The sequence below is a fragment of the Panthera onca genome, assembly GCF_046562875.1.
Source record: "Panthera onca isolate mPanOnc1 chromosome E1 unlocalized genomic scaffold, mPanOnc1 haplotype 2 h2.Chr16_ul_2, whole genome shotgun sequence".
Classification (NCBI taxonomy): Eukaryota; Metazoa; Chordata; class Mammalia; order Carnivora; family Felidae; genus Panthera; species Panthera onca.
Window position 1 is genome coordinate 1 of NW_027675816.1, and position 142,974 is coordinate 142,974.

General features: G+C 43.6%; 5 protein-coding genes and 1 long non-coding RNA gene across 18 annotated transcripts in view; 2 read left to right on the plus strand and 4 right to left on the minus strand.

Moving 5' to 3' along the window:
- Nucleotides 1-715: 715 nt before the first annotated feature.
- On the minus strand, nt 716-65,725 carry LOC144614269 (EF-hand calcium-binding domain-containing protein 13-like). 3 transcript variants are annotated; one of them, XM_078437011.2, is made up of 11 exons: nt 65,528-65,725; nt 56,821-56,930; nt 52,295-52,455; nt 43,117-43,231; nt 40,468-40,598; nt 39,589-39,671; nt 37,363-37,506; nt 28,553-28,627; nt 23,367-23,511; nt 16,634-16,705; nt 10,387-10,478 (listed from the first exon to the last, which is right to left on the minus strand). In XM_078437011.2, exons 2-9 carry the CDS (start codon nt 56,848-56,850, stop codon nt 23,375-23,377), a joined length of 876 nt encoding a protein of 291 aa, XP_078293137.1. In that variant the 5' UTR covers nt 56,851-56,930; nt 65,528-65,725; the 3' UTR covers nt 10,387-10,478; nt 16,634-16,705; nt 23,367-23,374. The 3 variants fall into 3 exon arrangements, with proteins under 3 accessions (XP_081650882.1, XP_078293137.1, XP_078293138.1); XM_081794756.1 differs by lacking the exons at nt 28,553-28,627; nt 37,363-37,506; nt 39,589-39,671; ... (3 more) ...; nt 56,821-56,930; nt 65,528-65,725 and adding exons at nt 716-867; nt 6,497-6,568; nt 7,814-7,936 and having other exon boundaries at nt 9,987-10,481; nt 23,367-23,479; XM_078437012.2 differs by lacking the exons at nt 10,387-10,478; nt 16,634-16,705; nt 23,367-23,511; nt 28,553-28,627; nt 37,363-37,506 and having other exon boundaries at nt 39,572-39,671.
- Nucleotides 65,726-65,739: 14 nt separating this feature from the next.
- Nucleotides 65,740-80,040, minus strand: LOC144614268 (RAD52 motif-containing protein 1-like). 5 transcript variants are annotated; one of them, XM_078437006.2, is made up of 7 exons: nt 79,592-80,040; nt 77,534-77,713; nt 74,317-74,439; nt 73,328-73,496; nt 72,281-72,379; nt 68,694-68,779; nt 65,740-66,024 (listed from the first exon to the last, which is right to left on the minus strand). In XM_078437006.2, the coding sequence occupies exons 1-7, from the start codon at nt 79,595-79,597 to the stop codon at nt 65,830-65,832; spliced, it is 858 nt and encodes a 285-aa protein (XP_078293132.1). In that variant the 5' UTR covers nt 79,598-80,040; the 3' UTR covers nt 65,740-65,829. The 5 variants fall into 5 exon arrangements, with proteins under 5 accessions (XP_078293132.1, XP_078293126.1, XP_078293127.1 ...); XM_078437001.2 differs by having other exon boundaries at nt 65,742-66,024; nt 78,070-80,040; XM_078437007.1 differs by lacking the exon at nt 65,740-66,024 and adding an exon at nt 66,279-66,535 and having other exon boundaries at nt 78,070-80,040.
- Nucleotides 80,041-80,133: 93 nt separating this feature from the next.
- Nucleotides 80,134-88,714, minus strand: LOC144614270 (lysozyme-like protein 6). The gene is made up of 5 exons (XM_078437019.2): nt 88,480-88,714; nt 83,781-84,007; nt 82,693-82,851; nt 81,747-81,825; nt 80,134-80,477 (listed from the first exon to the last, which is right to left on the minus strand). Exons 2-5 carry the CDS (start codon nt 83,917-83,919, stop codon nt 80,408-80,410), a joined length of 447 nt encoding a protein of 148 aa, XP_078293145.1. The 5' UTR covers nt 83,920-84,007; nt 88,480-88,714; the 3' UTR covers nt 80,134-80,407.
- A 19,358-nt stretch (nt 88,715-108,072) lies between these two features.
- Nucleotides 108,073-108,737, plus strand: RPRML (reprimo like). Its single transcript, XM_060627859.3, has one exon. The coding sequence runs from the start codon at nt 108,359-108,361 to the stop codon at nt 108,719-108,721; it is 363 nt and encodes a 120-aa protein (XP_060483842.2). The 5' UTR covers nt 108,073-108,358; the 3' UTR covers nt 108,722-108,737.
- Nucleotides 108,738-108,777: 40 nt separating this feature from the next.
- On the plus strand, nt 108,778-117,186 carry LOC144614267 (uncharacterized). 2 transcript variants are annotated; one of them, XR_013551898.1, is made up of 3 exons: nt 108,778-109,187; nt 110,842-111,308; nt 116,506-117,186. It is a non-coding gene; the product is annotated as an uncharacterized LOC144614267 (long non-coding RNA). The 2 variants fall into 2 exon arrangements; XR_013551899.1 differs by having other exon boundaries at nt 108,778-109,176.
- Nucleotides 117,187-134,487: 17,301 nt separating this feature from the next.
- GOSR2 (golgi SNAP receptor complex member 2) overlaps nt 134,488-142,974 on the minus strand; it is a 15,555-nt gene continuing 7,068 nt past the window's right edge. For 2 of the 6 annotated variants that reach the window (XM_078437014.1, XM_078437016.1), the window contains exons 3-6: nt 141,657-141,762; nt 140,704-140,836; nt 138,153-138,293; nt 134,488-134,944 (exon numbers count right to left, since the gene is read on the minus strand). In XM_078437014.1, coding sequence (XP_078293140.1) covers nt 134,783-134,944; nt 138,153-138,293; nt 140,704-140,836; nt 141,657-141,762 — 542 coding nt within the window. In that variant the 3' untranslated portion in view covers nt 134,488-134,782. Of the gene's footprint in view, nt 134,945-138,152; nt 138,294-140,703; nt 140,837-141,656; nt 141,766-142,974 lie in introns of all 6 variants that reach the window. The other 4 variants (XM_078437013.1, XM_078437015.1, XM_078437018.1 and 1 more) reach the window with 3 other exon arrangements.

The following is a 142,974-nucleotide window of genomic DNA, read 5'->3' on the forward strand; positions in this document are numbered from 1 at the left end:
ATTAGAATTGCTTTAGATAAGTAAATAAATTATGAGAATTGGCAGACTTGGGGGTCTCTGAGTCCATTAATATGGGATATATTCCAATTTATTTAGGTATTCTATAATGTCTTTTAACAAAGTCTTATTTTCTCACGTAAGGCACATAACTTCTATTTGTTCTATTCTTTTTTTGCTTTTCATTATGGAAAAATTTTAATACACACAAAATAAGAAATATATTGTAATAAAAGTTCACATACTCTTCCTGTACTCTTCACATACTCTTCATGGCCATTCTTATTTCATCGATAGCCCCACACACTTGTCTATCTCACAACCACCCTTTCTCTTTAGAAAAGATGCTGCTAAGTTATAAGGGTATAGATACTCAAAACTAGTACCTTCCTTATGAATTATAGGCTTTGGCATAATAAAGAGTCATTTGTCCCATTTAATGACTTCTGTCCTGACCTCTTCCTTGTCAGAAAGCAAAACCACAAACTCTACTTTCTTTTTGTTTGTACTTTTGCCTATAGGAAAAAAATGTCTGGAAAGACTGTTAATACTGGATATTTCTGGATCATGGGATTTTGTGTGTTTTGTTGTGCTTTTGAGTATTTTTCTGTATTGACTTCATTTTAATGGACTTTTTTCTAATCAAAAAAATAAAGTCATTATTCTGAGGGAAAAAAATAGCAAAGTGACCATCTTTTCACATGTGTCAACCCAGTTTTCACTTACTGTCAGCTTCAGTCAACTCTGTGATCTTCTCAAATTCTGGCTTAGAAAGGTAAACTCCAAAATGCTGAAGACAAGTATTCATATCCTCATAATCAATATTTTCATCTTTAATTTTATCAATGGCTTTAATGACATCAGTCAACACTGAAAATAAAGCAGTATGCTAATGAGTATTAAATATAAGTCAAAAAGAAAACACCAATAGTAAGATGAATTTTAGTTCTAACACTAAATAAACAAGCATAGAAAATAACTTCAGAAATGTTATATATGAAAAGAATTACCAGAATCTTTAATACTGAAAACCAACAAAGTACAAAATGAGAGCCAAAAATATATTCTACTTTGCTATAATCTCTGTATCGAAGGAAGTGCCAATTTAATTGCAATTTAAGTGCACAGGAACAAAAATATTATACAATTTCCCCATTTAATTTTCTAACAATTTAAAATTTCTTAGTAGTCTGTTTCTCGGTAGCAGATACAGAAATAAGTAGAAAACTTTCAATCCTGAATAATGAATTGGGGTAAGATTTTGTAGCAATACATGGCTCAGTCCCTGGTTAATCTTAGTTTATCTTCTGTGTACATAAATATTATCACTTGGAAATAACTATCCCACATGTCTTTTTATGATACTTTGGAATATATGCTTCACAAATTTGGGCAGTATTCCCTCCATTAAATTTAAACAAATTTTTACTGCAATGAAAGCTTTAATGTTTATTTTTGAGAGAGAGAGAAAGGCACAGCATGAGTCAGGGAGGGGCAGAGAGAGAGGGAGACACAGAATCTGAAGCAGGCTCCAGGCTGTCAACACAGAGCCAGACATGGGGCTCAAACTCAGGAACGGCGAGATCATGACCTGAGCCAAAGTGGACCCTCGATCAACTGAGCCACCCAGGTGCCCATGCAATAAAATTTTCTTAAAATAACTTAGAAACACATAGAATTATTAAGGGGGTCGACAGGTATGCATGCGGGTGTGTTTTTGTGTAAATTTTGGAACAAACTAAACTCAAATAGATTTTCTCTAATAGAAGATTAGGATAGGGAAAGTGAGGAAGCTGGGCAGTGGAGGGCATTAAAGCCATTATCAGGAGTTAATCGACTTTAGGCAGTCACTGGATGTCATTATGGATTACTAAACAAAGAAATGGTCAAAATGATGTCTGAATTAGATGATTCTTAAAATGATTCTTAAAAAGGTAATTTTTATGTATAAATATGTAGAACAAGATATATGATACTATCTTGTGAAAGGAATTTTTAGATGAAAAAAATTCTCACTTAAAAGTAAATAGCTTTACTGGGCACCTGGGTGGCTCAGTTGGTTGGGCACCTGACGTCAGCTCACGTCATGATCTCATGACTCATGGGTTTAAGCTCTGTGTTGAGCACTGTGCTGACAGCTCAGAGCCTGAAACCTTCGGATTCTGTCTCCATCTCTCTCTGCCCCCTCCCACTCTCGTTCTCTCTCTCTCTCAAATATAAATAAACATTAAAAAATTTTTTTTAAAAAAGTAAACAGCTTGTGAGTGATGTCAGTAAGATGGTTGAGTAGGACGCCCTGGACCCTTCTTCTCCCCACAAACACACTGATTCAGCAGAAATTAAAAAATAAATTCCTTTTGTGAGAAATTAGAAACTAACGGACAGGCTCTTGTATCCCAGGAGAATGCAAAACCAGACGTACTGAAGCTGGTACAGAGATTTGGGACACCCTCCCACAAGTGCTGCCTCCAATGCAGCACCATATGATCCAAAAAAGACTCTAGCTCCCAGCTTCAACCAAGGGGAAGAAGAGTTTGGTCCACATATCCAGAAATTCAGCTTTTCCAAAATGCCTCCCCAGAAGATTGGCGTCTGTTTTGCCAGCCTTGGAGCTCTGATGGGTCTAGCACAGTCCAGTATTTGGGGTAGAATAAAGCGATGGCTTGGGCTGGTAGAAAGCAGTGATCTTCCCCTCTGTTCAGCACAGGATTAGATTAAAATTCCGAGCTCTTAGTTTCCTCCTGGAGAGGTAAAGAGTTTATCCAGCACATCAACTTTTTCAGGGCGTCCCAAAGAACCATCAGCTATCTTGTCAGTCCTAGAGCCTGGGGAAGGAAAAAGGTGGTAGAGGCCTAGGGCCTATCAGGCTGGGCCGATGGGTGGGGGTCTTCTCCTGTATAGGGACAGTATGTGAGGACTGGGAGAGCTGCCTGCTTTTTCTCTTGCACAAACACCAACACAGAAAGTCCAAATGGAGATTTAATGACTAAAAAATATGATGACTGAAATTAAAAGTTCAGTGGATGGACTCAACAGCTAAAAGGAGGAGAGAAAGGTAAGAATCAATGAATTGAAAGCAACTGAAATCATCCAATGAACAACACTGAGAAAATAAACTGAAGAAAAAAATGAACAGTTCCAGAGACCTGTAGGAATATAAAAATGATCTAACATTTGTGTCCATCAGAGTCCCAGAAGAAAAGAGACTTAAAAAGGCACTCAAAGAAATAATGCCTGCACACTTCCCAAATTTTTATCAAGAGACATTAACCTACAGATCCAAGACGAAAGTGGACCTCAAACAGGATAAATCCAAAGAAATCCATGTCAAGATCCATCATAATTAAACTTCTGAAAACTAAAGACAAGGGAACATTTTGAAAGCAGCCTAAGAAAAACACTATAGGGAAAGAAAACCAATTTGAATGACAGAATTTCCAGCAGAAACCATGGAAGCCAGAAATAAGTGACACAATATTTTTCAAGTGCTGAAAGTAAAGAACTATCAACGTAAAATCCCATATTCAGAAAAACTATTTTTCAGGAATGAAGAGGAAATCAAGATGTTCTCAGATGAGAGGAAACTAAAAGAATTTGTTGTCAATAGACCTAAGAATGGATAAAGGAAGTTCTTAAACAGAAAATAAAGGATAAAACAAAAAAACTCTGGAATATCAAGAAGGAAAAAAGAAAATGGTAAGTCAAAATATGGGTAAATATAGTAGGCTTTCCTTCTCTTGAATTTTTTAATCAAGTCTGATGGTTGAAGTAAAAATAATACCACCTGATGTGGTTTTAAATATATATAAGGAAATATTTAAGGTAATTATATCATAAAGGAGGGAGGGATGTATATGGAGATAAGGCTTCTGTATTTCACTTGAACTGGAAAAATGATGACACCAATAGTGTGATAAGTTATGTATATATACCTGAAGCAACAACTTTAAAAGAGATATACTCTGAAACACTATAGATAAATCAAAATGGAATTCTAAATATGGGCAAAAGATTTGAATATATATTTCACCAAAGATATATGAACAGCTAGTAAGCATGTGCAAATAAACTTGACATTATCAGTCATTAGGGAAATGCAAAATTAAAACCATAATGAAATTCCACTACACAATTATTAATTATAATGATTATAAACAAAAAGATAATACCTAAATGTGGAGGATAGGAAGAAACCAGAATCCTTACACATTGCTGGTGAGAATGAAAATGGTATAGCCACTTTGGAAAACAGTTTGGTAATTTCTTTAAAAGTAAAACATAAATTTACCATATACACTAGCAATTATTCTCCTAGGAATCTACCCAAAAGAAATGGAAACATGTCCACAGAAAGACTGCAATGCAAATATTAATTTCAACATTATGCATACCAGTCCCAAACTGCAAATAAGCAAAGGTCATACATTGGTGAATCATCAACAAAATGGAATATACCTATAAAATGTAATATGGACTTATTTAACCATACAAAGGAACAAACTACTGATACATACAACAACATGAATTAGCCTCAAAAAAAGTGAAGTCAGGCACAAAAGACCACATGTTTTATGATTTCATTTATATTAAATGTTTTTTAAAAAAAGGCAACTTTATGGAAACAGAAAGCAGATCAGTGGTTGCCTGGGAATGGAGGTAGAGATTAATGATAAATGGGCACAAGAGAATTTTAGGAGTGAAGGAAACGTTACAAACCTGGATTGTGTCCACTTCTGATTATATATCCCAAAGAATTGAAAGCAGGGGCTCAAAGAGGTATTTGCATACCCACATTCACAGCAGCACTAGTCACAATTGCCAAGAGGTAGAAGCAACACAGGTGTCTATTAATGGATGAATGGACAAACAGAATGTGGCATATACATGCAATGTGATATTAGCACGAAAAGGAAAGAAAAATCTGGCACGTGCTACGACATGGATGAATCCTGAGGGCATTATGATAAGTGAAATAAGCCATTCATTCACAAAGACAAATACTATATGATTCCACTCAAGTATCTGGAGTAGGCAAATTCACAGAAACAGAAAGTAGAATGACGGTTGTCAGAAGCTGGAGAGGCACAGATGGGTAGTTGTTGTTCACTGGGTATAGAGTTTCAGTTTTGCAAGATGAAAAAGTTCTAGAGATTCGTTGTACAACCGTGTGAATATACGTAACCCTAATGTTATTGAACTGTACAGTTACAAATGGTTAAGATGACAAATTTTATGTTACGTGTTAGATACCACCATTAAAAATAAATTTTAGGGGCACCTGGCTGGCTCAGTCCAAAGAGCATGAGACAATTGATCTTGGGGTTGTCAGTCTGAGCCCCATGTGGAGTGTAGAGATTATTTAAATAAATAAAACGTTAAAATAAGATAAATTTTAAAAACAGTATAATGGGGGAAATGGGAGGGAGAAGTCGGCTACAACCACGACACTACTTCACAAAACAGCAATGAAACGGTGACTAAGTTCGTGAATGAATGATTACAAGGTAAAGCACTCAAGAAATTTGCTAATATTGTCTTTAAGAACACCACTTAAGCAATTCATCATAACTGACAAATTATAATGTAGCTTTTTTTTTAAGTTTATTTATTTTGAGAGAGAGAGAGCACACAGGGTAGGGGCGGAGAGAGAAAGAGAGAATCCCAAGCAGGCCCTGTGTTGTCCACAAGAAGTCCAACACAGGGCTTGAACTCACAAACTGTGAGATCATGACCGGAGCCGAAACCAAGAGTCGGACGCTTAATGGACTGAGCCACCTAGGCGCCACAATAATGTAGTTTTTAACATGAGACTTCATGTAAGTATAAGAGAAAAATCTCTTCCTTTGGATTAATTTTTCTCTATCTGAGAAATCCTTTGGGAAGACACAAAAAGCTTATCTTTCATTTTTAGCATATGAATAAACAAAAGGAAATAAAAACAGCAAGGCTTAGTATCTTTCATTTCTCATTTTAATCTTGCTGAAAAATATTTAATTATTTGCATAAAAACCCAAATCATTGCAAGCAAAATTTTTAACAAACTGATTGTGGTGTTGATTGTATGACTCTATACATTTCATGAAAATTAGTGCATGAGTGAGTTTTATGTATGTAAATTATAGCTTAATACAGTTTTTTTAGAAATGTTCTAAAACAAGGGAAACAAAACCAGTATTTCATTCAAACAAGTTCCTTATAAAAAAATTAAAAATCAAATCACCCATCAGTTGCTAAAAATGGGGCTAATCACCTGTTGGAATCCCTCATTACCTTACTATACATTTATGTAGTACTTTACAGTTTTTAAAATCCATCTAACAATTCTGTGAGGGAAGCAAGTTAGCTATCACTACCCTAATACATCAAGTTTTCATGGCTTGCCTGAGAATTTCAGAACTATTAAGTATCTACCCAAAAAGCAAACTCAGTTCAGTTGAACCTCTTTTCAACCTAACCACTTCTTTCCTCCAAATCATTTTAAAATAAATTTCCTACCTACCATCACATTCAGGAAGACTTTGCTCCTTGGAGAGAGCGCTCATAAAGTCATCTAACTTCACCATTCCATTTCCTGTAAAATAAAGACTTTAGATCATGCATTCTTTATATTTTTGCATAAAAGGTAAATTCATAGTTTCATACAACTATGAAAAAAATTACTTCTTCACTTCATCATAATTCTATTTCTCCTTTCATATCCTGTCTCCCTAGATGAGTCTCTGAATTAGGTCAGTTCGTTTCATTTTGATAATTACTCAATAATTTTTAAATACCTATTATAAAGTGCAATGGACTGAGCTAGGTCCTCAATTTTTGATAGATATAGGAAAAAGGAAAGGTGACCATATAGATGGACCATGAGAAACTTAAGGAGTCTATTTCATACCATCATGAAAACCCAGTCAAAATGCTATCCATTAAGACACCTTGACAATACTGACCAATCCTGACAGACCCAAGTGTCCCCATTACTATCAGCTGATCCAATTAACTACCTATTTTTAGATATACACCCTCCACAGTGATCCTACCAATCCTGATAAGCAACATGAAAGGGCTCAATAATTTTAGTAGCACCTACACCTTAGGTTTTTTTTTTTTTTAATCTTCTTTCCCATTTGCCTTAGCTAAGAAATTTTGCTCAGGTTCTAAGAATTCATTTCTAACATATTCCCAAGTCAGTCTTTCCCCAAAATGTTGCCTCTGCCCTCTCCTCAGCTGAACTTCTGTTGTGGATGGGTCTTACTTAATGATAAAACAACTTCTCCAATACAAAAGCTCTTCCTGGAAACTTAAAATCTGCCTTGAACTTAGGCTGGTGACTGGGATATGCTATTTAACATCTAGATGCTAATCATCTGCCTTGATTGGTTAAGTACCATTAGCCCTAAATTCCTAGTTGTAGCACTTCCTTACCATTTTGGAATCTCCGGTTATTTCTTCTTGGATGCTTTAGGCTATTTGCTCAGAGATTTTTGTACCCCTTGGATTTTGTGCTCTTATTGCCTGAACCTCCCTACAACTGGGCCAGCCTTTCCAGTACCTGTCCCATACGGGAAGGCATAGCTAGGGATAGTGATAGAGTGTTACATAACAATTCTGAGATATAAAAGGCCTAGTCCCTCCAAACCAATGCATTAGGGCAGATTTTCCAGGAATTTTTTTTTCCACTTTCCATTTTTATATCTGTTCTTTTAGAATCTTCTTTAGCATGGCCCATTCTGTTCCATTCCTAGTTGAGAACTTACTCCATCATTTAATACTATCCCATAAAAGTATCTAATTTTTTCAAAAAGTTTGGTATTATCAGTCTCACCATTTTGAGTAGTCTTTGCCACAATCTCCTTGAACTCTTTGTCTGATAAAGTAACTCCTATTGAAGGCAAAATGGATTGAAGTTCTTCTGCAGCAATGTAATTTTCTTGGAGTTTATTGATAGCTTCACAGATGTTTTGTAAATATACAAAATGTAGAAGACTATTCAGCCACAGAATTTATGTGTCTTAAGCAATAATTAGCCCCCAAAGTCTTTAGCAATTAGAAAACAAGTTTTATCTAATTATTATTACCTCATATGACTGCTTTTTTCTTCATATTTCTGTTGTAGCTTACATTATACCTAAATATTTCCCATATAGCTCAAACAGAAAACAATCTTGAAGTTCTATAAATGTTTATAAACTACTTGTTTGGAGGAACAGCCTGTTCCAGTGACCCAGCCAATGCTGCTTGGTTCTGATTAAAATATAATGAACGAGTTCAAGAGATCACAACAACAAAGTGTTTTGTCTAAATTCCAGGATTCCAAGCAAACAATGAGAGTTCTTCCCCTTCCCATCATTTTAGGCTACATGTTTTCAGTTCACAATCTTCAAAATCATAAAATCTTAGCAGTAGATACGCATGGCCGTCATGAGTCCCCTAATATCATGCACTGAGATAGGCATAGTATCACTTCTCTGTAATTCCCACCAAAAATGCATAACCTGAACTTACGAAGAAATATAAGGAAAACCCAAAACGAGGGACATTTTACAAATTAACTAGTCAATACTCTTCGAAAGTGTCATGGTCATGAAACTATCCTAGATCAGAGGAGACTAAGGGACACATGACAACTGAATGTAACGTGTGATCCTAGATGAGACCTTGAACCAGGAAAAATACATTTATGGACCAATTGAAAAAAATTGAATAAGGTCTTCAGATGAAATAGTAAATAATATTGTATCAGTGTCAATTTCCTGATTTAGTTCACTGTACTGTGATTATACAAGATCTTAATACCTGGGAAAACGAGATGAAGAGTATATAGAAATGTCTTTCCCTTTGTGTAATTCTTATGATTTAAAAATTATCATAACATGAAAAGTTAAAAATGTTTTTAAAATGTATATCAAATGACAGTCACATTTCAGAAATGCTCAATTACCATCAATTTATCTTGAGAAGTTATACCAGATAAACTATTTCACACTTCTCTTTACAAAGAATATTAAGTATGGCAAAGGTTGGCGACACCAGCAAGATAGATAAGCACTTTCTTCCACAGGCTGCTTCTACCCATGGGCTAAATGCCTACTATTCCACTGTTCCTTTAACAAGTGTTTTAATCTTACTGGAATATAAAGAACTCAGAATTAGGAATGAGGCACAGAGTAATAGTAGTGTATCAGTAAAGGAATCAGAAAGAACATTGTTGTGCCTCCTTAAAAGAGCACATTTTCTGTTCAACTGAGTTGTTTAAAATTTGTATTACTGTGTAAGAACCACTAGTATTTCACTAAGCACTCATTTTAACAATTACCTTCAATATTAAATGCAATAAAAAGATAAGTTTCTTTCAAGAAAATAAACAACTTGAGTAACTTCAGCCAAGGACTATAGGAAGGAGTATTTAATTAAGTTCCAAACACAGGACTTCTGTGATAGAGGTACCACGGAAGGAGGAAACTATATATTGGTTGGAAAACCTTGCTCATCTTTGAGAAAGACCATAAAGCCCTGGGGACCCAAACTGTAAAATAGTAGTTATTTTATCTTTCTTCATATTCCCATGTCCAAAAGAGATGATATCTGAAGCATTATCATATCATGTTGGATATGGATATCATATATTTAAATTACGGAACCTGAACAAAAATTTCACATAGACTCCTTACATATTTAGTTTAAAAATTATAAAATAAGCATTTCCAAAAGAAAACAGGCCCTCTATTTCTAGGGAACTTGAGTGAGTTGAATTAATCTCTGAATAAACTTCTTGGTCAAAGTTAGGCATCTGAAAAAGGGAACACAACCATCTAAAAAGGCACAACTTAAAACCACTGTGTTGTATACACTGATCTATATACCAGAAGTGGTGATTACTCAATAGCACTGACAAATGAAATGCAAACAACTGTCTAATCAATGGTTAATTCAGCTTGTTTCTGTGATGACTCAAGAACTCAAGGACCTATATTTTGACTTACATATATGATACTGACCCAGAGCATTCACTGCAATCTTTTCTTTCGACGAAACCCGTTTTAGGAGGCTGGAATGCCTTCTCACAGCTGGCTTCTGAAGTTTCGGGATACTAAAATTATCACTTTTATCCAGAGACTTTTTGAGGCTTGTAATGCTCTTCAAGCTATGTGACGTAGACTTTGAGTCATGAATTTCAATCTTCTCTGAACTTTTCTTAAAGTTTATGCCATCCTTTGAATATGGTTCCCAGAATCCTGTATCACTGCTATCAACCCCATTTAGGAATTTTTTTATTTGCAAAGGATTTTTTGATCTTTTAAGTTCAAGGTAATCATTATCCTCCATAATTTTATGATATTGGAGGTGTTTTCCATTTAACTTTGGGAATAATGATGGTTCACGTAGTCTGGAAGAGAAACTGCTTTTCATCCTATACTGTGGATAACATTCTGATATATTTGATAACTTTCTGTTTGAAGTAGATTCATCCAAGGCAGATGATTCCATACCTGCTAAGCAAGAGAAACATATTTAATTATTCTATTTACCTGTACCATTTGTAATAGTTTTTAAAAAGTTAACAACTAAGTCCTCATGAAAACTATTCAAGAAATTATCAATTGCTTAAATAAACAAAGTTTAAAAAGTTAAATAAGGTTAATATGTTGAAAAACTAACAGAGCTGATAACTAAGACTGAAATATTAACTAGGTTAAATATAATCTTCTGGTTTAATATATTTAAATTCTTTTATCCAAAGCTATTTGAAGTTGCACCAAATCAAAAGTGATAGCCTACTGAAGGTTGTAGTTCTCATTCCCCACTCTGCCAATTTTGAAAGATTATAGGCTAAATATGCCAATACAGCTACAAATCCCTTAGTTATGAGCATACTGAAGTATAAGGAAGTTGGAGTGGGGAAATTTTTATTTATAAAATCAGAATACAGGGGCACCTGGGTGGCTCAGTTCGTTGGGCATCCCAGTTCGGCTCGGGTCATGATCTCACTGCTCATGGGTTTGAGCCCCAGATTGGGCTCTGTGCTGACATCTCAGAGCCTGGAGCCTGCTTCAGATTCTGTCTCCCTCACTCTCTGCCCCTCCCCCACTCACGTTCTGTCTCCCTCTCTCTCAAAAATAAACATTAAAAAAATTGTTTTTCATTTAACATCAGAATACAAATATTTACCCTCCTAAAGATTCTCAGTACTTGTGGGAAAAAATAGTTTGTATATAAAATAACCTCTTCAGAAAAATATTAATACAATGTCCCACTGGGGCTTCCTTTATAAAATTCATCTGATGGCTCAGAATAGTACCTTACATTTGAATAACACATTTTAAAGTATTTCAAATGTTATAATACTTGATTTTATGATAGACTATTATTCTCCTCTTAGAAGTTTAAAATATGTTTGATCATTGAAGGCAAAACTTATAAAACATTGTCTGAAGTTTTCAGTGTGTATAGTGGTAATACATAATAAAATTACAGCTTAACAGAGGGAGGGTAAAAAGATCTATATAAGGGTAAAACTTCTATATTCCACTTGAAGTGGTAAAATATTTATTTTAGCATACTAGAAAAGGTTAAGTATGTATACTATAATCCTTAAAACAACCACTGGAAAAATACAGAGATATAGTGAAAATACATATAGAATAAATTCACATACTAAAAAAATGCTCCCAAAAAAAGAAGGGAGAAAATGGTTGAAAAACAGAGGAAAAAATAGAAAACAAATAATAATATGGTACACCTGGTCTGAATGTATAAGTAATTACATTACATATGATCTAAACACTCCAATTAAAATACAGGAATTATACAAATAAATACAAAAAACATCACCCAACTCTGTGTGGTTTACAAAATACTTCAAAACTGGTGATATAAGAAGGTTAAAAGTAAAAGGATGGAAAATACTTACCATCTAAGCACTAATCAAAAGAAAACTGGAGTTATATTAGAATCAGAAAAAGTAAACTTGAGAGAAAAGAAAATTACCAGTGATCACATACATATTGCATAATGATAAAAGAATCAGCTCACCAAGAAGATAGAACTATTCTAAATGTGAATTCACCTAGCAACAGAGATTCAAAATGCATGAACCAAAACCTGACAAAACTGAAAGGAGAAATAGACAAATCTACAATTATATTTGGAGACAATATTCCTTTCTCTATAACAGAACTAGTAAAAAAAAATCAGCAAGGATTCAGAAGAATGAATAACATGAATTATTATGCATGGGAGTGGGTATGTGATTATTAGTAATATCTATGTCAGAAAAGAAAAATTAATGAAAAAACTTCCACATCAAAGACAAAATTAGAATTCAAAATAAACTTTGAAACGTTCAGGTAATAATAGCAAATTGAACAGCCTTCAAACACTCCATTTAAACTAAGGAATTTTGGGGATGCCTGGCTGGCCCAGTCAGTTAGGTGTCCAACTTCAGCTCAGGCCATGATCTCGCGGTTTGTGAGTTGGAGCCCCACATCAGGCTCTGTACTAACAGCTTGAAGCCTGGAGCCTGCTTTGGATTCTGTGTCTTCCCCTCTCTCTGCCCTCCCCGGCTCGCTCTCTCTCTCTCTCTCTCAAAAATAAACTAAAGGAATTTTTAAAACATCACAAATCCATAATAACAAAAAAGAAGAGGAAAAGAAACTACTACAATTAAATTTTGGAATCTGGAAAGCTGATGAACTTAGTAGACCTGAAAAGGCTGAACCATAAGGCAGAATGGGGAAAGCCAAGAAGCAACCCAGTTCATAACACAAAAACTCCAAAAGCTCATAAATTAGTAGCATTTAGGTATCTCTAAAAGTGAGGGTAAGAGTGAAGCTAAAAAGAAAGAACTGGTTAAAATCCCTTTAAGTAGTAATTTGATACCTAGGGTCTCTTCACACGGCCAGATATTCACTTTTATCCACTGGGCACAGCCAGTTATTGATCTTCTCCTACTCCAGCAGGAAAGTGACAATTCATCAGAAAGGGTTAAACACAAGGGCTCTGGATTATGGAATACTAAACACAATAGAGGGTAGGAGTATTACCTGCAAAACTCGGAGGGAGGCTTACACTGAATAATGGGAACTTCAGTCTTTTGTCTTATTTAACACCTGGAATTCTATGAAGCAAGGCTATACCTGCGGGAAGGATATTCAAAGTTTCTTTGAACACTCTGACCATCTCAAAAGGAAATATACCCTAAAGACAGTCATATTAAGGGTTTTCCAGGCAAATAGCCCAGCCAGACCACCCGATAGCAGGGTTTCTCAGTCTCAGCAGTACAGGCATTTTGAGACAGATACTTCTTTATTGAGAGAGCTGTCCTGTGTATTGTAGGATACTCAGAAGCATCCCTGGCCTCTCACCACTTGATGCCAGTAATACAGATTGTGATGACCAAAAATGTCTCCAAATGTTTCCAAATGTTCCTGGGGGAAGGGGAAGTTCGGGGCGGGGGGCGGGGGAAATCTCCGAATCATCTCTGGTTAAGAATCATTATCCTACAATGGAACTGGAGAGTGTGATGCTAAGTGAAATAAGCCATACAGAGAAAGACAGATACCATATGGTTTCACTCTTATGTAGATCCTGAGAAACATAACAGAAACCCATGGGGGAGGGGGAGGAAAAAAAAAAAAAAAAGAGGCCAGAGTGGGAGAGAGCCAAAGCATAAGAGACTGTTAAAAACTGAGAACAAACTGAGGGTTGATGGGGGGTGGGAGGGAGGGCAGGGTGGGTGATGGGTATTGAGGAGGGCACCTTTTGGGATGAGCACTGGGTGTTGTATGGAAACCAATTTGACAGTAAATTTCATATATTAAAAAATAAAAAAAAAAAAAAAAAAAAAATCATTATCCTACAGCTCATAATCAGCTAGTTTTGCCCTCAGTCTCAGAGCTTCCAAATAGCTTTTGAGTTCACCATTCTCAAATATGAGTAGACAACCAAAGATCACCAGACATTTGAGGAACACTCCTAAAATGAAAAACAAACAGAAAAAAATACCTTGGAGGAGACAGAATATGAATGAAAAAGGAAATCTCAAAAGCATTGCAACAGAAGTTCTTAGTTGCAACAGAAGATATTGTTTGTGGAACAATAGAAATGCTCATGAAATAAGAGGAGGATATTATAATAAAATAACAGAGGGGAAAGAAATTATTGGAAATTTAAAAGTACAAATGAAAAACTAAATAGAAGCATTGGAAGATAAATTTAAGGAACTCTCTCAGAAAACATAACAAAGAGTGGCACCTGGGTGGCTCAGTCAGTTAAGCATCCGACTCTTGATTTCGGCCCAGGTCATGATCTCACAGTCGTGAGATTGAGCCCTATGTTGGGTTCTGCGCTGGGTGTGGAACCTGCTTAAGATTCCCTCTCCCTCTCCCTTTGCCCCTCTTCCACTCTCACTCATGAAATAAATAATAAATAAATAAAGCATAACAAAGAGATAAGAGAAAAAGGTTAAAAAAAAAAGGAATCATCCCATTATGTCACATATCCAAATATCAAGAGTTCCACAGAGACAGAAAAAATAGAGGAAAGGAAATCATCAACAAATTATTTTAATTTTCCAGAATCAAAGGACGCTGTATTCAGCACAATCGTTACAAAGAAACTTCTTTCAAGGAGACTTTCAGAAGACTAGAAAATATCCTATATGCTTGAAAAAAAAAAAATCAGTGTCAAAGTCAAGAGTCAGAAAATTTTGCACTTCAATGGCAATACTGAAAAGTAGAAAACATAGAAAATTATTTACAATCTAGAATTCTGTACCCAAACTATCAATAAAATATGAAGACAGAATCTGTCATAGGAGGAGAGAAGTGAAAAGTCTCCAGCATGTTAATGAAGAAACATCTCAAGATGACAGTTGCACACAAAATGTAGAGGGCAACAAATTCATACTGAAGAACATCAAAATACTCTAAAGAAGATTTCTTCAAGAAGACAAAACTACTAGAATACCTTGTGCAGACAAACTTACGAAGAGGATATTTAGACAGTTGGCAGAGTCTAAGCTTCAATCAGTAATATATATACTTTTTTTTTAAACCAAGCAAATAAGTAAATAAGACAACTCAAAGAGGAAAAATTGTACAGAAAGAGAAAGCAGCCACAAGATACTTACATGTGGCTCAGCAGTGAATAGTGTGTACATAAATATATTAACATAAATACAGAATTAAAACTTACTCAATTACCCTATGACTATATTAGGAGGATGGATAGGTATGGGAAGTGGATGTGGTGGGGACAGGGAAAATGAAACAGAGCTAAATCCTTATTTTTCATATTAAGGAGTTTACTAGGTCTACCCAAAATTTTAAAAAATCAACAAGAAGCAATACAAACATGTTATTTACACTCATGAAAACAAATATCAGGTAATCAGCTAAAATGTTTGCCTCTGGAGAAACTGAGGAAAGGATCAGGCAAGAGGCTGCTCTATTTGTAGCAAGTTTATTAGAACTATATAATTCTTTTTTCTAATCTTTTTAAATCTGTATTTATTTTTGAGGGAGGCAGAGACAGACTGTGAGCAGGGGAGGAAGAGAGAGAGAGGGAGACACAGAATCCGAAGCAGGTTCCAGGCTCTGAGCTGTCAGCACAGAGCCCAATGCGGGGCTCGAACTCACGAACCGTGAGATCACGACCTGAGCTGAAGTCAGACACTCAACCAACTGAGCCAAATTGAGCTTAAAATTATACACATAGATAATCTTGACCAAAGGATGTCCGGACAGAGAAAGAAAAGGGAGTGACACCATGTGTAATAGGAAGAGATTTTTAAAAACATACTTAATGGAGAAAAACAAAACTAATCATGAATGATACTGAATAATATACTAAAAACAATTTTTAAAAAATGTTTTAATGTTTATTTATTTTTGAGACAGACAAAGCACAAGCAGGGGAGGGTCAGAGAGAGAGAGGGAGACACAGAATCTGCAGCAGCCTCCAGGCTCTGAGCAGTCAGCACAGAGCCTGATGAGGGGCTCGAGCTCACGGACCATGAGATCATGACCTGAGCCGAATTTGGACATTTAACTGACTGAGCCACTCAGGCACCCCTATATTAAAAATTTTTAACTGTCAATGTCAGGATGTCAGAATGACCCACAAATTGCAAATTACATTTTTTTTCTTAGTGTTATTATTTTGTTTTAAAGTTGACTTCATGTTGCAAAATATTAAGGGAAAGATAAAAGAAAATTATGGTAGTTACATAATCAATACTGATTAGGTATATTTAGGATTTAAACTTTTATCTAAAGAGTTAGAGTAATGGGGGGGGGGTGCACACGGGTGGCTCAGTCGGTTAAGCGTCTGACTTCAGCTCAGGTCGTGATCTCGCAGTCTGTGAGTTCGAGCCCCGTGTTGGGCTCTGTGCTGACAGCTCAGAGTCTGGAGCCTGTTTTGGATTCTGTGTCTCCCCCTCTCTTTCTGCCCCTCCCCCGCTCACGCTCTGTCTCTGTTGCTCTCAAAAAATAAGTAAAACATAAAAAAAAATTTAAAAGAGTTAGAGTTAATGGGGTCAGAGAAGGCTTTCAGATTCCATATGATAAAACCTACAAATTAGGATTTAATTTAAAGGCAATTTATTTATAAATAATACTTGCTGTAGCAACAAGAGCTCACTTACAAAAATCTTCATACTGGTGCTGTAGTTCATCCAAAATAAATAGAATATCTCTAATATCCACCATGTGGTTACCTGTAATAGAAAGAGTAAGTTCAAGTGCTGTTATTTCTTTTTTGAACACAAATCTAGTTTCCATCCCATTCTAATACAAAAACAACACAGAGATGTGTGAAAGTAGGAACAGAGGTTGTGAATAATATCTAGAATTGTTAATAGCTCAGTATACACTGAAACATAAAAGACCATTATTTTCTTTTTCCCTTAATAAAAGAGTTTCCCATCAAAAGAAATTAGTCACATTTTAAGCTCCACAGCTAGGTAATCAGGTTAATATTTCATTCATTTAACAAATAGTGTTTTGAGAATTTACTATAGGTAGAATTTCAAGTTTTAGCTCTTTTGTCTTTCTCACTGGATTGTGAGCTCTTCAAGAGTACAGGATGTCATTTGTTTCCCCAATGCCTAGCAAATTATATACTTCCTAGCACTTAAAAACTAATTTTTTTGAGGGGCACCTGAGTGGCTCAGTCAGTTGAGTGTTTGACTCTTGATTTGGGCTCAGGTCATGATCTCAGAGTTCATGGGTTCGAGCCCCACGCTGGGCTCTGCGCTGACAGTGCAGAGCCTGCTTGGGATTCTCTCTTTCCCTCTCTCTCTGCCTCTCTCCCACTTGCACTGTCTCTCTCTCAAAATAAATAAATAAACTTTAAAAAAATTATTTTTTAAAAATTATTTTTGATAAAACAGGGAGGGGGACAAAACATAAGAGACTTGTAAATATGGAGAACAAATTGAGGGTTACTGGAGGGGTTGTGGGAGAGAGGGTGGGCTAAACGGGTAAGGGGCACTAAGGAATCTACTCCAGAAGTCCTTGTTGCACTATATACTAATTTGGACGTAAATTTAAAAAAATAAAAAATTAAATAAAAAAAATATTTTTGAATGAATAAATATACTAAAGGCTGTAAAGAATCATGCAATGTCTACATTGTGGATAGCAGTAAACCATTTACTTAGCATCTTACACATGTACAGCACTCCCATAATTATAACTTCTACCATTCCTTCCCTTGCCTCTGTCTAAAACCATTTTCCTTCTTGGACAGTGTATGACAGAGAATGGGGTCAGAGACAGTGACCTCAAATAATGTTGTTCCAATTGGACACCCAATAGTTCTTGCCTCCAAATGTCTAACTTCGCTTGACATTCAAGGTGAGAAAGACCAGGTGTTGACTTACCTACTTATAAAAATACTAGGTTTGTTCTTCAGCCTATGCCTAAAAAATCAACTATTCAGTTATAAGCATAAGCAAAGACCCTGAAAAGAAGATGCCAGTTTTTAATGTGCCTTTTGAGTCCAAGAATTATTATATACACTATGGTTTTGGTGTTGGGTAAGATTGATTCATTCTGCTTCTTTGAAAATTGGTAAGCTATGTCAGGTCCAGGACTTTAAATCACTGCAAAGCAAGTAAGTATTTGACCCAACCAAAGAAGTGCTACACCAATTGATGTTAAGTTGCCTTCTGATTAGAACTGCTTCTCACATTCTGGGGGTTTTTTTAATTATTTTTAATGTTTATTTATTTTTGAGAGAGACAGAGACAGAATGCAAGTGGGTTGGGGCAGAGAGAGGGGGAGACACAGAATCTGAAGCAGGTTCCAGGCTCTGAGCTGTCAGCACAGAGCCTGACGTGGGGCTCGAACTCACGAGCCACGAGACCATGACCTGAGCCGAAGTTGGACGCTTAACCGACTGAGCCACCCAGGCGCCACTCTTACATTCTGTTTTTTTATTTTCTTGGTATTTATTCTCATTCTGTTCTTGATTGTGGTTCTAACACCCCAGTGAACTTCTGGAACTTCTGTAGAGTCCATATCCCAAGTTCTTAGATCAAAGCATAAGTCCTAAAATAATTCAAGGCTTCAACCCTCAAACTCGTGAATTTGATCAGTGTAAAGTTTCTGTTGGATCATCCAAAAATTAATCCAATGGAGAAGGCTGTATTGTTTATATCTGGTCTCTACTTAAAGAACTCCCCTTTCTGGAAAGAGGTCCAACATTGACCAGTGAGCATGCAGTAGCCAACCATGTATAGATTTACTAGCTCTCGCTCAAATTTATTCCTTCTTCTATGCAATGACAAATACTTCTCACACACATCTAAGACAAATACTACCCATTTATATAGTCTCTGGTGGCCAAATAAGCATTACAGAATCTGAAATTACTATTTTGACCCCTATCTAGCTTATCAAAACCTCAATGAATAATTCCTGGTTGAGACTGAGACAATCAGTACAGTTACAGGTAGCATTTACTTCATAAGAGAAGTTCAAAACAGCTTCCCACTCTTACATTTGTCCTTCTGGAGGAAGCTCATATTGGAACTTTCCTTTCCATTCAACCTGGAAAATGTAACTATCTAATGTGAAAAAAAAGTATCCTAATCATCAAAGTCATATTCAAGGCAACATTACTTTGAAGGTGTTAAATGACTATTAACACATTTCCATAATCTCCACAATAGCTCCACAATATCAGAGACCTTCTCATCAAAAATCGTACTAGTTACTACTTTTCACCCAATTCAATTACTAGATCGGTAAATACCACGAGAGAAAAAACTACTGCACCAATATCCTATCTCAGAAACCAAACTACCAGAACTGTCATCAAGTGATTTTCCATATTCCTCTTGCCAGATCTTAATGAAGCAAATGCTTATTGGACTTCCTTGCAAATTCCAGCAGCATTCCTCTTCATCATGCATACTCATGAAGATATTCTCCATGTTATCAGTACTGCTCCAAAAAACCAAACCAAATACAAAAACAAGATGTTAAAACAGTACCTATATTGGGGCGCCTGGGTGGCGCAGTCGGTTAAGCGTCCGACTTCAGCCAGGTCACGATCTCGCGGTCCGTGAGTTCGAGCCCCGCGTCAGGCTCTGGGCTGATGGCTTGGAGCCTGGAGCCTGTTTCCGATTCTGTGTCTCCCTCTCTCTCTGCCCCTCCCCCGTTCATGCTCTGTCTCTCTCTGTCCCAAAAAAAAATAAATAAAAAACGTTGAGAAAAAAAAAAAAAAAAAACAAAAAAAAAAACAAAAAAAAACAGTACCTATACCAGGGTGCTACGACTTCTACTAGCAGGATAACCGACTTATATCACTCCTTACTTCAAAATTCTGTTACAGAAGAATCCATATCTCTTACCGGGGTAACCCAAAACTTTTGGCATTCTGAGGGTGTCCTTTCCTTTAATGTTTAAGTAAAATAGCCCCGACCCCACACCATACATTATATGAACAGCAATCAATACTCCCTCCAAAATTTGAAGATTCCTGAGTGTTTTATACTCTGGCAGTTGATTTTCGTTTTTTCTATTCCCGTGGACTCCTGATCTCTCTCACATTATCACATCCTATAGGTGCTATCTTCTCTCCACCCCAAGCCTACCTAACACAGAACCTACAGACCCTTTTCCTTTAAATCCACCCACCACATGACTAACACAAGGCTATTGTATATAACCAACTCTTACTAGATAACTTGAAATTAATGAGAGTAAGGGATTTCTTTATAGCACAGCAAGCACTACATAGTATTGTCCTAAAGTTCTACAGCCACTCTCTATTGATTGCTAGACCCCCATCCAATCTTAGGTTCCCTCAGTGTTCCTCTTCCAGCTGCCGATTAGCCACTGTTGTATTCTAAGTTCCTGTTGTTGTCTTATATAGAGTACTTTACCTTACCTTTTTGCTCAAACTAGGTATCTCCCAATAGGCTTTAGCTCTCATAATCAAACATACCTGTTAAAATGATTTTCCTAGTCAAAAGACAAGGACCTCCCCTATGAGGAATTTTACCTTAAGTCACAACCAGGTTATTAAAAATGACAAAATGAAAAAATCTTATTCTCTCTGGTTGGAGGAGATGGAGTGAAGGGTGAGACTTATTAATTCATTCAACATATATTTGTTGAGCAGTTAATATGTGCCACAAGCACTGTATGGAGTACTGAGGATACAATATTGAGCAAAAGTACACATGATATCTGCTTTCTTGGTATTTAGTCTTATTTGAGATACAGATCTTCACAAAACCATAAGAAATAGGGGTACCTGGGTGGCTCAGTCGGTTGGGCGTCTCATTTTGGCTCAGGTCGTGATCTCGTGGTTTGTGAGTTCGAGCCCCGCATCGGGCTCTGTGCTGACAGCTCAGAGCCTGGACCTTGCTTCAGATTCTGTGTCTTCCTCTCTCTCCCTGCCTCTCCCTCACTCACACTCTGTTTCTCTATCTCTCTCAAAAATAAACAATGAAAAAAATTTTTAAAAATATAAGAAATAAAAATTGCAACTGTGATTAGTGCTGTGAGAGTGTATGAGAACTTGACCTAGTCAGAAAAGTCATGGAAGCATCCTTAAAGAATAGAGTGGAGTTTAGATCCAAAGTATGAGTCGTAATTCACTAGGAGGGAAAGAATGCTCCAGGAAAAGAAAAGAATATATGTAAAGGCTATGGCAGGAGGAAGCCTGGTATATAACTGAAACTCTAAGAGGGCACAGTAAGCAAAGCAGAATGTGGTCTGAGATGACGCTGGAGATCTAAGGTAAAGGCCAGACATTGCAAGTCCTTGTACGTGACCTTAAAGGGCTCTTCATCCCAAGAAGTATTATTAGAGTTTATGCAAGGAGGTAACATGATCAGATGTGTGGGGTTTTTTTATTTTTTTATTATGTTTATTTATTTTTGAGAGGGGAGGTGGGGCAGAGAGAGAGAGGGAGACAGAATCTGAAGCAGGCTCCAGGCTCCGAACTGTCAACACAGAGCCCAACATGGGGCTTGAAACCACAAGCCTGAGATCATAACTTGAGCCAAAGTCGGACACTTAACTGACTGAGCCACCCAGGCGCCCCACAGATGTGTGTTTTGAAAAGATCATTCTGGCCATAGTGTTAAGGGGGATAAGACTGGGTGTGGGTGGGGGCACCTGGGTGGCTCAGTCGGTTGAGCGTCCGACTTCGGCTCAGGTCATGATCTCACAGCTCGTGAGTTCGAGCCCCCCGTTGGGCTCTGTGCTGGCAGCTCAGAGCCTGGAGCCTGCTTCGGATTCTCCCTCTCTCTCTGCCCCTAACCCACTCGCATTCTGTCTCTGTCTCTCTCAAAAATAAATAAACATTAAAAAAAAAAAAAAAAAAAAAAAAAAAGACTGGATGTGGGTGGACTTGTTAGGATGAACAGTGATGGTCCTAAGGAAAAATTATGGTAACTTGGACTAAGGAAATGGTGGAAAATAGAGAGATTTAAGAGATATCTAGAAGTTTAAAATAATAGTAATTCACAACGGTTGCATGAGGAGAACAGAGAAAACAAGAGTTGTCAAGGATAATTCCCAGGTTTCTGCTTCCTATTTCTTGAGACTATTCTAGTGCCAATGGGTTCTATTTAATTCCTACAACAATCTATGAAATCAGCATAATTTTTCAGTTTAGCTCCCCAAGTACAAAGCCTAGAAATCCAGACCAGAATTCCATAAGCCAAAAAAAGAAAAAAAAAAAAAAAAAAAAAAAAAGCCACAGTGGTTTCATATGTAATTTCTGTTGCTTCTGGTAGAGCATGCCCTAAAGGCTATTTAATAATATGACTTGAGATTAAGCTTTAAAATCCCTATTTTATGGGCATCTTTATGCTCCAGAACATCCCTCCACTTATGTCTATCAACCCAGAACTCACCATAAATGACTACCTACTAAAATCCATGCAGCCTGGTTCTATCTTCACACTACATCCCAGCCACCAAAGACCCCCTAAAAGCCACCACTGACAAATGACAAAAACCTGTGGAAGCCCATGGAAAAGGATGCCATGTCTGATAATGTTCCTGCCATATTTACACAAACTGTTCCCTCAGTCTAAAATGTCTTTCTCATTCTTCATTACCACCTTCAACCAACTAACCCCTATTGATCCTTCAAGATTTAGCTCAGACATCACATTCTCTGATTATCTTTCCCTGGTGTTTCCAGTATACATTTGCAGCCTAACTACATTCTGTAACAGTATTTGCTATATACGACATTAAATTTTCATTTTATTTGACTCTTTCCACGCTAGAATGTGAACTCCTTTGGAAAAAGAAATGTGTTCTATTCATCTCTGTATCACCTTGCATAGTTCCAAGCACAGTAGATATTAAATGACTGACTCATTAAATACATGGATAATCAATGAATCAATCATTTATCAATCCATTATTATCAGACACCCCTGGTGACATATAAACATGTAATACAAAACATCTGCTAAATATATTCATAATGTTTTTTTAAAAATCTACATTTTGCAAAGAGTAACTGAATAGCATGAGAAGATTGTGTAATCAAAGCTATCTAATAAAGTTAAAAATTCAAGAAATTTAGGTCTCCTAATTTGTGAAGCCAATGCCCTTGACATTAAAGAAACCATCTCTCCACAAACAAGAAATGGAAAAGAGAGGAAAGTTTGAAAAGAAAATAAATACATTTTTCTCTTAGATTTTTATCAAACATACCAAAATCTAATAATTTTAGAAATTTCTCATTTAATTTTTCTAGACTATCTCTTACCACAGACACCAGTAAGCAACATTGATAGGTGGCAAGAGGTAAGAATCAAGAAGGAGAGATAAAGGATGAATCAGAGCACTGATATCCAAGAAAGGTATATTTACATAGTAATTCAAATAACTCACTGTCTATACTAGCATGTTTTATCACTTCCTGGAAAAGTTTCAGGAATTACAGGAATATCCATGCTATCCAAAACAGCAGCCAGTTCATCAGTCGCAACTCGACCACTTTTTATCCTACAGAAAATCTTCAAGGCATTCTGGAATGCTGCAAAAATATAATAAACAAAGAAGTTATTTTATCATGAGAATCAACAGCTTTTCTTGGAGGGGCTGATTTTGTGTCAACAGCCTACCAGGGTACAATACCTTTACATAGGCATAGGGTTTTCTAAAAATTTACCTGCAAGTAGGCATTTGCCCAATTCCATTTGCCCAATTTATATTAGGACCACATTCCTAATATAAAATGTAATTTTTGCTATTATCACTATTGATATAATATTAGCAAAGATAGGTGGTATTTATTGAATGCTATCTATATGCCAAACATTGTGCTAAAAGCTATAGGCATTGTGCTAAAAAGCTCTGGATTATCTGATTATTCTGTATTCACCGCTTAGTTAAGCCTTGTAACTAAAATAATTTCATATCTATCAGTGGTATAATCTATAATAGCAAGGCAGCTTAATCTAAAATTTGAGGGCATCATTGTTTTAAAATGTAATTTAGAAAAAATAGTGTAAAAGAAAGAACAGAATAGATGCAAAATTTCTCTTCAGATTTTTTATATTACAAAGAGTTTAGCAATGGTTTAACCACTATTTAAAGGTCTTCTATTTCTCCACAGAAACTTCATTTTCTTATGCTAACAGTCCTTAACATCAAAAATGAATTGGAAAGATTTGCAACAATATGGATAGAACTAGAGTGTATTGTGTAAGTGAAATAAGTCAGTTAGAAGAAGACAAATATGTTTTCACTCATATATGGAATTTAAAAAACACAACAGATGAACATAGGGGAAGGAAAGGAAAAATAAGATAAAAACAATGAGACTCTTAAATACAGAGAACAAACTGAGGGTTGCTGGAGCGGAGGTGGATGGGGGATGGGCTAAATGGGTGAGGGGTATTAAGGAGGGCACCTGTTGGGATGAGCACTGGGTATTATATGTAAGTGATGAATCAGTGGATTCTACTCCTGAAACCAATACAACACTGTATGTTAACTAATTTGACTTTAAATAAATAATTTTTTAAAAATGAATTGGACAGAACACAGTTAAATGAAAATATTCATATTAATGAGAGAATTTTCCCTAAACAGATGTCCTCCTTAAAATCTAAACAGATTGATACCTGTGTCCTAATGCTAAATTTAAGTGATCCTCCGACTACCGCACCCCTTAATTTGATAAGGAAACACAATTCCCATAATCAACTTCAGAGAGCGAATCACTTTTTGTCAGACTACATTTTCTCAGAATTCAGGATATAACAAGCCTAGTGATCCACAAGTTCTTAGATTTGCACAATCATGGCGGAAGAACTGGGCATTATTCACTCATCCAACCAACCAGTTGTTATTGACCAGGCGAGCAAAAGTAGCAGAGGAAGGACCTCTGGGAATCCTCTCCTCCATAAAAGCTGTGAGAACACGGACGCAAACTGTCAGAATCAACTTTTTTCAAAACTCTGGCTATAAATCAAAGGCTTAGAGTAATCCAAAGAGTGTTTTCTTTCAGAAAAACGGCTGAACTTCAGTAATAGTGAGCTTTGTGGCATTTTAGCTTGCCATTATTCCCATCTTACCATCCCAGCTTCCCAGGAGCCTTGAAAACTAAGAGCCTACCCTCATGATGAAAAACAGCCGCCTGACAGCCAATGGAGAAGAATGAGTTTGGAACTTCTTCAAAGCCCCATTCTCTAAGAACTGTCATTATTAGACCTGTCTTGTGGCTCCCTGGAAGACCCTACTTGCCAAGCTGCCTTATTTGACCGGACTCAAAGCTTGCCCAAGGCAAAGAGCCTTTTCCCTGGAAGTACTCCTCAAACACAATCAGAGGCAATTAGTTAACATTATAACGGTCTGAAGTGGTGGGTAATAGTTGGAGCAAGCACTGGATGTTACATGTGAATGATGAAGCACTAAATTCCACTCCCGAAACCAGTATTATACTATATACTAACTAATTAGTTTAAGTAAAAACTTGAGACAAATGAACAAAAACCAGTCAGATTCAGGAGCCCTGCTCTTAAATGCTATTGCTGCTCTTCCAATGACATACTAATATTTTTTAGGATTAAAAAAATTTTTTTTTTTTTGGAGAGAGAGAGAGAACAGGGGAGAGGGGCAGAGGGAGGGAGGGAGGGAGGGAGGGAGAGAGGGAGAGAGAGAGAGACAGAGAGAGAGAGAGAGAGAGAGACAGAGAGAGAATCCCAAGCAGGCTCCATGCTTAATGTGGAGCTTGACTTGGGGCTTGATCCCACAACCCTGGGATTGTGACCTGAGCCAAAATCAAGAGTTAGATACTCCACTGACTAAGCCACCCAGGGGCCCCGACCCACTGATTTTTAAAAATCAAATAAACCCACAACTGTACAAAGAAGAAAGATAAAAGCAACACAAATTTCCCAACCAGGGCATGCAAAAAATGATGCATTTTGATTAATATCCTACTTGGATACCTTTCTATGTCTCTTTACGTTCATCAACGATTGTGAACATTTCACTCAATTAAAACAGTACATATAGTATACTGCCTTTTCACTAAAAATATGCCATGGACCTATTTACAAGTCAATAAATGTAGATTCATGCCATTAAAAAAAAAACAATTGGGGCAAATAATAGGCTAACAAACAAGCTTAAAAGGAAAATCTGGGAAATGAGACGTCTGTAGAGGCCTTTGAAAAGTTCCAACATATTCCTGAGCATCTAGATGGCCACACACATAAACAGGTCTGTACCCAGGAATACCAGAGTAGGTTCTGAACTCTCAGGTCTGGCTTACGTTGAGGATATACACACGCAGGAAGTGAAGGCTAAGGAAGAGTTGAAAACTATCTGTCTGAGTGTTGAAGGCATGCCCCAATGCACACATAGGGGTCCCTCTGGTTCTCCTCTACCTAATAACTGGCAACTAATTTTGCCTTGAAAGGAACTTAAGGACACAAGCACACATATATAAACTATAATGTGAAAATAAATATGTATAAAATATAAAATATAAGAAAAGATATTCATTGTGAAAGTGTCTATAATAGGAAGATAATTAGAATCAATAAAGGATTAGTTAAATAAATTATAGTACATCTACATTTTTCAGACACCATGCAGCTATTAAAAAATAAAAGGATCGAGCACCTCGGTGGCTCAGTTGGTTAAGCATCCGACTATTCTGGCTCAGGTCATGACCTCATGGATTGTAAGATCAAGCCCCACATCAGGCTCTACACTGACAGCATGGAGCCTGCTTGGGATTCTATCTCCCTTACTTTCTGCCCTTCCCTCACTTGCTCTGTATCTCTCTCAAAATAAATAAAAATAAACTTAAAAACAATTTTTTTTAAGTAAAAGGCTGACCTACACTTACTGGCATGGGGAAAACTTTCCAAGACATATTACTCAGTTAAAAAAAAAAAAATCATGCTAGACAACAAAGTACATAGCATGATCCCTTTCTCTTAAAGTATAAGATGATCATATTTTTCCCTTTTATTTTCTTAGGGTCTCTTGATTTCTAACTGTATGCTTGATCTTTTCACTTGCCTCTATAAGACCCAGGTACTCTAGTTCTCTTCTGCCTAGTAACTGATAACTCATTTTCTCTTACAAAATATGTAAATATATACATTCATAAATGCATATAATAAAAGATGCTAAAGTCAACATTAACTTTAATATAGGAAGGATTAAAGAGGGTATTTTACATTTATATACTATTATATTGCTTGGATATTTTACTAAAAATAGTGTATTTGAGAATTAGGCATACTGTTTTAAGAGGAAGAAAAGAAATTTGGCACTTCTTGGTTGGTCTCAGAACATTTGACCATAAATAATAAATAAGGTCAAAATAGAAAACCAGAACTTGAAAAACAAAGGAATACATGATAGCTCAACTGTGGCTCGACAAGCAGGCAGTACTTAGGTACCCAAACACACTTACAAATCTAGTCAAGAAAAAGCTATAACCTGAAAACCAAGTAGACAAAGAGGAAACCCAGTGCTATAGGAGTTAATCAAAATGCCAAGTAGGAAGAAATTCAAAGAGGGAAAGCAAGCCAAGCATCACATCTATATTGCTAACTGATGCATACGGTAATGTATTAAATAACATTCACTACATTAATGAATAAACATTAAAGAGTTTTTCTTGCCTCTTGCTTCTTATCCAGGTATATAAAGATTATCACATTCATATATCCTTGATTCCAAGAAAATACAGGCTGGTTGACAGAAATATATAATCCCAAGGACAGATCATAGGAATTTGATCTTGCCTAATGGCAAAACCAAGGAACTGGTTTTTGTTTTGATTTGTTTTAACCCAAAGAACTGTTAAAATTAGGTCACAAACCCTAGAGATCTCAGAATATTGGAAGCACTGTTTCTATCAGTAACATGAATATTTCTTCCAATCACTTTCTTTGCTATTTATAGGAGTGTAAACTAAAAGTTGTTAGGAGATCCATCAGTGTCGGAAATTTTTAGGGAGAAATACAAGCAGATTCCAAAGAGAGCAAAGAAAGTACTATTCACAATGGAGAAGAAAACAGATATGAGATTTCAAAGGGAAAAAAAGAAAAAAACACATGAACAAAGAAAGGCCTGGAAACAAGAATGAAATTGGCACGTATAGACATTTGTGTCTATAACTGGAGCATGGGGTTCTTGCCTGGAAAAGATTCTACCAAGAGGAAAGTGGCAAGAAAAATTATAAGGGGGTGAGGATGTCAAGCATAAGGGTTTGGACCACATTCATTTCATCACAGGAAAAGCATCTAAATTTTTGAGCAGGAGAATGATATGACAAAAATCGTGTGTTAAGAAAATCTAGCAGTTGCATGCAGGAATAAGTGGAGATTATGGATAGAAAATTAGGATACTCATTGGGGTGGACAGGTTTTTAGTGCCTTTTATGAAATAACTCGTGTCTAATTTTTCTCAACCTAGGCTACAGGGGAAAAAACTATGTAAGAGATCTGAAAAAAACATAAATTCATATAACCATCCCACCCTAAAATCAGTGACAATCAAAATCATTCTTTTCTGCAATTTTGAAGAATCGTTTTTTTTTTTACCTGGATCCTGGGAGACCAAATAACAAACATCATTCACAGTCTTAAGGAAATCTGAAAAATCCAGCATTCCATTAACTATAATAATGGTTCAGAAACAGAAGGAAAAAAACTGCATTAGCAAACTCATTAAGAACATAAGATAAAAATGCAAACTAAAAATGTGAATAGAATTAACTGATAGTCTAGAGGAGCATTAACATTAAATATAGAATGTAAAAAGAAAACCTATCATAAAAACATAATTACACATTTTAATTATATAGTAAATAGTGCCCAGCAATAATCAAAATGATATAGATTAGAATTTAAGATACTGCAATATTCTTTACTCAAAGCTCTAATTTTTATACTTGTCATTAGGTGCAAAAAAATCATGCAATTTGTCAATTTTACATATATAATGGTTTTACCTGAAAAGAATAGGACTGATTTCATCGTGTTCTAGCTAAGACCCTCTATACCAGTGGTTTTAGGGGAGATTACAGATCCAGATGAGACTCTAATGAAAGCTTTGCCTCAAATCATTCCATCTCCTTCTCTCCTCTCCTCCTTTCCTCTCTCTCTCTCTCTCTCTCTCTCTCTCTCTCTCATTACACACACACACACACAAAATGCATTAAACAAATGCACAAAATATTGCACAATATTAAAATCTTCATCCAAAAAATCATCTCATTTATCACGCAAAAAGTAATGCCTATTTATTAAAAGAAAGAAAGAAATCTAAATTGTACAAATGAAAATTTCAGTAAGAAATTATTGCTTGGTTTGAGTGAGAAGTTGAAATTATGGAGCTTTTTTTTCTGCATGTTAATGCACAGGTCATCTCTGATGAGCAGCTAGAGCTGAAAATCCAGATTTACAAAGTGTGACAAAACACAGAATCAGGATTCTTCTGCCTCATTTTCTAGACAAGCATAGATCTGTGTCAAGCAACATCTTAATTTTTCAAGACTCTTCAAGTTAAATAACTCTAATGTCATTTTCCTCTTCATATAGTAAATGAGGCCAATTTTGAAAGGGTTTATCTGTGTTTGGAAGAAACTTATTATAAATTTACATTTTAAATTAATGTAATCTGAACAAAGTAACTTATAAAAGAACATTTCAGTGCTTCTGGTGGTCTGCAGGCTTCTACGTTCAGAGAAATTGACAAGGCTTAGTTGTTCTCATTTCTAAACCACAGAAACACTTTCTGGATTGGAAAATTTGTCAAGTTGTCTACCTCAAAAATTTTTTTTCAGTGTAATAACTTGAGAGTGGTTTCTCCTTTCCTTCAAAGAAACAATGAAACATTTGTGCAAATTTCAATCAATTATTTTGATTTGTTTTCTGACTTCTATGTGATTTAGGTTTAAACAAAAACCTTATAGATAAAACATCAAGAGCACAATCCATACAAGAAATAGTTGTAGACTAGACTTCTTCAGAAGTATGAACTTAAGTTGAAAGATATTCTTCAAAAATTGGGGTGGCTGGGTGGCTCAGCTGGTTAAATTCCGACTCTTGATTTTGGCTCAGGTCATGATCTCACAGTTGGTGAGTTCAAGCCCCGCATAGGGCTCTGTGCTGACAGGGCAGAGCCTGCTTGGGATTCTCTTTCCTCTCTATTCCTCCCTTGCCTGTGCTCTCTCTCACATATCCAGTAAAGGACTCGTATTCAGAATATATACATTCAAAATGCAATAGTAGGAACACAAACACATTTTCAATGGGCATAAGATATACAGGTAGCAAAAAAAGCACATGAAGATATATTCAAAATCATTTGATCATTCAGGAAATGTAAATTAAAACCACAACGAGAAAACACCATACATCTATTAGAATGACAATTTTTAAAGGCTCACCAATTCCAGGATTGACAAGGATGAGAAGCATCTGAAACTGTCATAAATTGTTCATAACAATGTAAAATAATTCAGCTGCTTTGCAAGCACAGTTTAGCAGTTTCTAAAAAATTCAAATATACCTACCATATGACCCAGTCATCCTACCATCAGGTATTTACCCAAGATAAGTGAAAGTATATGACTACACAAAGACACATAAATGAATGTTTACACCAGCTTTATTTGTAATAGCCAAAAACTAGAAGCAATCCAAACATCATCAATTAATGAATGGATGAACAAATCATGGTACATCCATAAGAGAGAACGCTGCTTAGCAATAAAAAGAAATAAACCTGATATGTACCAAAGCATAGATGAATCTCAGTATAATTAAGCTGAGTGAAAGAAATCAAACTAAAAAAATGAGTACTTACTGCATGATATCATTTATATAAAGTTCTAGAAAATACAAACAATCTGTAGTGACAGAAGCAGGTTAGTGTTTGCTTGGGAAGTAGTGAGGGGGGGTTGTGGAAAGAGAATGGGGGCTTACAAAGGGGTATAATGGGATTGAGTTTTCACAAGTATATACATATGTAGAAATTTTCAAATTGTATACTTTAAATATGTCAAGTATATACCTCAATAAAACTATAAAATATGCAGATAATTTAAAATCCATTGGAATAGCCAATTCCAAAAACAGTACAGAGGTTTTGTCTAAAAATTAAAAACAGAACTATCATATCATCCAGCAAGCTCACTTTTGGATATATACCCAAAGGAAATAAAAGCACTGTCTCAAAGAGCTATGTGCACTTCAAACATTGCAGCATTATGCACAATAGCCAAGAAATGGAAACAGCCTAAATGCTCACCAACAGATGAATAAAGAAAATGTAACCTCTATGTATATGACATATTCTGGAGGGTGGAGGGAATGGGCAGATGTTTGTCAAAGGATACAAACTTTAGGTATAAGATGAACAAGTTCTGGGAATCTGATGTACAGCATGGTGACTATAGTTAATAATACTATATTGTATCTTTGAAATTTGCTGAGAGACTATATCCTAAGAGAGTAGTGTTCTCATCACACACAAAAAAGGTAACTATGTGAGGTGATGGAGATGTTCTTTACTTGATAGCTGGTAATCATTTCACAATGTATATGTATATCAAATCATTATGTTGTACACTTTAAATATATGCAATTTATATTTGTCAATTATATCTCAATAAAGCTGGACAAGATAACATGACTTGACATAAACCATGTTCCTATAGGTATATGCATATCCTATGACCCAGCTTCTTCATTTCTAGAAATCTATCCTATAAAAATATTTACACAAATGTGCAAGAATTGATGAACAAGGATGCTCTTTATAGCATTATTTGTAATAGCAAAAATTTTAGAGGTAACTTCACCATTAATCAATATGAGACCAATTAAAATGTATATAACAAATATCCAGGAAAAATACCTACCAAATTATTAAGTGTGTACTATGAAGAATTGTAGGGAAAGATTGAGGTGAAGAGATAATTTTCGTTTTGTAATTTGTAAACTTCTTTAAGCTAAAAATACTAACTTAAAACAAAAAAACCTTTATATTCAGTTATTAAACTTTTTCTTGTATTTGCAATTTTTACCAAGATATTCAATATAGGTCTACATTTTTTCAATGTAAAAATTAAGGAATAAAAATTTAAACTAACATATGTTATCTAAAATTGTTTGTATGGACACTAATAATGAAGCAGCAGAAAGCGAAATTAAGAAAACAATCCCATGTACAATGGCACCAAAAATAATAAAATACCAAGAATAAACTTAAGCAAGGAGGTGAAAGATCTGTACTCAGAAAACTATAAAACATTGATGAAAGAATGTGAAGATAACACAAACAAATGGAAAGACATTCCGGGCTCACGAATTAGAAGAATATTGTTAAAATATCCATACTACCCAAAGCAATCTACAAATGTAATGCAATCCCTATCAAAATACCAACAGCATTTCACAGAACTAGAACTAACAATCCTAAAATTTGTATGGAAACAGAAATGACTCCAAATAGCCAAAACAACCTTCAAAAATAAAAAGAAAGCTGGAGGTATCATAATTCCAGATTTCAAGTTATATTACAAAGCAGTAGTAATCAAACCAGTGTGGTACTGGCACAAAAATAGACACATAGATCAATGGAACAGAATAGAAAACACAGAAGGAAACATACAGTTAAATGGCCAATTAATCTTCAACAAAGGAGACAAGAATATGCATTTGGAAAAGAGAGTCCCTTCAACAAACGGTGTTGGGAAAACTGGACAGCAACATGCAACAGAATGAAACTGGACCACTTTCTTACACTATACACAAAAGTTCAAAATGGACTAAGAACTTAAATGTTAGACCTAAAACCATAAAAATCCTAATAGAGAGCAGAGGCAGTAATTTCTCTGACATCAGCCATAGCAACATCTTTTTAGATACATCTCCTGAGGCAAGGGAAACAAAAGTAAAAATAAACTACTGGGATTACCACAGAATAAAAAGCTTTGGTACAGCAAAGGAAACAACCAATAAAACTAAACAATAACCTACTGAATGGGATAAGATGTTTGCAAATGACATACCCAATAAAGGGTTAGTATCCAAAATATATAAAGAACCTATATAATTCAACACCAGAAAAACAAATAATCCATTTTAAATGGGCAGAAGACAGGAACAGACATTTCTTCAAAGAAGACCTACATATGGCCAACAGACACATGAAAAGGTGTTCAACATCACTCATCATCAGGGAAATGCAAATCAAAACCACAATGAGATATCACCTCACACCTATCAAAGTGGCTAAATTTAAAAACACAAGAAAAAACAAGTGTTAGCAATGATGTAGAAAAAAAAAAGGAACCCTTGTGCATTGTTGGTGGGAATGCAAACTGGTGTAGCCACTGTGGAATACAGTATGGAGATTCCTCAAAAAATGAAAACTACCATATGATCCAGTAATCGCACCTCTGGGAATTTACCCAAAGAATACATAAACATTAATTCATAGGTATATAGGCATCCCTATGTTTATTGCAGCATTACTTAAAATAGCCAAATTATGGGAGCAGTCCAAATGTCCATCGATAGATGAATGAAGATGTGGTGTGTGTGTGTGTGTGTGTGTATATATATATATACACACACACACACACACACACACATACAATGGAATATTATTCAGCCATAAAAGGAATTAAATCTTGCCATTTGCAAAAACATGGATGGAGCTAGGGAGTATAATGCTGAGTGAAATAAGCCAGTCAGAGAAACACAAATACCATATGATTTTACTCACATGTAGAATTTATGAAACAAAACAAATGAACAAAGTGGTGGGGGGCGGGGGTGGGGAACAGGACAAACCAACAAACATACTCTTAACTATAGAGAACAAACTGGGGGTTACCAGAGGGAAAGTGGATGAGGGGATGGATGAAATAGGTGAAGGGGATGAAAAGTATACTTATCTTGATGAGCACTGTGTAATATAGGGAATTGCTGAATCACTATATTGTACACCTGAAACTAATACAACACTGTATGCTAACTAACTGGAATTAAAATAAAATAAAAACAAATAAAGTAAAATAGGTTGTATGGCTTTGGAGTAGACTTTTATCTTTCTGTCCCTCAGTTTCCCCAACGGTAAATCCAGGTAATTGGAAGAAACTCCATCTGAAGTCTTGAAATCTAAAGTTCTAAAGATTTATTGCTTTGAATTTCTTTTTTTTTTTTTTTAATTTTTTTTTTCAACGTTTTTTATTTATTTTGGGGACAGAGAGAGACAGAGCATGAACGGGGGAGGGGCAGAGAGAGAGGGAGACACAGAATCGGAAACAGGCTCCAGGCTCCGAGCCATCAGTCCAGAGCCTGACGCAGGGCTCGAACTCACAGACCGCGAGATCGTGACCTGGCTGAAGTCGGACGCTCAACCGACTGCGCCACCCAGGTGCCCCTGAATTTCTAATAACAGTATTACTTAAAAGCCTTAAAATGTTCACATCCTTTGACCTAGCAATTTCAATTTTAGTAACCTATCTTTTGCCTGATGAGATAAAGAGAAAAAACCCAGCTTATAACAGCAAAAATATTAGAAATAACATATTTATTTAGATTATTTGTTATATAGCTTATTTTTCAAAACAATTTGTTTTTGTGCTTTGATCTGTTCCACAGAATAATTCACAGCTGCCAAAAGCCAAGCTCTCCAACCAGCCTGATGGCAGGGCCCGGGCGGTGGACGGATCGGGACTGCATGGCGGCGCACCGACAGCGAAGCTTCTCGTACTCCTGCTTTTATGTAATTTGGCCTTAGCATTGGTCAGGGAAGCCCCCCTACCAATGAAAGTACCTGGGGATTTGTCGGTTGGGGAATTGCCCATGACAGGCCCCCTGGGAAAAGGACCACGGGGGAAAGAAATAAGATTCCGCAGGGAAATTATGCGGGCCTATATCCAGCCCTTGCCACCCCCTGTAAAGACTCCCCTACCTAAAGGAAGGATAGCCCCATATATTTCCCAGCCAGGGAGGGGGACAAATGGATTTGAAATCCCCACCCTGGCAACAAAGGAATGTATCTATGGATACAAATTACTCCAACCCTAGGCCCACTTGGCCCCCAGGAGGCATTCCAGATGATAACTGGACCTGGTGGGTTAAGGTACAGAATGGTTCATTAGTTCCTAGGTATACACTGTCTCCCTGGGAGCGCATAAGGCGTGGGTTCCCAGGGCCGTCTTGGCTCCCTCCTGGCACCCCGGACCAAAGCGAATAACTTTTGTTCCTTATACGCAAATGGTTCAAAGAAACAATTAAGAAGTCATGTCCCTGTAAATGTTCCACTTGAGGTGTTGAGAGATAGATGACCTTTCATGAAAATAGCAAAGCAAATGCTTTATAGACTATAAATAAACATAGATACATAATGAAAATAATATGAAGAAATTAATCAATTTCTTGTAACGTTACAAGAAAATAACCATGTTGTCCCTTAATGGGTGATTACACAAAGGAACATTTTTAGAATTAGGTAAAGCCAAGAAACATAGATGACGCACGCTACAAGGAAATTGCTAACAAACATAATGCCACGGTTGCCGCAATAAAGCGGCCAGTCTAACACACTGTTGTTGTCCGTGTCCATTTGTTATTTTCGCCGACACCGTGAATCCTTCAGGAACCCCAGGACCTGCTGGGGCTGGACCCTGGCACACAGCCATTTAAAAAGGCAGTGTTGGGGTGCCTGGGTGGCTCAGTCGGTTAAGCGTCCAACCTCGGCTCAGGTCATGATCTTGCGGTTTGTGAGTTCGAGCCCCACGCCGGGCTCTGTGCTGACAGCTCAGAGCCTGGAGCCTGCTTCTGCTTCTGTGTCTCCCACTCTCTCTGCCCCTCCCCCACTCATGCTCTGTCTCTCTCTCAAAAATGAATAAATGTTATTAAACATTTAAAAAGGCAGTGTGGATCTGTATTTATTTACATGGAAAGTTGCCTAACATATAAAGTTAATAGAAAAAGGTAACAAAATTGTATGCATGTGAGTCAACATATATTTTTTCTAATTATGTGTTTATGCATATGTATATACCACAGTTACACACATACACGCACACACATGCTTAGAAAAATCCTAGAAAAATATATGTAAAAATACCAAAGTTCAGCTCTGGGTAGTGGGATTACACATAAGTTTTATTTTCTCCTTTCTATTCTCCTATGCTTTCAGAGAATAAAGTTATTTCCACTTTGAATAATTATTTTAATAATAAATCTCCAAAAAATTATATGTCAAGAGAATTAACATATGGATAAATAAACATGTCAGAAAAAATAGAGTTGCTTTTTAGTCTTTCTAAAAGTTAGATTTATATTTATTATTTTATTTTTATACCCTCTGAAAGTTGTGCACAGTAGACACTCAAAAAATGTTGGGGTGACTCGGATAGATAGACGAATGCACGCTATTGTAACTTGTCAATTCCTGTTAGGTTGCTAAGTAACGTTCTATTGGTGGTCCATTTGACTCCTAGTATTCTCCATCTACAAATTTTTTATAATAACCAATCCACATCTTTTATTTGAGTAGCTTGATGCTTTTAACCTCAGAGTATTACTGTGTCATTGTGGGTATTAAGTTTATTTTATTTCTGACCAATCCTTCAACTTATCTATACCATTTTTATTCTAAACTTATCTCTCCTCCTTAATAAGCTTGGAATGATCTGTAAATGTAATCAGTTCTCTATTTATTATTTACTTCTTTAAGTATTGGACACTGACAACAAAAGAACAATTACTTTTCCAGAGGTTTTAAAATAAAATTATTAGGATTTTGATTTGCATTTTTTTGACTACTGAGGATGGAAAATATTTTTATATGATTATTGGCTACATATATTTTCTTTTATGTGATATTCTTATCCATGTGTCTTACTCACTTTTCTATTCCATTGTTTGTTACTAATTTGTATGAGTTCTTTACACATTCTGAAAACTAACCACTAGTCACTTCTGTGAATTGCAAATATTTCCAAGTTCATAACTTGTCTTTTTACTTTAAAGTGTCTTTTGATAAATAAAAGTTCTTAATTTTAACATAAATATATTAATCTGGTCTTTTATACTCAAACACTTTTGCCTTAAGAAATCTTCCCTATCGTATGCAAGTAGCAAAAATTAAAAGTCTAAAAATATCAGATGTTGATGAAAGTATGTCATAATCCAATCTAGTAATCAACCAATCCAATTGTACCGGAGGCCCAATTTTTTAATATTATCGTAAATGTGCAAAAAAAGTTTTTAGAACATATTATAAAGCTTAGCTTTCCTATGATGTGTAATTAATCTGACCAACATAGAACTTACATCCATGTTTGCAAACCTTAAACTAATAATGAAAACACAAAACTTACCATCAATATCAACAGTCTTTAGTGCCTTTTGCATTTCCGAATCACTTATAAAAATCTTCAAGGTGTGATGGATCATTGGCAGATCATTCACATAAATTTTACCACTTTGAATTTTGCTAAAAATTTTACAGGCCTTCTGAAGTGCTAAATACACACGACAAAACGGTTAATTAATTCAAACGAATAATTATCGTCAACCCCGCTACACTCTCTCCCAATGAAAAAAACAACAATGATCAGTAAAGGAAGAAAGAGGAGCAAGTCTTTGTGTTCTAATTCTTTGCTTTAAAATCAATCTCATGATTTCTTTAGGTATGTCTAGAGTTAATGACCTCCAAGTCTACAAGTTTCCTAAACAACTCTCAGAAACTGAGAAAAGTCATGCAAAGCTCACATAGCAAAGGCAGTCACCATTTTCCCTGGGAATGTTTAAATCCTTCTTCCATGCTCCCATATCACTTGGTACATATCTCAGACAAAGCTATTGGTATTGTGATTGCTTGCATGTCAATATCCCTCACTCAACTATCAGGCTCTAGGGGGCAAGATTTTTCATTCTTCAAGTGCCAGTGTCTACTTCAGAACAGATCCTCAAAAAATGTCTGTTGAATTAAACTGAATTTAGTTCAGTGGGTACTACCCTTAGTTTTCAGAAAAAGAGGTGCTAGATGACAGTGCTAAATACCAGAGAAAGACTAACATATTGATAACAATGTGTTTTTTTTAATGTTTACTTATTCTTGAGAGAGAGAGAGAAACAGAGTGCAAGCTGGGGAGGGGCAGAGAGAGAGCGGGAGACACAGAGTCTGAAGCAGGCTCCAGGCTCTGAGCTGTCAGAACAACCTATGTGAGGCTCGAACCCATGAACTGCAAAATCATGACCAGGGCCGAAGTTGGACGCTTAACCGACTGAGCCACCCAGGCGCCCCACGATGGCTTTAATAACAGGAGTTTTAGTAGAGTATTAGGGGTGGAAACCAGGTTTCAGTGAAATAGGAAGTAAATAAATAATTAAGGAAACCAACTCTTTCAAGAAGCTTCTTTGAAAAACATAGAGTATAATATTGACACAGTCCCTGAGGAAGCATAAGAAAATTCAATGAAAGAAAATTAAGAGTGAAGGGATTAGTGACATGAAAGGGACTCTTCTCCAATGAGAAAATAGGGAAGGCTATGGATGTTGTTTACAATCCTAACAGTTCTCCTCATGAGGAAAACTTTTTTTCCTTTTTTTCTGTATCTATATGAGATGATGGATATTAATTAAACTTACTGTGGTAATCATCTCACAACATATGTAAGTCAAGTCATTATGCTATACACCTTAAACTTACACAGTGCTACATCTTAATTATATCCCAATAAAACTGGAGGATAAAAGATGTCTGGGGCACATGGGTGAGTCAGTTGATTAAGCATCCAACTGCAGCTCAGGTCATAATCTCGTGGTTCGTGAGTTCAAGCCCCACATTGGGCTGTGTGCTGACAGCTCAGAGCCTGGAGCCTGCTTACGATTCTGTGTCTCCCTCTCTCTCTGCCCCTCCCCTGCTCACGTTCTGTCTGTCTGTCTCTCTCTCTCAAACATAAATAAACATTAAAAATTAAAAAAAAAAAGGAAAAGATGCCTAACATAGGGGCACCTGGCTGGCTCAGTTAGTAGAACACGCAACTTCTGATCTCAGGGTTGTGAGTTTAAGGCCCACGTTGAGCACAGAGATTACTTATGAAAAAAAAAAATAAAAAGATGCCTAATATGATGATCAGAAAGGAAAAATATGCTAAATGACTCCATAAATATAAAGGAGAGGCCCAAGATACGGGAGAGTTCAGTGTCAAGAAGTGAAGGGGGAAAAAAAAAGAAGTGAAGGGTACTATGTACCAAGAACTAAGTCCTAGTAAAATCAGTGACTCTAGTGCTTACTAATATATTCATTGGATGTAATATTCACACTTTTTTCCCAAAATATTTTAACTAAAATAAGCACATATGTTACATTTTGCCTATCAATATAACAGAAGATATTTCTAAAAAAAGACATTTATGAATCCTTATTTTACCTAGTTTGCTTATGCTTACTCACAGACTACAGCATTTGTCACATCATGTAATATTAGTTGATATCATATGCCATTAGGAGTAAAGAAAGCGACACTAATCACTGAAACAATTTCTAAAATGTACACAATCAGGTAATTTATTCAAGAAGTTCTAGAATCTATTATTACCGCTTAATTCTTGTGAGTGTAAGTGTCCTTGAGGTACTTCATTATATGATGTCTTGCAGAGGCTAGAAACCATTTCCCTTTTCCTGTCAAAGAAACAGCCACATTAGAAAGCAGCACAAAAACGAAACAAAACACCACACACACAAAATATTTATGCCATTTTTCCATTAAAATATTAGCAAGCCTATCAACAGTTTGAGATTCTCCAGTCTCTTACTCCATAAAAACCTTTGTTAAAAGACCATCCAAGTGATAGTGAATTATATACTCTTCATCCCAGAATTCCCACCTTGCTTCTTTTAGACATCTCTCTATGGAGCAGAATTTACCCTGGTCAGTAAGCAGTGCCCATGATTCACTATCCTTTGGCTGTCGTCCAATTTTTGCTACTCTTAATTCAAGTCACAGCAAATTTTATAGAAAGTTATTATAGAAAGGAAAAACAAGAGTATCTTTAAATAGCAAAGAATCCCAGATTCCACAACCTGTCAGTAAAAATTTTTTGAAAAGATGATTTATCTAATCACCTAACATGTAAATAACTCAAATCATAGAATGTTAGTGTTAGAAGAAATCTCAAGGGTCCGTCTAGTACAAGATTCTTGTACAGATGTGGAGACTGAGGCCCAGAGATATAAAGTGAATTGTACAAGAGCCTAAGCTAGCAAGTGAGGTCAATAAGGACCCAACGTTAAGTTTTTGAATTCCACATACAGTGATCTTAGCTCTACGCCACCCTCCCTAGAGCATAGTCTTAGTTTGCACAAACTATTTTGCATACTTTATGTGGAAATGATAGATGATTCTGAAAAGAAAAACCCAAATCTTAATGCAACATTTAAGGGAAAAAAAAAAAAACAACAACAATGATTTAAATACCGAATAATTGAGGAAGATGTACAAAGGGGTGATAAAGTCTTGTGAACACTGTACTGATTCGGAAACTTGAGTGAAGACCTTTCTTTCTTAGTCATCTTCTCCTTCAACAGCTTCACTGAGGAAGAGGCAATCTAGAGCCAAATGCAGGAATGTTGGTGCCTGAGATCACACTGGTAAACCAGCATTACTGGAAAATAAACCTCTTAAAAAGATAGCTAATCATATCTGGGTTCCTCACTGATGTAAAATTGCTTTTTGTAATGGAATTAGAGTTTACATACACTAAAATTTTAAATAAACTATAGAATTTTTTTTGCAGAGTCATGTTTTTCTAAGTATGCAACTAAACCACCTTATTAATGTCGTGTCAATTTACAATAGTGGATTTCACAAAGCAGGGCAAATCTATGGTATAGTGAAGAGAAGACCACCAGATTCTAGGCTACATATATGGGCTTTGACTAGATGAGCAAAATAATGTGGAGAATCAACACAGTTATTCAAATAACACAGGTACTTATGCTTTAAATCATCCTCATGACTGAGAAAATTATCCACTTAACATGTATATGCATAAGCATGATTCAAAAGTGGCAAGTAGCTGGGTAGACAGAAAAGCATCACTTTAGAAAATGAGGACTGTAATAATAGGTGTCTTCAATTTTACGTGGAGCCTAGAACCTTGTTTACATGGAGTCTAGGCCCCTTTTGAAGCACAGAAGTATGCAGAGTAAAATCTGTCTTTGTCTCAGCTCCAGGCTGGAAAAAAAAGAGAGAGAGAGAGAAGAAAGAGTACTCCTCTGGATTAGTTATAGTGATAGATCTACCCACACAAGTACAGAACTCAAATCTACACTAAATATGTGGGGTAGGAGAATAGAAACCAAAAAAGTCATTTAAAGTTGTCCCATGTTCATCACATCTCTGAAGTGCAGTGCAGAAGAGAATTCAAATTCTCTTGGAGGAGAATACTCTAGATCCAGACTCACGTGAGATTCCCACAGATTTAGATCAACAATATATGAGAAAATAAACAAAAAGTACAAAGCACCCAAGGACATAAGTTAATGAGTAAGAAGCAGACAAAGCAATAAACAGAAGATTTAGATCCACCAGGGACTTTATATTATATTTATCAGGTATCAGTCTTGAAACAACTAAAGAACATGACCAAAAAACACGACATAAGGCAGATTATAAGAAGAACCAAATGGGGGTTCCAGGGTGGCTCAGTCGGTTGAGCGTCTGACTTCGGCTCGGGTCATGATCTGGCGGTTTGTGAGTTCAAGCCCCGCGTCAGGCTCTGTGCGCAAAGCTCAAAGCCTGGAGCCTGCTTCAGATTCTGTGTCTCCCTCTCTCTCTGCCTCTCCCCTGCTCATGCTCTGTCTCTCTCTGTCTCTCAAAAATAAATAAATGTTAAAAAAAAAATTCTTTTTAAAAAGAAGAACCAGGGGCGCCTGGGTGGCTCAGTTGGTTGAACGTCCGACTTCGGCTCAGGTCATGATCTCGCGGTCCATGAGTTCCAGCCCCGCATCGGGCCCTGTGCTGACTGACAGCTCAGAGCCTGGAGCCTGTTTCAGATTCTGTGTCTCCCTCTCTCTCTGACCCTCCCCCGTTCATGCTCTGTCTCGCTCTGTCTCAAAAATAAATAAACGTTAAAAAAAATTTTTTTTTAATTAAAAAAAAAGAAGAACCAAATAAAGTTTCTAGAGGTAAAAAATATAAGCACTGAAATTAAATTCTCAATAGACAATTTAAACTAGAGATTATATTCAGCTGGAGAAAGATAAACGAGAAAGCAGATGGGAGAAATTACCCAGATGAGATAGACAGTATATCTAAGTACATCATATAGTGAATGAAGCAGGCTGAATGGTGGCCCCAAAAAGATAGGTCCATGTCCTAATCCTTGGAACCTGTATATGTGACTTTATTTGGATAAAAGGTCTGTGGAGAGGGAACAAAGTTAAGGATCTCAAGATGAGATATACAATGAAGTGTTTATAAAAATGGAAGGAGACTTGAGATATAAACACAGGGGAGAAGACCATATATAGAGCAAGATGGGGGCCAAGATTAAAGTTATGCTGCCACAGCCAAGGAATGCTCAGGGTCACTGTTACAACAGCAGAAGTGTTAACAGAGAGTATAGTAATAAAAATAAAGATCTAATGGAGAAGGAAGGGGAAAATGTCATATTCTTCTGAATGGGTTCCTTGTTACATTTTTTGTAAAAAAAAAAAAAAAAAAAAAAAAGAAGAAGGAGGAGGAGGAGGAGGAAGAAAAAGAGGAGGAACAGGGGAAGGAAGAGAAAGAAGAAGAAATATTTAAGATTGTGACATTTCAGGGGTACCTAGGTGGCTCAGTAGGTTAAGTGTCTGCACAAATTTCAGTTAAGGTCATGATCTCATGGTCATGAGATCAAGTCCACGTCAGGCTCCAGGCTGGGTGTGGAGCCTGCTTAGGATTCTCTCTCTCCCTTTTCCTCTGCCCCTCTGCCCCTTTCCCCTGCTCACACTCTCTCTCTCTTCTCAAAAAAAAAAATGATTTTGATTGATGTGACATTTCAATACTTGGACTAAAATGTGATGGAATGTTTGAAAGCTAAAAACAATGCTCAAAAGTAAAACATTTTCAGATCATATGTACCTCAGTTCTTTCAGTATGCAACTGTACTTGTAAACTTTTCTTTCTTCTGAACTTTTTCTCTCCTGAAAAATCAGAGGATTTCTCTTCTCCACAGAGGAATATTGATGTTTCATACCTAAATTGCACAGAAAATTGGAATAATTCCTGAGTTGCTTTTTTTCTTACTTTTTCTTTTTTTCATCTTTTACCTATAGAAAATTTCAAGCATATACAAAAGTAGACAGACTAATGTGATGATTGGGGCGACTGGGTGGGTCAGTCGGTTAAGTGACTTTGGTTCAGATCATGATCTCATGGTTCATGGGTTGGAGCCCCGCATTGGGCTCTGTGCTGACAGTTCAGGGTCTGGAGCCTGCTTCAGATTCTGTGTCTCCCTCTCTCTCTGTCCCTCCCCCACTCATGCTCTGTCTCTGTCTCTCAAAAATAAATAGACGTGAAAAAGAATAATGTGACAATCTTCCCATGTACCCATCACCCAGCTTCAATAATAGGCAATCCTATTTCAGCTATATCCCTACTCCAGTTTCTTATTATTTTGAAGCAAATTCCAACATCATATTATTTCATGAGTGAAAATTTTAATATTAATTTCTACAAGGTGCTTTTTCTTTTATTTTTGAAAAAAAAAATTTAATGTTTATTTGTGAGAGAGGCAGCGCACAAGCAGAGGAAGGGCAGAGAGAGAGAGAGAGAGAGAGAGAGAGGAACAGAATCCGAAGCAGGCCCCAGGCTCCCAACGCAGGGCTCGAACTCACAAACTGCGAGATCATGACCTGAGCAGAAGTCAGACGCTTAATAAGCCACCCAGGTGCCCCAAGGTGTTTTTTCTTTTAAAAAACCACATTTAAAACACAATTATGACACCCTAAAAGTTAACAATAATTTCTTAGTATCATCAAACATGGTCAGTGTTCAAATTTCCAATTGTTTCATAAATGTCAAAATTTATTAACACTCTGCATAAGGATTCAGTAAGGTCACCATTACAGTTTGTTGATTGATGTGTCTTTTAGATCTCTTTTTTTATCTATAGGCTCTTTTTCCAAGTCTTTTATCATCCTCATTATCACTATTGCCAGGCAATTTGTACTATAGATTTTCCAGTCTGGATTTTGCTAATTATATCACCATGGTTGTAGAATTTTAAAGACTTGATCAGATTAACTTCAACAGATTAAGTGTTGAACCACTAAACTGTACACCTAAAACTAGTACTATACTATATGTTAACTGGAATTCAAATTAAAACTTAAAAAAGATAGCCAGGTGATTTTAACGTGTAGATAAATTTGATAGTCACTATGCAAACCACAGGCTTGTTCCTATTCAGAACTCCCATCAATTGGTCTATAACTCAGTATTTTATAAGAAATACCTTATTCTTCCTTATAAAGGAACTAAAAGCAAAACTAAAAGCTCTTTAGCAGAAGTGGCTCCTTTTTAGAGTAACCTGCTATACAAGGGCTACTTAAGTAATACAAAGGACAATGATAGGATTGAATCTATAACATCTTCAGATGAATTTGGCCCCAAGCAAAATTGTGATGTAGAGGTAATTTTTATCATGCACCTACCTCACTGCCCTTCCTTAGCAGGTACCTTGCCCTTTTGACTCTCTATCCCTTTAAATCTAATCCCATGAATTCCTGCCCTGAGAGTGCCATTACCTTGCTCTTAGCCCCCCTGAATCTGCCCTATTATTAGTCTCCTCTGCAGTCCTCCACTCACAAAGGGAATGACTTTAACTCTTTTGATTACGACCCAGAGTATAAAATACATTTCTATTGAGATGTAGTACACATATACAAAGAGAGAGAACTGAAGTAATTTCACAAAATAATACTTATTATGTGAAAAACACTCTAGTGTCTTCAATATTATTCAAATTTCTTTTTAAACAAAATACCAGTTAGTGACCTCCTAAGTTGATTTTATAACACACAAGTGAGTCATAATCTAGAATCTACTGCTACTTTATATCACCCATCCTCTCCCCATATATCTCCATTGAGATCTTCATATTTCTGGAATAATTATGATTTCCACATTACTACATGATTTTTCAAATCCTTTATTATTTTTCTAAAGTATAAGTGTGTTTATGTTATGAGCTGCCTCAAACATTTTACAGAATTGGGATGACTTACTATAAATAATGAATAAGTGAAAACATTTGTTCTGTATCCTATTCTTCTAGGGCATTGTGTCTCCCAGGTAACCTAGTTTATACAGTGCTAATGAAAGAACGTAAAGGAACACTTCCACCATCTCCCATTCCTTCCTAGGTGACAAGTTTTATTGCGATGTTCTAGAAATAATTATTTTGCCTTTTGTCACTGAACATAAAGGAATAGTGGGATTCTCCATGAGATTATCACCAGATTTGTCAGCAGGAACCTTGCAGGCCAGAAGGCAGTGGTATGGTATATTTAAAATCCTGGGGGCAAAAAAAACCAAAAACAAAAACTTGCCAACCAAGAGTACTCTACCCCCCAAAGCTGTCCTACAGAACCGAAAGACAGATAGTTTCCCAGATGACAAAAAAAAAAAAAAAGGCTAAAGGAGTTCATCACACTAGATAGACTGACCTTATAAGAAATGTTAAAGTGGGGGTGCCGAGGTGGCTCAGTCGGTTGAACGTCCACCTTCAGCTCAGGTCACGATCGCATAGCTCGTGAGTTCGAGCCCCATGTCAGGTTCTGTGCTCAAAGCTCAGAGCCTGGAGCCTGCTTCAGATTCTGTGTCTCCCTCTCTCTCTGCCCTTCCCTTGCTCACACTGTCTCTCTCTCTCTCTCAAAAATAATAAATAAACATTAAAAAAGAAAAAAGAAATGTTAAAGGGAGTTCTTCAAGCTAAAATGAAAGGATGCTAATTAGTAACATGAAAACAAATGAAAGTGTAAATCTCACTGGTAGAGGTAAACATATAGTTAAATTCAGAATACTGAAATCTTGTAATGGTGGAAGGTAAATCACATATAACTCTCACATAAAGGTTAAAAGATAAATGTATTAAAAACAACAATAATCTGTTAATGGATACACAAATATAAAAAGATGTAAGTGGTGACATCAAAAACAAAATGAGAGTGAGGTGTTAAAATGCTGAACTTTTGTATACATTTGAAGTTAAGTTGTTACCAGTTTAAAATAGGCTTATAAGATGTTTTAAATTTTTTTTTTTTAACGTTTATTTATTTTTGAGACAGAGAGAGACAGAGCATGAATGTGAGTGTCAGAGAGAGGGAGACACAGAATCTGAAACAGGCTCCAGGCTCTGAGCTGTCAGCACAGAGCCCGACGCGGGGCTCAAACTCACGGACCGCGAGATCATGACCTGAGCCGAAGTCGGACGCTTAACCGACTGAGCCACCCAGGCGCCCCAATGTTTTATATAAGCCTTATGGTAACCACAAAGCAGAAACCTACAGTAAATATACAAAAGATAAAAAGAAAGGAATCAAAGTATATCACTAGAAGGGCACCTGGCTGGCTCAGTCAGTGGAACATGTGATTCTTGATCTCGAGGTTGTAAGTTTGAGCCCCACATTGGTTGTAAAGATTACTTAAAAGTTAAAAAATATAATTTTAAGTATATCACTAGAGAAAATCATCAAATCACAAAGGGAGAGAGTAAGAGGAAGAAAGGAACAAAGAAAACAAGCAACCAAGCCAGAAAACAAGCAACAAAATGGCAACAGTAAGTCCATACCTATCAATAATCACCTTCAATGTAAATGGACTAAATTCTCCAATCAAAAGACAGAGTGGCTGAATAGATTAAAAGAAAAAAAAAAAAAAGACCCAAATATCTGCTGCCTCCTAGAGACTCCCTGTAGCTTTAAGGACACTTATAGACTGAAAGTGAAGGGATGGAAAAAGATATTCCATGAAAATGGAAACCAAAAGAGGGCAAATCTAGCTATAGTCATATTAGACAAAATAAATTTCAATAAATATTTTTTGTTTTTTGCTTTTTTAATTTTTTTAATGTTTGTTTATTTTTGAGAGAAAGAGACACACAGAGAGTGAGCGGGGGAGGGGCAGAGACAGAGGGAGACACTGAATCCAAAGCAGGCTCCAGGCTCTGAGCTGTCAGCACAGAGAACAACACGGGGCTCAAACCCATGAACCATGGGATCATGGCCTGAGCGAACGTCAGTCACTTAACCAACTGAGCCACCCAGGCACCCCTCAATACGTGTTTTTTTTTTAATGTTTATTTTTGAGAGAGAGAGACAGAGCATGATTGAGGGAGGGGCAGAGAGAGAGAGGGAGACACAGAATCTGAATCTGAGCTGTCAGCACAGAACCCCATGTGGAGCTCCAATTCACGAACCGTGAGAGCATGAACTGAGCTGAAGTTGGACGCTTAACTGACTGAGCCACCCAGGTGCTCCCATCAATGGATGTTGTTTTTTTTTTAATGTTTATTTATTTTTGAGAGAGACAGAGACAGAATGCAAGTGGGTTAGGGGCAGAAAGACAGGGAGACACAGAACCCGAAGCAGACTCCAGGCTCTGAGCTGTCAGTACAGAGCCTGATGTGGGGCTCAAACCCACGAGCTGTGAGATCATGACCTGAGCCAAAGTCGGACGCTCAACCGACTGAGCCACTCATGTGTCCCTCAATGTATGTTTTTAAGCCAAAAATTACAACAAGAGACAAACAAGAATCATTACATAATGATAAAGGGGTGAATTAATCAAGAGGATATAGCAATTGCAGTGTTTATGTATCCAATATTAGAGCATCTAAACATACAAAACAAATACTAACAGATCTGAAGGGAGAAATAGACAGCAATGCAGCAATAGTAAGGGACACTTAAATACCCCCACTTTCAACAGTAGATAGACTAACTAGAGAAAAATGAAGGAGAACATTGAACTTCAACTATACTGGAAACCAAATGGACCTAACAGACATATAGAGAGCATTCTATCCAACAGCAGCAGCATATACATTCTCCTCAAGCACACATGCAACATTCTCCAGGATAGATAATTTGTTAGGCCACCAAACAAGTCTTTAAAATCTTAAGAAGACTGAAATCATATCAAACATCTTCTGTGACCACAAAGGTATAAAACAAGAAATCAATTACAAGAAAAAAAATGAAAAAAATGACATATGTAGCGATTAAACAATATGTTCCTGAACAACCAATTGGTCAAAGAGAAAATCAAAAGGGAAATAAAAAATACCTGGAGACAAAGTAAATGAAAACACAGTATACCAAAACTTATTGGATGCAGCAAAAGCTGTTCTAAGAAAAATGTTTATAGAGATAAACACCTACATAAAGAAAAAAGAGGGGCACCTGGGTGGCTCAGTTGGTTGAGAGTCCGATCGGCTCAGGTCATGATCTCACATGACAGCTGATAGCACAGAGCCTGGAGCCTGCTTTGGATTCTGTGTCTCCCTCTCTCTCTGCCCCTCCCCCACTCACACTCTGTCTCTGTGTCTCAAAAATGGATAAACGTTAAAAAATAAAACTTAAAAAAAAGAAAAAAGAAAGATCTCGAATAAACAACTTAATTTTATACCTCAAGGAACTGGAAGGGAAAAAGGAACTAAGCCCAAAGTTAATAGAAGGAAGGAAATAACAAAGCTCAGAAATATAGACTAAAAAGACAATAGAAAAGATAAAAGAAGCTAAGAGTTTGTCTTTTGAAAAAATAATCAAAATTGACAAATCTTACTAGACTAAGAAAAAAAGAAAAGTCTCAAATAAAATCAGAAATAAAGAGGAGACATTCAACTGATAACAGAAATACTAAAGCTCATAAGAAATTACTATGAACAATTATATGCCAACAAATTAGATAACCTAAAAGAAATTTATAAATTTCTAGAAACATACAAGACTGAATCATGAAGACATAGAAAATGTGAACAGACCAATTATTAGTAAGGAGATTGAATCAGTAATCAAAGACCTCCCAACAAAGTCCAAGATGGCTTCACTGGTGATTTCTACTAAACATTTAAGAATTAACACCAATCCTTCTCAAACTCTTCCCAAAAACTGAAGAGGAGGGAACACTTCCAAACTTGTTTTATGAGGCCAACACTACGGGTAACAAAACCAGACAAGGACACTACAAGAAAAGAAATCTGCCGTCCAATATCCCTGATAAACATAGATGCAAAAATTCTCAACGCAATATTTCAATAGTACATTATATTAGTACAATATTATTACAATACAATATTAATACTAATTAGTACAATACAATACTAATATTGTACAGTATTAGTACAATATGCTAATATTTCAATTGTACATTAAGAGGATCATAGACCATGATCTAGTGGGATTTACTTCTGGAATTCAAGGATGGTTCAACATAGGCAAAAAGGTAAATGTGATACCCCACAATATAGGGAAAAACCCATTCTTCTTCTGTGTTTCTCCTTTACTCCTCCATGACTACCACACTCACAACACTTCTGACACCAGATGTGTGAGGTATTCTTCCCCACCACCAAGCAATTCTCTGCCACACCAACTGGGTGTGGCACCAACTGGGTCCTACAATTTACCTCAATTCTAACACTATCTACCTGGATATACTGTCAGATTCCACAGGTTAAGGGATCAGTCCCACAAGACTGCTCCCACCCCACTTGTGCCAATCACAACTCCAGATTGTGACCTGTGCTTCGGACTCATCACCTATAAATGAGAGGCTCCCAAAAGACCCTCCTTGGATTTGATTAATTTGCTAGAAGAGCTCACAGAACTTAGAAAAATAGTTACATATGTTTACCAGTTTATTTTTTAAAATATGATAAAAGATACAGGTGAATAGCCAGATGAAGGGACACATAGGGCAATGTCTGGCAGGATCTTAGCACAGGAGCTTCTGTCCCCAAGGATTTGGGAGGACATCAGCCTCCTGGTATGTGGATGTGTTTACCAACCTGGAAGATCTCTGAATAGGCCTATACTATTGAGATTTTTATGGAGGCTTATTCATGTAGGTAGGATCAATTATTAATTCCATTTCCAGTCCCCTTCCCCTCTCTGGAGAACTTCTAGGTTGGTGAACACATCCACAGACTAGGAGGGTGACACATCCCAACCCCATGGGGACAGAAGCTCCTGTGCTTGGGACCCTCCCAAACCTCACCCAATGAATATCTTCATGTGACTATTCTTCTGTATACTCAGTCATGTCCTTTAATAAACTGCTGAACATAAATGTTTCCCTGAGTTCTGTGAGATGCTCTAGCAATTAATTAAACCTGAGTAGGGGTCATGGGAACCTCTGATTTGTACCCAAGTCAAACAGATTACAAAATCAATAGACAAAAATCAGTTGTATTTCTATACACTAACAAGAAACTATCAGAAAGATAAATTAAGAAAACAATCCCATTTACAATAGCATCAAAAAACAAAATACTTAGAAACAGATTTAACCAAGGAGGTGAAAGATGAGTACACTGAAAACCATAAAACATTAATGAAAAACACTGAAGAAGACACAAATAAATGGCAGGATGTTTTGTGTTTGTGGACTGGAAGAATCAATATTTTTAAAATGTCTTATACTACCCAAAGTGATTTATATATTAAATGCAATTCCTGTCCAAATTCCACTGGCATTTTTTGCACAGAAGTAGAATAAATAATCCTAAAATTTGTATAGAATCACAAGAGACCTCAAAGAGCTAAAGCAATTTTGAAAAGGAAATAGTAACACTTGTAGAACATAGTAAGCTCTTCGACATTGGACAATAATGTTTTGGATTTGACACAAAAAGCAAAGGCAACAAAAGCAAAATTAACAAGCGGGACTACATCAAACTAAAAAGTTTCTGGACAGCAAAGGAAACCATCAGCAAAATGAAAAGGGAATCTATAGAATGGGAGAAAATATTTGCAAACCATATATCTGATGAGTCAATATTCAAATATACAAGGAATTCATACAACTCAATAACATAAATAATCCAATTTTAAAAGGACTTGAATAGACATTTTTCCAAAAAAAGACATACAAATGGCCGACAGGTATATGAAATGGCTCACAATCGCTCATCATCAGGGAAATGCAAATCAAAACCATAATGACGTATCATCTCATACCTGCTAGAATAGCTGTTTTCAAGGAGGCAAGAAACGAGTATTGGCAAGAATGTGGAGGAAAGGAAACACTTGTGCACTGCTGGTGGGAATGTAAATTGGTGCAGCCACTATGGAAAACAATGTGGAGTTTCCTCAAAAAATTAAAAATATAACTACAATATGATCCTGCAATTCCATTTCTGGCTATATATCTGAAGGCAATGAAAACACTCTCAAAGAGATATCTGCACTCCTATATTCATCACAGCATTATTCACAACAGCCAAGGTATGGAAACAATATAAATGTCAATCAACAGATAAATGGCTAAAGATGTGTCATCACACACACACACACACACACACACACACACACACACACACACAGGAATACTACCCAGCCATGCAACATGGATGGACCTTGAGGGCATCATGTGAAGTAAAACAGGTCAGACATAGAAAGGCAAATACTGGACGATCTTATATATATGTGGACTCTAAAAAAGCCAAATTCATAGAAACAGAGAGTAGAAGGGTGGTTTCCAGGGATGGAGGTGGGGGAAATAAGAAAAGGGAGAGGCTGGTAAAAGGGTAGAAACTTTCAGTTAAAAGATAAATAAGGTCTGTGGGCCTAATGTATAACATGGCTATAGTTGATAACACTATATTGCACAATGGAAATTTGCTAAGAGAGTAGAACCTAAGTGTTCTCACCAACATAGTAAGTAAATAAGGTAAACATGTGAAATGAGTAAAAGGTGGTAATCATTTCACAATGTAAACATATATTAAATCTTCACATTGTAGACTTAAATACATTATTTTGTCAAAAAAGACAAACTTGCAGGCATATGGATAATTGCTCTGCTGTAACTAGAAGCCCATGGTGGCTTATAGGCTTCCACATAGCTGTGAGAGAAATGAGAAAAAAAATGAAAAGAATGGCTACCTAGGAGTTAAAACTATACCAAAAGAAAGGCCACAAATATGCATGATCCTCCACACTTAGTACCTTATGAGAACACAGGAGCTACATTTTTGGTTCTCTCAAGCTTGCAGCAGTATAATTCCATTAAGTGAGTTCAGAGTTTAACTTACCTTTTTTTGTGCTCTAGCCTCAAACCCCTAATTTCATGTGAAATTGTCTTCTGTGTCATTTGAGAAAACTTGATGTCTTTCTTGTTGTCAATATGTCTCGATGGCAAGTTGGTTGCAAGAGAATTACAGCCTTCATCTGATAAATCGCTATTTTCTTCTGCCTGGGGAGTAACCAAGAGCCACAGTCAACCATGTTCTCTTTGCACAGGTAAGTTCAGTATGACCTTCTGGGTCAAATAATTCATTGTAGATAAATATTTTCTCTAAAGTGATGCTACCAGACAGAATTTTGTTGAAAAGGATTTAATTATCAGTGCATTAGTTCACATTAGGTACATGTTCTAAATGTCACCAACTATCCTTAGTGCATTATGTAGCTATAAAATGCCCAGCATTCGTGAACATAGCTAACGGTTGTGGAATCTAGTTCTTAAGGCATCTTTAAACTTACTTCATTAAATTAAAAACTCTTCTCCATGAACATAAGGGAAGGGAAGTGAAAATAATATAAAAACAGGGAGGGGGACGAAACATAAGAGACTCTTAAATATGGAGAACAAACAGAGGGTTACTGGAGGGGTTGTGGGAGGGGAGATGGGTTAAATGGGTAAGGGGCATTAAGGAGTCTCCTCCTGAAATCACTATTGCACTATATGCTAACTAACTTGGATGCAAATTAAAAATATATAAAGTAAAATTTAAAAAAATAATTAAAAAGAAATAAAAACTCTTCTCTACATCCACTATCAAGAGGATGAGAAGACAAGCCACAGACTGAGAGTAAATACTTAGAAAAGACATATCTGATAATGGGCTTTACTCAAAGTACTGTTATTCTGTATATTCAAAAATATATACAAAGAACTCTTAACAATAAGAAAAAGCACAACCCAACTTAAAAATGGGCAAAAGATCTTAACAAAGAAGACGTGCAGATGGCAAACAAGCAAATGAAAAGATCATTTGCTCAACATCATGTCAATAGGAAAGTGCAAATTAAAACATCAAGATACCACTACACATCTGTTAAAATGGCCAAATCCAAAATACTGACAAAACCAAATGCTGGCAAGGATGTGGAGCAAGAGGAACTCTTATTCATTGCTGGTGGGAATGCAAAATGGTACAACCACTTTGAAAGACAGTACTAAACATACTTATACCATATTTTGCAGCAATTACACCTTACTGGTATTTACCAAAGGAGTAGAAAACATATACCCACACAAAAACCTGCACACAGACGTTTAAAACAGCTTTATTCAGAATTGCCAGAACTTGGGGAAAAAAACAGTGCCCTTCAGCAGATGAATGGCAGTAGACTCAGTACATGAACTGTGGTACATCTAGAAAATGGAATACTATCTGGCACTAAAAAGAAAGGAACTATCAAGCCATGAAAAGACATGGAGGAAACTTAAATACATATTGCTAAGTAAAATAAGCCCATCTGCAAAGGCTACATACTATATGATTCCAACTATATGACATTCTGAATAGGTTAAACTATGAAGACTACAGAGACCAGCGGTAGTCAGTGGAGGAGGGAGAAAATGAATAAGCAGAGCACAGAAGATACGTAGGGCAGTGAAACTATTCTATATACTATAATAATGGCTACATGTCACTATACATTTGTCCAAACTCACAGAGTGCACAATACTGAATCAACCCCAATGTAAAGTATGGACTTTGGGTGATAAAGATATGTCCGTGTAGGTTTATTGATTGTAACAAATGTACCACGGTGGTGTACGATGTTGATAGCGGAGGAGGCTGCACATGTATAGAGGCAGGGAGTATATGGGAACTCCCCACTCAACTTTGCTGTGAATCTAAAACTGCTCTAAAAAATAAAAGTCTATCGAGAAAAAAAATAAAGCAGCTATATTTCTTCTAAACAGACACCTCCCCCTCCAAAAAAGAACTAGGGCCTACGAGCAATGAACATGTTTAGAAAAAGAGGAATGAAGTGAGAAATATACTCTTTTGAAATGCGGCTGTTTGCAGGTCATCTGGGTAGCTCAGTGGGTTAAGCATCCAGCTCTTGGTTTCAGCTTAGGACATGATCTCACAGTTCATGAGTTCGAGCCCTGCATCGGGCTCTTTGCTGACAGTGCAGAGCCTGCTTGGGATTCTCTCTCTCCTTCTCTCTCTCTGCCCCTCCACTGTTCATCCTCACTTTCTCTCTCTCTCTCTCTCAAAAATAAAGAAACTTAAAAAAAAAAAAAAAAAACATGGCTGCTTGCTTAAAACAACTGGACTGCATCTAGCTGATCAAAGGTATATTAGTTTTTAACCCCTGAACAAATTACAAAGGCCATGTATAAAGCAGATCACTAAGGGAGTTTAGAGAATCTCTATTTCTACACAAAATGTAAATTAAGGGAACTATTTCAGTGACTTTTAAGGTCTGCATACATTCATCTTACAACAGAGGCACACCTTTAACAACCTGCTTCAAAAAGGCAATCTGATTTGCTGCCCTAATATTTATTAGGAATGATGAAAAGTTTCCTAGAGATGTTGAGAAAAATGACTCAAAACAGAAACCAGGAAAATAAAAGGAGGAAGATCTAAAAAGACAGAGAGGCACAAAAACCTGTTATCAAAGACCAGATGAACAGAAGCAGTCAAATAGTGAACAGAAACTTTGATGATACAGAAAAGGAAGAAAATAATCTCTGAAATTCTGTGGTTAAAGGTGAACTGTCTGTGAAGTATAAACTACACAGTCTAAGGAAGACAAACTGGTATGATATATTAATGCTGTTAATTATTTTAACTTTTAAGAATCAGCTCTTCCAAATCAGCTCATGAGGATACAATCAACTAAGTATTAGGTATAAAAAAGTGGAACAGGTTAATAGACATATCACACTTCTTGGTACTTAGCAAGAAGCCTTGAAATTTTTTTTTTTTTTTTTTTTTTGCAGGGGTGGGGGGGCGCCTGAGTGGCTCGGTTGGTTAAACATCTGACTTTTGTTTTTAATTTTTTTAATGTTTATTTATTTTTGAGAGAAAAAGAGACACAGATGAGTGGGAGAGAGGCAGAGAGAGAGGAAGACACAGAATCCAAAGCAGGCTCCAGGCTCTGAGCTGTCAGCACATAGCCCGTCGTGGGGCTTGAACCCAAGAACCATGAGATCATGATCTGAACCAAAGATGGATGCTTAACCGACTGAGCTGCCCAGGTGCCCCTAACTTTTGATTTCAGCTCAGGTCATGATCTCACAGTTTGTGAGATCCAGCCTCACACCACGCTGTCTGCTGACAGCACAGAGCCTGCTTGGGATCCTCTCTCTACTTCTCTCTGCCCCTCTCCCACTCATGTTCTCTCTAGTGCACATGTGCTCTCTCTCAAAATAAATCAATAAACGTTAAAAAAAATTTTTTTTAATTTCTTTCGGATTACAGTATAGGTACATGTCATATGGTAGCACCAGATCCATTGAAAGCGTATATTTAAAAGGTTAAGACTCTCAGTTGACAATGTTGAATTTTTCCTGAGCCTTGTGCTCCTGGAAAACAGTGAAGATTAAAGGAATCCCTTCACCCTTTTGTGTTCTGAAAAATGGCTTGCTGCAAGGAATCACCCTTTTCCCCCATAAGCTTTAGATAAAACTCACAGATGCCACCCTTGTTTACCTATGACAAGGCCAAATATCTTCAAAATTCCTTTTCTTTGCTCTACGAAATGATTTGCTAAACTGTTTTAACCCCACTGATTAATTAGAACAAAAGGATTATTAGCCAAAATGTGGTTAAGCTTTCCTCGTTCCTCCAGGCCCCTAAAATATTCTCTGATCTGTTTATCTCATCATGCCACTCTTTCATCCCACTTCCCCCAATCCAGTTCCTAGCCTTGTTGACTCCTCTCCATGAAAGAAAAGCCATTTTTGCCTAGCCCTTGAGCTCCTTGAAGATCTTATGGTCACAGCCTTCCCTCTCCTATTTCAATAAATAGTCCCTTAAAAATAAATAAATAAATAAATAAATAAATAAATAAATAGTCCCTTTCCTCCCTTGGAATAATCCTTTTGAATAAAGTCTCTCCTTACTAAGTCCGGGTTTGTTTTTTGTTTGACACAATACTGGCCAATGGATAAGAACATCTCCTGAATCACAGGGGAGAAGGCTAGAGACACTTGGTATCTTTTAGATTACCTTCTGGTTAGACTCCCACATCATTAATTATGTTACCTACAACCATTTATGTAGGTTTAAATCCTTTATTCTCCTAAAAAATTATCCCAGTCCCCTACCCCGCAAAATACTCTCAACATACACCACAGACCTCTTGATATTGCTGGGATGAAAGTTCATTATATGCCCACTAAAAGAACTCAAAACTCACCTTAGTTATTAAAAGATCCTATAATTATATTGCTCTATGAATCTGCTTACTGATTATGGGTGTGAGATAAATATAAACTAATTTTTTAATGTAAACTATTTTTAAAGAAGAAGAAGAAGAAGCAGCAGCAGCAGCAGCAGCCTTTAGAAACTATTTTTGAAAAAAATACCTGGCAGAATAAAGGTACTTTACTTTCCATTTTTCAGTTTAGAGATAAATTCGGCCCTTGAGGACTCAAAGGTCTTGATGAACAAGTATGAATGAGCACAAAAGGATTTCCTGCCAAAAAAAAAAAAAGATAAGAAAAAAATCATATGCCTGCTTAAGAGACTTAATTACATTTACCTACCTGGTTATCCCTGTAATGTAACACAGTATAATACCAAATAGATATTCCCCAAGCCATATATGTGTACAAAAACTAGAAAAAGCAGTTAGTAGATTGTAATTCGCAGGAGATCACACTGTACCTTAATTTTACCTTTTGTGGTATAAGAAGTAGAGAAATCCAAAACAAATGACATAAAAGGCAGAGAAATCCAGTTATATTTATTTATTCAAATAAACCCAGAGAAACAGAACTACTAACATAGCAGCAATTCCCAATGTTATTTAATGCTTACTATATACTAGACATTATGATGAACACTTTAACATAAATTATTTCATTTATTCCTTACAGATATTTTTTTAAGGAATTATCATTATCTTTATTTTACAGATGAGGAAAATAAAGACTCAGATCAAGTTGTCCAAGATTATACCGCCAACAAATAGCGGAGTCAGAATTTAAAGTCAGACAGCCTAACTCAAGAGCCATGGTCTTCAGCACCCTATAACATCGCCTCTCAAAAAAATACTATTGTAAACAAAAGATGCCTTAGCCTGTTTTAAATCAAAGATTTCCACATCACATACCAACCAATTTTCAAAATTCCTTGCATTTTCACAGGTTTTTTTTACTTATATCTGAGTTACAGTGGATGTGCTATTTATTACATTGCTAGTTATATTACATTGTTACAATTTTCAGGGTCATTTGCATACCATGAAGTTTTACTGCAAGTATTAATATTCTTAACAGAGATAGTACTTTAAAATCACTTACTTCTGAAATGTTATACTAATTACTGCTGAATGTGGTATGTCCAACATTCCTGGAATTCAAACCATGTTAAAAATCAAATGAGGGGCGCCTGGGTGGCGCAGTCGGTTAAGCGTCCGACTTCAGCCAGGTCACGATCTCGCGGTCCGTGAGTTCGAGCCCCGCGTCAGGCTCTGGCCTGATGGCTCGGAGCCTGGAGCCTGTTTCCGATTCTGTGTCTCCCTCTCTCTCTGCCCCTCCCCCGTTCATGCTCTGTCTCTCTCTGTCCCAAAAATAAATAAAAAACATTGAAAAAAAAAAAAAAAATTAAAAAAAAAAAAAAAAAAAAAAAAATCAAATGAAACCTTGTGACAAATAGCCATCTCAGAAGACATTAGGTGGCTATGCAGATTTCCCCAGCAACCCACTCGATGTAATCTCTTCGAGGTCTTCTCTCATGAGCTCAATCTTTACTTAGCAACTATTTGGTATAGTATGGTCTCCACCATTGTTACTGTCTTCACTATTCAACTGGCATTAATCATTTGCCTTGTATTTTTATTTGCCACATATACATCTCCTATATCAACTATAACTTATAATTCATGGATGGACTGAAAGAATGGATTGGTATCTTATCATTCTTTGAATTATTTCTCACAATAACAAGCACAATGCTATATGTATAAAACAAAGGAAGGAGAGAGGTTCCAGAAGATGGCGGCGTAGGAGGACGCGGGGCTCACAGCGCGTCCTGCCGATCACTTAGATTCCACCTACACCTGCCTAAAGAACCCAGAAAACCGCCAGAGGATTAGCAGAAGGGAGTCTCCGGAGTCAAGCGCAGACGAGAGGCCCACGGAAGAGGGTAGGAAGGGCGGCGAGGCGGTGCGCGCTCCACGGACTGGCGGGAGGGAGCCGGGGCGGAGGGGCGGCTCGCCGGCCAAGCAGAGCCCCCGAGTCTGGCTGGCAAAAGCGGAGGGGCCGGACAGACTGTGTTCCGACAGCAAGCGCGACTTAGCGTCTGGGAGGTCATAAGTTAACAGCTCTGCTCGGAAAGCGGGAAGGCTGGAGGACAAAGGGAGGGAGAGCTGCTGAGCCCCCGGACGGCAGAGCTCAGCTTGGCGGGGAACAAAGGCGCCAGCGCCATCTCCCCCGCCCATCCCCCGCCAAAATCCCAAAGGGAACCAGTTCCTGCCAGGGAACTTGCTCGCTCCGCGCAAACACCCAACTCTGTGCTTCTGCGGAGCCAAACCTCCGGCAGCGGATCTGACTCCCTCCCGCTGCCACAGGGCTCCTCCTGAAGTGGATCACCTAAGGAGAAGCGAGCTAAGCCTGCCCCTCCACCCCCCGTGCACCTTGCCTACCCACCCCAGCTAATACGCCAGATCCCCAGCAACACAAGCCTGGCAGTGTGCAAGTAGCCCAGACGGGACACGCCACCCCACAGTGAATCCCGCCCCTAGGAGAGAGGAAGAGAAGGCACACACCAGTCTGACTGTGGCCCCAGCAGTGGGCTGGGGGCAGACATCGGGTCGGACTGCGGCCCCGCCCACTAACTCCAGTTATACACCACAGCACAGGGGAAGTGCACTGCAGGTCCTCACCACGCAAGGGACTCTCCAAAATGACCAAACGGAAGGATTCCCCTCAGAAGAATCTCCAAGAAATAACAACAGCTAATGAACTGATCAAAAAGGATTTAAATAATATAACAGAAAGTGAATTTAGAATAATAGTCATAAAATTAATCGCTGGGCTTGAAAACAGTATACAGGACAGCAGAGAATCTCTTGCCACAAAGATCGAGGGACTAAGGAACAGTCACGAGGAGTTGAAAAACGCTTTAAACGAAATGCAAAACAAAATGGAAACCACGATGGCTCAGCTTGAAGAGGCAGAGGAGAGAATAGGTGAACTAGAAGATAAAGTTATGGAGAAAGAGGAAGCTGAAAGAAAGAGAGATTAAAAAATCCAGGAGTATGAGGGGAAAATTAGAGAACTAAGTGATACACTAAAAAAAAATAATATACGCATAATTGGTATCCCAGAGGAGGAAGAGAGAGGGAAAGGTGCTGAAGGGGTACTTGAACAAATTATAGCTGAGAACTTCCCTGAACTGGGGAAGGAAAAAGGCATTGAAGTCCAAGAGGCACAGAGAACTCCCTTCAGACGTAACTTGAATCGATCTTCTGCACGACATATCATAGTGAAACTGGCAAAATACAAGGATAAAGAGAAAATTCTGAAAGCAGCAAGGGATAAACGTGCCCTCACATATAAAGGGAGACCTATAAGACTCGTGACTGATCTCTCCTTTGAAACTTGGCAGGCCAGAAAGGCTTGGCACGATATCTACAGTGTGCTAAACAGAAAAAATATGCAGCCGAGAATCCTTTATCCAGCAAGTCTGTCATTTAGAATAGAAGGAGAGATAAAGGTCTTCCCAAACAAACAAAAACTGAAGGAATTTGTCACCACGAAACCAGCCCTACAAGAGATCCTAAGGGGGATCCTGTGAGACAAAGTACCAGAGACATCACTACAAGCATAAAACATACAGACATCACAATGACTCTAAACCCGTATCTTTCTATAATAACACTGAATGTAAATGGATTAAATGCGCCAACTAAAAGACATAGGGTATCAGAATGGATAAAAAAGCAAGACCCATCTATTTGCTGTCTACAAGAGACTCATTTTAGATCTGAGGACACCTTTAGATTGAGAGTGAGGGGATGGAGAACTATTTATCATGCTCCTGGAAGCCAAAAGAAAGCTGGAGTAGCCATACTTATATCAGACAAACTAGACTTTAAATTAAAGGCTGTAACAAGAGATGAAGAAGGGCATTATATAATAATCACAGGGTCTATCCACCAGGAAGAGCTAACTATTATAAATGTCTATGCGCCAAATACCCGAGCCCCCAGATATATAAAACAATTACTCATAAACATAAGCAACCTTATTGATAAGAATGTGGTCATTGCAGGGGACTTTAACACCCCACTTACAGAAATGGATAGATCATCTAGACACACAGTCAATAAAGAAACAAGGGCCCTGAATGATACATTGGATCAGATGGACTTGACAGATCTATTTAGAACTCTGCATCCCAAAGCAACAGAATATACTTTCTTCTCGAGTGCACATGGAACATTCTCCAAGATAGATCATATACTGGGTCACAAAACAGCCCTTCATAAGTTTACAAGAATTGAAATTATACCATGCATACTTTCAGACCACAATGCTATGAAGCTTGAAATCAACCACAGGAAAAAGTCTGGAAAACCTCCAAAAGCATGGAGGTTAAAGAACACCCTACTAACGAATGAGTGGGTCAACCAGGCAATTAGAGAAGAAATTAAAATATATATGGAAACAAACGAAAATGAAAATACAACAATCCAAACGCTTTGGGATGCAGCGAAGGCAGTCCTGAGAGGAAAATACATTGCAATCCAGGCCTATCTCAAGAAACAAGAAAAATCCCAAATACAAAATCTAACAGCACACCTAAAGGAAATAGAAGCAGAACAGCAAAGGCAGCCTAAACCCAGCAGAAGAAGAGAAATCATAAAGATCAGAGCAGAAATAAACAATATGGAATCTAAAAAAACTGTAGAGCAGATCAACGAAACCAAGAGTTGGTTTTTTGAAAAAATAAACAAAATTGACAAACCTCTAGCCAGGCTTCTCAAAAAGAAAAGGGAGATGACCCAAATAGATAAAATCATGAATGAAAATGGAATGATTACAACCAATCCCTCAGAGATACAAACAATTATCAGGGAATACTATGAAAAATTATATGCCAGCAAATTGGACAACCTGGAAGAAATGGACAAATTCCTAAACACCCACACTCTTCCAAAACTCAATCAGGAGGAAATAGAAAGCTTGAACAGACCCATAACCAGCGAAGAAATTGAATCGGTTATCAAAAATCTCCCAACAAATAAGAGTCCAGGACCAGATGGCTTCCCAGGGGAGTTCTACCAGACATTTAAAGCAGAGATAATACCTATCCTTCTCAAGCTATTCCAAGAAATAGAAAGGGAAGGAAAACTTCCAGACTCATTCTATGAAGCCAGTATTACTTTGATTCCTAAACCAGACAGAGACCCAGTAAAAAAAGAGAACTACAGGCCAATATCCCTGATGAATATGGATGCAAAAATTCTTAATAAGATACTAGCAAATCGAATTCAACAGCATATAAAAAGAATTATTCACCATGATCAAGTGGGATTCATTCCTGGGATGCAGGGCTGGTTCAACATTCGCAAATCGATCAACGTGATACATCACATTAACAAAAAAAAAAGAGAAGAACCATATGATCCTGTCAATCGATGCAGAAAAGGCCTTTGACAAAATCCAGCACCCTTTCTTAATAAAAACCCTTGAGAAAATCGGGATAGAAGGAACATACTTAAAGATCATAAAGGCCATTTATGAAAAGCCCACAGCTAACATCATCCTCAACGGGGAAAAACTGAGAGCTTTTTCCCTGAGATCAGGAACACGACAGGGATGCCCACTGTCACCGCTGTTGTTTAACATAGTGCTGGAAGTTCTAGCATCAGCAATCAGACAACAAAAGGAAATCAAAGGCATCAAAATTGGCAAAGATGAAGTCAAGCTTTCGCTTTTTGCAAATGACATGATATTATACATGGAAAATCCGACAGACTCCACCAAAAGTCTGCTAGAACTGATACATGAATTCAGCAAAGTTGCAGGATACAAAATCAATGTGCAGAAATCAGTTGCATTCTTATACACTAACAATGAAGCAACAGAAAGACAAATGAAGAAACTGATCCCATTCACAATTGCACCAAGAAGCATAAAATACCTAGGAATAAATCTAACCAAAGATGTAAAAGATCTGTATGCTGAAAACTATAGAAAGCTTATGCAGGTAATTGAAGAAGATATAAAGAAATGGAAAGACATTCCGTGCTCATGGATTGGAAGAATAAATATTGTCAAAATGTCAATACTACCCAAAGCTATCTACACATTCAATGCAATCCCAATCAAAATTGCACCAGCATTCTTCTCGAAACTAGAACAAGCAATCCTAAAATTCATATGGAACCACAAAAGGCCCCGAATAGCCAAAGTAATTTTGAAGAGGAAGACCAAAGCAGGAGGCATCACAATCCCAGACTTTAGCCTCTACTACAAAGCTGTCATCATCAAGACAGCATGGTATTGGCATAAAAACAGACACATAGACCAATGGAATAGAATAGAAACCCCAGAACTAGACCCACAAACGTATGGCCAACTCATCTTTGACAAAGCAGGAAAGAACATCCAATGGAAAAAAGACAGTCTCTTTAACAAATGGTGCTGGGAGAACTGGACAGCAACATGCAGAAGGTTGAAACTAGACCACTTTCTCACACCATTCACAAAAATAAACTCAAAATGGATAAAGGACCTGAATGTGAGACAGGAAACCACCAAAACCCTAGAGGAGAAAGCAGGAAAAGACCTCTCTGACCTCAGCCGTAGCAATCTCTTACTCGGCACATCCCCAAAGGCAAGGGAATTAAAAGCAAAAGTGAATTACTGGGACCTTATGAAGATAAAAAGCTTCTGCACAGCAAAGGAAACAACCAACAAAACTAAAAGGCAACCAACGGAATGGAAAAAGATATTTGCAAATGACACATCGGATAAAGGGCTAGTATCCAAAATCTATAAAGAGCTCACCAAACTCCACACCCGAAAAACAAATAACCCAGTGAAGAAATGGGCAGAAAACATGAATAGACACTTCTCTAAAGAAGACATCCGGATGGCCAACAGGCACATGAAAAGATGTTCAACGTCGCTCCTTATCAGGGAAATACAAATCAAAACCACACTGAGATACCACCTCACGCCAGTCAGACTGGCCAAAATGAAGAAATCAGGAGACTATAGATGCTGGAGAGGATGTGGAGAAACAGGAACCCTCTTGCACTGTTGGTGGGAATGCAAATTGGTGCAGCCGCTCTGGAAAGCAGTGTGGAGGTTCCTCAGAAAATTAAAAATAGACCTACCCTATGACCCAGCAATAGCACTGCTAGGCATTTATCCAAGGGATACAGGAGTACTGATGCATAGGGGCACCTGTACCCCAATGTTTATAGCGGCACTCTCAACAATAGCCAAATTATGGAAAGAGCCTAAATGTCCATCAACTGATGAATGGAGAAAGAAATTGTGGTTTATATACACAATGGAATACTACGTGGCAATGAGAAAAAATGAAATATGGCCTTTTGTAGCAACATGGATGGAACTGGAGAGTGTGATGCTAAGTGAAATAAGCCATACAGAGAAAGACAGATACCATATGGTTTCACTCTTATGTGGATCCTGAGAAACGTAACAGAAACCCATGGGGGAGGGGAAGGAAAAAAAAAAAAAAAAGAGGTTAGAGTGGGAGAGAGCCAAAGCATAAGAGACTGTTAAAAACTGAGAACAAACTGAGGGTTGATGGGGGGTGGGAGGGAGGGCAGGGTGGGTGATGGGTATTGAGGAGGGCACCTTTTGGGATGAGCACTGGGTGTTGTATGGAAACCAATTTGACAGTAAATTTCATATATTAAAAAATAAAAAAAAAATAAATAAAATAAAATAAAAAAAATAAAAAAAGACTCAATGACAAAAAACATAAATTTGGTACGTGAGAATAATCTGTAACCTTCTACTTTTTATATGTCCTACACCATCTGCAGTCAATTAAGTGATTCCCAGGTGTTCACAGTAATTGCTTTAACGCAAAGTATGTCACTTTAGGGGTCATTAAATATTTATTATAAAAACCTCATCTACATTTTTCTCTATTCATTTAGGGACAAAACATGCTGATGTTTAGTATTGGCAAAAATGAACTGATTGGACTTATTGGATTATTTTATGGGTTTAAAATAATTTTTAAATAACATCATTAAAAATATTTTTATAGGCCAAAATTTGGTGACAAAGTAAGAAGAGCAATGATGCTGATTTAGTTTTGCTTACCTATATTCTTTATTTTAAATGAAAAATAAGTACTTATGATTTGTGGCTAAGATGTCAAAAACTCAAACCAGATTGTCCTTTTCTTGCCAGGACTGATGAATAGTGGGGAATTTAAGGGACCAGAGGATTCATTAACTAATTTCCTCTCTAAAGGTAAAAGAGTTTAGCTTTCAGAAAAGATTCACGGAGACAATCTAGCATAATACTCATTTTATAGATAAGAAAAGTAAAACTATGAAGCTTGGTCAATTGTACAGAATTATTTACATACGAATCTAATAAAAATTATAATTACTAACATATACATACTGCATTCTATGCTCCAGGAAGTATTCCAAATACTTCACATATATTCATTTATTTAATGCCCACATTTACTGTATGATATGGATACTCATCAATTTTCCCCACAGAAACCCGGAGTATGGAAGATGCCCAGAGTAACCTGCATTAGGTCACAGTGCTGGGAAGTGACAGATGTGGGACTTAGTTGGCTCCAGAATCCAGGCTTTTACCTATTAAAATACAACTCCTTTCTAAAACTAGTTTCTGAGTAAATTATGATTTCTAGGTGAATATACTTTTCTAGAGCATTTTGGCATATAAATCACATGATTATCCTCATAATACTGTTAATTACCGAAAAGCCATAAAATTGTTTTAAAAATAATTTTCATTGGAAAAAAAAAAATAAAAAAATAAAAAAAAATAAAAAAATAAAAAATAAATAAACCTACAGTTTTAGTCTTACTTTTGAGTTGAGGAGGCGGAGCTATGGTCTGATTCTGATCCCAACCTGGCACTGGAACCACCTCTGGGAGCCTTTGATGCTGGGTTAGCTGGTCATTCAGATCCTCATCTGGCCCTGGGGGTAGTTCTCCAAACGAAACCGTGTCCAGGAATGGAACCAAAGTCTCGGTCAACTCCTTAGGCGGGGCCAACATCTGGGCTGGAGCAGAGGACCCCGGGTAATTAAAGCCCCCCGGCTCAGCTGGGCGTGTAAGTGCCTGGGGCGATTCGGGCGGGGGATCAGAGGAGCGAGAAGACCAGGGCTCAGCCGCCTCCAGGGGGTCGGAAGTCAGCTGGGCAGGGTCCAGGGCCCACTCCGGAGGCTGAGCTGCCTGGACCAGCAGCCACAACGGTTGCCACATAAAGAGAAGCAGTGGGGCCAACAGGCGCAGCCGGGACATGACACGCGGAGGCTCCGGGGTGCAGCGACCCAGGCGAGTGGGGTACTGGCGCTGGGCCCTGAGCGGGAGCCAAACCATTATGGCAGCCCCGTGATGCGCACGCGCAGTTAGCAACTGTGCGCCCTCCCCGCCCACGTCCCACCCTTAATGACGTCTTTAATTACGCCACCTTTATTAGCTCCCTGGAGATGGGCTCCGCACCAGCAGAGCGGGCCCTTTTCCCAGAATCACTTGGGGCCCAGGCCTCCCTCCACCCTGCAAAGGCCACCACTCCCCCCCACTCCCCCCCTCCCCCCTCCCCCCTCCCCCCCCCTCCCCGGCCCGGGGCTGCTCACAGCAAGGTAGTACTTGGACTCAGATCTGGGTGGCCCCGCACTCCCGCAGCTCTGAGGGGTGGAAGGGTGGGGGAGTGGAGCAGAGCTTCCAAGGAAGCCACAGGACCTGGCATCCTGGGAAATTAAAAAATGCTAGTCCAGCTCTAGCAATTTGAACTCTTGCTCTTCAAAGCTTAAATCCGAGAGACGTTCTTCCTCCCCCTGGCCATACTGCTTCCAAGAAAAGTAGCTGACCTGCAAAATAAGCACCAGTTAGGGCGATGGGGAGGAGAACACACTTCACAGTCAGATATTCTAAAATGTTGCCATTTCCTCTAAATTCTCAGTACCCATGGCTGATTATTAATTCACCACTCTGTTAGATGGGGGCCTACCACTGAATCTGCGATGGCCCCTAAATGTCTGTAGGAGGAGTTTGGGGGGAGTGCTAAGCAATTCATTCTGGGAAAGAGGGCCGGAAACCAATTCTAGCCCTTTATTTACACTGGGTGGGAAAACTTCCCCCATCTCATCTTGACTGGACATAGCCATTGATCTAGAAAAAGTAACAACGCCACTTTTCAGAGGTCCACTCTGTGCGCCCACATGGAGAAGGCACTTAGGATGTTATAGTCAGCGTGTTAAACAATTTTCTTGAAATACTGCAACTAGCACTCAGTTTACTTCCTTCACAGCCCCTTTTCTAATGTATTTTTAGTCCTTGCTTATAGTCTGGCACAACCTCTAGCATGTAAAATGCAAGAGAGAGGGGGTTTTTATCTTAATCCCAATGTCTAGCACACAGGAATAGTTTTTATATGGAACTGATTCCAAGACTGGCCTCATGCAGGAATGGATCTGTTGCTATAATCAGGTTTCTGAAATCTTTAGCATCAATGCTGAATCTTTTTCTCATCTTTTCACCTTTTTCAGGAAGCTAGACTTTTTTTTTTTAATTTTTTTTTTCCTGAGAGAGAGAAAGCGTGAGCGGAGGAGAGGGACAGAGGGAGAGACAGAGAGAATCCCAAGTAGGCTCCACGCTCAGCACAGAGCCCGACGTGGGGCTGACCCCACAAACTCTGGGATCGTGACCTGAGCCAAAATCAAGAGTCGGATGCTCAACCTATGGAGCCACCCAGGCACCCCAGGAAGCGAGACTTCTCAAAGCCTAAACTTGGAAACGTCTGAAGTTTCCTCGACTGGTTTGATTTAGATTCAATTAACATTATTATTTTGCATGAAAAATCTTCCAGTGCTTTTTCAGAAAGTAACCATCTTCTCTTTCTCCACTCTCTTCCCTTCAAAACAAACTTTGCAACTGTGGGGTGAGTTAAATATTCAGAAATCGAGGGGCGGCTGGGTGGCTCAGCTGGCTGAGTGCCTGATTTCGGCTCAGGTCATGATCTCGCAGTCTGTGAGTTCGAGCCCCGCGCCGGGCTCTGTGCTGACAGCTCCGAGCCTGGAGCCTGCTTCAGATTCTGCGTCTCCCTCTCTCTCTGCCCCTCCCCAGCTCACGCTCTTTCTCACTCTCAAAAATAAATAAACATTAAAAAAAAAATCGAAAAAAAAAGTTCACAAATCTAGCCCCAAATTAAGCTCTCAATGACCTGAAACACATTTTTGCTTTTTTTTTTTTTTTTTTTTTTTTTTTTTTAACATTCTGTATGTGGCACATTACTATTCTCTTTTAGAAATTATTTTGGCGGGGCGCCTGGGTGGCTCAGTCGGTTGGGCGGCTGACTCCGGCTCAGGTCATGATCTCGTGGTCCGTGAGTTCGAGCCCCGCGTCGGGCTCTGTGCTGACAGCTCAGAGCCTGGAGCCTGTTTCAGATTCTGTGTCTCCCTCTCTCTCTGACCCTCCCCCGTTCATGCTCTGTCTCTCTCTGTCTCAAAAATAAATAAATGTAAAAAAAAAATTTTTTTTAGAAATTATTTTGGCAACTTAATCCCTAATTCAGGACATCCATGTGAGTGATTTACAGAAAAGTTCTTCAGCAAGATATTCACGCAAGATATATATGAGATGCCGACATCTGGGTGATACATCCTATTTGAATGGCATAATGGTTTCAAACGCTGTAGTATAATCACATTTAAGGCCATAGTTACTCTGTTCCCAAATCCTTGAGATTCTGTTTGAGGGGAGCTCTAAAAGGCTTGTGTCCTCTCCTATGTCCACAACTGTGGGAGTGCTCTGATGAAATTTGCTCTCCATATTTCAAATAAGGGGTCAGAGCCAAGGGTCAGGACTTCAGGAAAAGCCCCAGAAATCCCCTGCAGTCAAAAGCAGTTTTTGAGTTTCACATTTCCCAAAGGATGATAGAGCTAATGCCAAAGTCTTCCAAATTCTGCTGGTTGCTTTACATTATGGCTACAGTGGCTATGTCACCCTTGAACTTTAATCTCCACATACTTGAATTAAATCCTGCAGCTCGTCTTCAGTACTGGCATCTGTGATCTCTTCACAGGGTCTGTATTCCACAGCTATTTTACCACTTTCTGAAATAAAGTGAATAAGGATTGGAAAAAAAAAAAAAAAAAAAGAGGGCGCCTGGATGGCTCAGTCAGTTAAGCGTCTGACTTCAGCTTAGGTCATGATCTCATGGTTCATGAGTTCAAGCCCCATACTGGGGTCTCTGCTGTAAGCACTAGAGCCCACTTCAGATCCTCTGTCCCCCTCTCTCCGCCTCTCCCCTGCTTACTCTCTCAAAAATAAACATTTAAAAAATAAAGTTAACAAGATCAATTCAGAATTTTCCTTGTTCTAAAACTAGCTGTATACAATGATAGCACCCAATAACTACACATTCTTTTTATTTATAAAAGCAGAAAATAAAAGCATTTCCCTAGAAGTTTTCTCATCTCACACTTCAGTTTTTAATCATAACTATGTGTGAAAAAATACACATGAAGTTAACAACTGTGTGGTTCAAAAACGCTATCATCTTAAGAGATAGGAACTAAGGAATAATGACACAGGAAGTTAAAACTATGGAAACAACAATGTTCAAAATCAGATGACTAGACAGTAAGGCATTAGGTAGAGGTCAGTGTGAGTTCTGGAATACAGACCATGGACTATAGCTGATACTTCATGTTAGAAACAAGGCAAGTGTCTACTCCCCGGAAACAAAATCCCACCAGATACGATGAACAATGCTTTGGAGGGAGGGGGAGGGGGAGGGGGAGGGGGAGGGAGAGAATGCGCTTGGACAGTTTATTGGCAGAAATGGCCCATGTCCCTTATAGACAATACAATTCCCCTTAAGGCAAAGTACAGCTACAACATTTTGATCGTGTACAAGGGATACCATAGCATGTTAGGGAGAGGTCAGCAACCCAAAGGTTTAGTTTGGTTCTTAAAGGTTGTTACTCAGAATTGACAGCTAATGGAGATTCTACCTGATGACCAGGGAAGTCAACTTTCACTGCAAGAGCTGTCCAGGCTGGAAGCCTGAGACCAATCCAGGGTCAACTCTTATGGGCAAATAAGGCCTCTGAAACTTAGCTAGGATTTCTCAGTCTCTAAGCCTGCAAGACTGTGAAGCGGCGAGGGCGGGGTGGGGGGGGCAATTGTTTGGGGACTCGTTACTAATTATGAAATTCCCTTGGAGCACAGCCTGTAACATTCACACCATTGTAGAACTCAATAGAGAACACAATCGATGCTATTCAATAGCCTGACCACTTTCAAGGTTCACAAAAATATAGCTGACCCTAATATAAGAATCATATTCATGGCACAAAAACAGACACATAGACCAATGGAATAGAATAGAAACCCCAGAACTAGACCCACAAACGTATGGCCAACTCATCTTTGACAAAGCAGGAAAGAACATCCAATGGAAAAAAGACAGTCTCTTTAACAAATGGTGCTGGGAGAACTGGACAGCAACATGCAGAAGGTTGAAACTAGACCACTTTCTCACACCATTCACAAAAATAAACTCAAAATGGATAAAGGACCTGAATGTGAGACAGGAAACCACCAAAACCCTAGAGGAGAAAGCAGGAAAAGACCTCTCTGACCTCAGCCGTAGCAATCTCTTACTCGACACATCCCCAAAGGCAAGGGAATTAAAAGCAAAAGTGAACTACTGGGGCCTTATGAAGATAAAAAGCTTCTGCACAGCAAAGGAAACAACCAACAAAACTAAAAGGCAACCAACGGAATGGGAAAAGATATGTGCAAATGACATATCGGACAAAGGGCTAGTATCCAAAATCTATAAAGAGCTCACCAAACTCCACACCCGAAAAACAAATAACCCAGTGAAGAAATGGGCAGAAAACATGAATAGACACTTCTCTAAAGAAGACATCCGGATGGCCAACAGGCACATGAAAAGATGTTCAACGTCGCTCCTTATCAGGGAAATACAAATCAAAACCACACTCGGATATCACCTCACGCCAGTCAGAGTGGCCAAAATGAACAAATCAGGAGACTATAGATGCTGGAGAGGATGTGGAGAAACGGGAACCCTCTTGCACTGTTGGTGGGAATGCAAATTGGTGCAGCCGCTCTGGAAAGCAGTGTGGAGGTTCCTCAGAAAATTAAAAATAGACCTACCCTATGACCCAGCACTAGCACTGCTAGGAATTTACCCAAGGGATACAGGAGTACTGATGCATAGGGGCACTTGTACCCCAATGTTGACAGCAGCACTCTCAACAATAGCCAAATTATGGAAAGAGCCTAAATGTCCATCAACTGATGAATGGAGAAAGAAATTGTGGTTTATATACACAATGGAATACTACGTGGCAATGAGAAAGAATGAAATATGGCCCTTTGTAGCAACGTGGATGGAACTGGAGAGTGTGATGCTAAGTGAAATAAGCCATACAGAGAAAGACAGATACCATATGGTTTCACTCTTATGTGGATCCTGAGAGACTTAACAGAAACCCATCGGGGAGGGGAAGGAAAAAAAAAAAAAAAGAGGTTAGAGTGGGAGAGAGCCAAAGCATAAGAGACTGTTAAAAACTGAGAACAAACTGAGGGTTGATGGGGGGTGGGAGGGAGGGTAGGGTGGGTGATGGGTATTGAGGAGGGCACCTTTTGGGATGAGCACTGGGTGTTGTATGGAAACCAATTTGACAATAAATTTCATATATTAAAAAAAAAAAAAAAAAAAAGAATCATATTCACCCAATAGGTCAGTGCCAAAAACAAAAACTGAAGCTGAATTGATTCCAAAAACATAATCTTATAAATTCTCCAACAGGAAAACGATGATAACAAGTGAACATATTTTCTCTGCTTACCATGTTTCAGGGATAGTTTTAAACTTTTCCATCATCTCATTTGCTCTTACAATTCATCCCCCATGAGGTGAGTTGAATTATTACCTTTACTTGGCAGATAGAGAAATTGCAGCTTAGAGAGATTACATACTTCAAATCTGACTATAAAACCTAAAACTGCATAAGAAATCTAGGAGACAGAGCTAAGATTCAACACCAGATGTCTAAATCTTCAAAGTTTATTTTTTTTATTATTTATTTTGAGAGAGAGAGCACATGGCATGTGAGAGTCAGGGAGAGGCAGAGAGAGAGGTAGGGAAAGAATCCCAAGCGAGCTCCACGCTGTCAGCACAGAGCCCGACACGGGGCTCAATCTCACACATCGTGAGATCATGACCTGAGCTGAAATCAACAGTTGGACGCTTAACTGACTGAGCCACACAGGTGCCCCCAAAGCTTATACTCACAATAGTATTCTGTGTTATGAGCAAACAATCAAGAAAGAAGACTGGGTCAAACACTTTCTGTGTGGACAGAGGTAAGTCACTGTATATCTATATACTGGGGACAAAAATATTTGTGGTCATTTTTCTCACAGATGCCACAAAGAACAAATTTGACACTACCGCTTTGAAAGCATTTGGTGAATAAAAGAATATGAAGTGTTTTCATCCAATTAACTTTTCAAAATGAGTTTATTTGCTCGTTGAAACTGATGTACTGTAAGGACAATCAAATAAGTCTTACCTAAAATCACAATCAACAGCTTCTGGAATGCATCTGACACAGCCTTCTGAATAGCAAGCTTCTGGGTTGTCCTCCTTTTCATAAGAAATGATAATGGCCCTGCATCCAACCAAAACAAATGGATTTAACATGCCTATCTGAATGATAACTGATTTGGGGGTTATATGTGTAAAAGTGAAAATACATCCATGATTCGTAGTTCATTATCTTAGCAAGTAAGGGCAGGCACAACACAAGGTTGAATGACTCTGCTGTAGGTATATCCTGGCAGGGCACATTTTTACTGCCCTGATCTACTCCAGAAGTTTCGGAAGTACCAAAAGGGAGACACAAGCCAAGAAAGTGGCACAGATCTCACATCGCTCGTAGATTTCAAATGGACAAGCTGAAACTATAGTTTCAGACTCTACTGCAGACCCTACTCTCCTGTGCATCAAGGGCTGGAGTCACATGGGGAGAAGGGTTCGGTGGTAGTGCACGTGACCGCCTGGTCTCTTCCCGGGCATCACCCAAGGGAGCCTTACTCCCTTAGCCTTGCTAACAGCCCTGCCCCTCCCTGAAAACCCTAAGCCTAAGTGCTGTAGACACTGGGAAAAAACACAGTACCAATGGGAATACCTTTTCTAGGCATCTGTATTTGACTCTTTACACTCCAGCCCTTTTATAGGAGGCAAAGGACTCAACATCTACACAAGAGTTTGTTTAAATCTTTAGATGATTACTTTGCTGGGATAACTGCAGGCTGCAAGAGATATGTATTTGAAGGACTATTTTAGCACAAGGCGAATTCTTAACCAAAAATGGGAAAAACATTACTTCCCTCCTCCTAAACTTCTTGGCAGAAAGTCAGCTTTAGAATTTTAAAGTTAAAGGTTCTTTCAGGTATTGCCTGAGATAAAAGCCTGTACTGTAGGCCAGAAAAACTCTGCCTAGGGCTTTAGGAGCTTAGCAAAGGGGAGGGCTGGATGATGTATCTGAAAAGATGAGTTTTTAGAAAGAAAGAGGGATTCTGCCTCCCCTCCACCCCCACCCCCACTGTAAACAGACCTTCCTCCAGGTCATCCAAAGTCTCCTCGGCCATGCCAGCTCCGGGACTCCGGCACTCATAGGATGGCAACACCACCTCTAAAGCACAGAAGAATTTCAGGCTCTGCTTCTGAAGTGGTGGCACAGTATCTTCATTTGCCCTTTCTTCAAGGTCAGAAAGATCCTGAAGCTGTTAGGATTTTATTATTATTATTTTTTTATGTTTATTTTTGACAGAGAGAGAGAGAGAGAGAGAGTGTATGAGCAGGGGAGGGGCAGAGAGAGAGAGGGAGACACAGAATCCGAAACAGGCTCCAGGCTCTGAGCTGCCAGCACAGAGCCCCACGTCGGGCTCGAACTCACAGACCGTGAGATCATGACCTGAGCCGAAGTCGGACGCTCAACTGACTGAGCCACCCAGGCACCCCGAGCTGTTAGGATTTTAAATGGAAGGTCCTTCCTTGGATCTGAATGTAAGCTTCAAGATGTTTTGTTATTAAAAACAAAACCGGCGGCGCCTGGGTGGCTCAGTTGGTTAAACTTCCGACTTCGGCTCATGTCGTGATCTCACTGTTCATGGGTTCGGGACCCGCGTCGAGCTCTGTGCTGACAGCTCAGAGCTTGGAGCCTGCTTCCGATTCTGTCTCTCCCTCTCTTTCTGCCCCTCCCCCGCTTGCAATCTGCCTCTCTCTAAAAAAAAAAAAAAAAATGCAACTAAACTCCAGCAATCCCAGCCCACAATGGAGATATCCTATAGCTTCAAAATCAAGTAAGACTTACAAATGGATGAAGACAATTGGTTTTTATTATACACCATACAAATACTGGAGAAGATTATGGACACCACCACCCAAGTTACTGAGATTATTATGAATTCTTGGTGGCAGGCTCAGGTACTTCCAGTTAGAGCCCTCTCACATCTCCCCACAACCCAGTTTTCTCCTTTCTGAAGTCCAGAATTTCAGTGTTGAAATGATTCTAATTAGTCAGAGAAAATCTATAAAGTTTACCTTGGTGATCCTTTTTGACCATCCATTGAAACCAAAGTAATAATTTGCCAGTTCTTGGCACTGGGAGCTGTTTAGGGCAAGGGCCTGATGTTGAACCGCCTTATGTTTGGTGCCAAGACGAACCTAAAGACATAAGAAATAGACCTGAAAATATCATAACCTGACACAGAGGCTTCCTTTAGATACACCTGAGATTTATCAATACCTATTTCATAGAGAGGTTGTGAAGCTCAAACTAGAAACATTTTAAGAAATCAGCTCCTAATAAACCCTAAATAAATGCTATGTACTATTTTTACGCTATAGACTTTGATGCATCATTTCCAGGGCCCTTGATTAATCGGCTTTCCGTGATCTCTGATATTGAAAGTGATGACGAAAGCAACTAAGGAAGCCCTCTGGAAGCAAATTATAGGGCTGTAGGTAAGCAAGGGAAGAAAACTTTTTGCTGTCTCATCCCGTAGCTCCTGTTTGAGAATATGACCTCAAGAGCAGATAACATGGACCTGAGTAGGACCTGAATCAGCAGCACCCACCCCCCGCAAGTTACTAACCCCCGTTAGAAGAAGGAATATACATACTTCTGTAAATTTTATAAGCAAATAAAACAATAAGAGGTTCATTTGCCTTAATAAGCTTCTTTGAGAATGCAAATACCTCCAGTGTTAACTCTCTAAATAACTTACACGCTACAGTGTATTTCTTACATCCTCTAGTTCTTTTTTAAATGTCTATTTCAAGTGGGGTGTAGTATATTCGCATATTCATAAAAATTCAAATAATTCAAATAAAGTCAAAGTATTATTAACTCTTTATTGATTTGTTTGTGCAACGTCCTCTATCACTAGTTTATCAGTTCCTTAAGTGCTTGAAGGAACCATATTTTATTCTTTTCTCATTCCTAGAATCAAGCACAGGTCTATGGATTAAGTGAATGAATGAGTAGATGAAAAAGTGAAATTACTTTCTCCAACTGAAGCTGCCTGCTAGGAAGGAGAAATGAAGATGAACTTTTAAATGTTGAGTGCTACAGCACAGGCTAATGGTGAGGCAGAGTGGAGCTGTTCTGGACAACCAGGAAGCTTCAGAAGGGCCTTGAGCCCCTGAGTGGTAGAGACAGTTGTCACCTTAGATAACCTTGCCACAGTTCTTGCTGGCGACCGTTTTCCTTCATGCTACTGAAAAAAAGCTCTCAGATTCCTTAGGCCTTTCCTTGATTTTACTGTAAGATGTTATTCTTGGGGCGTCTGGGTGGCTCAGTCTGTTGGGCATCCGACTGCAGCTCAGGTCATGATTCTCACAGTTTGTGAGTTCGAGCCCCGTGTCAGGCTCTGTGCTGACAACTCACAGCCTGGAGTCTGCTTCCGATTAGGTGTCTCCCTCTCTCTCTGCCCCTCACCCGCTCATGCTTTGACTCTGTCTCTCAAAAATAAACATTAGGGGCGCCTGGGTGGCTTGGTCGGTTAAGCGTCCGACTTCGGCTCAGATCATGATCTCACGGCCTGTGAGTTCGAGCCCCGCGTCGGGCTCTGTGCTGACAGCTCAGGGCCTGGAGCCCGTTTCAGATTCTGTGTCTCCCTCTCTCTCTCTGCCCCTCCCCTGTTCATGCTCTGTCTCTCTCTGTCTCAAAAATAAATAAATGTTAAAAAAAATTTTTTTTAAATAAACATTAAAAAAAATTTTTTTTAAATAAACATTAAAAAAAAAATTTTAATATGTTCTTTTTAAATATGTATTTATAAAAGGTAAACAAACAAACAAAAACAACCAGAAACTATGTGTACTTGCCAAAGTATAAAGGAACACATAAGTAAATTGGGCAACAATTTCAGTAGGCGGCGGGGTGGGGGTGGTGGTGGTGGTGGTGGTAACCCAAGGCTCTGTGTTAAATAAATAAAGAAATTTAATATGAATGCTCTCTCCTGTCAGCTATATATTGACTTTGGGCTTTATGCTGTGAAATCTCAAAATCCATTTGTGAAATGGTCTTAATGTCCAATGAGAGAAAAACACCTCATTACTCACAACTGATACAAAGTAATTATTTCATAATCTGTGATAGCTGAGTGGCTGGGTGACATCTTCACAGGCTAGAAGCTTGCAAACTCAGGAATGCCTGACAGGTGATCATTTCAATCATAGGGAGTGGAGCCAGGATTGAAGACAGTGTTGAACAAGTGGAGACAGTATACTCAGACATTTGAGAAGGATTCTTAGATTCGATCCAGATTAAATCAGTAAGGAAAGGCATATGGGTAAGAATAGGCAGTCGAGTCCGTAGGAAGTAGCTAGATTAAGAAGCCAGTTAGACAAAGCTGATGAAAACATACAATTATAAAGTGAAAGGTTTGGCAATCTAAGCCTCACTCAACTTATTCAAAGGAATTGACATGGCCCTTGATAAGGACATGGTGATTGAATTGAGGCACATAATGAAATATAATTCTGGGGCTCTGGGAAAGCAAAATGGACAGCATGTTGGTATGGAATAAAGTTTCTGTGGTGTATTAAAGAATGTTTTAACCATTTTCCCGGGAGTTGAAGGGAGTTCTGAATAGGCAGCTTGAGAGTGATGACGACGATAATGACGATGAAGCATCCTTTATAATACAACTGATGAAAGAGTTTGTCATTTTATATCCACATAATAGAGGGGGGCCTGGGTGGCTCAGTCGGTTAAGCGTCCAACTTCAGCTCAGGTCATGATCTCAGGATTCATGAGTTCGAGCCCTACATCGGGTTCTGAGCTGACAGCTCAAAGCCTAGAAGTCTGCTTCTGATTCTGTGTCTCCCTCTTTCTCTTCCCCTTCCCTGCTCATGCCCTGTTTCTCAAAACTGAATAAAAACGTTATTAAAATTTTTTTTAATCCCCATAATAGTAAACAGAAACAAGACTTCTTGTGAAGCTTTGTTAAATTAAGGGGCACCAAAAAATGACACAGGGTTGAACATCAGTAAGTTTGGGCTTGACCTCTCCCTTCCAGTTACTGTCATGAACCTTAAGTAAGTCACTTAACTATCCTGAGTTCGAGTTTCTTCATCTGAAAACAAAACAAACATAACAAAACAACCAAAAAACCCAGGGAAACCGGAGGATCAGTGTAGCAATGCATCTAAAAGCATTCTGTAAACCACAGTGGTATACCAACGCTGGTCTATTATTGCTGAATTCAACACTTCGTCCCAGTGGTGTTAGGAATTTCCTACTTGGACCCACCTTCACTGGAGAATTCTGAAAAAGCTGCTTCTGGTCGCATGCCTTTTGGGCTCTGTGAGCATCCCTTGCTGAGTAAAACTTGATGATGGCGTAGAAACCAGGACGGGCCACTGCAGCGTTCGGGAAGACTCGGACCGAATACAGAAGGCCAAACTGGGAGAATACTGCGAACAGAGAATGCTGTGGGGTGGTCCCACGCCAAGTAAGTGCATGAAATTTCACGCCCAGGAAACAAAACTGCCTTCTATTCCCTAAGCCCTCCTGCACACGCAACCCAAAGCACTTCTCGTTTCGTTGAAAAGATTTCCCTTTGAAATCCCGGGATTCGAGAAGCATTAGAAGGCAACATGTGCCGGCTGTTGAGAGTTACCTCTCAAAAATCTGTCGGGGCTGAGACTGCAAAGCTCCCCTCTAGAACTAAGATTCCTCTCGGCGGAGACTACAAGGCGCGCGAGGTGCTCAAGGCCAGACTCAGACTCCCAGTCACGGGGAGGTGGGGGTGTCTCCCTCCCTCCCTCCCTCCTGGCCCGGCTCACATGCAAGGCCTCGGCCGTGGGTCCAGAACTCAGCTCCCACACCAGCAAGGTTTTGTCACTCTCGGTGGGAACCGTAAAAGAGACCAATTCCGCCATCCTACCACCAAGGAGCAGGCGCGACTAAGGTTTGAGTGGCACGACGCCTGCGCAAGGCGCGCCCGCGCGTTTTAAAAAGGGGCTGGTACGAGGGGCGGGGCCAGCTCGCCGCGGGGTGGGGCGGGGGCTGTCCCCCGGACCTCTCCTTCGCCCCTCCCGCTCTGGGGCGGGTCTCTGCCTCTACTTCCCCTCCCGCAGCTCCATTGTCTCAATGTCGTAGAATTTAGTGCTTCTAGTCAAGTGTATTTAAAAAAAAATTTTTTTTTTAATATTTATTTATTTTTGAGAGACAGAGTGCAAGCAGCGGAGAATCAGACACACACACACACACACACACACACACACACACACAGAATCCGAAGCAGGCTCCAGACTGTCAGCACAGAGCCCCAAGCAGGGCTCAAACTCACAAACTGTGAGATCACGACCTGGGCTGAAGTCGGACGCTTAACCGACTGAGCCACCCAGGCACCGTTAGTCAAGTGTATTTTTACAGTAGGGTCTAAAGGGTGAGCTTACAGGATCCCTGGGTGTGGACAATTTTATGGCAGCCTTCTTCCTCTTCACCCCGGGAGAAGATTTAGACTACTAGCAGTTAGTAAGTTACCTACTGAACTTAAAAATTTGGATTTCTCTACGTTGTGTGGGCAATGACCACTAAAGATGCAATCCTTTGGCTTAAGAATGTTTTCATGAATGTTAAATATACAAATCAAACTATAACTCATTAAGCCATTAATGAAATCCTTAAAAAGCATTCCCTGATTTCCCTACGTGATTTTGATGAATTGGTGTACGTGTGTGCTTGTTGGGGTGAGATGATGTGGGAGTTTGGCAAGCAGGGTAAGAAGGAGAGATAAATTTGAAAAAACCAGAGTGAGGCCAGGTAGGGCACCAATATTGGAGCTCATGGTGCTTGTGCAGAAGGGCCGCTCTCGGCATCCAAATAGCTATTTTGAGGACTAACACACTGAGAGGGAAAGTAGGTCCTAATGATCCTTATTTTAATCCTAGAATGTCTGAGCCAGAAGGGGCCTTACAAAACAAGTCTCCTGAGGTTTCTAAGCAGTGGCCTTCAGACTGCTGCTGGTCTGTGGTGAAGGTTTCACCAGTCCTTGCCAAAGCAAGAAAAGGTAATATAAGCAGGGTTAAAAAAAATATTTTCATAAAACGAAATCCATTCCATTATCCTATAAATCTGACCCTCATTTAAAAAATTATTTTAATATTATTTTTGAGAGAGAGCATGCATGTGCGAATGGGGGAGGGGCAGAGAGAGAGCGGGAGACACGGACTCCGAAGCGGCCTCCAGGCTCTGAGCTGTCGGCACAGAGCCCCTCGCCGGCGCTCAGACCCACAAACTGCAAGATCATGACCTGAGCCGAAGACCGACGGTCAACCAACCGAGCCACCCGGGCACACTGACCTTCATTTTTCATGCTGAAAACTGTTTTATGAGGAGATGCTGATAGAGGATAGTTGTTGTGATTCATACTCTTTCTAGGGCATTAAAATAAAAAGTTGGACATGTTAACATGGCCTTAACTTTTTTCGTGCTTTACTGGTCTGTGAAATCCAAAACTCTGGGAACCACTCAAATGTCAAACCTCTCACTTCAGAGCTGAAGCAGTTAAGGCTCAGAAGTAGGGACAGCAGTGGCCCAGGTGGGACAGTTTATTCAGGCAGTTCCGATTGTAGCCACAGGTAGAACATTCCTCCAACTGCCCCTTTTCTGTCTTTGCGTTGTCATTTTGCGGGTTCAACTCCACGTCAGCACCGTGTATTCGTTGTATGTATCCACTCATTCGCTGTAGCCAGTGTTCGTGTATGTCGCTGCTTCTCCAGGCAGATGGTGAACACCTCAAGAACAATAGTTATGATTTACCTTCCTTCTTCTAGTGCCCACCACCCTCCTGCCATACTAGGTACTCGAAGATATCTGGAATGAAAAATGAAGAAACCAACACATTCTTTGCACAAGGAATGCTTTAATAATTCCCCAAATATAACAACTTCTTCACTGTGGTCCTCTCTTGGTTCGCGAATGACAGTCAGGAACCAGGGGCCTGGGCCTGGATGGGTGCAAGGAGAAAGCCCTAGAAAACCATTTATTCCTGGGGCTCCGGTCAGTCCTTTTTGAACATGGGAAGGAAAGCAAATAACGTGAAGTGGAGGCAAGAGGAAGAAGACATGAAGAATCCCCAGGCGAGAAGAGGAACGCTGGAATGACTCCACGCCTGTCTCATTCCTTGTGACACCCCGTCATCCAGTAGGAGAGTGGCCGGCCCGCACAGTGCAACCTCCATGCCACCCTGTGGAGAGAAGAAGGCTGGGTTCTTGCTTCCTACTTAGTAGCTCCTTCTCCACATCCATGACCCAGCACTTAGTGAACGCACGGCACAGCACGGCAATGCACAGAACCCCCTTCACTGCTCGCTCTCTGGTCTGTCCCCCCGTGGCCCCTCTGAGCCTTCCTTTAAATTTCTCTTATCTGTGGTGTTTGGCTCCTCCCCCCGTCCAGCATGCCCCCACGTTTTCAAATCCTCCTCTGGCCCCGAAGGGGGAGTGCACCATTTTACAAGGCTGAGAGGCACTAAACAAACAGAAAGATAAATACATACATAAATAAATAAATAACCAATCCGTCAATCTCAGGGGCAACTATCGACTCTCCCTCCAGAGAGGGTCATCCCTAGTAGCCGTCAGCGTCTCTCCCGCATGGTGTTCTTAGAGTAGACAAGGCACTTAACCCCCTCCTTCCTCACAGACACCTGTAGAGGCAACTTATCTGTCTATCTATCTATGTATCTATCTATCTATCTATCTCCAATTTGAAGCTCAGAAAAGTGAAGCAACCATTGCACTGTCTACCACTGGGAAGCTGACAGCTTTGGGGGTATTTGCTCAGCTGAGGAGCTACGCACCTTTTATAGAAAATGTTGCTGCGAATTATGGAGAGGGCCAGCCCCACCCCCCACCCGTGGCCAGCATGATGGTGCTGCTTAACTGGTCCCACACCTACAGCTCATTGAACCGCTCGGGGATGATGGGTCCAAGCTGAGCCAATCAGATTCTCTATCCCAGCCCCTTGGACTCTGGGGCTGAGACTAGCCAGTCTCCGTGACTGCTCAGAACATTAGCCCGTTAACTTGGGGGCAGCCACAGTCTGTCCTCTGGAATGGGGAGCAGAATATACTGCTCTACAAAGAAAGTAGTGAAGGAAATGCACGAGGAGGCAGAAACTTGTCAGGAAAGCCACACTGATAGTTCCCAGCTCCGCCTCCGTTCTCTTCCAGAGAAGAGACCCCTTGGGTAAGCTCGGTGAGACACCTTGTCCCCTCCGAAGCCATCTCCCTCAGCTAACTCAAGTTCCTTTGCTACTGTGCCCAAAACAGTTTTAATACAACATCAGACAAAGACCCAGATCCCAAGTCTTGTAAGTCCCAGTTCCAAGCCGCGCCGCTCTCCCCCATTTTTCTAGATGGTTAGAAGGGGTGGAGTCCTTGCCTCCTGTCCCCTCCTGTCACTACATCCTTCTTGGGGCTCTGCCTGCTGACTTAGTCCCACAGTGACCTCCTCACCAGTTCTTCATTCCCCCTGCTCCAGACACAATCTTTTTCACACAGTTGATGGTTGAGAGAAGATCGGGGCTCAGCAGTTCTGAAGGGGAGACAGAGAATACCTGTGAGAACACAGAGGACAGTCCCAGAGACTGAGGCAGACACCGGCTCTCCCCGCCCCCCAGGGGCTGAGTCCTTCCAGATTAGGCAAGGGCTCCCTCCCAGAGGCCCATGGAGATATCCCTACGATGGCTGCTAGAGGTCAAGGGTGGCTAGGGGTGGGGGCAGGAGGGGCAGGAGTAAATGTATGTTTACTACCACACATCCTAGCTAGGGTACATGCTGGTTCGCGCCACGTTTGAGGGTTTCTAGGGAAAGGAAATGTCAAAACAGGCAGCACAGAGGCCGAGGTAAACCTTGCCTAATGAGAGAGGCTCTTCAGGTGAAGAGTGCAGGGATGTTGATCAGAGTACGAAAGAGGGAGTAAGGGGCAAAGTCATGGACCTGTGGAGCCTCCACGAGTGGCTCTGAGGTGGGGAGTTTGCCCTTGGCCTCGAATCAATCAGGCCATTGACCAAAGTCAGGACTTGATGGTTAGAGCTGAGCCTTCAGGGCCACCAGTCTGGCATTCAGCACTGGTTCTATGAGCCTCAGTTTGCTCGTCTGTAAAGCGGGGATCATAATAGTTTCCACCGCATGAGAAGCTGGCATGTGAAGTGCTCAGCATACAACACACTCTCGCTAAATGTTGGCCGCTGCTGTCCTCTGTTACTGGGTGTGCAGAGCCTTTCTGGAGCCTGCACCCCGGAGAATCTCCTAACCGGAGGGGCATCGTAGCCACTAGTGAAATCCTCTGCTCAGCAAAGGCACTCCTGGGTGCATTCCCAGGCTTGGAGTGGGACGAGAAGTCCTGTGAGTAGACCCCACTCATCCTCTCCCCTCTCCCACCCTGAGACCCCGGCCAGACCTTTGCAGTCCTCGTGGCAAATGTTTTCCGAGTGACTCTTGTGATCATTGCACCAATAGTGGCTGTTGATCTGGAAGACGCCATAGTCGAAGCTGCCGTCTGCATTTTCATTTACCTTTGATAGGTTGAAGTTGCTCTCCACAAAAGCCAGGCACAGCCCTTAGAACAGGGAGAAGAAGGTTTTTAGAGGGCTCTGAACTGAGGGACAAAGGACACGGAGGAGAAAGGGAGACGGGGAAGCAGAAGAAAGGAACAAGGCCTAAGAGGCTAGACGGGGCGAGCTGGCCGGAAACACCCATTAGCTTCTCTCCTCGCCCTTCGGTCCATCCACCTGCCCCTCAGTACAACCGCTCATCATCCCGCTGTCCATCCGCATCTCCTGCACTTGATGATCGCCTACTGTGTGCCATGACCCGTGCAAAGCCCAGTGAGGGACATTCAGCTGGGGCAAAGGCAGCTGGTGCCTTCAGCAAGAACGAAGACGCACCCCTTAAAGGACCACAAGACAAGATAAAACAAGAAGGACGGCACAAGACAGGTGTGTGCAAAATCTGGGCAAAAGGAAGCTAGCCCCACCAGGGAGGAGGACGAAGCCTTTGCACTGCCTGCTCCCTCTGCCTGGAATGCTCTTCCCCAGACATTTGGGTGACCCGGTCCTTTGCCTCATTCGGTGCTGCTCAATGTCACCTCCTCAGAGAGGTATTCCTTGACTTCCCCTTCAAGTACAAGGTTACCTCTCACTCCCCTGGCTTTATTCTGCTGCATAACATTTATCACCACCAGGAAGTGCTTCATATGTTTGTGTGTTTGTTTGGGACTCGCCTCTCCCCCTAGAATGCGAACACTGTGAAGGAAGGGGCTTTGTTGATGTCTCTGTCCCCAGCCCCTAAAATAGTTCCCGGTACATAGTAAGTGCTCAGTTAATAATATTCAGTGGAAGGAATATAGAATGTTGGGAGGGGCTTCTCGGGGAGGGCTGCTTTTTGAACTTGGCTTCGAAAGATGAATGATGGAAAGATGGCCACATAGGAGGTGACCAGGAGCAGAAGAGGAATGGGGGGGCGGGAGTGTGAGAAAGCGGCACTCACAGTCACTCAGGGAGTAGCCCTCAAACCCATCCAGATCCTCCTTGTGCAGCACTCTGGCCAAGTCACAGCGACTGATGAGCTTGGCCTCATTTATGGCAACGAGGCAGCTGACCAAGGACATGAGTAGCATCCTCATCATCTTCGGAGGGGAGAAGGTGCAGCTGAGGGCCTGTGGTCCCGAGGATCTCCCAGACGTGCTGCTGGTCTCCTCTGAGCACCTGAGGAATCTGGAGAGAGCAGCCAAATGTCCCGGCTCACTCACGGCTCCCCGCCTGGCTATTTCTCTTTCCTCTCACCATTTTATACTTTCTTTTACTACAGAAACTTTCAAACATTTACAAAATAAGAGAGAATAATATCATGAATCTCCATGTAGCCATTGCCCAGCGTCAACAGTGAAAAACCGAGGCTGATCTCCTTTCATCTATAGGTTTTCTCCTCTTTTAGCCATTCTCACTCTTGTAAAGGACACCTGGCTATGGGCAGCATTTGGGTACAGGGGTGGGGAGTGAGGCTGGCAAAGGAGATTGATGAGCACTGGACTTTATTGGTACTTGCGTGTGTGGGTTTGAACATGTGCTCTCGTAGGAAGGGCCAGGCCACTGGGTGTTGATCTGCCCTCAACCCCACGCTCCCAGACGCATGATATGTGACTTTTCCCAAGGGTATACCCTGCCTTGTGCAATTCCTGAGAGGCTGTCTTATAAGCTCTACACCTTTGTTTCCACTCAGAACTGGTGTCACTCGGGGCGCCTGGGTGGCTCAGTCCGTTAAGCGTCCGACTTCGGCTCAGGTCACGATCTCTCGGTATGTGAGTTCGAGCCCCGCGTCGGGCTCTGTGCTGACTGCTCAGAGCCTGGAGCCTGTTTCAGATTCTGTGTCTCCCTCTCTCTCTGACCCTCCCCCATTCGTGATCTGTCTCTCTCTGTCTCAAAAATAAATAAACGTTAAAAAAAAAAATTAAAAAAAAAAACTGGTGTCACTCAAGTAAAAGTGACCTTGTTGAAGAAATAAACTTCACTTTCACACTCTGTGTGTGTGTGTGTGTGTGTGTGTGTGTGTGTGTGTGTTTGTGTGTGTGTAGGGGGAGGTGCAAGGGGCGGGGACCCTGGATTCACGTCGCCTGCTTTCAAAGGTTGGGCTGCAGTGTGACCTTGGGCAATATACTTTACCTCTCCGGGCCTCATTTGTAAAAGGAAGACATGCCAGTACCCACTTACTAGGGTTGTCATGATGATTAAACGAAATGATAAATGCCTAAATCTTGGTTTTGCATTCCCCCCCAAATAGGAAGCAAGACTTCTGGGACAAAGGTTGATTCCTAGGCTGGAGTTAGGAAAGGGTATAAAATAAGTCTGAATTATCTTGTGCTAGAAAGTAAGAAAGTGCTCAAAATATGGATTGGAGCACGTCAAATGGACATGAGAGCCAGCTCAGAGGGGCACCCGCTGGCCAAATCTGGAACACTTTCTTGGTAACAGCTTTATTGAGATAAAATTCACAGTACATAATTCACATACCGCACAATCACTTAATTTAAAGCGTGCAGCTCAATAGTGTGTTTGCAGAGCCGTGCGACTATGATCGCGGTCAATTTTAAAACATTTTCATCAACCCAACAGGAAACCCCATACCCATTAGCTGTCACTAATCCACCCCTCCTCCAACCCCTGCCCACCACAAGCCTACTTTCCATTTCTCTAGATTTACCTAACCTGGACACTGCACACAAATAGTCACACCATAGGTGGCCTTTGAGCCCGGCTTCTTTCGCTTAACAATGTTTTCAAGATTTATTCATGTTGTGGCAGCCACTGGGATCTCATTCCTTGTGATGAATCCTTCTTTTGTCTCTCTATTGATCGTTTTATAGACTTTTGGGCTACTTTGGGGCTATTATGAATGACGGTGCTGTGAACATTCACGCACAAGTGTTTGTGTGGACAAATGTTTTCATTCCTTCGGGCATATACGCCAAGGAATGGAACTGCTGAGCCATAGAGTAACTTCAAGTTTCAACTTTGGAGCAACTGCCTGACTTCAAAGTGGCTGTACCATTTTACATTGCCATCGGCTTTTCCACATCCTTACCAACACTGGTTACTTTTAAAAAAAAAAAAATTATAAAGTTTATTTAGTTATTTTGAGAGAGAGAGAGAGAGAGAGAGAGAGAGGGTGCACAAAAGCTAGGGAGGGGCAGAGAGAGAGGGAGAGAGGGAGAATCCCAAGCAGGCTCCTCACTGTCAACGCAGAGCCCAATGCGGGGCTTGAGCCCACAGACTGTGAGATCATGACCTGAGCTGATATCAAGAGGCTCAACTGACTGAGTCACCCAGGTGCCCCAACGCTTGTTTGTTTTTTTAATTCAATTTACTCTTTTTTTTTAAAGTAGGTTCTGCCCATGACCCTGATGTTGAGAGTCACCATGCTCTATACCAATGGAGCCCACCGGGCCCCCCCCCTCCCGCTAACACTTGTTATTAACTGTCTTTCTGATCAAAGCTCTCCTAATGGGTGCCAAGTCGTACACATGATGGTTTGGATCTGCATTTTCCTGGTGGCTAATGACGCTGAGCATCTTTCCATGTGCTCTTTGGCCATTTGCATATCTTTGGGGAAATTCAGTATTTAGATCTTTTGCCTATTTTCTAGTTGGGTTATTTGTCCTTCTTTATTGAGTTGTAAAAATTCTTTATCAGATGGGAATGCAAGCTGGTGCAGCCACTCTGGAAAACAGGATGGAGGTTCCTCAAAAAACTAAAAACAGAACTACCCTACGACCCAGCAATTGCACTACTAGGCATTTATCCACGGGATACAGGTGTGCTGTTTTGAAGGCACACATGCAGCCCCATGTTTATAGCAGCACTATCAACAATAGCTGAAGTATGAAAAGAGCCCAAATGCCCATCGATGGATGATGGATGACTGTATATATATATACAATGAAGTATTACTCGGCAAGCAAAAAGAATGAAATCTTGCCATTTGCAACTATGTGGATGGAACTGGAGGGTATTAAGCTAAGTGAAATTAGTCAGAGAAAGACAAACATCATATGACTTCACTCATATGAGGACTTTAAGAGACAAAACAGATGAACATAAGGGAAGGGAAACAAAAATAATATAAAAACAGGGAGGGGGACAAAACAGAAGAGACTCATAAATATAGAGAGCAAACAGAGGGTTACTGGAGGGGGTGTGGGAGGGGGGATGGGCTAAATGGGTAAGGGGCACTAAGGAATCTACTCCTGAAATCATTGTTGCACTAGATGCTAACTAATTTGGATGTAACTCTTAACAAATAAAAAATAAAATTAAAAACAATAAATTAAAAAAAATAAAAAATAAAAAATTCTTTATGAGATGCATGGCTTGCAAATATTTTCTCGCATTCTGTGGGTTGCCTTTCACTTTCTTGATGGTATTCTTAGAAACAAAAGAATTCAATGATGACGAAGACTGTTTTCTCTATCTTTTCTTTTGTTGCTTACGCTTTTGGTATCGTAGCTACAGAATTAATACAGAATGGTTTCTAAGGTAGTCTGGGACAGTTTGGCCATCAACACAAATAAAGATAGTGACAGGGGAGCTTGGCCGGCTCAGTTGGTGGAGCGAGCGACTCTTGGTTTCAGGGTCATGAGTTAGCACCCCACCTTGGGCCTAGAGCGTCTTTGAAAAAAATAAGGATAGGGACAGATTATAATCTAGTGAAAGAGATAGGAATCCCTGAGTCCTTAATAGTAATAAATAGACAAACAGATACATAACGGGGATGGGGTTGGAGCTCTTCCTGACAATAAGATGGTGAGTGATAAACGTGGAGGTGGTCATGAGGTTGGAAAATCATCACTCTGCAGCCATCATAGATTAGTTTGGGCAAGAATCATCAATGGATATTAAATCTAAGGTGGTGGGAAGCTTGGTGAAGAACTGGATGGGGCACCTGGGCTGGCTCAGTCGGTTAAGCATCCAACTTCGGCTCAGGTCATGATCTCGTGGTTCATGGGTTCAGGCCCAGCATCGGGCTCTGTGCTGACAGCTTGGAGCCTGGAGCCTGCTTTGGGTTCTGTGTCTCCCTCTCTCTCTCCCCCTCTGCCGCTCACACTCTGTCTCTCTCTCTCTCTCTCTCTCAAAAATAAATAAACATTGGAAAAAAAAAACTATCAATGCCATGAAAACACAGAATGGGGCTATTTCTGTCACCGTGTGCATGTGTGTGTGTGTGGTGGGTGTGTGCATGCGTATCTTTCCCCTGAAAGCAGGTGTATGTTCCTGAGAGCAAAGGCCTAGGTTCCTCCAACCACAGGCTGCTGCTTGGGCAAGATGGCTGCCCTAATGGCCTTGTTTCCTCACAGATGTCTTCTAAGCTCACTCCGTACCAGCCTGAGCTTGTGAACATTCTTTTGCTTGTCTCCCTCCCCCTGGCGTTACCAGATTTAGTAAAGAAAGTTTTACAGGATGCCCAACTACATTAGAATTTCAGACAAACAACAAATAATTTTTTAGTATGAGTGTGTCCCATGCAACCCTGCTCCACCCTGACTCAGGAGGTTCCTTCCAAGACTTGCCAGGGGTCACTGAGCCTTGGGAAGCGGGTGAGCTCTCTCTCTACCCATGAAGTCCCCCCTTGGGGTCTCCATGGGGAATACGGTGCCTCTGGTAGATGCATTCTCACCTCCCCTTCCGAAGCTTACCTCTCTCCTACCCCTCTCTGACCCCAGGTCCCAGACAGCCAGGGCTTTCCTCAAGAATCAGTAGAACGAAGAGTCTCTTCCTCATGAACTATACTCTAGCCCCGCCTAGTTCACAGCTCCCCATGCTCTAAAGAAGGTGGGAGCGCTGGGCCACTCTGCCTTCTGGAACCTCAGTTCTGTGACGTCATCATTCTCCTGGACATACTTGGGTCCAAACCATGCAAACGGAGGCCCATGCAAGCTTCCCGCAGAAAGTACAAAGCACTGACTGGTGATCGCTGTCATGAAGGCCCCTGGGTGGGGCAGCACAGAGGGTCCTAGTTGTTCTGCCTCCTCACCTCCCTTCCCTTTGGTGGGTGGTACCACCTTTGGGGGAACTCCTTCCCCCATGGGGTTGTAGTGGAGAGTGCCAGTCACAGGACACTGTGTTCCGGGTGACAGGGTGTGCCTATGGCCCCCACCACTATATTTTGAATAGAAATTAAGTGGAACAGCTCAGCTTTACAGGGGAAGCCTTCAGGAGTGAGGCCAGAGGCCTACAGTTTGGAATCATGTGGACACAGCCCATCTGAGAGCATAAGCTTCCTTGAAGAGGGAGCAGAGTCCAGACAGGATTCCATTCCTAGAGTCTACCCTTTCCGGGACCCAAACACAGTCTTGCCCTTACTGCAGTCCTGCAATTCAATAAATGTCCCTTCCTGCGCCAACAAGTTCGAGGTGAGTTTCTGTCAATTGCAACCAAGAGAGGCCTGCTTAGTAGGGAGCGTGGGGTTAACCACCTGTGAAGCGGTGACCTGACAATCTGTCACCTCCCCGTGAAGCTCACACATCCTAGTGTCATTAGTCACCACCTGCTGTAGCAGAAAGGAGGCAAAGGAAAGTTTTATTACCGGTGGCTACATTACCCTCTGAAACAGGATGGTAGGGGCTGGCGGAAAGAAGGTAGCAGGAAGAGCCTTTAAGTGGGCAGTGCTGCCCTGTACCTTCCGCCTCCAGACTTTTCTTCCTGAGGACATTGCAGCTTGGGCTGACGATGTTGGGATGAGTAAGAAACGTATACCTCATTCATAAATGATGATGACGATCCCATGGAATTTTTCTTCTCTTCCTTTCAGCAAAATCGCTAATCATGTTATTTTTTTTAAGTTTATTTATTTATTTTGAGAGAGAGAGACAGAGACAGAGAGAGCGAGTGGGAGAGGGTCAGAGAGAGAAGGAGAGAGAGAGAATCCCAAGCAGGTTCTTCACTGTCAGCACAGAGCCTGATGCGGGGCTTGAACTCAAGAACTGTGAGGTCATGACACGAGGGGAAACCAAGAGTCGGATGCTTCAACAACTGAGCCACCCAGGCGCCCCTAATTATGTTATGATAATCAAGATCTTAGGGGTGCCTGGGTGGTTCAGTCGGTTGAGCACCCAATTCTTGATTTCGGCTCAGGTCATGATCCCAGGGTCCTGGGATGGAGTCCTGCTTGGGGCTCAGCACTGAGCCTGGAGGCTGCTTAAGATTCTCTCTCTCTCTCTCTCTCTCTCTGCCCCTCTCCACTCACACACTTCCTCTTAAAAAAAAAAGATTTTAAAATTTACTTAAGGATTAAAACAATTATATTCAAAGAACAAAAATGTAAATATATTTATTTTTTATTAATTTTTTTGCGACAATTTTTTATGAAAAAATTTTCCAGTGTTTTTCCAAAAAGTTAGGGTTTTTTTTTAAACATTGAAAAGTATCTAATAATGCAGAAGGCAAAATAAAGATTAGAATTACTGAATATCAAATTTTTATATCAAATATACGTAAGTCCAAATACTGTATATCATTATACTCTCTAAAACCTTAATTAAATTTTATTAAATAACTTAATTTTAAAGTTTAACTTAAATTGTATTTAAATTATACATTTAATTTAAAATTTGATTTATAAATAAGTAACTTTTTATTACTTATTTTATATATTTATTTTTAGTAAATTTAACCACAACATGGGGCTCAAACTCGTGACCCTGCGATCAAGAGTCACATGTTCTTTCTCTTCTAATTTTTAAAAAACGTTTATTGTGCTCGCTTCGGCAGCACATATACTAAAAAACGTTTATTTTTCAAATGTTTAATGTTTACCAGTTGAGCCAGTCAGGCACCCCCCCCAAATAAGTAAGTTTTTATTTTTTTTAATTTATTTTTTAAATTTTTTTAATGTTTATTTATTTTTGAGAGAGAGTGAGAGAGACAAAGCTCGAGAGGGGAAGGGCCAGACAGAGAGAGAGACACAGAATCTGAAACAGGCTCCAGGCTGTGAGCTGTCAGCACAGAGCCCGATGCGGGGCCTGAACCCACAAACTGCAAGATCATGACCTGAGCTGAAGTCAGACGCTTAACCGACTGAGCCACCCAGGTGCCCCGAGTTTTTAAATAAAAATGTTAAAATTCATAATTCTAGCATTCAGTGTCCATCTCGCTGCCTGTGTAAAGAATCAGTATCGTTATGTCTAAAGTCTAGATATAAATGCAAATTTGAATAATGTGTAACATGGCTTATGTAATGTCGCAAAAATGTCCTCAGTTTCCATTTACAACGGATGCAAATGCCGTCCTAATTCATGTGTAGTACCCCCAGAACCACGAATAAGAAGATGCAAACAAGAAACTATAGTCAGCACGACTAGAAAATGCCCTTTCATTGTGTTTAATCTGTTGCATTCCGGCTGAGAGGAAAGATCTGGCAAGTTAATTTGTCTTTTTTCTTACCTAAGTACTTCTCTGCTGAAAATCTCTCTGCCCTCCGAGAGATAGTACCTAGCAGGGGCCCATCAAGCTTTCGTTAAACTTTTCAAAGCTGATGCATTTTTCTCCCCATCAATATAGGGTCAGATGTGAAGCATCTCCCTGGGGCCTGAACATTGTTGAAGAGCACGGATGTTTAGGGTTAGGTCCTGCTGTGCGAGTGCTGAGCGCCAGAGGCATTGTGCGGTCCTTAATAAATCTGATTATTTTGTTGGGGGGTACTCTATTTTCTAATTTTTTTTTAAGGTTTATTCATTTTTGAGAGAGAGACAGAGCATGAGCGGGGGAGGGGCAGAGAGAGAGAGGGAGACACAGAATCCGAAGCAGGCTCCAGGCTCCGAGATGTCAGCACAGAGCCCGATGCGGGGCTTGAACCCACGACCCACGAGATCACGACCTGAGCCCAAGTCGGAGGCTTCACCAACTGAGCCTCCCGGGCGCCCCCGTTGTGGGGAACTCTGAAGCACAGGGCCCACTTGGGGACTTCTCTTGCCAGTTCTCAGGGCAATGCTGGAAGAGGATGCTTCTGGAAATAAATTGCTCTACCTAAGGAAATGTCTGCTTTGAGTTCTCCATAAAATATGAGAAAGATGGATACAGCTTGCCGAAACGCAGAATGCAAGGAACCCAAACCCAGTGCCGGGAATGAGATCTGCATTGAAGGCTCAAAGAGCAGAGTCCACAGCACAGAAAAGTTCCTCGAGGCTGGAGCCACACACTTGAAAAGCTCTCCAAGTGCAGAGCGGAAAGGCATGTGGAAAACAATGAGACCAAAGAGAATGAGTACAGACCACAGAGCTTCTAGACTTAAACAGGGACGGAGACACCAGAGATGTTCCACCACTGTCTTTGGAATATATTCAAACCATATATTTAGAAGACTGAATTTTTGGCTTTATTATTGGGCTTGTACTTTATCCCACAGAATACACACCTTCTCAACTACTTCACGAATATTTACACAATTTGACTCTAAACTAGGCTACAAATAACACGTCAAGCTCTCCACAAAGGAGGAATTCTATAGACTCCACACTCAGGCTACAGTGTAAAAGAAACCACCCAATTTCTTATGACTTTCAAAGAAACACGCACATACTTTTCCCCCCGGCATAATTATTAGGTCAAAGGCAAATTAAAATCTGGAATAACAGGTTTCTAAAACGATGAGAATGAAGGAACGTAGGCAGTTTCTGAAACTTAATCAAAATGTATTTAGAAGCAAATGTGTAGTCCTAACTGCTTTCCTTCAAACAAAGCAAAACAAACGGACTGATCATGCAATGAGAAGTTAGAAAAAAGAAGGAAAACATTTCCAAGGCAAACAACAAGAAGCAAAGAATAAGAATGGAAGCATTAAGATATTTAAGGGACTTCGGGGGCGGGGGGGGGGGGGGGACGTGTGGGTGGCGTGTTAAAAACGGAATCAAGAAACGAAGACTAGAAGGGGGTCTGGGTGGCTCAGTCAGTTAAGCGTCCGACCCTTGATTTCGGCTCAGGTCATGATCTCACGAACCACGAAATCGAGCCCCGCATTGGGCTCCACGCTGGATATGGAGATTGCTTAAGATTCTCTCTCCTTCTCTCTCTCTGCTCCTCCCCTACTCACATGCATGGGTGCATACAGGCGTGCTCTCTCTCTCTCTCTTTCAAAAGAAGAAGAAGGAGAAGGAGAAGGAGAAGGAGAAGGAGAAGGAGAAGGAGAAGGAGAAAAAGAAAAGAAACAAAGACTAGAGACCTCGCATATTACATGTCCCACCATACTTGCTATGGACTTTGATACTTCTCTGTAGCATTAGAGCTGGTTAAAGGAAATTCTTCAGTTTCTGGAATGGGTTCCTTGCAAGAACAAGCCAGTCTGAAGTCAAGGGTTACCACCAAACAACAGACTCCTTTAATAATAACATGGTGGATAGATTATCCAAGAAGGTAAGTATAACTGAAGGCTTTATTTTTAGAAGTTTCTTTTTTTTTTTTAAGTTTATTTATTTTGAGAGAGACAGAGTGAGCAGAGGAGAGGGAGAGAGAGAGAGAGAGAGAGAGAGAGAATCCCAAGCAGGCTCCATGCTGCCAGCACAGAGCCCAACTCGGGGCTTGAACTCATGAAACCATGAGATCATGATGTGAGCCGGATGCTTAATTGACTGAGCCACCCAGGTGCCTCTGTAGTAGAAGTTTCTAAAGTCTTGTTGCCTCAAAAGCACCACTAAACACTTTCTTCCATAAAAGTATATTCCGTCCTGAGACAGGCTCCCAGCAGGATAGAGATGTGCCAATGCCAGCTACTGGCCTTTAGAGCAGAGGGCAGGAAGTAAGTCTTAAGTCTCGGTTCAGAAAAGTGCCAACAGAAAGCCCCGGTATTGCGCTGGGAAATGCAAGGTAAGTAAAATACAAACACACCTTTGAGAAATCAAATAGGGACCTTAGCGTATGAGACTGGCCATGCCTCCCTGATGGTCAGCCCTGTGAGAAATCTTTCCACGGAGCTGACATCTGCCTGTGTCCACCTCTCCTGCTCAGTCTCGGGCCCCACGCGTCAGGCCACACAGCATCGTCCCCTCCTGTGTGGAGGGGTCAACCGCTGGCCTTTGGAGCCAAACCAAAGCCTCCGGCAAAGAAGCGGGTCCATGTAACTGTATGTATAGGTGAAGTATCTGACTACATCATTGTATGTTCCGGGGCGATCATGTCTGAGCATTTACATGGGATTTACCTATTGTTTTATTCCTTTCTTTCAGTTCCTATTATATTTAGGGCAGTAGACTGATTTTTAAAAGTACCAACATTCTGAATGGGCAGACAAATGGCAGTACATTCATACAATGGAAATACTACCTAGTAATAAAAAGGAATATACTACTGGTCCATGCAATGGATAAATTTCAAAGTGATTATGCTGAGGGAAAGAAGTCAGACCGAAAAAAGAAGAAGAAAGAGAAGGAGAGGGAGGGAGAGGAGAGAAGGAGGAGGAGGAGGAGGACGAGGAGGAGAAAGAAAAGCAGATACTGCACGGTTCCATTTATAAGAAACTCTAGAAAATGTCAACCAATCTATAATGACAGGAAGTAGACCAGTAGTTGCTTGGGGATGGGGGAGCAGAAAGGGGCGGAGGGAGGGGTTACTGAAGGACACAAGAAAACTTTGGGGAGCGAAGAGATATTAACTATCTTGATTGTGATGGCGGTTTCATGGGTATATACGTATGTCAAAGATTACCAAATCGTATTTTTAGAAATATGTCGTTCAGTGTAGGCCAATACCTGAATAAGGTATACTATAGTTACACACAATACATTTTATGAGAAGAGAGTTACAGGTCCGTCACGGTTGAGAACCGCCCCCCTCCCCGGTGCAGGGCGGGGGGAGGTACTTCTCCCACATCGTTGTCCTCAGGCCAACTCGCTGTGCAATCTATCCAGTGGCCACTAGGGGGAAGCAGCGGCCCACATACAGGAAGCGTGAGTCGCCGGCACCCACAATTAAGAAGTCCCTCCAGCGTGCTCCCCTCCTGGGGAGGTGGGCGGGTAGCCATAGCTCCACGTGAGTTATCTGCAGGGCTGATACGGAGTAGTTGGAGATGGCCCCAGCAAGTTGCGATTCTCAAGGTGCCTCTGGAAGACCTAGGCCTGGAGTAGCCTCCCTATCGGCTCTCCGCCTTGCCTGAAAAACCATAAAACACGACAAGATTCCGTCAGCCAACGAAGCTAAAGAATGAAGCGCCGAAAAGATTTTTTATAAGGGCGAGGGAAAGGAGACGAGGTGGAATTGGGGGTGGGGAGGAGATGGGGAGCACCCGTGGGAGGCCACCACGGAGGATTCCCAGTAAGAACTGTTGCTAACACAGGCTGAGCCTTCCCAGCGTGTGGGGCATGAGGCCAAACACCGTATGCAGTGAACAATTTCACCTTCACAGCACTCTTGTGAAATCAGCTGCAGAGAGGTTAAGTGACTCGCCCGAAGTCACAGAGCTAGTGGGAGGCAGAGCAAGGATTTGAAACCGGGTTTGATACTAATATGGCGGGTGTAGCTGTTACTGCTCATTTTTTACCAGTTTAAAAAAAAAATTTTTTTTTAATGTTACAACTCAGGCAACAATAGATGTTGGCGAGGATGCGGAGAAAGAGGATCTCTTTCGCATTGTTGGTGGGAGTGCAAGCTGGGGCAGCCACTCTGGGAAACAGTATGGAGGTTCCTCAAAAAATTAAAAATAGAACTACTCTAGGACCCAGCCATTGAACTACTAGGTATTTATCCAAGGGATACAGGTGTGCTGTTTCGCAGGGACACATGCACCCCAAACTTTACAGCAGCACTATCAACAATAGCCAAAGTATGGAAAGAGACCACATGTCCATCAATGGATGAATGGATGACGAAGACGGGGTATACAATGGAGTATTGCTCGTCAGTCAAAAATAATGAAATCTTGCCATTTGCAACTATGTGGATGGAACTGGAGGGTATTATGCTAAGTGAAATTAGTCAGAGAAAGACAAAAATCATAAGACTTCAATCATATGAGGACTTTAAGAGACAAAACAGATGAACATAAGGGAAGGGAAACAAAAATAATCTAAAAACAGGGAGGGGGACAAAACAGAAGAGACTCATAACTATGGAGAACAAACTGAGGGTTACAGGAGGGGTTGTGGGAGGGGGGATGGACTAAATGGATAAAAGGCATTAAGGAATCTACTCCTGAAATCATTGTTGCACCATGCTAACTAACTTGGATGTAAATTAAACAATAAATACACTCAAAGAAAGAAAGAAAGAAAGAAAGAAAGAAAGAAATGGTCAGGGGCACCCGGGTGGCTCACTCAAGCATCTGACTCTTGGTTTCAGATCAGATCATGATCTCACAGTTCGTAGGACTGAGTCCTGTGTCAGGCTCTGACGCGGATCCTGCTTAGGATTCTCCCTCTCTCCCTGTCTTTCTTTCTGCCCCTCCCCTGCTCTCTCTCTTTCTCTCTCTCTCAAAAATAAACAAACATTATTTATTATTAAACAAATAAATTTAATGTTTATTTATTTTTGAGAGAGAGAGAGAGAGTAGGGGAGGAGCAGAGAGAGGGAGGCACAGAATCTGAAGCAGACTCTAGGCTCTGAGCTGTCAACACAGAGCTCGATGCGGGGCTTGAACCTATGAACCACGAGATGGTGACCCGAGCCGAAGTTGGAGGCTCAACCAACTGAGGCACCCAGGTGCCTGCTCTTACTGCTCATTATAACAGAATTGTCTTTCTTTCTCTTTGGGGCTGGGGTATTATTTAATTCATGTGTGAAACTGGTTGGTGTTGGTAGCAGGCGATGAGTATTTCAGCTTATCCTCCTGGAGATAAAGTTCCTGATGCTTCCAGAGAATTTTAAGCGTCTCTGATGGTCCAGGAAGGAAATCTTCCCTATTTATTTGCTAAGCATTTGCACTGCGTGAGGTTCCGTGTTAAGACTGATACGTTCATAGCGATGAAAGTATGGCCTTTAACAGAGGCCAGCACGAGGAATCGAGGGGCACGTGACCTGTAACAATGCGGTGGCATTGTTCATGTGTGTCCATAGGAGTGTGTTAGAGGCAGCGGTACCCCACCTCAGCTGGAGTCCTGAGCAGCTTGACCAGATCAGGATGCAGGCCAAGAGAACTCACCAGAACGCCCAGTTATCAGAACAAGGCCAAAGCATCCCAGTGAGCAGATAACTCGTGCCCATGGTTCGTGAGTAAGTGAAGTTCATCCTTTCCCTCGGGACTGGACCAGCCCGCCTGGGATCCTGCAGCTTGATCCTTCAAGCGAGTTGCCCCAGGGCGGTGGACTTTTCTAGGTTCTGCAGGAGCCAGCGGTTCTGGCCTTCCGGCCTTCCTGCTGCTTTTATGCTGCTGTGGCCACAGGGTGGGGTTGATACGGCACCGAGTAAAGGCTCCAGGGCTGCCCACGTGAAGACAAAGCAAAAGGAGGCCAAGGTTAAACACTGGGTCCACCTGCTTCATTCCCTAGATGGGGAAACCGAGGCCTGGGGAGAGGAAGGGACTCGAGTGAGCTAATGGGCGAGCTGGGGGTAAGACTCCTGGCAGTCTCTTCTCCCCTACTCCCCGGCCCTATTTCATAATAGGCCCCTGCTGCTGGCTGCGTCTCTGCGCTTTGTCAATCACTAGTATCTTTCTTGAAACAACAGTTCTTTAACATCGTCACATATTCAGTGTTCAAATCTCCAATGGTGTCCGGTCAAAAAACACTTCGAACAGTTTGATCCAATCAAGATTGGGATCAGATGCACTCAGATGTGACTGGCTGATGTCTCTTGAATCTCTTTTAAACCACAGGTTCCTCCTCCAGCTTTCTCTTTTTGCTTGCGATTTATCACCGGAGAAGGCATGTCGTGTATCCTGCAGATTGTCCGCAGTGTGGGTTTTTGTGATTGCAAACCCATGACGTGGCTTCACACATTGCTCTGTTTTCTGCATTTCCTGTAGTTGAATCTAGAGGTTCGGTCAGATCAAGATTTGGGTGCTTTGTTTTGTTTTGTTTTTGCAAGACTACCATAGGAGGACAGACCTGCACAGAGTCTTAAACATCATCCAGTTCAGCCATGTTGTGTTCAGATAAGCTGAGGACCAGGCAGGTGTAGTGACTCATACGGGCTTGCACACACGGCCAAGGCCATGGACATATTCTTAAAGGAAACCACTGAAAATGCTTGTGATCAGTTCCAGTGCCTTGGATGGCTGTGTCTGATATTCTCACTCTACAGCCTGTGCTTGTACCCACCATGCTAGGCCTGCCTCTCGACCTCATCTCACTTACCGTTGTGATCCCAGGGCCTGTGATAGACACTCGTCTGCTGAATGAATAAATGAATGACCTTACCATTGTTTTTATGTCTCAGAAACTGGCTGCTCCTGGACTGTCCACGGGGGAAGGTATTATAGGCACTGGCCCTGCTGTAGTTTTCCAGAAAGCGGCCAGCCTGTTAGGCACAGGAAGGATCCAAGGGTAAAAGAATGAGAGGGAAGCAGGGCTTACCCCAGAAAAGCAACTGGAATGATGGGGTGTAGTCCACCCAGGCAAGAGGCAAGCCCAGCAACACAAAATCCTGCAGGCAGCACGGATGGGGTGCAGTTGGCAGGGTCCAGCTGCGGAGATGGGGTGGAGGCAGCCCTCCAGTCCACGGGGGGAGCAAGCCAGGACCCTGCTCCTCACGCTGGGCAGGAACTCAGGCCAAAGATCAAGTCAGAAGCCCTGAGTATTACTTAGGATTAAGTTGAGTTGACAGGAATGGAAAAACTCCAAGTGTCATCGGCTCGAATAGGGTAGAAGCTCATTTCTCCCTCATGTTAAATGCCCTGAGGGAGTCAGCCCACAGCCAGCAGGGTGCTCCAGGGGGCAAAGATGACAGCGAGGACCCAGCCTCCCCTGTCTTGTCGCTCTCTTATCCTCGAGCATGACTTTGTTCCACGGCACAATATGGCTGCTGGAACGCAGCCCTTCCAGGCCATATCCCAAGTAACAGGAAAGAACAGAGGGAAAAGAGCACTCTCCTCCTTAGGGCAATTTCCAGAATTGTGCAGACTACTCCACGTACATTCTCTTGGCCAGAACTGAGTCGCGTGACGACACCTCGCTGCAGATGATGATGAGAAACAGACCCTTCATCTCCAACATCCATGGGCCCACTGGCGGGTCTGTACGTGAAGACCAGAGAGCATGTGTCCAGGGACTCATTAGGATACAAGGCAGACGTGAGCAGAGGGCTCCCAGCTTAGGCGCAGGTGCTTATGTCCCTGCTGTAGCTGCTTATGTCTCTGCTGCCCTAAGTCCTGGGACTTGGGCAGCATGGGGTCCTCTCAGTCCAACTGTGGGAGGGAGACGCTGTGGAGCCTAGCCATGGGGCCTGACCACTGAGTACCTGTCACCGCACAACAGCGGGCAATTTGTAGCTAAGCCCGGCACCGGCCCAGGGAGAAGCAGCAGCGGTAAGAAAGCAGGTGTGTTCATTGTCAAGGACAGGCACACACTCAAAGGCCAACAACTGCTCAATGCTGTGAAAAGCATCTTCAAGACGTTGAGTCTGGGGCCACAGACTGCCTTTTCTCAGGAGGCAGCGAAGGCGCTGAGGACAACGGCTTTTTTTTATTTCCTTAAAAAAAATTTTTTTTTTTTTGCTATAGAATAACCTACACAGAGAAAAGTATACAAATCCTAAACGTATACCTCCACAATTTTCACAGAAGTGGACACACCCAAGTATCCAACACACAGATCAAAAAGTATGAGGCTTAGGTTAAGGTTAAGGTTAGGGTTAGGGTTGGGGTTGGGGTTAGGGTTAAGTTTAGGGTTGGGGTTGGGGTTAGGGTTAGAGTCTAGTATGGTTACAATCTAGTGCTGAACATCTTGTCTCTTATGAAGATTATAAAATCAAGCGGAGGGGGCACCTGGGGGGCTCAGTAGGTTAAGCAGCCGACTTCGGCTCAGGTCAGGATCTCACGGTTCGTGGGTTCAAGCCCCACGTTGGTCGGTGCTGACAGCTCGGAGCCTGGAGCCTGCTTCGGATTCTGTGTCTCCCTCTCTCTCTGCCCCTCCCCTGCTTGTGCTCTGTCTCTCTCTCTCTCTCTCTCAAAAATAAATAAACATTAAAAAAAAATGTAGAACGTTATTACAACCCTATAAAAGGCCTCGAGCGTCCCCTTCCTGTTACTACCCCCCACCCTGCTCCCAGCATCTAGAAAATCTTTCCAGGCGATTCTATAGTCAATGCTGAGAATCGCTGCCTTTATAACAATGGTTATCAAACTTGGCTGCCCATCAAGTGGGCGAGCGTCTGCGTTTTGAGGTGGAAGGACAGGGACAGCTAAGAAGGCAGTGTGGTGCAGGGGAGAAGCCTGGGAGCCAGACAGGCCTGCCACGTCCCAGCTGTGTGACCTTGAACGAGTTCCTTCACCTCTCTGAGCCTCACCTGTGACATTCGAATACTGTCACACACCCTGCAGAGTTGAGGCTGGGGGCGGGGCGTGTGGGATGTAAGTTCAGGCACATGTAGGGTCAGTATATGGCAGCTGCTACTGTCCTTTTTATTAAAGGGGTACAGCCCCAGGAAGACTGAGAGCCCTTCTTTATGCTGATGGGACCCAATCTGGGATAGTGGATGCAGGGCATATTGATAGGAAGGTCAACAGGTAGTGATGATGAGAAGCCAGAGTCTTTCCGGGCAGCACGGGAAATTTCCAGGGCAGCAGGGATTCCGAGCCAGAGCTGATGAGCAGCGGCTGCTGGCTAGCACAGCTGCACGGGCACCGGGGACCGGCAGCTATGGACCCACTTTGGGCAAAGCCAATCCTTTTCCTTCTGCAAGAACAACTAAGGTGACTGCCTGCAGGCTCTCACTGTGAGCTGCTTGCGGAGAGAGAAGCAAACGTGGTTGAGCACCTACCTCGTGCCGGAAATTGCACGTTCGTGCCTCTGATTCTGTGATGTGGGCACACTCACCCCAGGAAACACTGGAGGAGGCTTAACTCAGCCTGCCTAACTCACGGAGCCCCGGTGTCTCCATGAGCCTGCCTCCCTGCTGGGCTGCAGTGGCAGGCGTCACAGACAATCTGGGAGCACCTTGTATGGATGAGGTGCTTGTTCCTGTATTTTATTTCAAAACAAAAGGTATACTTAAAAAAAGGGTTTTTTTTTTTCATGGTTATTTATTTTTGAGAGAGGAAGGCAGAGCACAAGCAGGGGAGGGGCTGAGAGAGAGAGAGGGAGACCCAGAATCCGAAGCAGGCTCCAGGCTCTGAGCTGTCAGCACAGAGCCCGACGCGGGGCTCGAACTCACAGACCGCGAGATCGTGACCTGAGCTGAAGCTGGACGCTTAACCGACTGAGCTGCCCAGGAGCCCCTTGATCACCTTGTTCTCGACTCCAGAACTTTGGCGAAGAGGCTTATAGAATGTATCAGGTGAAGAAGATAGAACTTTTTTGATGTAAGTGACCAAAAGTCAGCTTGAGGTAGCTTAACTCACAAAGAGGGACTGAAAGGCTTACCAAGCTGTGTTACCAAACTGTGGGACAGCTCAGGGTTCCAAGTGCTGGGACTTTGTCTCATACCTGTCAAGCTGTTGTTCCCCGTTCTCTTCTCCTGTCAGCCCCTCACAACCATCGGTCTGCATTCTGCCTCTGTGGACTTAACCCACTCTGGGGATTTCATATAAACGAAGTCGTACCACATACGACCTTTTGGGTCTGGCTTCTTGCACTTTGCAGAACATTTTCAAGGTTTGTCCACGTTGTGGCACGTGTCAGTACTTTGTATGAATCATGTCCCATTGTCTGGATAGATCACATTTTGTTTGCCCATTCATCTGTTGATGGATATTTGGTGCCTTGAGTCTACTTTGTGGCTATTGTGAGTAACACTGCTATGAACATTCATGAACGTGCATTTGTGCCAGCTTTCAACCCTTTTGGGTATATACCTGTGAGTGGAATTGCTCATCACTGCCTTTCGCCTGGTCAACTGCAGCCCCCCACCCCCGACTGGTCTCCGCATGGTCGCAAGGGTGATCATTTTCTTTTCTTTTTCAAAAATATTATTTTTTTCTTCTAATAAATGAACGTGCTTCTTATAAAAGCTATACATGTTCACGGTCAAAATTTTGAAAAATGCAGAAAAGGGTGAGTGAGTTGTGTGTGTGTGTGTATGTGTGTGTGTTTCCTACAGGGGAACGTACCTGACATTTACGGCCGACTTTAATAAAGTCTCTGGTGTCCTGGCCTGTGCACTCGTTAGCCTTCTCCCCTGACAGTCCTCTGCATTACCGCCCCACCCCTGGGTCCCTGCCACTACAGCCCGAGCTCCCGTGAGCTTCTGAGCCACCGCAGATGCTGTTTCTCTGGGATTGCCTTTCCTTGCCTGAATTCTCCTACGTGCCGTTTCTCACTCAGCTCTCCCTGTCACTGTTCCCCTAGCATGTCACACATACCTAAACGTGGCCAGGATCGCTGTGCCCAGGACAGTGGGAAAGGGAAGCTGATCCACGCAGGATGGGGTTGGTTCCTCTGCTTGACTCTAAAGCGACACTGATCCCACCTCTCCCCAATGTGCCTTTCAAATGCGCCCCACCGCATCTGAGCTGAGCAGGGATCCCCAGACTCCCCCCCCCCCCCCAAGCCTTGTCGTTAGGGGTTGGCATCTTGCTACATTCCCCTGTTGTGACAACCGGCGGTGAGGCCGGTGCACAAATGGACAATCCAGAGGGATCTTTCTCTTCCTTTTTCCTTCCTCTGGGCTTGTTCTTTCAACAGGGGAGGCCAGATGCTTTGGAGTTTAATTACATGCTCCAGTTGGAAGAAAAGAATGCCAGAGCTGGAAAGGAAGAAGCTTATTAGAAATAATAGCTACCAGCATTTATTGAACATTTATTCTGTGCCAGGCCTGTTTCCAGGCACTACCCCGTTCAGCCATCCCGACACTTTAGGGGGCAGGTGCTGTCATCATCCCTGTTTTACAAGGAAGGAAGAAAACTGAGACTCTAGGGAGATGACAGGGCATTTCCCAAACTGTGCTGAAAGGTACATCGTGCAAAAAATATTAGTTTGTGTTAGTTAAATGCTGCATCCTGCATCCCCTCCCCCGCCCCCCCCCGCCCCCCCCCCCGCCCCGGGAAATTCACAATGCACACCAACATATTAAAGGCTCTGAGAAGTCCTGTATTAAACAGACCTCTTTTGGTCAGTGTCACCTCTAAGGGGCAGTTCACGGGACGCAGGTATTAATCATGCTCCTTATTTCACAGCTGGGGTAATGGGGGCCCAGGCAGCACTCTAGGTGCAGACCAGGCACAGATCTTGGGCGCCGTGCTCTCTGAACCCCTCAGGAAATGTAGAGCCGAGGAAGGCAGACCATGGCCCGTATGACCCACTACCTGTTTTTGTAAATGCCGTTTTACTGAAGATGATCTGATCCAGGTCCCTTGATTTACAGATGAGCCAATCGAGGCCCAGGGAGAATGACTAACTTGCTCAAGGGCACACAGTCAATTAGGGGCAGAAGCAGAAATAGATCCTAGGTCTTCCATATCCAGGTATTCTCCAAAACACAAATCGGACAGGTGGGGGGAGGGGAGGTGGGGGGAGGGGGGTGCGAAGCTCCACCATCCCCCATGATCTGTGTCTCAGCTGTCTGCCCTGCTACTGACACAGGCACTGCCCCCTTTCTACTACTGCACAGAAACCCCTTCCGTGTCTCTCCCTCCTGCTGCTTTGCGGGGGGGGGGGGGGGGGGGGGCTCCTCTGCTTTCCACTTTGCATGGGGGACAAAGGCTGAACCTGACAATTGTGTTTATTTTAATTCTGTGAGAGGGGCAGTAAAACATTATTAACTTCCCGTCTGCCAGGGTGAAACATGAGATCATTTGGACAGGAACCTGGCAGGAGGCAACCTTTACCGGCTCAGGGAGAGTTTGCCAAACAAATGAATAGCACACGCAGGATCCTAGGGGGTTGTTTGAGACCACTTCAGAAAATAAATTATGTCCAAAGGTTCTCAGACTCCCTGAAGTATGTTATACAACAGTCATGTATTTGCAGTTTTCAAGTGTTTCTGTGTGTAGTCTGAAAATCATTCGTATCGTTAAAATGGCCCCAGGGCGCCTGGGTGGCGCAGTGGGTTAAGTGTCCGACTTGGGCTCAGGTCACGATCTCACGGTGCGTGGGTTCGAACCCTGCGTAGGGCTCTGTGCTGACAGGAATCCAGGGGATGGAGGCATCGTACTGACTTCGGTTGGCCAAGGCATGCCGGAGAGCTACAGGTTCATCTAGAAACAGCTGCGGGAACAGCGGGGCATAAACGGTGGCCTCAGGGTGGAGGCTCTTCCTGGGACAGCCAGACTACCCAGATGGCCTTTCCAGAGCGGGGAGATGCAGACTTGTCACTGAGGTGAAGGGTAAAAATAGTCCTGTGTGGGTGGCAGCTGGGCCCAGAAGCACCAGCTTCCTTGTCTCTAGAGCAGAGAAGGCAACCCAGTTGACAGACAACTTCTCAGGCTCCTGAGGCCTCCTGGAGGCTCTGGGGGTTGGGGGAGGGGCGTCTTTCCCTAACAACGAAGCCCACCCCACCCCCCTAGACGCACACCAAGGGCTGGAAAGAGCTAGGGTTAGGTTTTAAGGTAGAGAAGGGCTTAAATCCTGGCCATATCAGCTACAGGCTGTGTCCTCAGGCAAAATTTCTCTCCTTCCAGAGGCTCCATTTTCTCATCTGTCAAATGGGGCTAATGGTTTCTCTCTATGAGGTTGCCATGAAGCTTACATAACAATGATAGCTAACCCACTGCCCTCTACAAGCTCACTCTTCCACCCCTCCCACGCGTGGCCCACCGCCAAGCACGTTCTTCAAGAGGGGCTCTGTGGAAAGGTCTACCTGGGCAGAAACTGAGGCCTCAAGACAAGAGCTGTGTCAGGCAGCCATCTTGGAAGCCAACCCTTTACCCCCAGGCGAGCTTTCAAGTGACTGTGGCCCCCACCAACCCCTGGGCTACAACCTCACAAGAGACCCTGAGCTAGAACCACCCAGCTACGCCGCTTCTGGCTTCCTGGCCCTCAGAAAACTGTGAAATCATCAATATTTGCTAAATTTGGGGATGAGCTATGATGCGGCAATGATAACGAATATAATTTCCCTTTGGGGGCTATTATGAGAATTGAGACGGTGCACAGCAAACAGCAAGGAGACTTACTGGGACCAGGGGCTCCAGAAAGGGCAGAAGGCAGGAGGGAGCCCGAGGCAGGGAGCCTCTGGCCAGCACCAGGCCAGGAAGGCCCCTCCTCCAGGACTCTGGGGAGGAGTCTGAGAGACCAGATACACAGACAAACAGGGGCCACGCCATACAGAAAAACAGAACTCTGATCACTTCCTGTAGCAACAGCCAAGGAGGGAAACCACTCTCTGCTGCCATTAGTCTGGGAAGCCAAAGCATACCCGTGTAGTAATAGCCCAGACGCAGCCGAGACTGGACCAACAGCCGACAGCTTCCCTCATTTTGCCCCTGCTGCCACCGTAGGACAAACTGGGAAAAGCCAAACATGCTCCCCGAACCCAATCACATAGGGCACCCCCCTTTCTAGCGAGCACATCCACAGGTTCCATGCCAACAGCCTCTGAGCAGAACCTGAAGCCTTCCCTGTCTCCCATTATAAAGATCTCCTATTCCTAGGCCGGCCTTCAATTCTCTTCCAAACTCAAGCGATGGGGGCTGACTCCCTTGTGGTAGCGAGCTCTGAAAACACAGCCTTTGCTTGCTCTCACTTGGGTGGTCTTTGCTTACTTGCACAAGCCCATGTTCTCTCTCTCCCTTCCTGACCACAGGTCAAAAAGACAGCACCTTCCTCTTCCCCGCAGGTAGCTACAGAAACCAGCGCAGGGATGATGGAAGAGAGGGGAGTGGGAATAATTAAGAACATAGCTTTGGAACAGGACAGGGCTGGGCTCAAATTCTGGCTCTGATGCTTAACTAGCTGTGTGATCTTCAATAAGCCAATTAACCACTCTGAGCCTCTGTTTTCTCATGTCAAGAGGACAGTCCAGTGGAACCAAGGGCTGGTTAACAGTGAGGTAATATATTTAATGCACTGAGCGTATAGTAGGTGCTTAATAAAGGGAAGGTCAGCCATCTGTCTCCTCACAGCCTCCTGCTGGAGTACGCAGGCCCCTAGACCCCACCTTTACTCCTCCCGCCCCTGCTTTCTGTGCCACAGGCAGCCTGACCTCAGCCGGATGGAGTCAAGAATATGGGCTCCACGTCCAGAGTATATTATTCAAGGTCGGGGGTTGGTCTCAGGAGAACGATGGACAAAGGACATAACCAAGCATTTCTCTAAAGAAATCCAACTGGTCAAAAGCAGGGAACAAAATATCTCATCAGGAACCTGCTGTCTCCCTGTTCTATCCTGGCTCTGGGGGGTAGTCAGGGCAGGGAGACTCCTGCCCAGAAAATTGTGAGTGCCCTTGTCCCAAGCGGCTTTTCCAGGATGGAGGAAAGTGAGCCAGGTCTATCCGTCAATCTCTCCTGGGTGTCTCTGTGTGTGTATTTACGTGTGTCAGTTTCTTCATCTTTAAATGTTTTTTAAAGTTTATTTATTTGGAGAGAGGCAGAGACTGTGAGTGGGGGGAGAGGCAGAGAGAGAAGGAGAAGAGAGAGCATCCCAAGAAGGTTCTGCACTGCCAGCACAGAGCCGGACGTGGGGCTCAGACTCAGCAAACCACGAGACCGTGACCCAAGCCCAAACCGAGAGTCTGATGCGTAACCGACTGAGCTACCCAGGCACCCTTCTTCATGTTTAAAATGAGAAACTTAATAGCTTCCCAGGAGATACACACACACACACACACACACACACACACACGTGAATTAGTTCTAATGGTGGAGCGGTGGCTTTGAGATACTCCATGCTGAGGACATCCTGGGTACCCTCACACCCACTTGCCAAGCCCTTTCCATCCTCAGGTCTTTCCCTCCGCCACCACCAGCGGAATCTAAGCCTCCCATAGGATCTTCTGCCTGGACTCAAAGACTCCTAGATGCTTTCCTTCCTTCTCCACAGCTCAAAGAATGCAAATTATACAAGGATGAGAAACCATCCCACATCCCATAAACACAGGCAAAGATTATGAAAATAATGACAATAACCAGGATCGGGGGCAATGCCCCCCGCCTTCCCCATAGGGCTGCAGTGTAAACTGGTTCATTTCTGCAGAGCAATTTGGTAGGATGTAATCTTTGGATTCTGTGGGTCCATTGTTCAAAAAATCAGGAAAAAAATAGTTTTTGCATACACTTTGATACAGGCTCTTTATGGTAATATTGGTTCTGATGCAAAAAAAGGGGGCCAACTAAAATATCCAAAAATAAACATCTTCCTTAAATACATGGTAGTAGTCTCTACCCTTGAAACACCATTCCTTCACTAAAAATTGTATTACAGATCAGTAGTTCTCAAAGCAGGACCCGGAAGCAGCATGAACATCACCTGTGAGCGTATTAGTAATGCACATTCTGGGGCTCCCAACCCCGACATAATAAGTCCTCCAGAATATTCAGAACCACTGTTGTAGACGAATATTTATCACTACGAAAAGATACACAATTAAATGGCAAAACAATGCATCTCTATTTGAATAAATGTATGGAGACTCGCAAAGAAAAAAAGCCCAGATTTTGTACCAAGGTGGTAACGTCGACACTCTGGGGGGTAGGATTTTGAGGTTTTCGATTTTTTTTCATTTTGCTAATCCATACTTTCTAGTTTGCAATGGTGCGTTTTTTGCCAAAAGGAACCGGGGGGGGGGGGGGAGACCTCAATAACTTCTTTTTGAATTAAAAACAAAAAATCAAATGGGGCAGGATGGGGGTGGGGTGGGAAGGACGAAGACAGCACGCCCCGCAGCCACAGCTTTCAGCCTGGGGACAGCAGCGAGGAGTGGGTAGGGGCGTGGCGGGACCGCTCGGACCCAGCGCCACCGCCCCAATGGAGAAGGGAGAGAGGAGAGGGCAGCCAACGCCGGGGGTGAGAGCTAATTCTCTGATGTCCAGGAAGGTTTACTGGGAGCCAAAGAGCGGAGCAGAAATTAAGGGCCGACTTCAGGAGGAGATGAACGGCCACGAGCACCGATTCCCGGAATGGGCGCCTCGGGGAGATTTCCCAGCCCGAAACCCTCCGCCACTGCCCCCGGGGCGGGGCTGCCCGCTTCTCGGACCCAGAGGACTCCGGGGGGGGGGGGGGGGGGCGCCGCGAGGCGGGGGGGAGCAGGAAGGAGGCGGGAGGGGGCGGGGCCGTTGCTAGGGGAGGGGCGGCGGGGCCGGCGAGCCGCGCAGCAGGCAACCGCGACCCGCGCTCGGCTCTCCGGCTCCAGCTCCCGCGCAGCCTGTTGCTCGTTCCTTCGGGCCGCCGCTTCCCGCCCGGTGCCCAGGGCCAGAGGGCCCGAGGGGTGCCGGCGCGCGGGCGGCCTCCCGCCTTCCCCTCTCCCCGCCCGCGGCTGGACCCCAGCATCTCCGGGAGCGCGGGCGCCGGCCAGCCTCCCCGCGCGCCCCGGCCGGCGCGCCGAGACCCCGGGCGCCGAGCCGCGATGAACGCGACCTTCCTGAACCACAGCGGCCTGGAGGCGGCGGGCGGCTTGGGCGGCGGCGGCGGGGCCACCCTGGGGAACCGCAGCCACGGGCTGGGCACGTGGCTGGGCTGCTGCCCCGGGGGCGCGCCGCTGGCCGCCACCGACGGGGTCCCCGCGGGGCTGACGCCCGACGAGCGCAGCCTGTGGGTGTCGCGCGTGGCGCAGATCGCTGTGCTCTGCGTGCTGTCGCTCACCGTGGTCTTCGGCGTGTTCTTCCTGGGCTGCAACCTGCTCATCAAGTCGGAGAGTATGATCAACTTTCTGGTGGAGGAGCGCCGGCCCTCCAGGGACGTGGGCGCCGCCATCCTGGGGCTGTACTGAGGCCGCCTCGGCCCGTCCCCGCCAGCCCGGCCGCAAGCGGACGAGAAGGGAGACCGGGACCCTCGTGCCCCTCCCGGGCTCTGCCGCCGCCGCCTGGAGGCCCGCCCGAGGAACAGCGACGGGCCTCGGGGCGCCCCGGCCCGGGGACACCGTGAGACTCGAGGCGGTGGCGCGGGAAGGGACTTCCACACCCGGCTCGGTCCAGTGTGCGCCTCAGCGTGGCGGGGTGGGAGAGGTCGTGGGAGGCTGCGTGGGGCTGAGGTCACGTGCGGGGGAGTTTTGTGCGTACGTAGACGCGTCCGCGTGCTGGTGAGTTGCGGGGTCGGGCAAGTTGAGGAATCCGAATCCCTGAGCTCGTGGGCCGGATTTTGCATTTGAAAAGAACCGTGGTAATAAACCTGCTGCCGTCGGGCTTCCGGCGGCTTCCCATTCGCAACTCTTCACGGAGTGTGTGTGTAAGTGTAAGGTGTGTTGGCTGGGGCGGGGTGGGTGCGCTGTGTACCTCACAGGCGGGTTGGCCGCCTGACTGCGGAGCCGTGGGGGGTAGGTGGGGGGCTCTTGAGACCCCACTTGGAGGAGGCCAGGAGGCCGTAGTCCTGGAGGGGAATGGGCAGGTCCTGCGGGGTGGCCAGACAGCTGGGGAGATTATTGAAATCTTTGGGAAATTGGAATCTATTCCGTGAGGGGAAAAAAAAAAGAAAAATCAGTGACTTACCTGCAAAAGGGAAGAAAAGCAAAATTAATATATCAGAACAGTGAATAAAAAGTTAATCGGGGGGTTGGTGGGGCGCTAGATCTAGGTAAATTACAAGGCCAAAGCCCCATCTAAGGGCTTGCTTGGACACCGTCCTTGTAGTGTGGAGCAGGAGTAGTGGGAAGAAATGCCCTTGCTGCCGGGGGAGGGGGGGGGGGGGAGGGAGGGCTTTGTGGCGCGGAGGACCCAGGACATTTAAAATGCAGAAAATGACCTCCATATGCAGCTGTATTCAGGGAATTTTCAGTCCCCCATTTTGAGATACCCCGTTGCCCAGAACCCAGGCACCTCTTGGAGATGCAGAATTAGAGTAAAGCGGTGTTAACGGGCTAGAAAGATGCCACTCATCGGCCAAGGGCGAGTGCGTGGCTCCACCGTCTGCAAGCGTCTGATCTGGGGAAGGGCTAAAACTGGGCATTATTCAATTTCGTCCTCATAACAATCCTTTGAGGCAGATATTAGCATTATCCCTACTTTACCTTTCACTGGTGGTGAATCTGAGGCCCAAGGAGGTTAGGCAAGGGGCTCAAGGTCACACCTGTACCTAAAGGGTGGGGGAGGTGACATGCCAGCCCAGAGAGAGAGAATCTTTTTTTTTTCTTTTTTTTTTAATGTTTATTTATTTTTGAGACAGAGAGAGACAGAGCATGAACGGGGGAGGGGCAGAGAGAGAGGGAGACACAGAATTGGAAGCAGGCTCCAGGCTCTGAGCCATCAGCCCAGAGCCCGACGCGGGGCTCGAACTCACAGACCGCGAGATCGTGACCTGAGCTGAAGTCAGACGCCTAACCGACTGAGCCACCCAGGCGCCCCAAGAATCTTAAGTAGGCTCCATGCTCAGCACAGAGCTCAACGCGGGGCTTGATCCCATGACCCTGGGATCGTGACCTGAGTGGAAATCCAGAGTTGGATGTTCAACCAGACTGAGCCCCCCCTGCCCCCGCCGGGTGTCCCAAGGGATGCAATTTCTGGGGTCGGGTGCTCTCACTAGCAAGATGGCCCCTGGAATGGAGGACAGGAGGGAGGGCTCACATCACAACACCTACTCACTTTCCCACTTGTTTGTTGGAGCCCACTTGGCACAGCCGTGCTCGGCTGGCTGCCGGGAGTCACCCTCCCTGAACCTCCCCAGACCCCGACTCAGCAGCAGACCAAGAGCAGCCTTGAGCATTAAGGGGGGTTTCAGAGGGAAAGAAGGAAGCGTGATGGTTGTGGGTACCCACAAAAATAGCCCACGTCCAGCATTCCAATTTGGGGCAAAAGGTATGTGTGCACGTGCACACACACATTTTATACAAAGGACTTTAGAAGGATTTCTGAATAGCATCCCTTGAGTGCAGCTCATGATTCTCTCTTGTTACTCAAGGTCACGAGGGATATGCGGGATGTCCAGATCCCTGAACTCCAGAGGCCAGGCAAGCATCTAGGCCTCTGGCATGGCCACTGGGGAAGTGCCCTGAGGAAGCACCTGCTTACTCTTGCCGCCATATGCCTCCAAACTCAGAGGAATCTGTAACTCCAGTGCGTAGAAATGGAGAGTTTAATCCATGGGGAACACTCTGGAATGCTGAGGAAAAAAAAAATAAGCAAGAGTCAGGAAACCAGCTCCTATAAGACGATCGTCTGGCTTTACGTGTGTCCTACCATCATGGAGGAGTCAAAGACCACATCACCGGGGGACTGGTACCCCTGGAGCTATCCACACCTAGGCTGGCCCAGCCGGGCAGGCCAATGGACAGCTTCTGACGCAGAGACACCCTCGGACACCAGAGCCTTGAATCTTCCTTTGCACCCAAAAGGGCGCTGTATTCCACAAACCAGATTACGACGATGGTAACCTACATTTATTTATTTATTTATTCATTTATTTATTTATTTATTTATTTATTTATTTATGCTGCTCACTTTAAGGGCATTATCTAAATTCATCCTCATACCAACCCTTTGGGGCAGATACTAGCATTATTCCCCCTTTACCTTTTACTGATGATGACCTCTATTTTGGGGGGGCGGGTACCAGCAAATCTATTTAGACGAAATCTATTTGGGGGTACAGGGTTCTGATGGGAGCTTGCAGGCTGGCTGTGAACCTGCGTTTCTCCTGGGGCCTGTCTGGCAGGGGAAAGCTTGGGCAGAAAGCCCAGGACATGGGACCCGGATGTTGACGCCACAGCCACCCAGGCAGGGGACAGCCTCCATCACTGCGGGTCATGCTGTGCAAACTGCTGGTTTCCTGCTGAGCTGGGCCAGGCTGACAGACATGCGCTCCAAAGGTGAAGTTCAGCAAGGCTTCCAGGGATCTTACCTGCAACCCTCACCTTCTTGCTGGGGTTCCTTTCCTGTTCCAGGTCCTGTTACCGTAACAACATTGAGGGTGATTATGGCTGGGCTTCGAAGAAAAAGCAGTTACCAGCCTCGAGGGGGCTTCCTCCCCTCCCCACGTGGACTCTGCTGTCTGGTTTCCACCACACCAGGCCCAGGCCTCCCTGGAAGGGCGACCTTTCCTCAAAACCGGGCCCTGGGCTCTACCCCTCTCTCTGCTTCCCAAAGCTTCACCCCTACTGTGGAACGGGAGAGGGAGGGAAAGAAATGCCATCAGTCCCTCCTGCTGAAACCAGCCAGTCTCCCTGCCTTGCTCTGTGTGGGCCCCACAGAGGGGAAAATGAGGGTGGTGCTCTGGCCAGGATCAAGGAGGGAAATGGGATCAATTTGGGGGTCTTGAGTCCTTTCCAGGAGGGCAGCCAGATTGGTCCCTCATGGGGAAGGGGAAGTTTGGGCCATAAGAAGGCTCTGGGGACCTGGGAAGGGCAATGAGGAGGAAAGACTTGGGACAGGAAGAGGGACCCAGAGCAGTGGAGGGCTGAAGGGAGGCCCAGCCGTGGAGGCCTGCACCATGGCCCCGCTCCCTGCTGCAGGAGAGGCCCAGTACAGAGCCATTGGAGCAGGTCTGGAGAGCCACAGCAAGGGCCAGGCGTCAGCAGCAATGCTTTTGGTGCAAGCCCTCCCCTTGGACCCATGATTTCCAACTTGACAGCTCGTGAGAATTACCCGGCTGAGCTTTCAAAGCCCTGCTGCTCATATCGCACCCCCCAGACCAACAGCAGCAGAACATCTGCGGGTGGAAACAGGCTTCAGAATCAGGAGGCCCTTCCTTGTTCAGTGACCCGTCAGGTGGCGCTGATCCCAAGAGAAAGCCCTTGGTGTTTCGGTCTTATGTAGTCCCTGCTTGCCACCTGTGTCCTGAAGACCCGTGTGACCATCCGTGCAGGGGCGCTGGTGTCGGGGAGCAGGCGAAGGGAGGGGAATGAGTTTAGGCTTTACAGAACCAGCAGCAAGTTAATGAAGTGTTCTGAGTCACACTGTTCATCTGTCAAATTGGGATCATAAAGCCTGCTTCCTGTGTTTGTTGAGAAAATTCCAGGAGACAACGATGGCTGAGCTGGGCGCGGTGCTCTGCCCACGGGAGGTGTTGGATAACTGGTTGCGAGTATCATGCTGGTGCTGGTTGACCTCGCAAGGGCTGTCCTAAACCTCTGTGCCAGCCCCTTTCACGGCATTTCTCTCTCGGCTCCGGTGACCTGGCCCCCAGTCTCCACTCTGAAGATGCTACGGCGGAGTTCACACTCCGCGGCTCCCGGTGCTCTGCTTCCCTCAAAAGCTTTTCTTCCCCTCCGTTGTCTCTTATAACTGCTCATTCTCCAAAAGGTCAAGCTCAAGTGCAGCCTCATCCATGAAACAGAATTTTGATCGCTTCTATCACATATCTTCGTATATCTACATAACAGTAATGTTTACTGAGCCCTTCTATGTGTTCTGTTCATATATTAACTGTCCTAAGAGGTGGCTTCTAGTAGCATCCTCATTTTACATTTGAGGAAACTGAGGCCCAGCCTCAGGGTAAGAGACTAGTCTGAGGTTGTACCACCAGTAAGTGGAGCTGGGATCCCGAATTCAGGCAGACTGATTTCTGAGCTCCCACTCCTGACCACCAGGCACACTGCCAAGGTGGATGGCATGGGCCTCTCTCTGCCTTGCGTTATGGACTCTGGTGTTCATGTCTGTCTCCTTCACTGCATTGTCCCTGAGGACCAGAGCTTTTTTCCCTGTGTATGTATTTTCTACAGCACTCGCCATGGTGCCTTATTTAGTTTAGGAATATCACAAACCTTTGTTGAGCTGAGGACACAGCCCCCTGCTTTCAAGGGGCCGCACTCATCATAGGAACCAAGGATATGTGATCAAATCAAACACGAGGAGAAGGGTGGGCGTTCTCCTTAGTCAGAGACAAATAAAATTTTCACGGGAATGATTCCCCTTTTAGGTGCTAATAAGCATACTTGCCATTTAGAGAAGATCTTTCACATGCCAGAAATGGTGTGAAGCAGTTTTCCTATTTTATCTCATAATCCCTTCTGATTTTTCTATAGCCCATATCTAATAATCTCTGCAGGGCAGATATTGCTGTCATCTTTGAGAAAGCAAGGCTCAGATTGCTTAGATCACTCATTTAAGACCACAGCTAATCATTGGTAGAATCAGATTCAGGTCTATCTGAGCTCAAAAGGTATTTGGAAGGTGAATAACTGGTACATTTCATAATTTTCATCGAGCTTTGGAAATGAGAGCATGCCTTGATTTTTCTGTTTTGTTGTTTGGGATGTTGCAGGAATATTTTTGTGAGCACTTCTCCCTTTTCTCCGCTGCACATGTGAGGGCAACGCCCGTGCATGAAAGGGACTATTACGGATGATGAAGAAGATGAGGGCGAGAGAAACAACCCAGCACCATCATTTGACAGGCCATACGGCGAAAACTGTTATTATAAAAAATAAAGTAGAGAGAGAAGGAGAGGGTTAGGTCGAAATGGTAGACAGAATACTCCAGCCGGCTCTACATCATTACGAACATCAGGACTGACAGTAAAGAAAATCCATAGCGTTGCTGGAAAATAGGAAGGGTGCCCTCAGTGGACTAGAAATGATGGCGACTTCCTAAACAGTAGTTGGCCGATTAGGTCGTATTGAAGAAGGTGCCCACAGTCCGCAGTTCAGGCATGCAACGTGGTCTGTCACAAAAGGCGGAAACAGGGATGCCCTCAACTGAGATGCAGGGCCAAAGCAAGCAGGAGGAGGCCTTCCTGGGTCCCGCAGAGGTTGCGGTCAGAAGGATCAGCCTCCTTCCTGTCCCAGGCCACTCTGAGGTTGTGTCATGGGCAGGACACCAGGGAGGATACGGAAAGGGAGAACTTTTTTATACCCAGGGCGAGCTTAAGGTGTGCTGATCTGGAAAGATGAGGAAAGGTTCGCGATGGTAGTGAGAAGGCTGAGAGGCCCCCAAAGACTGCTCTGGGTCTTTGATGCCACAGACTCTGTCTACCCTGGATCCTGCCTTATGTTCCTGATTGCAGCCTGGGATAATGAGATATTGCACTTCTAAAAATGTGATCGTATATTAATTTTTCTGCAATGTACATATGGGCAATCACATGTGGACTTACCAGACGGGTGAAAAAAGTGAATTGCCATGGAGATGAAACCTGGGATGAGGTTGCCGTGGTAACTAGATTGTTTCTAAAAGGCCACATCACCTTAGGGAAGTAGGAAGCTCCTGTCCAGGACTTGAAGTTAGAGGCCAAATCACAGGCCTTCCCATCAGGGCCGGGTGCTCTTTCAGTTTCTTTTTACTTCTTTTTTTCTTTTCGTTCCTTGCCATCCCCAAAGACAAGAGATGTAGATTTTGGAGACCTTGATTCAAGCTCTGGCTGTGCCACTAGTAAGTCATGTGGGCCCTGAAGAGGTGTGAGATGGGCTACTGGGCCTCCTCTCTAGCTTCGTACTGACTTGCCGTGTGATCTTGGACTAATCATTTCCTGGGTTTCCTCCCGTGCGAAGTGAGGGAGGTGGACTAGATTCTCTCCAAAATCATTCCAATAATTTTCTCTTTCTCTCCCTTGACACTTCCTCATAGGGCAAAGAGCTTCCCAAGTAAATAGCCTGGTGGAGCTGTCTATGGTGCTGAACATTTGGCTGCTGAGGTCTTGGGCTCAAAAGAGCTGGCTGTTCTCAGCACTCTTCCAGACTTCTAGACTCAGGTCACCTCCATCAGGAGTCTAGGGCTTGCTTGCAGCTAGAGAGGAGACTCCAGAGGGTCTTGGGCTTCAGAGAGCACTGGAAAAGGAACCTGGAGATGTGGTCCTAGCCTGACCCTGCCACAGCCAGCTCTCAGTATATTTTTGATGAAGCCACACCTCCTTGTTTGGACCTTTGTTTTCTCATCTATGAACCTGAGGTGGGGACCAAGATGATCTCTAAAACCTGGAGGGCCCAGAGTGGTTCTGGAAGCTTGCCTGGGCTGTGGGGGAGAGGAGAGCCTATAAAGAAGAGGTCATTCCTCACCTGTCTCAAAGTTCAGGCTTCTCTAGTGGTGACTGAGGGTGAGGAAGAAAATACACTCCCTTGTTAGGAACATGTGTTCTTTTGTCTGGAAGAAAAGGCAGGCAGTGAGCAGATGTGGCGTTTACATTTTCTCAAATGACAACTGAACGCCGAGGATGATGATTAGTCCTTGTTATGAAATGTGTCAAAACTATAATAAAATCTCCAATTTATACCATCCGCCTACTTATTGATCATCTTTCCAGAATCTTCTTCACTTCTCAGTAGTCCAGGATGAAAAAGACAATGAGGGGAAAGCTTAAAAGGAGCTCACACTAGGGGCACCTGGGTGGCTCAGTCGGTTGAGCGTCCAACTTTGGCTCAGGTCATGATCTCACAGCTCGTGGGTTTGAGCCCCGCATTGGACTCTGTGCTGACAGCTCAGAGTCTGGAGCCTGCTTCAGATTCTGTGTCTCCCTCTCTCTCTCTCTGCCCCTAACCCACTTGCATTCTGTCTCTGTCTCTCTCAAAAATAAACATTAAAATTTTTTTTTAATAATTAAGTAAGTAAATAAGTAAATAAATAAATAAATAAATAAAGAGCTCACACTAGGGGAGACATCGTGATTCACTCCAAAATGTTTTGTGTTTTTCAGCCTTCGACTTCCCCACTTGGCCATGTAATGTGATGGTTGGGAATGTCGAGTCCACATCAAGAAGGGCCCTGGATTCAAGCCCTGCTTCTGCTCATTCTTAGTTGTAAGACATTCTTTCCAAACTTCAGTTTCTTCATTTGTAAAATGGGGGTTAATGACACATATCTCTAAGTATTTGTTGAACGGATTAAATAACATCATTTATGAAAATGATTAGCAAACACGATGTCTGGCACACCTCAGAAGTGATTGTTTTGGTTATCTATCTATAACTAACTAGCTCCAAAAATTTGAGCTTTGAAACAATAACCACTTTATTATGTCTTCATGGTTCTGTGGGTTGACTGGGAGACTGTCGGCCAGCTGGGCAGATCTTCTGTCATCAAGAACTGCAGCCATCTAGAGGTCATCTGTCTAGTGCCCAGCTTTTGTCCCCAAAGCTCAGAAGGACAGTTGCCAAGCCTTCATAAGGCTTAGGCTCAGAATTGGGGTATTTTCTTCTCTGCCACATCATATTTATTAATATGACTCACAGAGCCAGTCCAGATGCATTGTGGGAGGACAGACTATGCAAGGCCATGAATACTGGAGGCATGGTTCACTGGCAGGTGTCTTTGGAAACAAATGGCTACATTGATCAATAAATGATTTTTACAATCAGAATTCCAAGAATTCTTCACTCCCTTGTCTCTTCTTTAGAAGTACCACTTCTTTCTGGGTTTGCACAGAATTACTAAAAATTATTTGTTGCCCATATAATTTAGAGTCATGTGGACACCTCCCGAACTATAGTCCCCTGGAATGGGTATCAAGTTTTTTTCTCCCATATCCCCCCAGAGGCCTCGGACAGGACTCTGCATACTAAGTATTAAATGGAAGCTGTACCTTTTGTGGGTATTAATATTTCTATACCAGCTTTATTTTGGTTAATATTTTCTTCGTGTATCTTTTTGAAAACCTTTTCCTTGCAAGTTTTCCCTGTCGATATGTGAGGCACATACAATACAGCTGGATTTTAAAAATAGAATATTTTTACTGGTATATTTTCATGTTTTTAAAATTCATTTATTAGAGAGAGAGAGCGAGCCAGCAGGGGAGGAGGGGAGAGAGAGACAGAGGAGGGGACAGAAGGAGGGACAGAGGGAGAGACAGAGGAAGAGAGAGAATCCCAAGCAGGCTCTGTGCTGACAGCACACAGCCTGACGTGGGGCTTGAACTCACGAACCATGAGATCATTACCTGAGCCAAAGTCAAGAGTCAGACGCTTAACTGACTGAGCCACCCAGGAGCCCCTATAAATATATTTACTTATTTATTATTATTATTTAAATTTTTATTTAGTTTTTAAATTTATTTTAAGTAATTTATTTTTAGGCAGACTTCATGCCCAGCATGGAGCCCAGTGCAGGGCTTGAACTCACGACCCTGAGATCAAGACCTGAGCTGAGATCAAGAATCCGAGGCTCAACCCAACTGAGCCACCCAGGTGCCCCTGTATGTTTTATTTTTAAATTTACATTCAGTACAATTCACTTTTTTTGGGGGGGGATATGGACAGTAGTATGAGTCTTGAACAAATGTTCAGGGTTGTGTAATCAGCAACATAATCAAGATACAGTTCTACCAAACAAGCTTCTTCATGCTCCCACTCTGTAGTCAAATCCCCTTCCTTCCCTTAGCCTGTGACAAGTACTGATTTGTTCTTCGTCCCTGTGGTTTTTCTTTTCCAGAATATCAGATAAGTGGGATCATACAACATGTAGCCTTTTCAGTCTGGCTCCTTGCACTTAGCCTAATACATCCAGGTTGCTGCAAGTGTCGACCGTTCATTCCTTTTTGTTGCTGAGCGGCATTCCGTCATATGGATGTATCACCGTTCTTTTTTTTTCATTTAATTTTTATTTTCGTCTGTCTTCGGCTGAAGGACATATGGGCTGAATCAGTTTTTGGTGACTACGAATAAAGCCAACATGAATATTCACACACGGTTTTTGTGTGTACGTGCAAACAAGAGTCTTAATTTCTCTTTGGAAAATACCTTGGAGGAGCTTTGTTGAGTCACACGGAAAGTGTATGATTAGCTCTATAAAAATACTGCCGAACTGTTTTCCACGGCAGCGATTACGTTTTGCATTCCTGTCAGCAATGTATGGGTGTTCTAGTGACTCCATACCCTCACTAGTAGTTGGTATTGTCAGGTGTGTGTGTGTGTGTGTGTGTGTGTGTGTGTGTGTGTGTCATTTGTATGTGTGCCTTTCCACGTGGGTAATGGTATCTCATTGTGGGTTCAATTTGTATTTCCTAGTGAATGATGATGTTGAACAGCTTTTCAGGAGTTTCTTTACCATCTGTATCTCTTCCCTGGTGAAGTGTCTTTTGCTCATTTTTAAAAAATAAATGTTTATTCCTATTTGAGAGACTGAGCATGAGTAGGGGAGGGTCAGAGAGAGAGAGAGAGAAGGACAGAGGATTTGAAGCAGACTCTGCACTGGCAGCGGCGAGCCCGATGTGGGGCTCGAACTCATGAACCGTGAGATCGTGACCTGAGCTGGAGTGGGACACTCAATTGAGCCATCCAAGTGCCCCTGCTCATTTTTTAAGTGGGGTTGTTTTCTCATTGCTGAGTTTTGAGAATCCATTACATACGATAGTTATAGTCCTTTGGCAGATACGTGATTTGCAAATATTTCCTCCCAATCCGTGGCTTGTCTCTGCATTCTCTTAACAGTGTCCCGCGCACAGTTCCACACCTGCCTTTTTCCCTCCCGCTACTGTGTCCGCCGTCCCTAGGTAGGACCTGCATAGTAGATATGCCACAAATATCTGCTGAATGAGTGAAGGAATGAATGAAAGGGAGAGCCAAGCTTTCTGGGCCACTGAGGAGGTGACTGCATACTGCAGCCCTCAGGACTGCGGCCTCCTTGCTCTGGTTTCTGTCCTTCAAGTGATCTTCCCATCTCCGTGTTGGCTTCGTCAGTCTCCTGACACCCGGCCATGTGTCCCCAGAACAGTGAGCATGTGTAGCCTAAGTGACTGAACAGACATCCTTCATTCCTTCCGTTCCGAATTTAGGAAGCGGCTTTCTGGTGGTTCATCACTGAGTTTGGTCAGTCCTAAGAGGCTGGCCTCTTTTGAGTGTCCTGACCCAGCTGAGCTTCTGGACTCTTCCGAAGCCTGGACCATAGCGATCCCTCTGCATCCTGCCCTGGGGGCTCCTGCCTGAGGACGCAGCCAGTCTTCTTGATGTGGCCTCACTCCTGTATCTCTCTCTTCCCTGCTCAGTTCAGAAGGGAGAGTGGAAAACAATGGCTTCTGAGGACATCCAGGGCTGGGAGGACTTTCCATGGTTAGGGGGAGAAAAAGGGAAGGGAAAAGGTTTGGGGTGGAGGGTGGGATGGCACAGGGGGGAGGCTGGAACAGGAAAAGTGCTCGAGATGCTCTAGCTTAATCCCTTCTCACCAAACTCACCGGAAGGGGTTTGCCACGCACAGGAGTTGGTCACAAAGTTTCACTTCCAAATGCAGGTGAGACCCAGCAGAGTCTTTCCATTTGTTCTAAAGATAGACAAATTGCCTCTTTTCTAAAGGAGATGATGAAAAACCTCTCCTTTCTCTAGAGTTTTTCATGCAGCCTGAGCTACAGAGGCTGAAAAATAGTCAACGACTCTGGAGCACGGGGAAAGAAATGTAGAAAAGAGGTGGGGGTGTGGGGGGGGGTGGATTCGGCTTTTTCTAAAAAGAGAGCAGAATACTGTTCCCTTTGAGCCAAACTTCTTTAAAAAAATTTTTTTTAATTGATTAAAAATTGAAAAATGTAAACATTGGAGGTTGTATGCTCTGCTGTCTTCCTCTGAGTTTCCTCTGTCATTCAGTCTGTCCATCTGTCTACTGGTAGGAAGCAGACGATGCTTCTGCTAAGTCACTGCCCCACCTTCCCACCATCCTCCTCGTATCCCTCTCCGGCCACACTCTAGGTCCCTCCTTGCATTCTTGACACTGACTCACTTGTCCTGGGACCTGTCTCTGCCTGAGGAGGAGAGCCTTGAGTGCCACAGCTAATTGTGCCAGGCTGCCCTGCACGGCCCTACAGACCTGTCTTATCTTTGCATTGGGCTTTACTTCGGTAAAGCAGTTCCCGTGTCACGCTACCTACACAGCCTCGGAACAGCTCTTCAAAGTCGGCGGCACATTTCACTGTCTGGGGAGCTGAAGGGCCATACAGCAAGTCGGGGTGGGGGTCTGGCTGAGTGGCTAGAGCTGGGTTCTCCCAACCCGAATCAAGCGTGAGGTTTTTAAGGACTGGACTCAGTCTTGAGGCAAACTCAAACTCCCCAGAGCCTTTGGCTTCCTAGAAAGTTGGGTCCCTCCCATGTCCCCATCCCAAGACCACTGGAGGCAGGGAGAACTCCTGTCCCCCAGGAGTGAGTGGGGGAAGGGCAATGCCCTGGTGGCCCAGTCGCCACCCCGGAGCCAGCACATCCTCCTGGGGTGGTTCAGGCCTCAGAGTGGCTCATCTTGGAGGCTCCTTCCAGCTTCAGCTTCCAATTGTTCTTGGCTTAGGCTCTGAGATGCCTCGGTGCCTGCCGTCAGCACTTCCTTCAGTTTAAGAATAAAAGGAAGCCGTCCTCTGAGCCCCACGCATGCCTCCCACCCCCAGAGTCTTCTTGGCTAGCTCCCGCTGTTGCAGCTGTCAGCGGTGGATTTTTGGGTAATTGTTGCCATGGAGACTCTGCCTCGAGTTATTGCGCAAATGTGTCCCGTCTCCCTCATTTGTTGTGTGATACGGATGCTTGCAAAATGGTGAGGTTAAAGGCTCTTCACCTCTCTGCTTTGCCCTGCGAAGGAGGGGTTTGGTTTGCCTGGGCCAAAGCTTCTTCGCAGCCTGCTTCCCATTTCCGTCCTCCCTGAGGCCCCCTGGGCAGTCACTGCCAATGGAAAGTCCTGGACACCTGAGGACAAGGAGACCTGCACTCTGTGGGCTGCATGGGGTGGGCCCAGATCCAGCGACATTTGGTGGCAGCCGATCTCCAAAGCCACCAGTCCCTGCACGGGGAACAGAGCCAGAGCTCCCAGCACCTTCCTCCAAGAGACAAAGCCCGTCTACAAGTTGAGGGGTCGCTCACGCAGACCTCAACTCCATCCAGCTTCCGTAAATGTCACCATGCACACTGATCCCCGGTGTGGAACCCTGGCCTCGCACCTCGCCTCCGTTTCCCCTGAGCGCTCATCCTCCCACACGCAGATGATGGGATCATTAGCGCTATTTTTATCATGTCTCTTTCCTAGCCAAGATCTGCCCTCGTCTCCCCATTGCCTCTTCTACCAAATACAGACTCAATTTGCATTCAGGGGCTCCCGTCAAATCCCTCCTCTCCCACCAAACCAAGGGACGCTTAACGTCCTCTCTGCCCTCCCCCTCCCCACCTACGCTGTCAGCTCTCAGTGGTTCCTTGCGAGTAAGCAGCTCTCAGTGGTTCCCCGAGGGGAGCCTCACCCACCTCACTCCCACTGCCTTTCCCCAGGTTATCTGTCCTTCCAGAATGAATGGCTCCCTGACTCCTTCATGTACATCTGCTCCTTACTGAGCTGGCTTGTTTAAAAGGCTTCAGCGTAGGGATGGGGGCGAGACAGTACAAGGACACTGCAGCACGTTGGAAGACAGCAGGACGGTGCCATCCTGTTCCCGCGATACTATCGGCTATATAGCTGACTGCCACCCACGGGGGCCATGAGCCAGTCCACACATGGCCGCCCCCTCAGCCCCTACTCGGATTTGACCAGCTTCCCAATAAAGGATCCATCATTACACAACAGTTAAGAAACAGGGGAAATAAGAAAGCTTGTAAGGCGGAATTCTGGCCTTATGTGGGGAGAAGATTTCTGTTTGTATTGCTACACAGGAGGAGACAGGATCTGAATTAGAATACTGTAAGGGCTGCTGATCCAGGACTAATCTTAGGGGCTGTTCTTCGGTTTTTCCCTGGAGGCGGAGACGCACCCTCCTGCTAACTGCACTTCCCCCTCTTCCCTCCACTCTCCATCTCTGCAGGGTTGCGGTCCAGACCCTCTTTTCTTGTCTGAGCTCTGCTCAAATGATACATCTGACCGAGTACAGCTGGACCCAAGGGCTAATGAAAGGAAGTAATCAGAAAGGTAGGAAGGATGATGGAGTCAAGGGCTGGTTTGGAAGGCTTCCTGGAAGAGGTGAGTGCTGAAGGGACGCCACACCATGCAGTGCCTCCAAGGTGAGCTTGGGCGGAGCCGGCCATAAAAACTGGAGAGTCTGTTCCTGATATCATCTAGTTCAGATATTAAGTGCTTTCAAGCTCTTATTTGACTCTGGTCGAGAAAAGGATTTGAGGGGCTCAAAGTCTATTCGCGGTGGGCCAGCTCTGCACCTAACATCTCATACTGTGGGTAGCTGGGGAGGGGAGAGCAGAGACACAGACGTGGTGTGGGTCTTATGCAGTTTCCTTTGGGGCTCCTTCACCGACACAGACTGAAATTCAATGTGAATCTGCTTACGTAGAAATGGGATTATTGGCTCCCCAAATTAGGAAATTCTGAGGCTTCAGGCGTGGCTCAATCCGGGGCCCTAGCTGATACTGTCTTCTTCTCTGTCCGCCCTCCAGCCCCCATCTCTTGGAGGGTTTCATTCTCAGGCAGCCTCTCCACACAGCAGGAAGAAAGACCTCCAGCAGAAGACGTCTTCATCTCATAGAGACACTGATCCCTTAGGATTTCTACTAAAGGGGGCCATACCAGCTGGGTCGGTTCCTTTTGAAATCCTTTTCCAGAAGATCCACCCAGCAACTTCTCCCCATATCTTATGGATGAGAACTGGGTGATATGACCACTTCTAGCAGAAAGAAAGTCTGGAGAGATATTTAAAAAAAAAATTTAATGGTTATTTTTGCGAGAGAGAGCGAGCGAGCGTGCGTGTGCAAGTGGGGGAGGGGCAGAGAGAGAGGTAGACACAGAATCCCCAGGCTCTGAGCTGTTAGCCCAGGGCCTGACTCGGGGCTTGAACTCACAAACTGTGAGATCATGACCTGAGCCAAAGTCGGATGCTTAACCAACCGGGTCACTCGGGCGCCCTGAGAGAGGTCAAGTATTTTTAATTGGGCTTCCTGCTAGATTAACAAAATTATGCTTCTGTTAGTGAGAACGAAAGGGAGAATGGACAGTGGTCAGGGGACCAGCAGCGTCTATGAGAATACCATGGAAGATTCTGACTGGCTCTGCATGGTCATGTGGTCATCCCCGAACCAAGCACAAGGACAGAGTCCTCGGATTGACCAGGCCTGTTTCAGGTGCGTCCCCTGTTGGAGGAGGCAGCTCTGGCTGAAGCCCGTGGAACAGGTGTCACACAGGAAAGAGATTATGTTACCAGCAAAGGGGCTAAGGGCTTGTAGTCCAAAGGTGGGATGCTGAGCAGATAAACATGGTCCACCCACTACGAGAATTTTCTGGTACAGAAAATATACCAAAAAATAGCTTCATACAGGGGGGGAAAAATGGTTCAGGAATCTCCCCGTCCCTGAAACAATATATACAAAGTTATGTTGCAGAAACCAAATGCAGGCATGCAGAGGGGATGCAGAGGAAAACGGTGTAGAAAGGAAGACTTCCTGGCAGGCGTGGGCTTGGAGCTGGGTTGTCAAGGTGGTGGTGGTTAGAGGGGGAAGCACCCCGCCGAGGCCGAGAACAGGGCTGGCGGGTGGGGTGCGCGGACCACACCCTGAGTGTACCCGGGTCGCACAGACTGGAGGCTCCCCTCTCCCCCGGGTTAGCGGGTTAGCGGCTGGCTTCGGAGCAGCCTCGATTAGCATTATGTTGCTCTGGAGGCTGCGCAGAGGGGAATGGAGAAAGTCTCCGATGCTAAGCTCCAGAGGAGAAGAGGGAGGTGACTCTGACGCAGAAGCAAGAGGGGGCCACTGGGAGCAAGTTCCTAACCCGGTTAAGAAGTGATTATGCGGTCATTTTCAAGGGCTATGCCGGTTACCAGACACCTCCCAGGAGGTCCCGGCTGTCAGGCTGCCGATTCACCATTACACCTGGGATGCGGAACTGGGCCTGCTGTGCAGCTGGGCAGGGAGCCCGGCCTCAGGCAGCTGGGGTGGATCTTTACAGATGAAAATGATGGGTAAGGACTCTGCTGTTGCCATAGAAACTGACTCTGGATGGATGAGATATAGTTCAGTGGGTAACGGGGAGAATGACACCTACCGCCAGGTTTTGCTCTGGAACCCACCATTCCAGCCATGGTCATGGGCTCTGTCCATCGCCGTCTGCGTCCCCTAAGGGACATCACAAGCCGGCAATGTGTGTGCCAGTTCATGTCAGTATCTGAGGGGCTCGGGAGAGGCCCTCAAATCCGAAAAGCCTTTGGTATGGCTCCTGCCACCCGAGTTAGCTGTGCCTGGCGAGAATATGGGACAGTGCCAGGCCAGGGGATTGTAGTTGGGCTGAGGGCCACAAACTAGCACCAGGCCAAGATGGCCCGGGGAGGTGGCCCACAGGCAGCAGGAATGGCGGGACACTGGCCCGGGAGTAGGTGACCTCCACTCTGATTCCAGACCGACCATTACCAACTGGCTGAATGATCCTTGGCAAGTCACTTTCCCTGAGGTCAGCCGTGGTGGTCCCTAGGGACCCCTTCCAGCTCCACTTTGCCTCTGTTCTGGGCTTTGGAACCCGACGTTTTCATCTCAGCCCCAAGTGTCAGCCCACTGAACTGACCTGCCGTGGCACAGGGTACCCGTCCCCCATCCCCACCCCCGCCCCCAGAGACAAGCCCAGGACTTTCCCAGGCTGCCGCACAGGGTCTGAGACAGGCAAGATGCCGGGGCGGCCCCCATCCTGCCAGCCTCTGCTGCTCAGGGCCATCCTGCCCCCGAGCTCAGGGGCGTCTGAGCACACAGAAGGACGTTCTCGTGTGCAGAGGGGTGGGGAACGGAGCAGGGCAGAGAGTAATGAACCTGCTTTCAGATACCCCGTACCTGGCCTTCAAGCCCAAGCCCGAGCCCTGCCCCCACTAGGGCACACCCCTTTGCTCACACTGTTCCCTCGGAGACCTTCCTCCCAAGCTGCACCTGGTCAAATCGGACTCATCCAGGGATTCGGTGCCATTGCTTCCCCCGGCGAGTAGATGCTACCTGGTACCTATGGTGACAGAGTTTGAGTATTTTACTGTTGTGAGCTAGATGGGCGCGTTGTTCAAGGGGAGTGTGGCCGACTGTGCTTCCCTGAGATGGCCACACACATGGGTTTATCCCACCCCACCTGCTCTTTCGTCACACTCTGGCTGACGGATGACACACTGCGGGGGAGTGGGGGGGAGGCTTGAGACTGCAGAAAGATGTCCTGTGACTTCCAAGGCTTGGCCACAGAAAGCCTGGCTTTGGCCACAGCTCCCACCTGGCTCTCTCTCTCGGGCCACTCACTCTTGGAACATGAGGCTGCGAGGAAGCCTTGTGTAGACGTTCCAGTAGACAGCCCCAGTAAGGAGCGCAGCGCACATCAAGCACCAGACATGGGAGTGAATCTCCAGATGATTCTCCTCCCCGGCCGTGGAATCTTCTGGCTGAGGCTCTAGCATCATGGAGCAGAGGTGACCCATCCCAGCCATGCCCTGTCCTAAGTCCAGACCGTTAGAAACCAGGAGGTGTAACAACAGAGTATTGTTGTTTTAAGCCCCTGTGTCCTGATGACTGGTTACACGACAACAGGTCACTAATGCAGGTGGGGCCTCCTTAACTCGTGTTGCACTCCAGGGCCCAGCCCATGACGGGTACACAGTGGGGGCTCAAGGAGCGTTTATTGAGTGAATAAATGAATGAACTGTAGCAGGCAGCAATCCCAGTCTGACCTCTTAACCATCCCTCTCCCCTCTCTTACATCCCTTCCCCAGAGTCCCACTGTCCTCAGGGAACCAAGACAGTCCCAAGCCTGCCCTTGATGCCCGAGGGCACGGAGCCCTGAATCAATCAACCTCGCAGCCTGTCCCAGCTCTGCAAGTTCTTACTGCTTGGCTGGTTGGAATTGGGGCTGCCGGTTCCCGCCATCCGGAGCATCCTCGCTGGTGCATGTGTCTGGTCGTTTTGTCCTCGCTGCGATTCTGAGGAAGGTCATTATTACCATCCCTACTTCACACGTGATACTGAGGCGGAGAAAGAGATGGCGGTGGGGGGGGGGGGGGGGGAGGCGGGAGGAAGGGGGATGGTGGTGAGCACTAGTAAGTAATAAAGTGGGGATTTGAATTCAGGTCTTCTGATACCAAACTCAATATCATGTCCACAATGTTATACTTATTCACAAAACCAGGGCAACTGGAGGTACTTTCTTCGGGGGTGTCAGATCCCTGCCTCACCACCACATCACGTCGAAGGAGGGCCCAGACTCAGCAAGGCTGATTAATGGCACCAAAGACAAGCCACTGTCTTTCTATGTCCCAGCCTGTGCAGCGGGCACTTTATATACACTGCAGTGTTCCCGGGCTCCCAGCCGGCCTGTGAGATGGGCACCATTTACCCCTGGAAGGTAAGAGAACAGAGGCTTTGGTTCACGTGACTTGCGCGGGGTCCCACCATTAGTAAGGGATGGGGCCCAGCTGCATACCCAGGACCGTCTGATTTCATCACTTAAGCTCTTCTGCCTCCTTACAAATCACTTCCACTGGCCGGCAAGGTTCCAAGTGTGGGCATATGAACCACCATCAGGTATTATCATTACTCCCATCATACACACCCAGAGACGGGTGAGCACGACTAGGCCCTAGGTTACCCTTGCTAAGAGTGGAAAAGCCAAGATTGTCAGCCACGCCTGGCATCTGCACCCCACCCTCCCCACCACACCGTATTGCCTCTCAGAAGATCGCGTCTGGGGTCCCTGCCCTCTCAGCAGAGATGAGCTTGTCCGTACCTTGCCCCAGACTGACAGCTTCTCCCCTGGGCCTCCTTTGCAGGTCAGCACCAAGCGATGAGCTGGGGGGGGGGGGGGGGGGGAGGGGGAGAGGAGGGGGGCTCTTAGGGAACGCGGCAGCGCCAGCCCCCCAGTCAGACAGCCCCACCAGTCCATCCGGTAGTTTTGCCAGGTCAAGGGGGAGCCCAGGTGGCTGGGGGCTCCTGAGACTGGCCACCCAGAGTCCCCAGCAGACTTACACCAACCCCTCATGGTGAGGCTGCCTTAGGAACACACACCCCTGTTCACTTAGGAGCGTGCACCCCTCTTCACTGGGCAGGGGCTCCTGGGTCCAGAGTCCAGGGCACGAGCAGGGCTCCTTCTGACATTTCTGGTCGCAGGACGACAGCTAGGGGTCCCTACATGGCGCTCACACCAGCGCCTCCTGACCTTCCTCCATCATCCCCTTTCCTGCTTCCCCCAGTACCTCCCCACTCTTTCCACAGGACACCCAAACCCAGCCAGCTGAAAAGGGCGCTCCCCTCCCTGATCTCCCCCAGGAAGGCCAGTCAGTACCACAGCCCCAGAAAGTGCACACGCCCCTAACTCCCCATCTGGATGAACTCAGTCCTCTGAACTTGGTCTCTGGTGTCTACCCCACTTGCTTGGCACCTATCGCTGCCCCATGACATCTCTTGTCATTATTAAATTGACTTCTCACGTTAAGAGGGTACAATACTAGGACTGAGCTCTTTCTTTTTTTCCCTTAAGTGAATGTCTTAGGCCTTCTACATCTTTAATTAAGTGCTGTTCCCTCCAATGTTCTGAGGGCGACCTGAGAACATTTATTCCAAGGTGTTTTTGCATCCAAGAAGGTGGCCGTGACTTCCATTCTGGAATTCAGCTCTGGAGGCTGCTTTCCAAGAGTCCCCCAGAGCCCCTGGGCTGCGGTGAGAGAGGCTGCCCTCTGCCAAAGGAGTAGTGGGGGAAGGAAAAAATGGTTTCCTGGAAGAATCCTCATGGACACTGACTTTACACCCACGCTTTGCATACAGCAACAAGAACGTGGACAACCCTCAGGTGGGTTCAGGGTTTTGCCTTTTGGTATTCACACGGATATGGAGAGGTCTGAGGGGCGGTGGTGATTCTTCTTCCCTCCTACAGAGGCCCAGCCCCCGGATACCCTTTCTCCGTCCCCGCACCACGCCCTGGGCACAAGACACTCTTAGTGGGGCATGCATGCCAAGAACAGGGCCAGAGGGTGGGTGGGCCCTGCCCCCGCGGTCCTGGGGGCAAAGAACGAGGAATCCACAGTCCTGGTTGGACAGGGAAGGGAGGGAGCGGGTGGCCTCCCGTCTGCACAGTGCACACCGTTCGTCTCTGATGACTTACTACCCACCAGCCATTCAGCCCCACCTCAGGCTTCCCGGGTCTGTGAGCAGCACTTTTGCTGGGAGCTGTGAGTCAAGCACACAAAGGCACATCAGCCCTGTCAGCCCCTCTCAGCACCTGAATGCTGGTCAGAGTTCATTACCAGTGCCCTGCGTGGCCTCTCCAGCTCCCGAGGCCCCCACCTCACTCTCCCCGAAAGCAGCTCCTAGTTAGCCCACTGTGACAGGCTCTCTAGACTCTTGTCCCTTAACCTGGATTCTGCAGGTCATTTTGTCCTCTGGTTGCTTCCTGTGAGTTCCTGTCTTTCCAGTTAGATGGGAACAGCAACCAACCACACCTAGGAGGCGCTGGGGCAGTGGTCTCAACCCTGGCAGCACAGGAGACTCGCGTGGAAAATTCACACAGATACTGAGACCCAGGCCACGCCCCAGATCAAGCAGCTCAGAAGCTCTGGGGGCAAGATCCCCCAGACCGAGGAGCTGGGAGGGCCAGGTCAGCTCTCCAGGAGGCATCCCAGGAGACGGGGAGGGGGGCCGAGGAGCCCCCACTTGTGGAGTCGCCAGGTCAGAGGCCAGCCTCCAAGGTCCCAGTGCCCTATTCCTGGGTACTCTGTCTGCATTTGTCAGGACTGTCTTAGCTGCTGAGTGCACCCTTCACTAGGATGGCCAACCATCCTCATTGACTCCAGCCTGAAGAGGAGTCAGAACTTTCAGCTTGTTTTAATTGCACGTGCGCACGTGAGACAGAGCACAACTGTGCAAGCAGTGGAGAGGCAGAGAGAGAGGGAGAAAGAGAGAATCCCAAGCAGTCTCACACTGCCAGCGCGAAGCCCAACACAAGGGTTTGATCCCACGAACTGTGAGATCATGACCTGAGCCGAAATCAAGAGTTGGAAGCTCTACTGACTGAGCCACCCAGGGGCCCCAGGACTTCCAGTTTTAAGGCCAGGATGAACTAGTCACCCTACTAATCTCTTCCCAAACGGTCCTTGTTGGTGCATTTTTCCTCACGAAGTCCCATGTCTCTTCTCCTGTTACTTCAGCCATAGCACACGGCTGGTGGCATCAGTGGCCTTGAACCTTCTGGCTTCCTCCTAGCCTGGCCACAAAAGCTTTGCTGAACAATTGTACCCATTTCTCAGAAGTCTGTTACCTGCATGGGCTGGGTTCAAGTGCCCTCCTGCAGGCCATCGACCCCAATAGCTACCGAACGCCTGTTACATGCACAGGATGCACGAAGTCCCTGTGTAGCGGAGACACACGTAAGCGACCATTGTTCCCCAGGGAACGCGACGCCAGAGGTATGGGGGGGGGGGCAGGCTTCCTGGAGGTGACCTGGGTTATGGGGGTGTCTGTGGCACACCCGGGAGGAAACATCTTGTGCACAGGTGCAGATGTGTGCAAGAGTATGGGATGTTCTCAGGCCCAGCAGTCCAAGGAGGATGAAGTGGGGAGGGGGGCGGGGGGAGGGCTGAGCAGTGCACCAGAGGTGGCGATGAGGCTGGCCTGTCACACTACAGTGCTTTATTCAGCAGACACAGAGGCATCAGTCAGTGGGGGTGTGTGTCTGCGCGTGTAGACTGGCCAGGAAGGATGTGGCCCCTCCCCCACCCACATGGGAGAATTAAGCTTCCACCCTCCCCAAGCCCATCCCAGCTGGTCAGGGCAGTGGTTCCCCTGGTATGGCAGGGGACTTCAGGGAAGTTCATGGGGAACAGCCTCATCTTGTGTAGAACGTTCGAGTGTTAGAACAGTCTTTCTCACCCTTGTCTACACGCGACAATCGCTGGGACAACCCTTAAAACTCCTCATGCTCAGGGTGCGCCCCAGGCCAATGAAATCAGAATAGATCAGGGTAAAACCCACACATGGGTATTTCTAAAAGCTCCGGAAGGAGTTCCGATGTAAAGCCAAGGTTAGAGGACCTGTTCAGAGGGGTCCTCCAGCAGGAAACTTACCAATTGCACTAGAGCCCCCTCCCCCCCCCCCCGCCCGGTCCACCTCCCTTCTCCTCCCCACTGTGCCATGTGAAATGAAAGGACACAAAAAGGGGAGTAGGAATGAACACACACTTTGAGAAACGTTTTCCATGCTTGTGTGCGATATGCCCACATGCAGAGGGAAAGACAGGCAGAAGGGGAGTCTGAAAATCAGAACTAACAGGTTTCAGGTCAGGTTCAGTCTTTTCCTGAGAGCCTCAAGGAACAGCCCAGAGCCTGATTCACAGGCAATTTTGCATCTAAAAGGAACCGACTCAAGCCTGCAGTGGGTTCCTCCTCTTCCAAATCCGCCAGGCCTCAGGCACCGAGCGGTTTTCTGGCCGACCAGCCACAGATGGGGTTATGTCGCCCCCTAGTGGCAATGCTTGAGTCCAGCTCCCATCCTCCACCTCCAGAAGCTTCCCCCACAAATCTGTCTTTCAATTAGGAAAATAGTTCAGGACAGAGAACCTGCTGGGTGAGGCACAAGTGCCCTACAGCCTATACTCAATCCAGGCATACCGCCCTCCATCTCCTGCCCCTCATCCCGGGCACGGGAGGCACCTCAGTGCTATGGTTATGAGCTTGGGCTGTGAAGCTAGACAGCAGGCTCCTCCAGGACTCCCAATGGGGCCTAGAGAAAGTCACTACAACTCGGCCACTTGTACCATGGGGATAACACAGAACCTGATTCAGAGGGTTTGTGAAGGGCAGAGGGACGGCCCAGGAGACTAATCATACCTGACTTCCATGAAGGGCCACTGACAAGCAAGAGGTATTAAGGGTTTTCCTCTGAGGAAATGACACCCCCAATCCCCCAGTTAGACAGTAAGAGACTCAAAAAAACACTAATTTAAAAGGTTTGGGGACGCCTGGGTGGCTCAGTCGGTTAAGCGCCTGACTTCGGCTCAGGTCCTGATCTCACCGTTTGTGAGTTCGAGCCCCGCGTCGGGCTCTGTGCTGACAGCTTGGAGCCTGCTTCAGATTCTGGGTCTCCTCTCTCTCTCTGCCCCCTGCCCCCCGCACTCATGCTCTCAAAAATGAATAAACGTTAAAAAAAATAAAAAATAAAAAATAAAAAATTAGGTTTGGGATAGGCCCAGGAATCTAATTTTAAAAAAGTTTCCCAGCTGCTTCTAAGGCAGCCAGCCTAGCCCCTGGCCATGGAGCAGTGTTTGAGAATCTCTGGCCTGGACACAAAAAAACATTTGTTTTAGTTACAAAATATAATTTCCTAAATAAAATAACTCTCAACTTTATTTAACTGGTGTGTTTCCAAAACAATGGGTGTAACTCCAAATCTGCAATTCACATCCACTTAAATTCATTTAGGGCAAAAGACTGGTAAAAACCCAGCAGTGAAGCCTCCTATAAAATCAAGACTCCCCAACTTACCGGGGTCTTTCGAGTTTGGTCTTTCTTAAGGTGGTCATACCTGGAGGAAACTTCCATGGAATGAAGATATTCCCAAGTTCCTTGACAACCCACCTGTCTTCATCTGCAACAGGTGCACCCAAATCCTGCACAAGGTCACAGATGCTGTGCACCGGAGATTCTTGCACCAGCATGACCTAAGACTTCACCCCAGGTCCACTAGATGGTGCTCTTTCCTTGGCCTGGAACCCTTCCCTACACTCTGGGGGGGAGGGGGGAGGGAGGGCGTTGGTGCTGTAGAAACAGTAGAACCCCCGTTAGGCCGAGGTATGTTTCTCACAGGACACTGAAAGCCAGCTCAGGCCATCTCCAGACACACTGGCTGCTGTTCCCTAGCCCCAAGTGGTAAAGACCCACGAATTGCCTGCATAACTTTCATTACAAAGCAGGGAGAATGGCTCTGAAGGTACAGCAGGATAGAAAGCCTTCTCCTGGTTCATCAAGACCAGCAATCGCTATAAAGACAAGTGTGGAAATACACTGGTATACGCTACAAATAGACAGATCACATCAGCCAATGGAGGGCGGGGTGCTAGTTTCTGTATATATATATAAATATGTATGTGTGTGTATATATATATATATATTATATATATATATATATACACACACACACCTTCCTCTGAAATACGATCTCTGGCAGGATCCTCAGATGCCCAGGGGATAGGACAACGGGTCTGCGCAATTTAAAAATCCATTTTTTTGGAACCCTTTTTACGGACTGCAGAGATCCCTGCGCTGGCAGGGGTGCTGGGGGTGATGGAAATTTCACCTCCCCCAAATCAGACCTAGGTCGGAAGACACCTTGACCCCTCTGTATACCCTTCAGTCCACCGTTCTCACTCTGGCAAGGCCCTCAATCCTTTCATGATGGAGTCACAGATTCCCCCTTCCTTGGAAAGCCACGGCCCCTGTTCAGCCCAGAGGGGAAGCAGCGACGGAAAGCCCACCAAGTGTGAAATCGGCACCCAGGAAACTCCCGTTAAAAAGATCTGCGACCATTAAGAAACGTTCACCAGAAGGTATGCCAGAAAAGACTAATATTGCTCCAGCAACAGGTGGGAAGTAACTAAGGGAGGTGGGATGGGACACACAGAAAAGGGAAAGAAGACCGAAGACAGTCCAAGTGACAAAAAATAAACACACGAAGTAGGCGGAGCACGACGATCACAGGTGGAGTTAATACTGACCAGGTTTCCAGTTCTTCTGGGAAATTCTGAGATTGTTTTGTCTTGCCATAAGGCCACTGAGCCTACGGCTGTAGGGCCTGTGACAGATGAAAACACATGCTAACCAAGTCTTTCTAGGATTCGCAGCGCTCGATCGCAACAGAGAGGCTGGCTTTACGATAAATTCCACAACGCACCAGGTACTGGTACAGCCTTAATCTGGGGTTGGTCAGAGAAGGGAAAAGTCCCTGGTCCCTGAGATCAGAGACTCTCAGGACACCCGGGACGTCTCCAGGGTGGTGTCAGCCCACACCGGCTTGGTGGAACGGGGGCTTGGCTGGCAACTGCTAATGGATTTCAGGGGAGGAAAGAGAGCAAAGACTCAGACACCAAAACTAGAGGAGATGCTGTAATGGACACATCATGGCAACATTCTCCGGGCCAAAGGCCCACCAGAGCCCGGGCAGGATGCCAGGCCAGTCCTAGAACCACAGAAGCCAATCATTCTGTTCACCACTGGGAAAAAAATCAGTGATGGGGGTCTTCAGCCTCAAGACTGAACAGTCTCAGGGAGTAACACTGGCCTCGCTTTAGAAGGAGAAACACCCAACGGTCCTAATGTGGAAAATCTTACTCGCTGTCTGCAGTGGCATCGGTGCCTCTGCTTCCTCTAGGTAGTGGCTTCCAGGGAAGGGTGACAAGTACCAGCAATTAGTCATCTGCATGTCACTGGGGGGAGGGGGCACAAGAGCATGGAAATCCATCTGTTATAATGACGCAGGAAAGCAGGCCTCTTTCCCCTCCTTTTGGCTTCTGCGCTGGGTTATCCGCGAGGAGCCAGAGAGGCCAAATGATGCCAAAGTGAACGGTCCTACGTGCAAGGCTCGCTATTGAAAGCCTTCCCTGGGCGAGCATCAGCTACGTGGACAAGAACAGCAAAACCATTCTTTCCCTCCCTCTTCTTTCTTCACCCCTTACCCTTACATCACTTCCACCCCTAGTGAGGGCGAGAGAGGGCGAGAGAGGGCGAGAGAGGGCGAGAGAGGGCGAGAGAGGGCGAGAGAGGGCGAGAGAGGGCGAGAGAGGGCGAGAGAGGGCGAGAGAGGGCGAGAGAGGGCGAGAGAGGGCGAGAGAGAGCAAGAGCGAGAGAGGAGATACTCTCATTTCCTTAGGATCATGCATCTTGGTAGCATTCGCTTCACCTCCAAGGTGTTACAGGAAACAGAGCAGGTCTGAAACTCCCGCTACGTTACAGATCACGATGACTCCCAGTGGTCTTCACAGTTAAGAAGGGCATACATTTAAGAAGGCAGCCTCTGGGCCCCCCTCTCTCTTTCACGCACACACACTCACACAGACTCTCGCACGGTGGGAACGACGCTCAGCCGCGGGGCGGGGCTAGCTCATGTCAGGTACTGCACCACGAGGAACATGACCACACAGGTGAGAAGCATGCCACCGATCATGAAGTACTTGTCCTGGAAAGCCCGCTTCTCAGTGAGCCGCATCACGGTGTTGGACAAGCCCAGCATGTTGGCAATGTCAAGGATCTTCTTCTGAGTCCCCTGGAGCGGACGAGAAAAGAAGGAAACACAAAGGTCAGCTCCTTTTGCCAAGGAATGGGACTTCTCCTAGAGACAGTCTCTGGGTCATACCTAAAAGCATAAGCAGCATCAATCAGGAATAGATCCACTCTGTGGTCAAATGACTTTTGATCAAGGTACCGGAGCAAAGCAAGGAGGAAAGAAAAGCCTTTTCCACAAATGTGCAGGAATGATGGACCCTAGTACATATATATATCGTGGACATATATACATACATGTCTCGTATGTACCACACAGATGTCTGTAAGAAGATCCTCAGTTCATATCATACACAAAAATTAATTTGAGATGGATCACAGAATTAAACATAAAGCTTCGAAAGGAAAACACAGGAGAATGAAACAACCCAGGTGTACATCCACCAGAGAATGGATAGACCACTTATAGTGTATCTGTACAATGGGATATACTACTTGGCAATAAAAAGGACCTAATTACCAACTTGGAACAGTATGAATGAGCCTGGAAAACATTCCTGAGAGGAAGAAGCCGCTCTTGGTAATACATTTATATGAAGTCCACTAACAGGCAAAGCTACTTTACAGTGAGATAAATCAGAACGGTGGTTGCCTGGAAGGCAGGCAGGCAGGCTGGCTGGGAAAGCATGAGGGATTGTCCGGGGGTAATGAGGACGGTCTACGTCTTGACAGCAGTGTGAGTCACAAAGGTATATGCATCTGTCAAAATTCAATGACCCGCACGAATTCGATCCGTATGCCTACTGTATGTACGTTACACCTCAAGAGAAAATTTTAAAATGAGAATGTTTTACATATTTTTAAAAAAGGAAACCTCAGAAAACTTTTCCTCTGCTCCCTGACCCCAAAATCCTGGCTATCGGCCCGTTCACTGTGTGGAACACAGTGGGATTCTGCTGCGTCTAACGTGTGGGTCAATGTCCATGTTCGCGAGAGGGTCTGAAGCGGGTGACGTGGAATGACCGTCACCAACACAATGACCCCTTGAATACGTGCCATCAAGACCAAAAGAGTATTTTATTCCTAAATCAACAGCCCACAGCACTCAGCCTGCCCTTCCTCTCTGCTTTCCAATTTTTGTTCTTAAGAACACTTGACTGCTCACGAAGTGGCAAGTATAAACAGATGCTGGGCAGACCCCAACTCGCTTCCACACACGTGGCCCATCTGGATGGACGGCATCTAACCTAATGCCCCACATTCAGTTTTTACATGAACAACACATTAACGAGCAAGACAGAAGAGGCAGAAGTGAAACCAGCATGAGGCATCACGGACAGGCGCTCGAACCCTGGGTTCAGCCCAGTGACGAACAAGCCTCCCCAGAAGAGATCTTTCAGGTCAAACTTTACCGTTGCCAGCGGAGGCCAGAGACATGTTTTTGCAACGACAGTGATGGTGAAATTTAGGCTCTTGCTAAAGATTCTGGTTAGCTCTGGGGTGCCTGGGTGGCTCAATCAGTTAAGCGTCCGCCTCGTGATCTCGGCTCAGGTCATGATCTCACGGTTTGTGGGATCGAGCCCCACACTGGGCTCTGCGCTGACACCTCGGGGCCTGCTTGGGAGTCTGTCTCTCTCTGCTCCTCCCTTACTTGCATGCACACCCTAAGTAAATTATAAGTAAACTCTAAAAAAAAAAAAAAAAAGATTCTGCTTAGCTCTGAAGGCAGATTATTTCATCCCTACATGTAATACAAGTACCCAGCTTCTAAAATCACCTGAAAATTAACATAAATTTCAAAAAATGTATTCCTTTCCAGCCACAAATTTCCCCCAGCCACGGCCCAGCAACTTCACTCCTTTTAATGGTTTAGGCAGGAGTGGGGTGGGAGGAGGATGGAGAGAATCAAGACCAAAAGGCGGGTAGGTAGCAGCGGGTGTACAGAGGAAACTGAATTAGAAACCTCACGTTCCGACCCCAACCGCCTCACTGGGCTGCCCTGCGCGTCCTTCTGGGGACAGCACAGGGGCAGATGCCGCTGAGACTCCTCAGTGATATCAGACTTTGATAGGAAGCGAACATTCGCTTTCGCAATAAGCTCTAACCCCCACCGGGTCGACGTCAGTGCGACACGGGGAGGTTTGTCCTAAAAGGGTTTTACTGTTTTCCCGAGATATGGGCAATTTTCTAAAGAAAGGGCAGATTAATCATCACGTATCAGTTCAGATTACAGCAGGTGGCAGTTCCGAAAGAGGGGCACCCGCGAAGCCGTTGGAGACACACTTCCAGACCACCAGAAGCACCACGGCCGGCAGCAGGGCGTGAGGGTCACTTGCGGGCTGCCTGACCTTCTCCCTGGTGACGACGGCAGGGGCTGTGCAGCAATGTACTGAAGTCCCGCGGGGCTGACGGGCTCAACACGGTCCAACAAAAACTAAGATAAATCTCACACTTCCGAGTGACTGTTTCTCACAGCTCGGTGGCTGGGAGCGCTGCGTTCACAGGGGACCACACCCTGATAATAGGCACAGCCCACACCCCATTATCCATTAGAGCTGATACAGGAAAAGGGCTGAGGCTGAAACATCATGACTGACATCAGAATCTGTGTAATGTTTCTGTAAACCACTCCCAGGGGGTTTGAGCCTCGGCCAGTGGGGCGGGGCTTCTAGGAATACCTGGGACTACAGACAGGGCAGCTGCTGCGGGCCAGCCCAGATGCTCTAGAAGCCCTTCTGCGTCTGCGGCTAGTCAGCCCAGGCAGCCCTCCGGCCCCACCCACAGGGGCTCAGTTACAGGAGCACAAAAGGTCTCGGTTATCAGGTGGTCGGCAGGAGGGGCTCTCCGGGAAACCACGTGAGGGCGAGGGGCCGCGTGTGGCCACGTGTGCCTTCTCAGAATCGTGCGTTCTGTAATTTCGGCAGTTGTGGGATTTCTTGGTCTTAGTGGTGCCTATCGTAGCAGCCACTTTCATGGTAAGTTCAGTAAACGGAAAAAGACCCAGATACCAAGTGATGACAAATTATGGTTCGTTGCAAGCACAAGAAGCAGCTGTGAGCGAAGGGAAGGTGGTCACTTGTGGACTCCTCATACTTCAGCTCCAAGAGAAAGGACCCCAGACTCAGGGCTCTGTCTCACCACCAAAATAACAAAACGCGAGGATACGTAACCAAGACGTCAACGCGGGTACCCAACTGGTGGATGAGGCCAGAACGAAGGGCCTCCTCCCTGTCCCCCAGAAAAGCCCCCACCTTCAAGGTCAGTCTTTGGGCCCTCAGTCCGTCCAGAATACTGTGCCCGCCTCCGATGAGGTCATCCATGCCATGGTGAATTTTCTGGAGGGAGGAGTTGAAATGCAGCGAGCTATCCATTGGGATGGTCGTGTCAGAGTCCTGTGAAAGAGACGCAGGCACAGGATTAGCTCTGCCGCCTGGTCAGCTCCTGGGGTCCCAGCGGGTCTGACTGCTCCGCCTGTCGGCCAAGGCCAAGCCAGAGAGACAGCCAGATACACACGGCCTGTGAATTCCTGCCTCTCCACCATGACCACCACTTAAGAAGGAACATCAGTCCTGCAAGGTCTTGCTGGGCTTCTCCTGAAGGCTTTCTCTGACTACTCCCCTATTAACTTAGCTTGTTCCAAATGTTCCTTTCCTTGGCTTTCCCTTAACACAGTATTACAGGTTTGCTTTTGTTCTGCAGCTGTTTTATCTACAGCTGTCGCTGCAGTTAGACGGAGTCTGACTAAGGACAAAGGAGACGAAGGCCTAATGGGTAGTCGGGATGGGACAATTCTCCTCAGCGGTCCAGAAAGGGCTGTAAAGAAATGAAGGAAGAAAAAAACTGACACCGATCAAGTACTTTCCACCCTGATGCTCATTACCCTAAGCTCACTTAATCCTCATCCTAACGTTATAACACAGTTACTGTACTATCCCCATTTTAGAGGTGAAGAAACTGAAGCTCAGAGAAGTCTAAGATCACACAGAGCTGTTCAGTGCAGCAGGGCCTGTATCTCACTACTGACTGCAGAGCCGGCCCTCTTAACCATCCTGTGGGAAGAAACACTGAGACTGGTCTCAGGGCTCTAAGTTTACACCAGAAGCGGACTGGATACAGAAGGCAGTCAGGACTGGCCGTAGTTCCCTTCTTTCCTGCCTCCTGACGATCGCACATTCTTCTGCCATGCAGGGTCATTCTCCCCTCTTTCAATCACCACGAAGAGGTTCAACCACCTCTTCCTTGCTGCATACGTTCAGAATCACTTTTCATGCACCTGCTCTCAGTGCCCCCTGCTAACACAGGAGCGTTTCGAGAAGCAGGCAGGGACCACAGCTTTTCACTTTTTCACAAGCTTTACTCTCAGCATCTTAAACAATGTTCTGCATACAGCTAATGCTCAGTGGGTCACAAGACTCCAGTGTTTGAATGAATCAAAGAGAGGCTTATCTTCATTCGACAAGCGTTTATTGAGTGCCTTCTGTACACAAATCGTTCTTACCCTTCCGCCTGAAAGGGTAGACCTAATTGGGCATTATCACTCAGAAAAACATATCATAGTTCCAGCTCACAGAGTGACCGGCAAGAAGTTCATCTGGCAAAGTCAACTTTGATTAAGGGGCACTGCGTGCAGAGCACCGCACCGAGCTGATACGCAAACAAAAGAATTCTGAGCGATCGTCCCTGACCTAAAAGAGGTTTGAGTACCCAATGCCATAGCGATCAAAAGCCCACACACCTTCTGGCGTGTTGTAGAGTTCATTACGCTTTTGAAAGGCAGCTATAAAAACTTGAAACTACCAAAAGGAAGGAAGGAAGGAAGGAAGGAAGGAAGGAAGGAAGGAAGGAAGGAAGACAGCTGTGCCTACCACTATGCCTCCAACACGTCCTCCTCACACTTCTGAATTGTTAATCAGTGTTACTTGACTGCTTACTCTAGAGAAGCAGAAACTACACAGGCACATTCTGAAACACTCAGGGAAATTTGCTGCAAGTGTGGACACAGCAGAGAGACTTAAGCATCTGTGAAACGTGGGCTGATTTGAATTCTGATGGCAGGCTTAGAGAGCTAAGACCTCTTGAGAAAATGAACCTCTCTGTTAAAACAAAACAAAAAAACCCAAAACCCACTTCACTTGGTGGAAATACATTATAAGGGCCCTGAAAAAGGCCAGTGTGTCCTCTAGCCATCAACAGCCATGTGCAGGAATGGATCCTATTAAGACCGAGGGGCAGGGGCAAGGGTCTCCCAAAAATCAAACATGCAAACCAACCAGGCCACTTTCGAACAGGCTCAAGTCAAGCAATCCATCCAAAACAAAAGACCTGTTAACAAAGTCCTCCAAATTGCTGCTCAGATTTGGGGCAAAAACATTTTAAGGCATCTGACACGGGAACCACACACATATACAGCACGATGGCAAGTGCCTGCAGGCAGCTTTGAAATGCCGCCCCTCATGACAAATGGTTTCAGTTCTCATCATCTGTCTCTATCTGATCAGAAACCATTTCCACCATGTGAACTTCCACCTCTCAGTCAAACCAGGTCATTTTCACCCCTGCCCACTCCTTCAATTTAACTGCTTCCACTTCGGGTTTTCGTGTTAGAGAAGGAGGTTCCCTGTCTAGGTCTAGTGTCTGTGGCAAGGCACAAAGCCCACTGTTACTTCCAGTCGATCGGCTTCGGACACCCCCGACAAAGATGAAGCTCCAGGACCCGAGTTTCAGTGGCGACAAGCTGCCGAGTGCCTGTAGACACTGCCCCCCCCACCCCCTCCCGCCCCCCCAACCAGGAGCCTGGCTTACGTTAGTGGTGAAGGTTCGAGACAGAAGTTCCTCTCGCTGTCTCTCCTGCTGCTCCCTTGCGTATCGCCGATGCTGGAAGTTTCTGAGAGCAGTCTGCAGGTGCTGGACATCATACTTTAACTGGTCAACACGACTGGAATTGATGGAGACAGAGATTACATTCCAGAAACCCAGGGCCGCACATTTTGAGCGGCCAGCCTTCGTATTCAAGAAAGATGCTTCCTTACTTCTCCCTACACCACTGCATGCTGTCCCCACCAAAATGATCTGATTTTGATCACTGATGTTGAAAATAAAGAAGCGGCCTGTGGTTAAAGTACGGTTGTAGCACACGAGATTCCAACAGCTTTACTTAAGCATCTGCTGGTCTCTGATTCTGGATGCATGACAGGGAACAGGTGACAGGAAGCAGGCTCAAGGACCTCTCCCTGACCTTCCATGGATTATATCGCTTTTCAAGAAGGAGCCCAAGGGCACCTTTCGAGTAAAGCAACAACAAAGTTTCATAAGAACTTTTGGGAGCAGGGGCTGGGCTGGAGGTGGTGAGGGTTTTCATTTGAATTTCATGGCGGAGTATCAAATGTTAGATCAGTATTTCATTATAAATCGGCTGATTGAAGTGATTAAGGGCAAGATTTCATCTCAATCCAAGAATGCAGCAGGAACCAGAGGGCAGTGCACACCTCCCTGGCTGCTGGAGGCTTCAAGTAAGGCCACGGGTCTGGCCAGAAAAACAGTATTGGAGGCAAAATTTCAAAATGACCCAATGTGAGGAGACACAGGCTTCTGAGCCCCTAACCTCACAGGCTTTTTATTTTGAGGAAGTATCACTGAAACGAAACCGTGCCCTTTAGGGGGACTTCATCTTCACAGAGTCTCAGTTTTTCAATGTGTAAATGGATTTTCAGAATATCTGACAGCCTCCCCTGGACAAGAGGCGTCACAACACTCACAGTTTGGCATTCTGTCTTTTGTTCGGGGGCTCCTTGCTGGACAGAATCTCCAGACGTTCTAGATGGCTGAATATCTGGTCAATGCTTGCTTGGATTTCGTTTTCTACTACTGCACAAAAGAGAAAAAAGAGTAATTGCTGGAAAAGAGACAGTGAGCTTAAATTAGAATGATACAATAAACATGTCTTTTTCCATATCCAATAAATTCAAAGAAACCCATTCGAAAAGGAGAAAAACGCGTATCGTACTGAATAATGGAAAAAAATTCAAGTGATACTGATTCTGTAAATGTTGTTCTAAACACACACACGCATATATACATGTAGCTGTTAATGTCATAGCAATGCCAATTGTTTAAAAAGCTACAGATAAATCTGTAGAAATAAATTTCCTGCCTTTAGAAAATAAAATGAATATTTGGGTTGTCCAAATAAAATATTTTAAGCAAAATGCAGTATCTTCTGAAACAGAATGAGGTCTCTTTTCCTTTGAGATTATTCTCAGATACGAGTTATAAATATCTAGTAAGAAGGCTGCCAATTGAATTCCCTACAGTAATGAGGTTAAAAGAAAAAAAGCACAAAGGGGAAGATTAGTGTGTGAAACACAGAGAAGAGCTCCCTTGAGGCTTTCCATAAGGACGGGCAGGCTGATGCTGGAATCCCCAAAATAGACTGAATATCACTAGGAAAGGCCCAGGAAAGAATCCACAGAGGTAAAGATATGATAAATACAGTCATTTTCCTTATCCCTCTTGATAAACAGTCAACATGACCTCTTTTCCATTTCTAATCATGTGACAGTGAGACTGCTGGGAAGGCAAACAAAGCAGATGGATAGGAACTAAACCGTGTACAAAAAGGGCACCCAGGGGGGCGTCTGGGTGGCTCAGTCGGTTAGGCATCCGACTGTGCCCGACTGCTGATTTCAGCACAGGTTGTGGTCTCACGGTTCGTGGGATCGAGCCCCACACCAGGGTCTCTGACAGCTGTGGCGTCAAGTGGCCTGTTTGGGATTCTCTCTCTCTCCCTCTCTCTCTGCCCCTCCCCTGCTTGTGTGCTCTCTCTCTCAAATAAATAAATAAATAAATAAATAAATAAACAAACAAACAAACATTAACAACAACAACAAAAAAGTACCCAGATTGCTTCTTGCCCAATAAAGACACGACAGTAAAGAAGCAATGTCACCCTCCTAGCCCAACCTGCAGCAGCTAACATATGCACTCTAGATTAGAACAGGGTGGGGCACAGAACCCAGAAAAGAGATGCTTTTGACGCTCCAAAAAAGAGGCATGAGCAAACAGAAAAGGGCATAG

What these genes read in the sequence shown, in the direction of transcription:
- RPRML (XM_060627859.3), top strand. Translation starts at nt 108,359, where the DNA reads ATGAACGCGACCTTCCTGAACCACAGCGGCCTGGAGGCGGCGGGCGGC.
- LOC144614269 (XM_081794756.1), bottom strand. Translation starts at nt 16,697, where the DNA reads ATGGTGGATATTAGAGATATTCTATTTATTTTGGATGAACTACAGCAC. An exon ending in GATTGCAGTGAATGCTCTGG is followed by an intron (nt 7,937 to 9,986) that starts GTCAGTATCATA and finishes ACATCTGTGAAG; the next exon opens with CTATCAATAAACTCCAAGAA. An exon ending in GGCAAAGACTACTCAAAATG is followed by an intron (nt 6,569 to 7,813) that starts GTGAGACTGATA and finishes TTTATTTTACAG; the next exon opens with GAAATGGAATGGTGAAGTTA.
- LOC144614270 (XM_078437019.2), bottom strand. Translation starts at nt 83,919, where the DNA reads ATGATGAGGATGCTACTCATGTCCTTGGTCAGCTGCCTCGTTGCCATA. An exon ending in GGGCTACTCCCTGAGTGACT is followed by an intron (nt 82,852 to 83,780) that starts GTGAGTGCCGCT and finishes CCCTGTTCTAAG; the next exon opens with GGCTGTGCCTGGCTTTTGTG. An exon ending in GCAGGGGGAATGAAGAACTG is followed by an intron (nt 80,478 to 81,746) that starts GTGAGGAGGTCA and finishes TTCTCTCCACAG; the next exon opens with GGTGGCATGGAGGTTGCACT.
- LOC144614268 (XM_078437000.2), bottom strand. Translation starts at nt 77,869, where the DNA reads ATGCTTCTCGAATCCCGGGATTTCAAAGGGAAATCTTTTCAACGAAAC. An exon ending in TTCAGAATTCTCCAGTGAAG is followed by an intron (nt 74,440 to 77,533) that starts GTGGGTCCAAGT and finishes TTATGTCTTTAG; the next exon opens with GTTCGTCTTGGCACCAAACA. An exon ending in GCTGTTGATTGTGATTTTAG is followed by an intron (nt 68,780 to 72,280) that starts GTAAGACTTATT and finishes ACTTTATTTCAG; the next exon opens with AAAGTGGTAAAATAGCTGTG.